The following is a 144,179-nucleotide window of genomic DNA, read 5'->3' as shown; positions in this document are numbered from 1 at the left end:
TCTGTACATGCCTTCACCCTCTCAATCAATACCCTCCCATATAATTTACCAGGAATACTCAACAAACTTATACCTCTGTAATTTGAGCACTCACTCTTATCCCCTTTGCCTTTGTACAATGGCACTATGCACGCATTCCGCCAATCCTCAGGCACCTCACCATGAGTCATACATACATTAAATAACCTTACTAACCAGTCAACAATACAGTCACCCCCTTTTTTAATAAATTCCACTGAAATACCATCAAACCTGCTGCCTTGCCGGCTTTCATCTTCTGCAAAGCTTTTACTACCTCTTCTCTGTTTACCAAATCATTTTCCCTAACCCTCTCACTTTGCACACCACCTCGACCAAAACACCCTATATCCGCCACTCTATCATCAAACACATTCAACAAACCTTCAAAATACTCACTCCATCTCCTTCTCACATCACCACTACTTGTTATCACCTCCCCATTTGCACCCTTCACTGAAGTTCCCATTTGCTCCCTTGTCTTACGCACTTTATTTACCTCCTTCCAGAACATCTTTTTATTCTCCCTAAAATTTAATGATACTCTCTCACCCCAACTCTCATTTGCCCTCTTTTTCACCTCTTGCACCTTTCTCTTGACCTCCTGTCTCTTTCTTTTATACATCTCCTACTCAATTGCATTTTTTCCCTGCAAAAATCGCCCAAATGCCTCTCTCTTCTCTTTCACTAATAATCTTACTTCTTCATCCCACCACTCACTACCCTTTCTAATCAACCCACCTCCCACTCTTCTCATGCCACAAGCATCTTTTGCGCAATCCATCACTGATTCCCTAAATGCATCCCATTCCTCCCCCACTCCCCTTACTTCCATTGTTCTCACCTTTTTCCATTCTGTACTCAGTCTCTCCTGGTACTTCCTCACACAAGTCTTCCCAAGCTCACTTACTCTCACCACCCTCTTCACCCCAACATTCACTCTTCTTTTCTGAAAACCCATACAAATCTTCACCTTAGCCTCCACAAGATAATGATCAGACATCCCTCCAGTTGCACCTCTCAGCACAATAACATCCAAAAGTCTCTCTTTCGCGCGCCTGTCAATTAACACGTAATCCAATAACGCTCTCTGGCCATCTCTCCTACTTACATACGTATACTTATGTATATGTATATGTTTTTTTTTTTTTGCTTTGTCGCTGTCTCCCGCGTTTGCGAGGTAGCACAAGGAAACAGACGAAAGAAATGGCCCAACCCACCCCCATACACATGTATATACATACGTCCACACACGCAAATATACATACCTACACAGCTTTCCATGGTTTACCCCAGACGCTTCACATGCCCTGATTCAATCCAGTGACAGCACGTGGCAGACAGTGTGAATTATGTGCATGGGTATATATGTATGTGTCTGTGTGTGTATATATATGTGTACATTGAGATGTATAGGTATGTATATTTGCGTGTGTGGACGTGTATGTATATACATTGTGTATGGGGGTGGGTTGGGCCATTTCTTTCGTCTGTTTCCTTGCGCTACCTCGCAAACGCGGGAGACAGCGACAAAGCAAAATAAATAAATATATTTATATATATATATATATATATGTATATATATATATATATATATATATATATATATATATATATATATATATATATATATATATATATATGCCTATATATATATATATATTTATATATATCTTTCTTTTCTTTCAAACTATTCGCCATTTCCCGCATTAGCGAGGTAGCGTTAAGAACAGAGGACTGGGCCTTGAGGGAATACCCTCACCTGGCCCAATTCTCTGTTCCTTCTTTTGGAAAAAAAAAAATGAGAGGGGAGGATTTCCAGCCCCCCGCTCCCTCCCCTTTTAGTCGCCTTCTACGACACGCAGGGAATACGTGGGAAGTATTCTTTCTCCCCTATCCCCAGGGATATATATATATATATATATATATATATATATATATATATATATATATATAGGCATGTGTACGTGTAGGAAGAGAGGAAAGTGATTGGTTCTCAGTGAATGTAGGTTTGCGGCAGGGGTGTGTGATGTCTCCATGGTTGTTTAATTTGTTTATGGATGGGGTTGTTAGGGAGGTGAATGCAAGAGTCTTGGAAAGAGGGGCAAGGATGAAGTCTGTTGGGGATGAGAGAGCTTGGGAAGTGAGTCAGTTGTTGTTCGCTGATGATACAGCGCTGGTGGCTGATTCATGTGAGAAACTGCAGAAGCTGGTGACTGATTTTGGTAAAGTGTGTGAAAGAAGAAAGTTAAGAGTAAATGTGAATAAGAGCAAGGTTATTAGGTACAGTAGGGTTGAGGGTCAAGTCAATTAGGAGGTGAGTTTGAATGGAGAAAAACTGGAGGAAGTGAAGTGTTTTAGATATCTGGGAGTGGATCTGGCAGCGGATGGAAACATGGAAGCGGAAGTGGATCATAGGGTGGGGGAGGGGGCGAAAATTCTGGGGGCCTTGAAGAATGTGTGGAAGTCGAGAACATTATCTCGGAAAGCAAAAATGGGTATGTTTGAAGGAATAGTGGTTCCAACAATGTTGTATGGCTGCGAGACGTGGACTATGGATAGAGTTGTGCGCAGGAGGATGGATGTGCTGGAAATGAGATGTTTGAGGACAATGTGTGGTGTGAGGTGGTTTGATCGAGTAAGTAACGTAAGGGTAAGAGAGATGTGTGGAAATAAAAAGAACGTGGTTGAGAGAGCAGAAGAGGGTGTTTTGAAATGGTTTGGTCACATGGAGAGAATGAGTGAGGAAAGATTGACCAAGAGGATATATGTGTCAGAGGTGGAGGGAACGAGGAGAAGAGGGAGACCAAATTGGAGGTGGAAAGATGGAGTGAAAAAGATTTTGTGTGGTCGGGGCCTGAACATGCAGGAGGGTGAAAAGAGGGCAAGGAATAGAGTGAATTGCAGCGATGTGGTATACCGGGGTTGACGTGCTGTCAATGGATTGAATCAAGGCATGTGAAGCGTCTGGGGTAAACCATGGAAAGCTGTGTTGGTATGTATATTTGCGTGTGTGGACGTATGTATATACGTGTATGGGGGTGGGTTGGGCCATTTCTTTCGTCTGTTTCCTTGCGCTACCTCGCAAACGCGGGAGACAGCGACAAAGCAAAAAAAAAAAATATATATATATATATATATATATATATATATATATATATATATATATATATATATATATATATTTTTTTTTTTATACTTTATGAAGAATATATGGTGTGGGAGGCAAGTTGTTAGAAGCAGTGAAAAGTTTTTATTGAGGATGTAAGGCATGTGTACGTGTAGGAAGAGAGGAAAGTGATTGGTTCTCAGTCAATGTAGGTTTGCAGCAGGGTTGTGTGATGTCTCCATGGTTGTTTAATTTGTTTATGGATGGGGTTGTTAGGGATGTGAATGCAAGAGTTTTGGAAAGAGGGGCAAGTATGAAGTCTGTTGTGGATGAGAGAGCTTTGGAAGTGAGTCAGTTGTTGTTCACTGATGATACAGTGCTGGTGGCTGATTCATGTGAGAAACTGCAGAAGCTGGTGACTGAGTTTGGTAGTGTGTGAAAGAAGAAAGTTAAGAGTAAATGTGAATAAGAGCAAGGTTATTAGGTACAGTAGGGTTGAGGGTCAAGTCAATTGGGAGGTAAGTTTGAATGGAGAATAACTGGAGGAAGTAAAGTGTTTTAGATATCTGGGAGTGGATCTGGCAGCAGATGGAACCATGGAAGCAGAAGTAAATCATAGGGTGGGGGAGGGGGCAAAAATCCTGGGAGCCTTGAAGAATGTGTGGAAGTCGAGAACATTATCTCCGAAAGCAAAAATGGGTATGTTTGAAGGAATAGTGGTTCCAACAATGTTGTATGGTTGAGAGGCGTGGGCTATGGATAGAGTTGTGCGCAGGAGGATGGATGTGCTGGAAATGAGATGTTTGAGGACAATGTGTGGTGTGAGGTGGTTTGATCGAGTAGGTAATGTAAGGGTAAGAGAGATGTGTGGAAATAAAAAGAGCGTGGTTGAGAGAGCAGAAGACGGTGTTTTGAAATGGTTTGGGCACATGGAGAGAATGAGTGAGGAAAGATTGACCAAGAGGATATATGTGTCAGAGGTGGAGGGAACGAGGAGAAGTGGGAGACCAAATTGGAGGTGGAAAGATGGAGTGAAAAAGATTTTGAGTGATCGGGGCCTTAACATGCAGGAGGGTGAAAGGCGTGCAAGGAATAGAGTGAATTGGATCGATGTGGTATACCGGGGTTGACGTGCTGTTAGTGGATTGAATCAGGGCATGTGAAGTGTCTGGTTTAAACCATGGAAAGTTGTGTGGGGACTGGATTAGGAAAGGGAGGTGTGGTTTCGGGCATTATTGCATGACAGCTAGAGACTGAGTGTGAACGAATGTGGCCTTTGTTGTCTTTTCCTAGTGCTACCTCGCACACATGAGGGGGAAGGGGGATGGTATTCCATGTGTGGCGAGGTGGCGATGGGTATGAATAAAGGCAGACAGTGTGAATTGTGTGCATGGGTATATATGTATGTGTATGTGTGTGTATATATATGTGTACATTGAGATGTATAGGTATGTATATTTGCATGTGTGGACGTGTATGTATACACATGTGTATGGGGGTGGGTTGCACCATTTCTTTCCTCTGTTTCCTTTCGCTACCTCGCAAACGCGGGAGACAGCGACAAAGCAAATATATATATAATATATATATGTATATATATATCCCTGGGGATAGGGGAGAAAGAATACTTCCCAAGCATTCCTCATGTGTCGTAGAAGGTGACTATATGGGACAGGAGCGGGGGGCTGGAAACCCTCCCCTCCTTGTATTTTAACTTTCTAAAAGGGGAAACAGAAGGAGTCACGCGGGGAGTCCTCATCCTCCTCGAAGGCTCAGATTAGGGTGTCTAAATGTGTGTGGATGTAACCAAGATGAGAAAAAAGGAGAGATAGGTAGTATGTTTGAGGAAAGGAACCTGGATGTTTTGGCTCTGAGTGAAACGAAGCTCAAGGGTAAAGGGGAAGAGTGATTTGGAAATGTCCTGGGAGCAAAGTCAGGTTTTAGTGAGAGGACAAGAGCAAGGAAGGAGTAGCACTACTCCTGAAACAGTAGTGGTGGGAGTATGTGATAGAGTGTAAGAAAGTAAACTCTAAATTGATATTGGTAAAACTGAAAATGGATGGAGAGAGATGGGTGATTATTGGTGCACATGCACCTGGGCATGAGAAGAAAGATCATGTGAGTCAAGTGTTTTGGGATCAGCTGAGTGAGTGTGTTAGTAGTTTTGATGCATGAGACCGGGTTATAGTGATGGGTGATTTGAATGCAAAGGTGAGTAATGTGGCAGTTGAGGGAACAATTGGTGTACATGAGGTGTTCAGTGCTGTAAATGGAAATGGTGAAGAGCTTGTACATTTATGTGCTGGAAAAGGACTGTTGATGGGGAATACTGAGTTTAAAAAGAGAGATATATATAAGCATACATATGTAAGGAGGAGAGATGGCCAGAGTGCGTTATTGGATTACGTGTGAATTCACAGGCGCACGAAAGAGAGACTTTTGGATGTTAATATGCTGAGAGGTGCAAATTTGAGGGATGTCTGATCCGTATCTTGTGGAGATGAAGGTGAAGATTTGTAGAGGTTTTCAGAAAAGAAGAATGTTGGGGTGAAAAGAGTGGTGAGAGTAAGTGAGCTTTGGAAGGAGACTTGTGTGAGGAAGTACCAGGAGAGACTGAGTATAGAATGGAAAAAAGTGAGAACTAAGGCCATAAAGGGAGTGCCTGAGGAATGGGATGTATTTAGGGAAGCAGTGATGGCTTGCGTAAAAGATTCTTGTGGCATGAGAAGCATGGGAGGTGGGCAGATTAGAATGGGTAGTGAGTGGTGGGATGAAGAAGTAAGACTCCTAGTGAAAGAGAAGAAAGAGGCATTTGGATGTTTTTTGCAGGGAAATAATGCAAATAACTGGAAGATGTTTAAAAGAATGAGGCAGGAGGTCAAGAGAAAGGTGCAAGAGGTGAAAAAGAGGGCAAATGAGAGTTGAGGTGAGAGAGTATCATTAAATTTCAGAGAGAATAAAAAGATGTTTTGGAAGGAGGTAAATAAAGTGCGTAAGACAAGGGAACAAATGGGAACTTCAATGAAGGGGGTTAATGGGGAGGTGATAACAAGTAGTGGTGATGGGAGAAGGAGATGGAATGAGTAGTTTGAAGGTTTGTTAAATGTGTTTGGTGATAGAGTGGCAGATATAGGGTGTTTTGGTCGAGGTGGTGTGCAAAGTGAGAGGGTTAGGGAAAATGATTTGGTAAACAGAGAAGAGGTGGTAAAAGCTTTGCAGAAGATGAAAGCCGGTAAGGCAGCGGGTTTGGATGGTATTGCAGAGGAATTTATTAAAAAAGGGGGTGACTGTATTGTTGCCTTGTTGGTAAGGTTGTTCAATGTATGTATGTCTCATGGTAAGGTACCTAAGGATTGACGGAATGCTTGCATAGTGCCATTATACAAAGGCAAAGGGGATAAAAGTGAGTGCTCAAATTACAGAGGTATAAGTTTGTTGAGTATTCCTGGTAAATTATATGGGAGGGTATTGATTGAGAGGGTGAAGGCATGTACAGAGCATCAGATTGGGGAAGAGCAGTGTGGTTTCAGAAGTGGTAGAGGATGTGTGGATCAGGTGTTTGCTTTGAAGAATGTATGTGAGAAATACTTAGAAAAGCAAATGGATTTGTATGTAGCATTTATGGATCTGGAGAGGGCATATGATAGAGTTGATAGAGATGCTCTGTGGAAGGTATTAAGAATATATGGTGTGGGAGGAAAGTTGTTAGAAGCAGTGAAAAGTTTTTATCGAGGATGTAAGGCATGTGTACGTGTAGGAAGAGAGGAAAGTGATTGGTTCTCAGTGAATGTAGGTTTGCGGCAGGGGTGTGTGATGTCTCCATGGTTGTTTAATTTGTTTATGGATGGGGTTGTTAGGGAGGTAAATGCAAGAGTTTTGGAAAGAGGGGCAAGTATGAAGTCTGTTGGGGATGAGAGAGCTTGGGAAGTGAGGCAGTTGTTGTTCGCTGATGATACAGCGCTGGTGGCTGATTCATGTGAGAAACTGCAGAAGCTGGTGACTGAGTTTGGAAAAGTGTGTGGAAGAAGAAAGTTAAGAGTAAATGTGAATAAGAGCAAGGTTATTAGGTACAGTAGGGTTGAGGGTCAAGTCAATTGGGAGGTGAGTTTGAATGGAGAAAAACTGGAGGAAGTGAAGTGTTTTAGATATCTGGGAGTGGATCTGGCAGCGGATGGAACCATGGAAGAGGAAGTGGATCATAGAGTGGGGGAGGGGGCGAAAATTCTGGGGGCCTTGAAGAATGTGTGGAAGTCGAGAACATTATCTCGGAAAGCAAAAATGTGGTATGTTTGAAAGAATAGTGGTTCCAACAATGTTGTATGGTTGCGAGGCGTGGGCTATGGATAGAGTTGTGCGCAGGAGGATGGATGTGCTGGAAATGAGATGTTTGAGGACAATGTGTGGTGTGAGGTGGTTTGATCGAGTAAGTAACGAATGGGTAAGAGAGATGTGTGGAAATAAAAAGAGCGTGGTTGAGAGAGCAGAAGAGGGTGTTTTGAAATGGTTTGGGCACATGGAGAGAATGAGTGAGGAAAGATTGACCAAGAGGATATATGTGTCGGAGGTGAAGGGAATGAGAAGAGGGAGACCAAATTGGAGGTGGAAAGATGGAGTGAAAAAGATTTTGTGTGATCGGGGCCTGAACATGCAGGAGGGTGAAAGGAGGGCAAGGAATAGAGTGAATTGGAGCGATGTGGTATACCAGGGTTGACATGCTGTCAGTGGATTGAATCAAGGCATGTGAAGCATCTGGGGTAAACCATGGAAAGCTGTGTAGGTATGTATATTTGCGTGTGTGGACGTATGTATATAAATGTGTATGGCGGTGGGTTGGGCCATTTCTTTCGTCTGTTTCCTTGCGCTACCTCGCAAACGCGGGAAACAGCGGCAAAAAAAAAAAAAATATATATATATATATATATATATATATATATATATATATATATATTATCCCTGGGGATAGGGGATTAAGAATACTTCCCACGTATTCCCTGCGTGCCGTAGAAGGTGACTAAAAGGGGAGGGAGCGGGGGGCTGGAAATCCTCCCCTCTCATTTTTTTCTTTAATTTTCCAAAAGAAGGAACAGAGGGGGCCAGGTGAGGATATTCCAAAAAAGGCCCAGTCCTCTGTTCTTAACGCTACCTCGCTAACGCGGGAAATGGCAAATAGTTTAAAAGAAGAAAAGAAGAAATATATATATATATATATATATATATATATATATATATATATATATATATATATATATATATATATATATATATATAAATGTGTGTGGATGTAACCAAGATGTGAAAAAAGGAGAGATAGGTAGTATGTTTGAGGAAAGGAACCTGGATGTTTTGGCTCTGAGTGAAACGAAGCTCAAGGGTAAAGGGGAAGAGTGGTTTGGGAATGTCTTGGGAGTAAAGTCAGGGGTTAGTGAGAGGACAAGAGCAAGGGAAGGAGTAGCAGTACTCCTGAAACAGGAGTTGTGGAAGTATGAGATAGAATGTAAGAAAGTAAATTCTCGATTAATATGGGTAAAACTGAAAGTTGATGGAGAGAGATGGGTGATAATTGGTGCATATGCACCTGGGCATGAGAAGAAAGAGCATGAGAGGCAAGTGTTTTGGGAGCAGCTGAATGAGTGTGTTAGTGGTTTTGATGCACGAGACCGGGTTATAGTGTTGGGTGATTTGAATGCAAAGGTGAGTAATGTGGCAGTTGAGGGAATAATTGGTATACATGGGGTGTTCAGTGTTGTAAATGGAAATGGTGAAGAGCTTGTAGATTTATGTGCTGAAAAAGGACTGATGATTGGGAATACCTGGTTTAAAAAGCGAGATATACATAAGTATACTTATGTAAGTAGGAGAGATGGTCAGAGAGCGTTATTGGATTACGTGTTAATTGACAGGCGCGCGAAAGAGAGACTTTTGGATGTTAATGTGCTGAGAGGTGCAACTGGAGGGATGTCTGATCATCATCTTGTGGAGGCTAAGGTGAAGATTTGTATGGGTTTTCAGAAAAGAAGAGTGAATGTTGGGGTGAAGAGGGTGGTGAGAGTAAGTGAGCTTGGGAAGGAGACTTGTGTGAGGAAGTACCAGGAGAGACTGAGTACAGAATGGAAAAAGGTGAGAACAATGGAAGTAAGGGGAGTGGGGGAGGAATGGGATGTATTTAGGGAATCAGTGATGGATTGCGCAAAAGATGCTTGTGGCATGAGAAGAGTGGGAGGTGGGTTGATTAGAAAGGGTAGTGAGTGGTGGGATGAAGAAGTAAGAGTATTAGTGAAAGAGAAGAGAGAGGCATTTGGACGATTTTTGCAGGGAAAAAATGAAATTGAGTGAGAGACGTATAAAAGAAAGAGACAGGAGGTCAAGAGAAAGGTGCAAGAGGTGAAAAAAAGGGCAAATGAGAGTTGGGGTGAGAGAGTATCATTAAATTTTAGGGAGAATAAAAAGATGTTCTGGAAGGAGGTAAATAAAGTGCGTAAGACAAGGGAGCAAATGGGAACTTCAGTGAAGGGCGCAAATGGGGAGGTGATAACAAGTAGTGGTGATGTGAGAAGGAGATGGAGTGAGTATTTTGAAGGTTTGTTGAATGTGTTTGATGATAGAGTGGCAGGTATAGGGTGTTTTGGTCGAGGTGGTGTGCAAAGTGCGAGGGTTAGGGAAAATGAGTTGGTAAACAGAGAAGAGGTAGTAAAAGCTTTGCGGAAGATGAAAGCCGGCAAGGCAGCAGGTTTGGATGGTATTGCAGTGGAATTTATTAAAAAAGGGGGTGACTGTATTGTTGACTGGTTGGTAAGGTCATTTAATATATGTATGACTCATGGTGAGGTGCCTTAGGATTGGCGGAATGCGTGCATAGTGCCATTGTACAAAGGCAAAGGGGATAAGAGTGAGTGCTCAAATTACAGAGGTATAAGTTTGTTGAGTATTCCTGGCAAATTATATGGGAGGGTATTGATTGAGAGGGTGAAGGCATGTACAGAGCATCAGATTGGGGAAGAGTAGTGTGGTTTCAGAAGTGGTAGAGGATGTGTGGATCAGGTGTTTGCTTTGAAGAATGTATGTGAGAAATACTTAGAAAAGCAAATGGATTTGTATGTAGCATTTATGGATCTGGAGAGGGCATATGATAGAGTTGATAGAGATGCTCTGTGGAAGGTATTAAGAATATATGGTGTGGGAGGCAAGTTGTTAGAAGCAGTGAAAAGTTTTTATCGAGGATGTAAGGCATGTGTACGTGTAGGAAGAGAGGAAAGTGATTGGTTCTCAGTGAATGTAGGTTTGCGGCAGGGGTGTGTGATGTCTCCATGGTTGTTTAATTTGTTTATGGATGGGGTTGTTAGGGAGGTGAATGCAAGAGTTTTGGAAAGAGGGGCAAGTATGAAGTCTGTTGGGGATGAGAGAGCTTGGGAAGTGAGTCAGTTGTTGTTCGCTGATGATACAGCGCTGGTGGCTGATTCATGTGAGAAACTGCAGAAGCTGGTGACTGAGTTTGGTAAAGTGTGTGAAAGAAGAAAGTTAAGAGTAAATGTGAATAAGAGCAAGGTTATTAGGTACAGTAGGGTTGAGGGTCAATTCAATTGGGAGGTGAGTTTGAATGGAGAAAAACTGGAGGAAGTGAAGTGTTTTAGATATCTGGGAGTGGATCTGGCAGCGGATGGAACCATGGAAGTGGAAGTGGATCATAGGGTGGGGGAGGGGGCGAAAATTCTGGGAGCCTTGAAGAATGTGTGGAAGTCGAGAACATTATCTCGGAAAGCAAAAATGGGTATGTTTGAAGGAATAGTGGTTCCAACAATGTTGTATGGTTGCGAGGCGTGGACTATGGATAGAGTTGTGCGCAGGAGGATGGATGTGCTGGAAATGAGATGTTTGAGGACAATGTGTGGTGTGAGGTGGTTTGATCGAGTAAGTAACGTAAGGGTAAGAGAGATGTGTGGAAATAAAAAGAGCGTGGTTGAGAGAGCAGAAGAGGGTGTTTTGCAATGGTTTGATCACATGGAGAGAATGAGTGAGGAAAGATTGACCAAGAGGATATATGTGTCGGAGGTGGAGGGAATGAGGAGAAGAGGGAGACCAAATTGGAGGTGGAAAGATGGAGTGAAAAAGATTTTGTGTGATCGGGGCCTGAACATGCAGGAGGGTGAAAGGAGGGCAAAGAATAGAGTGAATTGGAGCGATGTGGTATACCGGGGTTGACGCGCTGTCAGTGGATTGAATCAAGGCATGTGTATGGGGGTGGGTTGGGCCATTTCTTTCGTCTGTTTCCTTGCGCTACCTCGCAAACGCGGGAGACAGCGACAAAGCCAAAAAAGAAAAAAAAAAAATATATATATATATATATATATATATATGTGAAAAATACTTAGAAAAGCAAATGGATTTGTATGTAGCATTTATGGATCTGGAGAACGCATATGATAGAGTTGATAGAGATGCTTTGTGGAAGGTATTAAGAATATATGGTGTGGGAGGCAAGTTGTTAGAAGCAGTGAAAAGTTTTCATAGAGGATGTAAGGCATGTGTACGTGTAGAAAGAGAGGAAAGTGATTGGTTCTCAGTGAATGTAGGTTTGCGGTAGGGGTGCGTGATGTCTCCATGGTTGTTTAATTTGTTTATGGATGGGGTTGTTAGGGAGGTAAATGCAAGAGTTTTGGAAAGAGGGGCAAGTATGCAGTCTGTTGTGGATGAGAGAGCTTGGGAAGTGAGTCAGTTGTTGTTCGCTGATGATACAGCGCTGGTGGCTGATTCATGTGAGAAACTGCAGAAGTTGGTGACTGAGTTTGGTAAAGTGTGTGAAAGAAGAAAGTTAAGAGTAAATGTGAATAAGAGCAAGGTTATTAGGTACAGTAGGGTTGAGGGTCAAGTCAATTGGGAGGTAAGTTTGAATGGAGAAAAACTGGAGGAAGTAAAGTGTTTTAGATATCTAATCTGGGAGTGGTTCTGGCAGCGGATGGAACCATGGAAGCGGAAGTGGATTATAGGGTGGGGGAGGGGGCGTAGATCCTGGGAGCCTTGAAAAATGTGTGGAAGTCGAGAACATTATCTCGGAAAGCAAAAATGGGTATGTTTGAAGGAATAGTGGTTCCAACAATGTTGTATGGTTGCGAGGCGTGGGCTATGGATAGAGTTGTGCGCAGGAGGATGGATGTGCTGGAAATGAGATGTTTGAGGACAATGTGTGGTGTGCGGTGGTTTGATCGAGTTAGTAACGTAAGGGTAAGAGAGATGTGTGGAAATAAAAAGAGCGTAGTTCAGAGAGCAGAAGAGGGTGTTTTGAAATGGTTTGGGCACATGGAGAGAATGAGTGAGGAAAGATTGACCAAGAGGATATATGTGTCGGAGGTGGAGGGAACGAGGAGAAGTGGGAGACCAAATTGGAGGTGGAAAGATGGAGTGAAAATAATTTTGTGTGATCGGGACCTGAACATGCAGGAGGGTGAAAGGAGGGCAAGGAATAGAGTGAATTGGATCGATGTGGTATACTGGGGTTGATGTGCTGTCAGTGGATTGAATCAGGGCATGTGAAGCGTCTGGGGTAAACCATGGAAAGCTGTGTAGGTATGTATATTTGCGTGTGTGGACGTATATATATACATGTGTATGGGAGTGGGTTGGGCCATTTCTTTCGTCTGTTTCCTTGCGCTACCTCGCAAACGCGGGAGACCGGAAAAAAAATATATATATATATATATATATATATATATATATATATATATATATATATATATATATATATTTTTGCTTTGTCGCTGTATATATATATATATATATATATATATATATATTTATTTATTTATTTTGCTTTGTCACTGTCTCCCGCGCCTGCAAGGTAGCGCAAGGAAACACACGAAAGAAATGGCCAAACCCACCCCCAAACACATGCACACACACACACGTCCACACACGCAAACATACACACCCACACATCCCAACGTACACACATATATACACACACAGACACACACATATACACACATGCACACAATTCACACTGTCTGCCCCTACTCACAACCATCGCCACCCCGCCACACGGAATAATATCCCCCTCCCCCCCTCATGTGCGCGAGGCAGCACCAGAAAAGACAACAAAGGCCACATTCGCTCACACTCAGTCTCCAGCTGTCATGCAATAATGCCTGAAACCACAGCTCCCTTTCCACATCCACGCCCCACAGAACTTTCCACGGTTTACCCCACACGCTTCACATGCCCTGATTCAATCCATTGACAGCACATCTACCCTGGTATACCACATCGATCTAATTCACTCTATTCCTTGCACGCCTTTCACCCTCCTGCATGTTCAGGCCCCGATCACTCAAAATCTTTTTCACTCCATCTTTCCACCTCCAATTTGGTCTCCCACTTCTCCTCGTTCCCTTCACCTCCAACACTTATATCCTCTTGGTCAATCTTTCCTCACTCATTCTCTCCATGTGACCAAACCATTTCAAAACACCCTCTTCTGCTCTCTGAACTACGCTCTTTTTATTTCCACACATCTCTCTTACCCTTACATTACTTACTCGATCAAACCACCTCACACCACACATTGTCCTCAAACATCTCATTTCCAGCACATCCACCCTCCTGCGCACAACTCTATCCATAGCCTATGCCTCGCAACCATACGACATTGTTGGAACCACTATTCCTTCAAACATACCCATTTTTGCTTTCAGAGATAATGTTCTCGAGTTCCACACATTCTTCAAGGCTCCCAGGATTTTCGCCCCCTCCCCCACCCTATGATTTACTTCCGCTCCCATGGTTCCATCCGCTGCCAAATCCACTCCCAGATATCTAAAACACTTTACTTCCTCCAGTTTTTCTCCATTCAAACTACATATATATAATGGAGACTGGTGTCCAGTTGGAGGGTGAACCTAGGGTGAGTACCTAACATAACTGCCAACCAAGTAGTTAATGACGGGTTAGAAGCATGTATATCACCATTAATGAGAGAGTTATCAGGTTTGTAAACCCAAGAGGTATAAAGTATCTCTTGTGGCTTATGGAGTGAATCTAACTTGTAGTGACAAAAGATCAGTTGCTGTATAACTATTATAAACTATCATTTACTCTCTAGATGTCAAAAAATAATTTCATCATGTTACCTTTGGAGGATTGAATGGGTAAGTCTCTGGTACTTTTATTTCAAGCTGAAACGTTGCCCCCTCATATGGTGTGTCTGGGGGCCCAGCTATTTCTCCTCTCAGCTCTCGATAGTCATCTCCAATAAGTTCTACGTTGATGGCACATTTTTGAGCCTGAAAAATATTTTACACACAATAATACTTGGCTTATCCATAGTACACAAGTCACATTCTAAAACTACTGTCGGGTGGACTTTGCTACAGCTTTTACTGTATCTTAGCTATAACATGCTCATTATGAAGATCCAACCATAATATCTGAATCTAGTACCTATTATTAAAGTTTTATGTTCAGATTTACCTTAGATGCAAGAGGAACAGCTGATTTTGGTTTCCACTGAGGAAAGAAATGCAGTATTGCAAACCTTTCTGCCATAGCATGAAATTAGTTTGGATTTTGATTAAAAAACAGGCCACTAAGATGAATTTTCATTAAAAACTTAAAACATCATTGCCATTCCCTAAAGTGTTAATTTCAACAATTATACATTCTATATACTAAAAAATACACCATAGTACATTCTGTGAGGGATTACACTGAGATAGGAGGGTATCCTCCCAAGCACGTTATTTCCCGTAAGTGTTCTTTTTCATCTTATCTAAATGCTTTATGTGCAAATCTAGATTAGATTAAAAGTGAAATGAGGAGTGAATAAACATTTATTCACCTTTCCATAAATGTATGCCTTCTACAGTTAAAAAAAAATTAAGGATAAAAAACTTATTTTTAGACTCCTGTTGTCAAATCGAAACATGAGGATTACCTCTTGTTTTACCATTTACAGTGAGCAATAAAGTATACTACACAGTTAATTTTGTGCTTGAATAGACATTGCACACAATATTAAGTATAAAGTTTACTTTTCTATTTTTTTTATTTTGCTTTGTCGCTGTCTACCGCGTTAGCGAGGTAGCGCAAGGAAACAGATGAAAGAATGGCCCAACCCACCCACATACACATATATATACATACAGGTCCACACATGCACATATACATACCTATACATCTCAACGTATACATATATATACACACAGACATATACAAATATACACATGTACATAATTCATAGTCTGCCTTTATTCATTCCCATCGCCACCCCGCCACACATGAAATAACAACCCCCTCCCCCCTCATGTGCGCGAGGTAGCGCTAGGAAAAAGACAACAAAGGCCCCATTCGTTCACACTCAGTCTCTAGCTGTCATGTAATAATGCACCGAAACCACACCTCCCTTTCCACATCCAGGCCCCACAGAACTTTCCATGGTTTACCCTAGTATAAAATATAAAGTTCTAACAAAAATATATACATAAAAGGTTCACTACCTTATTTCAACAGCTTGTGACACTTGCCTATGACTGAACACCTTCAATATAGTACAACAAAAATCATGACACTCAGGAAAAGTGGTTTGGTGAAGAGAGAAGAGGTGGTGAAATATTTGCAGATGAAATCCAGCACGGCAGCAGAAGTGAATGGTATTGCAGTTGAATTTATCAAGAAAGAGAATGCCTGTGTTGCTGATTAGTTGGTAAGGACATTAAATGTATGTATGGATCATGGCGAAGAGCCTGAGGATTGGTGGAATGCATGTACAGAGGCAAAGTGGATAAAGGTGAGTGTTCAAACTACATAGGCATAAGTTTGTTGAATATTCCTGGAAAATTGTATGGGAGGGTATTGAATGAGAGATAGAAGGCATATACAGAACATCAGATTGGGGAGGAGCAGGAGTCTACTTTGAAGAATGTGTATGAAAAATTCTTAGAAAAACAGATGGATCTGTACGTGGAATTTATGGATCTGTAGAAGGCATATGGTAGGGTTGACAGAGATGCTTTGTGGAAGGTCTTAAGAATATTTAGAGGGAGGTAAGCTGCTAGAAGCAGTGAAAAGTTTAAAGGAGAGTGACTGGTTCTCAGTGAAGGCTGGTCTGCGGCAAGACATCAATAAAGAGTTGGCCAAATCATGCAACAACTGGGAGTGTTTATGCCATCAAATGCAAGGCATGAAAATATATTTATGTGGGCGGACCAGACTGACAAAACTGTAACGGAGAGTTGTTATTGGCACCGACATTCAGTATGCAAAGATGACCACAAAAATGTGATCGCTGAACACTGTCATGAAAATGACCACTCCATAAATCTTGAAAATCCTGTCATTCTATACTCCTCTGCTAATTATGCCACAAGTAATGCCATTGAATCTGTCTTAATTGCTAAAACTAAGAACTTTAATTTCTCCCCAAGCAATTTTAAAGCTCATGTTAGCATTAACCAATTCATTATGAGAGAACTGACAAACATGAAAACATACACAAAAAAAAGGTGTTCAAGACACACCCACCTACCCAGGTCAACCCCCATCACATGCCCCCCCCTTAATCACTCTCCCTTACAACAGTTATGACCAGACAAAGGAGACAGAGCTTGGCCTATAAAGACTGGTGTTGGAAGGCAGGAATCAGGTGTGATGCATGTGAAGCATCTGGGGTGAACCATGGAAAGTTTTGTGGGGCTTAGATGTGGAAAGAGAGCTGTGATTTCAGTGCATTACACCTGAGAGCTAGAGACTGAGTGGGAACGAACGTGGCCTTTGTTGTCTTTTCCTAGCGCTACCTCACGAGCACGGGGAGAGGGGGATGTAATTTCATGTGTGGTGGGGTGGCAACGGAAATGAAGGCAGCAAGTATGAATATGTACATGTGTATATATGTATATGTCTGTGTATGTATATGTATTCATATGTTGAAATGTATATATATATATATATATATATATATATATATATATATATATATATATATATATATATATATATATTGTCGCTGTCTCCCGCGTTTGCGAGGTAGCACAAGGAAACAGACGAAAGAAATGGCCCAACCCACCCCCATACACATGTATATACATACGTCCACACACGCAAATATACATACCTACACAGCTTTCCATGGTTTACCCCAGACGCTTCACATGCCCTGATTCAATCCACTGACAGCACGTCAACCCCGGTATACCACATCGATCCAATTCACTCTATTCCTTGCACGCCTTTCACCCTCCTGCATGTTCAGGCCCCGATCACACAAAATCTTTTTCACTCCATCTTTCCACCTCCAATTTGGTCTCCCACTTCTCCTCGTTCCCTCCACCTCCGACACATATATCCTCTTGGTCAATCTTTCCTCACTCATTCTCTCCATGTGCCCAAACCATTTCAAAACACCCTCTTCTGCTCTCTCAACCACGCTCTTTTTATTTCCACACATCTCTCTTACCCTTACGCTACTTACTCGATCAAACCACCTCACACCACACATTGTCCTCAAACATCTCATTTCCAGCACATCCATCCTCCTGCGCACAACTCTATCCACAGCCCACGCCTCGCAACCATACAACATTGTTGGAACCATTATTCCTTCAAACATACCCATTTTTGCTTTCCGAGATAATGTTCTCGACTTCCACACATTCTTCAAGGCTCCCAGAATTTTCGCCCCCTCCCCCACCCTATGATCCACTTCCGCTTCCATGGTTCCATCCGCTGCCAGATCCACTCCCAGATATCTAAAACACTTTACTTCCTCCAGTTTTTCTCCATTCAAACTTACCTCCCAATTGACTTGACCCTCAACCCTACTGTACCTAATTACCTTGCTCTTATTCACATTTACTCTTAACTTTCTTCTTTCACACACTTTACCAAACTCAGTCACCAGCTTCTGCAGTTTCTCACATGAATCAGCCACCAGCGCTGTATCATCAGTGAACAACAACTGACTCACTTCCCAAGCTCTCTCATCCCCAACAGACTTTATACTTGCCCCTCTTTCCAAAACTCTTGCATTCACCTCCCTAACAACCCCATCCATAAACAAATTAAACAACCATGGAGACATCACGCACCCCTGCCACAAACCTACATTCACTGAGAACCAATCACTTTCCTCTCTTCCTACATGTACACATGCCTTACATCCTCGATAAAAACTTTTCACTGCTTCTAACAACTTGCCTTGTGGGGTGGTTTGATCGAGTAAGTAATGTAAGGGTAAGAGAGATGTGTGGAAATAAAAAGAGCGTGGTTGAGAGAGCAGAGGAGGGTGTTTTGAAATGGTTTGGGCACATGGAGAGAATGAGTGAGGAAAGATTGACCAAGAGGATATATGTGTCGGAGGTGGAGGGAACGAGGAGAAGTGGGAGACCAAATTGGAGGTGGAAAGATGGAGTGAAAAAGATTTTGTGTGATCGGGGCCTGAACATGCAGGAGGGTGAAAGGCGGGCAAGGAATAGAGTGAATTGGATCGATGTGGTATACCGGGGTTGACGTGCTGTCAGTGGATTGAATCAGGGCATGTGAAGCGTCTGGGGTAAACCATGAAAAGTTGTGTGTAGCCTGGATGTGGAAAGGGAGCTATGGTTTCGGGCATTAGTGCGTTACAGCTGGAGACTGAGTGTGAACGAATGGGGCCTTTGTTGTCTTTTCCTGGTGCTACCTCGCACACATGAGGGGGGAGGGGAATGGTATTCCATGTGTGGCGAGGTGGCGATGGGAATGAATAGGGGCAGACAGTGTGAATTGTGTGCATGGGTATATATGTATGTGTCTGTGTGTGTATATATATGTGTGCATTGAGATGTATAGGTATGTATATTTGCGTATGTGGGCGTGTGTGTGTGTACATTGTGTATGGGGTTGGGTTGTTCCATTTCTTTCGTCTGTTTCCTTGCGCTACCTCGCAAACGCATGAGACAGCGACAAAGCAAAATAAAAAAAAAATAATATGTCTTCTTTCTTTCTTTCATAGTATTCGCCATTTCCCACGATAGCGAGGTAGCGTTAAGAACAGAGGACTGGGCCTTTGAGGGAATATCCTCACCTAGCCTCCTCCTCTGTTCCTTCTTTTGGAAAATAAAAAAAAGAGAGGGGAGGATTTCCAGCCCCCCACTCCCTTTCCTTTTAGTCGCCTTCTACGACACGCAGCGAATACGTGAGAAGTATTCTTTCTCCCCTATCCCCAGGGATAATATATATATATATATATATATATATATATATATATATATATATATATATATATATATATATATACAAATCCCTGGGGATAGGGGAGAAAGAATACTTCCCACGCATTCCTCACGTGTCGTAAAAGGCGACTAAAGGGGACGGGAGCAGGGGGCTAGAAACACTCCCCTCCTTGTACTTTAACTTTCTAAAAGGGGAAACAGAAGAAGGAGTCATGTGGGGAGTGCTCATCCTCCTCGAAGGCTCTGATTGGGGTGTCTAAATGTCTAAATGAAAACAAGATGAGAAAAAAGGAGAGATAGGTAGTATGTTTGAGGAAAGGAACCTGCATGTTTTTGCTCTGAGTGAAACGAAGCTCAAGGGTAAAGGGGAAGAGTGGTTTGGGAATGTCTTGGGAGTAAAGTCAGGGGTTAGTGAGAGGACAAGAGCAAGGGAAGGAGTAGCAGTACTCCTAAAACAGGAGTGGTGGGAGTATGTGATAGAGTGTAAGAAAGTAAACTCTAGATTGATATGGGTAAAACTGAAAGTTGATGGAGAGAGATGGGTAATTATTGGTGCATATGCACCTGGGCATGAGAAGAAAGATCATGAGAGGCAAGTGTTTTGGGAGCAGCTGAATGAATGTGTTAGTGGTTTTGATGCACAAGACCAGGTTATAGTGATGGGTGATTTGAATGCAAAGGTGAGTAATGTGGCAGTTAAGGGAATAATTGGTATACATGGGGTGTTAGGTGTTGTAAATGGAAATGGTGAAGAGCTTGTACATTTATGTGCTGAAAAAAAGACTAGTGATTGGGAATACCTGGTTTAAAAAGAGAGATATACATAAGTGTACATATGTAAGTAGGAGAGATGGCCAGAGAGCGTTATTGGATTACGTGTTAATTGATAGGCGTGCAAATGATAGACTTTTGGATGTTAATGTGCTGAGAGGTTCAACTGGAGGGATGTCTGATCATTATCTTGTGGAGGCAAAGGTGAAGATTTGTAGAGGTTTTCAGAAGAGAGAATGTTGGGGTGAAGAGAGTGGTGAGAGTAAGTGAGCTTGGGAAGGAGACTTGTCGGAGGAAGTAACAAGAGAGACAGAGTATAGAATGGAAAAAGGTGAGAACAAAGGAGGTAAGGGGAGTGGGGGAGGAATGGGATACATTTAGGGAAGCAGTGATGGCTTGCACAAAAGATGCTTGTGGCATGAGAAGAGTGGGAGGTGGGCAGATTAGAAAGGGTAGTGAGTGGTGGGATGTGGAAGTAAGATTATTAGTGAAAGAGAAGAGAGAGGCATTTGGACGATTTTTGTGAGGAAAAAATGCAAATGAGTGGGAGATGTATAAAAGAAAGAGACAGGAGGTCAAGAGAAAGGTGCAAGAGGTGAAAAAGAGGGCAAATGAGAGTTGGGGTGAAAGAGTATCATTAAATTTTAGGGAGAATAAAAAGAGGTTTTGGAAGGAGGTACATAAAGTGCGTAAGACAAGGGAACAAATGGCAACTTCAGTGAAGGGGGCTAATGGGGAGGTGATAACAAGTAGTGGTGATGTGAGGAGGTGGAGTGAGTATTTTGAAGTTTTGTTGAATGTGTTTGATGATAGAGTGGCAGATATAAGGTGTTTTGGTCCAGGTGGTGTGCAAAGTAAGAGGATTAGGGAAAATGATTTGGTAAACTGGGAAGAGGTAGTAAAAGCTTTGCGGAAGATGAAAGCCGGCAAGGCAGCGGGTTTGGATGGTATTCCACTGGAATTTATAAAAAAAAAGGGGTGACTGTGTTGGTGACTGGTTGGTAAGGTTATTTAATGTATGTATGACTCATGGTGAGGTGCCTGAGGATTGGCGGAATGCTTGCATAGTGCCATTGTACAAAGGCAAAGGGGACAAAGTTGAGTGCTCAAATTACAGAGGTGTAAGTTTGTTGAGTATTCCTGGTAAATTATATGGGAGGGTATTGATTGAGAGGGTGAAGGCATGTACAGAGCATCAGATTGGGGAAGAGCAGTGTGGTTTCAGAAGTGATAGAGGGCGTGTGGATCAGGTGTTTGCTTTGAGGAATGTATGTGAGAAATACTTAGAAAAGCAAATGGATTTGTATGTAGCATTTATGGATCTGGAGAAGGCATATGGTAAGAGTAGATAGAGGTGCTCTGTGGAAGGTATTAAGAATATATGGTGTGGGAGGCAAGTTGTTAAAAGCAGTGAAAAGTTTCTATCGAGGATGTAAGGCATGTGTACGTGTAGGAAGAGAGGAAAGTGATTGGTTCTCAGTGAATGTAGGTTTATGGCAGGGGTGTGTGATGTCTCCATGGTTCTTTAATTTGTTTATGGATGGGGTTGTTAGGGAGGTGAATGCAAGAGTTTTGGAAAGAGGGGCAAGTATGAAGTCTGTTGGGGATGAGAGAGCTTAGGAAGTGAGTCAGTTGTTCGCTGATGATACAGCGTTGGTGGCTGATTCATGTGAGAAACTGCAAAAGCTGGTGACTGAGTTTGGTAAAGTGTGTGAAAGAAGAAAGTTGAGAGTAAATGTGAATAAGAGCAAGGTTATTAGGTACAGTAGGGTTGAGGGTCAAGTCAATTGGGAGGTAAGTTTGAATGGAGAAAAACTGGAGGAAGTGAAGTGTTTTAGATATCTGGGAGTGGATTTGGCAGCGGATGGAACCATGGAAGCGGAAGTGAATCATAGGGTGGGGGAGGGGCCAAAAATTCTGGGAGCCTTGAAGAATGTTTGGAAGTCGAGAACATTATCTCGGAAAGCAAAAATGGGTATGTTTGAAGGAATAGTGGTTCCAACAATGTTGTATGGTTGCAAGGCGTGGGCTATGGATAGAGTTGTGTGCAGGAGGGTGGATGTGCTGGAAATGAGATGTTTGAGGACAATATGTGGTGTGAGGTGGTTTGATCGAGTAAGTAATAAAAGGGTAAGAGAGATGTATGGTAATAAAAAGAGTGGTTGAGAGAGCAGAAGAGGGTGTTTTGAAATGGTTTGGTCACATGGAGAGAATGAGTGAGGAAAGATTGACCAAGAGGATATATGTGTCGGAGATGGAGGGGACAAGGAGAAGTGGGAGACCAAATTGGAGGTGGAAAGATGGAGTGAAAAAGATTTTGAGTGATCGGAGCCTGAACATGCAGGAGGGTGAAAGGCGTGCAAGGAATAGAGTGAATTGGAACTATGTAGTATACCGGGGTTGACGTGCTGTCAATGGATTGAACTAGGGCATGTGAAGCGTCTGGGGTAAACCATGGAAAGTTTTGTTGGGCCTGGATGTGGAAAGGGAGCTGTGGTTTCGGTGCATTATTACATGAGAGCTAGAGACTGAGTGTGGACGAATAGGGCCTTTGTTGTCTTTTCCTAGCATTACCTCGCACACATGAAGGGGGTGGGGGTTGTTATTTCATGTGTGGCGAGGTGGCGATGGCAATGAATAAAGGCAGACAGTATGAATTATTTACATGTGTATATATGTATCTGTCTGTGTGTGTATATATATATATGTATACGTTGAGATGCATAGGTATGTATATTTGCGTGTGTAGACATGTATGTATATACATGTGTATGTGGGAGGGTTGGGCCATTCTTTCGTCTGTTTCCTTGTGCTACCTCGCTAACGCGGGAGACAGCGACAAAGAAAAAAAAATTAAAATAAAAAAATACATACATATTATCATTTATTATCATACTTTGTCGCTGTCTCCCACATTAACAAGGTAGCACAAGGAAACAGATGAAGGAATGGCCCAACCCACCCACATACACATGTATATACATACACGTCCACACACACATATATATACCTCTACATCTCAACGTATACATATATATACACACACAGACACATACATATATACATATGTACATAATTCCAACTTTCTGCCCTTATTCATTCCTATCGCCAACCCACCACACATGAAATAAAAACCCCCTACCCCCGCATGCGCATAAGGTAGCGCTAGGAAAAGGCAACAAAGGCCACATTCGTTCACTCTCAGTCTCTAGCTGTCATATATAATGCACCGAAACCACAGCTCCCTTTCCACATCCAGGACCCACAGAACTTTCCATGGTTTACCCCAGACACTTCACATGCCCTGGTTGAATCTACTGACAGCACGTCGACCCCGGTAAACTACATCATTCCAATTCACTCTATTCCTTGCACGCCCTTCATCCTCCTGCAAGTTCAGGCCCCGATCACTCAAAATCTTTTTCACTCCACCTTTCCTCCTCCAATTAGGTCTCCCACCTCTCCTCGTTCCCTCCACCTCTTTGTTAATCTTTCTTCACTCATTCTCTCCATGTGACCAAACCATTTCAAAACACCCTCTTCTGCTCTCTTAACCACACTCTTTTTATTACCACACATCTCTCTTACCCTTTTATTACTTACTCGGTCAAACCACCTCACACCACATACTGTCCTCAAACATCTCATTTCCAGCACATCCACCCTCCTCTACACAACTCCATCTACAGCCCATTCCTCACAACCATATAACATTGCTGGAACTACTATTCCTTCAAACATACCCATTTTTGCTTTCCAAGATAATGTTCTCGACTTCCACGCATTTTTCAACGCTCCCAGAACTTTCGCCCCCTCCCCCACCTTATGATTCACTTCTGCTTCCATGGTTCCATCCATCTACAGCCCATTCCTCACAACCATGTAACATTGCTGGAACTACTATTCCTTCAAACATACCCATTTTTGCTTTCCAAGATAATGTTCTCGACTTCCACGCATTTTTCAACGCTCCCAGAACTTTCGCCCCCTCCCCCATCCTATGATTCACTTCTGCTTCCATGGTTCCATCCGCTGCCAAATCCACTCCCAGATATCTAAAACACTTCACTTACTCCAGTTTTTCTCCATTCAAACTTACCTCCCAATTGACTTGTCTCTTAACCCTACTGTACCTAATAACCATACTCTTATTCACATTTACTCTAAGCTTTCTTCTTTCACCCACTTTACCAAACTTAGTCACCAGCTTCTACAGTTTCCCACTCGAATCAGCCACCAGCGCTGTATCATCAGCGAACAACAACTGACTCACTTCCCAAGCTCTCTCATCCACAACAGATGGCATACTTGCCCCTTTTTCCAAAACTCTTGCATCTACCTCCTTAACAACCCTATCCATAAAAAAAATCAAACAACCATGGAGACCTCACGCACTCCTGCTGCAAACCAACATTCACTGAGAACCAATCACTTTCCTCTCTTCCTACACGTACACATGCCTTACATCCTCGATAAAAACTTTTCACTGCTTCTAACAAATTGCCTCCCACCCCATATATTCTTAATACCTTCCATAGAGCAACTCTATCATACGCCTTCTCCAGATCCATAAATACTACATACAAATCCATTTGCTTTTATAAGTATTTCTCACATACATTCTTCAAAGCAAACACCTGATCCACACATCCTCTACCACTTCTGAAACCACACTGCTCTTCCCCAATCTGATGCTCTGTACATGCCTTCACCCTCTCAATCAATACCCTCCCATATAATTTACCAGGAATACTCAACAGACTTATACCTCTATAATTTGAGCACTCACTTTTATCCCCTTTGCCTTTGTACAACGGCACTATGGAAGCATTCTCCCAATCCTCAGGCACCTCACCATGGGTCATACATACATTAAATAACCTTACCAACCAGTCAACAATACAGTCACCCCCTTTTTAATAAATTCCACTGCAATACCATCCAAACCCACTGCCTTGCCGGTCTCATTTTCAGCAGAGCTTTTACTACCTCTTCTCTGTTTACCAAATCATTCTCCCGAACCCTCTCACTTTGCACACCACCTCGTCCAAAACACCACATATCTGCCACTCTATAGTCAAACACATTCAACAAACCTTCAAAATACTCACTCCATCTCCTTCTCACATCACCACTGCTTGTTATCACCTCCCCAATAGCCCCCTTCACTGATGTTCCCATTTGTTCCTTTGTCTTACCCACTTTATTTACCTCCTTCCAAAACATCTTTTTATTCTCCCTAAAATCTAATGATGCTCTCTCATCCCAACTCTCATTTGCCCTTTTTTCACCTCTTGCACCTTTCTCTTGACCTCCTGCTTCTTTCTTTTATACATGTCCCAGTCATTTGCATTATTTCCCTGAAAGAATCCTCCAAAAATAAGTATTTATTTATTTATTTTGCTTTGTCGCTGTCTCCCGCGTTAGCGAGGTAGCGCAAGGAAACAGACAAAAGAATGACCCAACCCACCCACATACACATGTATATATATACACGTCCACACACCCAAATATACACACCTATACATCTCAATGTATACATATATATACACAAACAGACATATACATATATACACATGTACATAATTCATACTGTCTGCCTTTATTTATTCCCATCGCCACCTCAGCACACATGGAATAACAACCCCCTCCCCCCTCATGTGTGCAAGGGAGCGCTAGGGTAAGACAACAAAGGCCCCATTCGTTCACACTCAGTCTCTAACTGTCATGTAATAATGCACCAAAACCACAGCTCCCTTTCCACATCCAGGCCCCACACAACTTTCCATGGTTTACCCCAGATGCTTCACATGCCCTGGTTCAATCCATTGACAGCATGTTGACCCTGGTATACCACATCATTCCGATTCACTCTATTCCTTGCCTTTCACCCTCCCGCATGTTCAGGCCCCGATCACACAAAATCTTTTTCACTCCATCTTTCCACCTCCAATTTGGTCTCTCACTTCTCCTCGTTCCCTCCACCTCTGACAAATATATCCTCTTGGTCAATCTTTCCTCACTCATTCTCTCCATGTGATCAAACCATTTCAAAACACCCTCTTCTGCTCTCTCAACCACACTCTTTTTATTTCCACACATCTCTCTTACATTACTTGATTGATCAAACCACCTCACACCACATATTATCCTCAAATATCTCATTTCCAGTACATCCACCCTCCTGCGCACAACTTTATCCATAGCCCACGCCTCGCAACCATACAACATTGTTGGAACCACTATTCCTTCAAACAACCCATTTTTGCTTTCCGAGATAATGTTCTCGACTTCCAAACATTCTTCAAGACTCCCAGAATTTTCGCCCCCTCCCCCACCCTATGATTCACTTCCGCTTCCATGGTTCCATCCACTGCCAGATCCACTCCCAGATATCTAAAACACTTTACTTCATCCAGTTTTTCTCCATTCAAACTTACCTCCCAATTGACTTGATCCTCAACCCTACTGTACCTAATAACCTTGCTCTTATTCACATTTACTCTTAACTTTCTTCTTTCACACACTTTACCAAACTCAGTCACCAGCTTCTGCAGTTTCTCACAATGAATCAGCCACCAGCGCTGTATTATCAGCGAACAACAACTGACTCACTTCCCAAGCTCTCTCATCCACAACAGGCTGCATACTTGCCCCTCTTTCCAAAACTCTTGCATTCACCTCCCTAACAACCCTATCCATAAACAAATTATCACGCACCCCAGCTGCAAACCTATATTCACTGAGAACCAATCACTTTCCTCTCTTCCTACACGTACACATGCCTTACATCCTCGATAAAAACTTTTCACTGCTTCTAACAACTTGCCTCCCACACCATATATTCTTAATACCTTCCACAGAGCATCTCTATCAACTCTATCATATGCCTTCTCCAGATCCATAAATGCTACATACAAATCCATTTGCTTTTCTAAGTATTTCTCACATACATTCTTCAAAGCAAACACCTAATCCACACATCCTCCACCACTTCTGAAACCACACTGCTCTTCCCCAATCTGATGGTCTGTACATGCCTTCACCCTCTCAATCAATGCCCTCCCATATAATTTATCAGGAATACTCAACAAACTTATACCTCTGAAATTTGAGCACTCACTCTTATCCCCTTTGCCTTTGTACGATGGCACTATGCACGCATTCCGCCAATTCTCAGGCACCTCACCATGAGTCATCCATACATTAAATAACCTTACCAACCAGTCAATAATACAGTCACCCCCTTTTTTAATAAATTCCACTGTATTACCATCCAAACCTGCTGCCTTGCCGGCTTTCATCTTTCGCAAAGCTTTTACTACCTCTTCTCTGTTTACCAAATCATTTTCCCTAACCCTCTCACTTTGCACACCACCTCGACCAAAACACCCTACATCTGCCACTCTATCATCAAACACATTCAACAAACCTTCAAAATACTCACTCCATCTCCTTCTCACATCACCAATACTTGTTATCACCTCCCCATTTGCGCCCTTCACTGAAGTTCCCATTTGCTCCCTTGTCTTATGCACTTTATTTACCTCCTTCCAGAACATCTTTTTATTCTCCCTAAAATTTAATGATACTCTCTCACCCCAACTCTCATTTGCCCTCTTTTTCACCTCTTGCACCTTTCTCTTGACCTCCTGTCTCTTTCTTTTATACATCTCCCACTCAATTGCATTTTTTCCATGCAAAAATCGTCCAAATGCCTCTCTCTTCTCTTTCACTAATAATCTTACTTCTTCATCCCACCACTCACTACCCTTTCTAATCAACCCACCTCCCACTCTTCTCATGCCACAAGCATCTTTTGCGCAATCCATCACTGATTCCCTGAATACATCCCATTCCTCCCCCACTCCCCTTACTTCCATTGTTCTCACCTTTTTCCATTCTGTACTCAGTCTCTCCTGGTACTTCCTCACACAAGTCTCCTTCCCAAGCTCACTGACTCTCATCACCCTCTTCACCCCAACATTCACTCTTCTTTTCTGAAAACCCATACAAATCTTCACCTTAGCCTCCACAAGATAATGATCAGACAACCCTCCCTTTGCACCTCTCAGTACATTAACATCCAAAAGTCTCTCTTTCGCGTGCCTGTCAATTAACACATAATCCAATAACGCTCTCTGCCCATCTCTCCTACTTACATACGTATACTTATGTATATCTCGCTTTTTAAACCAGGTATTCCCAATCACCAGTCCTTTTTCAGCACATAAATGTACAAGCTCTTCACCATTTCCATTTACAACACTGAACATACCATGTATACCAATTATTCCCTCAACTGCCACATTACTCACCTTTGCATTCAAATCACCCATCACTATAACCCGGTCTCATACATCAAAACCACTAACACACTCATTCAGCTGCTCCCAAAACACTTGCCTCTCATGATCTTTCTTCTCATGCCCAGGTGCATATGCACCAATAATCACCCATCTCTCTCCATCAACTTTCAGTTTTACCCATATTAATCAAGAATTTACTTTCTCACATTCTGTCACATACTCCCACAACTCCTCTTTCAGGAGTACTGCTACTCCTTCCCTTGCTCTTGTCCTCTCACTAACCCCTGACTTTACTCCCAAGACATTTCCAAACCACTCTTCCCCTTTACCCTTGAGCTTCGTTTCACTCAGAGCCAAAACATCCAAGTTCCTTTCCTCAAACATACTACCTATCTCTCCTTTTTTCACATCTTGGTTACATCCACACACATTTAGACACCCCAGTCTGAGCCTTCGAGGAGGATGAGCACTCCCCGCATGACTCCTTCTTCTGTTTCCCATTTTAGAAAGTTAAAAAATACAAGGAGGGGAGGATTTCTGGCCCCCCGCTCCCATCTCCTCTCGATGCCTTCTATTTATCTATTTGTTTTTATTTATTTTGCTTTGTTGCTGTCTCCCACATTTGCGAGGTAGCGCAAGGAAACATACGAAAGAAATGGCCCAACCCACCCCCATTCACATGTATATACATACACGTCCACACACGCAAATATACATACCCATACATCTCAATGTACACATATATATACACAAAGAGACACATACATATATACACATGCACACAATTCACACTGTCTGCCTTTATTCACTTCCATCGCCACCCCGCCACACATGGAATAACATCCCCCTCCCCCCTCATGTGTGCGAGGTAGCGCTAGGAAAAGACAACAAAGGCCACATTCATTCACACTCAGTCTCTAGCTGTCATGCAATAATGCCCGAAACCACAGCTCCCTTTCCACATCCACGCCCCACAGAACTTTCCATGGTTTACTCCAGACACTTCACATGCCCTGATTCAATCCATTGACAGCACGTTGACCCCAGTATACCACATCAATCCAATTCACTCTATTCCTTGCCCGCCTTTCACCCTCCTGCATGTTCTGGGCCCAATCACTCAAAATCTTTTTCACTCCATCTTTCCATCTCCAATTTCGTCTCCCACTTCTCCTCGTTCCCTCCACCTCCGACACATATATCCTCTTGGTCAATCTTTCCTCACTCATTCTCCCATGTGCCCAAACCATTTCAAAACACCCTCTTCTGCTCTCTCAACCACGCTCTTTTTATTTCCACATTACTTACTCGATCAAACCACCTCACACCACACATTGTCCTCAAACATCTCATTTCCAGCACATCCACCCTCCTGCGCACAACTCTATCCATAGCCCACGCCTCGCAACCATACAACATTGTTGGAACCACTATTCCTTTAAACATACCCATTTTTGCTTTCCGAGATAATGTTCTCGATTTTCACACATTCTTCAAGGCTCCCAGGATTTTCGCCCCCTCCCCAACCCTATGATTCACTTCTGCTTCCATGGTTCCATCCGCTGCCAGATCCACTCCCAGATATCTAATACAGTTCACTTCCTCCAGTTTTTCTCCATTCAAACTTACCTCCCAATGATTTGTCCCTCAACCGTACTGTACCTAATAACCTTGCTTTTATTCACATTTACTCTTAACTTTCTTCTTTCACACACTTTACCAAACTCAGTCACCAGCTTCTGCAGTTTCTCACATGAAACAGCCACCAGCGCTGTATCATCAGCGAACAACAACTGACTCACTTCCCAAGCTCTCTCATCCCCAACAGACTTCATAATTGCCCCTCTTTCCAAAACTCTTGCATTCACCTCCCTAACAACCCCATCCATAGACAAATTAAACAACCATGGAGACATCACGCACCCCTGCCGCAAACCAACATTCACGGAGAATCAATCACTTTCCTCTCTTCCTACACGTACACATGCCTTACATCCTCGATAAAAACTTTTCACTGCTTCTAGCAACTTTCCTCCCACACCATATATTAATACATTCCACAGAACATCTCTATCAACTCTATCATATACCTTCTCCAGATCCATAAATGCTACATACAAATCCATTTGCTTTTCTAAGTTTGTCTCACATGCATTCTTCAAAGCAAACACCTGATCCACACATCCTCTATTACTTCTGAAACCAAACTGCTCTTCCCCAATCTGATGCTCTGTACATGCCTTCACCCTCTCAGTCAATACCCTCCCATACAATTTCCCGGGAATACTCAACAAATTTATATCTCTGTAATTTGAGCAGTCACCTTTATCCCCTTTGCCTTTGTACAATGGCACTATGCATGCATTCTGCCAATCCTCAGGCACCTCACCATGAGTCATACACATACACTGAATATCCTTAGCAACCAGTCAACAACACAGTCACCCCCTTTGTCAATAAATTCCACAGCAATACCATCCAATCACGCTGCCTTGCCGGCTTTCATCTTCCGCAAAGCTTTTACTACCTCTTTTCTGTTTACCAAATCATTCTCTCTAACCCTCTCACTTCGCACACCACTTCAACCAAAACACCCAATATCTGCCACTCTAATCATCTAACACATTCAACAAACCTTCAAAATACTCAGTCCATCTCCTTTTCACCTCACCACTTTTTGTTTTTACCTCCCCATCAACCTGCTTCATCGATGTTCCCATTTGTTCTCTTGTCTTATGCACTTTATTTCCTTCCAAAACATCTTTTGATCCCCCTAAAATTTAATGATACTCTCTCACCCCAACACTCATTTGCCCTCTTTTTCACCTCTTGCACCTATCTCTTGACCTCCTGCCTCTTTCTTTTACACATCTCCCAGTCATTTGCACTATTTCCCCACTAAAATCGACGAAATGCCTCTCTTCTCTTTCATTAAAAATCTTACTTCTTCATCCCACCACTCACTACCCTTTCTAATCTTCCCACCTCCTATGCTTCTCATGCCACAAGCATCTTTTGCACAAGCCATCGCTGCTTCCCTAAATACATCCTATTCCTCTTCCAATCCCTTTACGTTATTTCCTGTCACCTTTTTCCATTCTGCACTCAGTCTCTGCAGGTACTTCTTCACACGTCTCCTTCCCAAGCTCACCTATTTTCACCACATTCTTCACCACAACATTCTCTCTTCTTCTCTGAAAACCCCTAAAAACCTTCAACTTCACTTCCACAAGATAATGATTAGACATCCCTTAAGTTGCAGCTCTCAGCACTTTAACATCCAAAAGTCTCTCTTTCACGCGCCTATCAATTAACATGTAATCCAATAACGCTCTCTCGCCATCTCTCCTACTTGCATACATATAATTATTTATATCTCTCTTTTTAAACCAGGTATTACCAATCACCAGTCATTTTTTCAGCACAAAAATCTACAAGCTCTTCACCATTTCCATTGACAACACTAAACACCCCATGTACACCAAATATTCCCTCAACTGCCACATTTCTCACCTTTGCATTCAAATCACCCATCACTATAACCCGGTTTCGTGCATCAAAACTACTAACACACTCACTCAGCTGCCTCTCATGATCTTTCTTCTCATGCCCAGGTGCATATGCACCAATAATCACCCAACTATCTCCATCCACTTTCAGTTTTGCCCATTTCAATCTAGAGTTTACTTTCTTACACTCTATCACATACTCCCACAACTCACGTTTCAGGAGTAGTGCTACTCTTTCCTTTGCTCTTGTCCTCTAACGAACCGCTGACTTTACTCCCAAAACATTCCCAAACCATTCTTCCCCTTTACCTTTGAGCTTCGTTTTGCTCAAAGCCAATACATCCAGTTTCCTTTCCTCAAACATACAACGTATCTCTCCTTTTTTCTCATCTTGGTTGCATCCACACACATTCAGACACACCAATCTGAGAATTAAGATCATGAGAGGCAACTGTTTTGGGAGCAGCTGAGTGAGGGTGTTAGTAGTTTTGATGCACGAGACCTGGTTATAGAGATGGGTGATTTGAATGCAAAGGTGAGTAATGTGGCAGTTTAGGGAAAATTCGTGTACATTGGGTGTTCAGTGTTGTAAATGGAAATGGTGAAGAGCTTGTAGATTTTTGTGCTGAAAAAGGATTGGTGATTGGGAATATCTGGTTTAAAAAGACAGATATACATAAGTATACGTATGTAAGCAGGAGATATGGCCAGAGTGCATTATTGGATTACGTGTTAATTGATAGGCACGCGAAAGAGAGACTTTTGGATGTTAATGTGCTGAGAGGTGCAACTGGAGGGATGTCTGATCATTATCTTGTGGAGATGAAGGTAAAGATTTGTAGAGCTTTTCAGAAAAGAAGAGAGAATGTTGGGGTGAAGAGAGTGGTGAGAGTAAGTAAGCAAGCTTGGGAAGGAGACTTGTGCGAGGAAGCACCAAGAGAGACTGAGTACAGAATGGAAAAAGGTGAGAACAAAGGACGTAAGTGGAGTGGGGGAGGAATGGGATGTATTTAGGGAAGCAGTGATGGCTTGCGCAAAACGTGCTTGTGGCATGAGAAACGTGGGAAGTGGGTAGATTAGAAAGGGTAGTGAGTGGTGGGATGAAGAAGTAAGATTAACAGTGGAAGAGAAGAGAGAGGCATTTGGACAATTTTTGCAGGGAAGTAATGCAAATGACTGGAAGATGTATAAAAGAAAGAGGCAGGAGGTCAAGAGAAAGGTGCAAGAGGTGAAAAAGAGGGCAAATGAGTGTTGGGGTGAGAGAGCATCATTAAATTTTAGGGAGAATAAAAAGATATTTTGGAAGGAGGCAAATAAAGTGCTATAAGACAAGGGAAGAAATGGGAACATCAGTGAAGGGGACTATTGGGGAGGTGATAATAAGTAGTGGTGATGTGAGAAGGAGATGGAGTGAGTATTTTGAAGGTTTGTTGAATGCGTTTGATGATATAGTGGGATATATAGGATGTTTTGGTCGAGGTGGTGTGCAAAGTGAGAGGGTTAGGGAGAATGATTTGGTAAACAGAGAAGATGTAGTAAAAGCTTTGCGGAAGATGAAAGCCGGCAAGGCAGTGGGTTTGGATGGTGCCGAAGTGGAATTTATAAAAAAAAAAAAGGTGGGGTGATTGTATTGTTGACTGGTTGGTAAGGTTATCTAATGCATGTATGGCATGTATGGTGAGGTGCCTGAGGATTGGCGGAATGATTGCATAGTGCCATTGTACAAAGTCAAAGGGGATAAGAGTGGGTGCTCAAATTACAGAGGTATAAGTTTGTTGAGTATTCCTGGGAAATTATATAGGAGGGTATTGATTGAGAGCTGTGGTTTCGGTGCAATATTACATGACAGCTAGAGACTGATTGTGAACGAATGTGGCCTTTGTTGTCTTTTCCTAGCGCTACCTCGCACACATGAGGGGGGAGGGGGTTGTTATATCATGTGTGGCGGGGTGGTGATGGGAATGAATAAAGGCAGACAGTATGAATTATGTACATGTGTATATATGTATGTCTGTGTGAGTATATATAAGTATATGTTGAGATGTATAGGTATGTACATGTGCATGTGTGGACGTGTATGTATATACATGTGTATGTTGGTGGGTTGGGCCATTCTTTCCTCTGTTTCCTTGCGCTACCTCACTAACGCGGGAGACAGCGACAAAGCAAGTGAAATATAAATAAATATTGATTGAGAGGGTGAAGGTATGTACAGAGCATCAGATTGGGGAAGAGAAGTGTGGTTTCAGAAGTGGTAGAGGATGTGTGGATCAGGTGTTTGCTTTGAAGAATGTATGTGAGAAATACTTAGAAAAGCAAATGGATTTGTACGTAGCAATTATGGATCTGGAGAAGGCATATGATAGAGTTGATAGAGAAGCTCTGTGGAAGGTAAGTTGTTAGAAGCAATGAAAAGATTTTATCGAGGATGTACGGCATGTGTACGTGTAGGAAGAGAGGAAAGTGATTGGTTCTCAGTAAAAGTTGGTTTGCGGCAGGGGTGTGTGATGTCTCCATGGTTGTTTAATTTGTTTATGGATGGGGTTGTTAGGGAGGTAGATGCAAGAGTTTTGGAAAGAGAGGCAAGTATGCAGTCTTTTGTGTATGAGAGACCTTGGGAAGTGAGTCAGTTGTTGTTCGCTGATGATACAGCACTGGTGACTGATTTGGGTGAGAAACTGTAGAAGATGGTGACTGAGTTTGGTAAAGTGTGTGAAAGAAGAAAGCTGAGAGTAAATGTGAATAAAAGTAAGGTTATTAGGTACAGTAGGGTTGAGGGACAAGTCAATTGGGAGGTAAGTTTGAATGGAGAAAAACTGGAGGAAGTGAAGTGTTTTTAGATATCTGGGAGTGGATCTGGCAGCGGATGGAACCATAGAAGCAGAAGTGAATCATAGGGTGGTGGAGGGGGCAAAAATTCTGGGAGCGTTGAAGAATGTGTGGAAGTTGAGAAAATTATCTCGGAAACCAAAGTGAGTATGTTTAAAGGAACAGTGGTTCCAACAAAGTTATATGGTTGCGAGGCCTGGGCTATTAATAGAGTTGTGTGGAGGTGAGTGGATGTGTTGGAAATGAGATGTTTGAGGACAATATGTGGTGTGAGGTGGTTTGATCGAGTAAGTAATGAAGGGGTAAGAGAGATGTGAGGTAATATAAAGAGTATGGTTGAGAGAGCAGAAGAGGGTGTTTTGAAATGGTTTGGTCACATGGAGAGAATGAGTGAGGAAAGATTTAAAGAGGATATATGCGTCAGAGGTTCAGGGAAAGAGGAGAAGTCGGAGACCAAATTGGAGGTGGAAGGATGGAGTGAAAAAGATTTTGAGTGATTGGGGCCTGAACATGCAGGAGGGTGAAAGGTGTGCAAGGAATAGAGTGAATTGGAACGATGTGGTATACCGGGGTCGGCATACTGTCAATGGATTGAACCAGGGCATGTGAAGCGTCTGGGGTAAACCATGGAAAGTTTTGTGGAGCCTCGATGAGGAAAGGGAGCTGTGGTTTCGGTGCATTATTACATGACAACTAGATTTTGAGAGTGAACGAATGTGGCCTTTGTTGTCTTTTCCTAGCGCTACCTTGCGCACATGAGTGGGGAGGGGGTTTTCATTTTCATGTGTGGTGGGGTGGTGACGGGAATGAATAAGGGCAGACAGTATGAATCATGTACATGTCTATACATGTATATGTCTGTGTGTGTATATATATATGTATATTTTGAGACGCATAGGTATGTATATGTGCTGTGTGTGGACGTGTATGTATATACATGTGTATGTTGGTGGGTTGGACCATTTCTTTCGTCTGTTTCCTTGCACTACCTCGCTAACGCAGAAGACAGCGAGAAAGTATAATAAATAAATAAATATAAATATATATATTTATATGTTTAAAGGAATAGTGGTTCCAACAAAGTTATATGGTTGCAAGGCCTGGGCTATTAATAGAGTTGTGTGGAGGTGAGTGGATGTGTTGGAAATGAGATGTTTGAGGACAATATGTGGTGTGAGGTGGTTTGATCGAGTGAGTAACGTAAGGGTAAGAGAGATGTGTGGAAATAAAAAGAGCGTGGTTGAGAGAGCAGAAGAGGGTGTTTTGAAGTGGTTTGGGCATATGGAGAGAATGAGCGAGGAAAGATTGACCAAGAGGATATATGTGTCGGAGGTGGAGGGAACGAGGAGAAGAGGGAGACCAAATTGGAGGTGGAAAGATGGAGTGAAAAAGATTTTGTGTGATCGGGGCCTGAACATGCAGGAGGGTGAAAGGAGGGCAAGGAATAGAGTGAATTGGAGCGATGTGGTATACCGGGGTTGACGTGCTGTCAGTGGATTGAATCAAGGCATGTGAAGCGTCTGGGGTAAACCATGGAAAGTTGTGTAGGTATGTATATTTGCGTGTGTGGACGTATGTATATACATGTGTATGGGGGGGGGGGGCCATTTCTTTCGTCTGTTTCCTTGCGCTACCTCGCAAACGCGGGAGACAGCGACAAAGTATAAAAAAAAAAAAAAAAATATATATTTATTCATTGTATTTCACACTGTCGCTTTCTTACACGTTAACGAGGTAGCACAAGGAAACACAGGAAAGAATGGCCCAACCCACCCACATACACATGTATATACATACACGTACACACACACACATATACATACCTATCCATCTCAACGTATACATATATATACACACACAGACATATACATATATACACATGTACATAATTCATACTCTCTCCCTTTATTCATTCCCATCACTAACCCACCACACATGAAATAACAACCCCCCTTCCCCCCGCATGTGTGCGAGGTAGCACTAGGGAAAGACAACAAAGGCCACATTTGTTCACACTCAATATCTAGCTGTCATGTAATAATGCACCGAAATCACAGCTCCTTTTCCACATCAAGGCCCCACAAAACTTTCCATGGTTTACCCCAGACACTTCACATGCCCTGGTTCAATCCATTGACAGCACGTCGACCCTGGTATACCACATCATTTCAATTCACTCTATTCCTTGCATGCCTTTCATCCTCCTGCATGTTCAGGCCCCGATTACTCAAAATCTTTTTCACTCCATCTTTCCACCTCCGATTTAGTCTCCCACTTCTCCTTGTTCCCTCTACCTCTGACACATATATCCTCTTTGTCAATCTTTCCTCACTTATTCTCTCCATGTGACCAAACCATTTCAAAACACCCTCTTCTGCTCTCTCAACCACACTCTTTTTATTACCACACACCTCTTTACCCTATTATTACTTATTCGATCAAACCACCCTCCTGTGCACTACTCTATCTATAGCCCATGCCTCGCAACCATATAACATTGTTGGAACCACTATTCCTTCAAACATACCCATTTTTGCTTTCCGAGATAATGTTCTCGACTTCCACATATTCTTCAACGCTCCTAGAACTTTTGCCCCTTCCCCCACCGTATTATTCACTTCCGCTTCCATGGTTCCATCTGCTGCCAGATCCACTCCCAGATATCTAACACACTTCACTTCCTCCAGTTTTTCTCCATTCAAACTTACCTCCCAATTGACTTGTCCCTCAACCCTACTGTACCTAACAACCTTGCTCTCATTCCCATATAGTCTCAGCTTTCTTCTTTCAAACACTTAACCAAACTCAGTCACCAGCTTCTGCAGTTTCTCACAGGAATCAGCCACCAGCGCTGTATCATCATTGAACAACTACTGACTCACTTCCCAAACTCTCTCATACACAACAGATTGCATACTTGCCCCTCTTTCCAAAACTCTTGCATTCATCTCCCTAACAACCCCATCCATAAACAAAGTGAACAACCATGGAGACATCACACACCCCTGCCGCAAACCAACATTCACTGAGAACCAATCACTTTTCTCTCTTCCTACTCGTACACATGCCTTACATCCTCGATAAAAACTTTTCACTACTTCTAACAACTTACCTCCCTAACAACCCCATCCATAAACAAATTAAACAACCATGGAGACATCACACACCCCTGCCGCAAACCAACATTCACTGAGAACCAATCACTTTCCTCTCTTCCTACTCGTACACATGCCTTACATCCTCGATAAAATCTTTTCACTGCTTCTAACAACTTACCTCCTACACCATATATTCTTAATACCTTCCACAGATCATCTCTATCAACTCTATCAAATGCCTTCTCCAGATCCATAAATGCTACATACAAATCCATTTGCTTTTCTAAGTATTTCTCACATACATTCTTCAAAGCAAACACCTGATCCACACATCCTCTACCACTTCTGAAACCACACTGCTCTTCCCCAATCTGATGCTCTGTATGTGCTTTCACCCCATCAATCAATATCCTCCCATATAATTTCCCAGGAATACTTATGTATATCTCTGTTTTTAAAGGCAGGTATTTCCAATCACCAGTCCTTTTTCAGCACATAAATCTACAAGCTCTTCACCATTTCCATTTCAGCACTCACCTTTATCCCCTTTGCCTTTGTACAATGGCACTATGCAAGCATGCCGCCAATCCTCAGGCACCTCACCATGAGTCATACATACATTAAATAGCCTCACCAACCAGTCAACAATACCGCCACCCCCTTTTTTTAATAGATTCCACTGCAATACAATCCAAACCCGCTGCCTTACTGGCTTTCATCTTCCACAAAGCTTTTACTACCTCTTCTTTGTTTATCAAATCATTCTCCCATACCCTCTTACTTTGCACACCACCTTGACCAAAATACCCTATATCTGCCACTCTATCATCAAACACAATCAACAAACCTTCAAAAAACTCACTCCATCTCCTTCTCACATCACCACTACTTGTTATCACCTCCCCATTAGCCCCCTTCACTGAAGTTCCCATTTGTTCTCTTGTCTTACACACTTTATTTACCTCCTTCCAAGACGTCTTTTTATTCTCCCTAAATTTTAATGATACTCTCTCACCCCAACTCTCATTTGTCCTCTTTTTCACCTCTTGCATCTTTCTCTTGACCTCCTGCCTTTTTCTTTTATACATCTCCCAGTCATTTGCATTATTTCCCTGCAAAAATCGTCCAAATGCCTCTCTCTTCTCTTTCACTAATAATCTTACTTCTTCATCCGACCACCCACTACCCTTTCTAATCTGCCCACCTCCCACACTTCACATGCCACAAGCATCTTTTGTGCAAGCCATCACTGCTTCCCTAAATACATCCCATTCCTCCCCCACTTCACTTATGTCCTTTGTTCTCACCTTTTTCCATTCTGTACTCAGTCTCTCTTGGTGATTCCTCACACTAGTTTCCTTCCCAAGCTCACTTACTCTCACCGCTCTCTTCACCCCAACATTCTCTCTTCTTTTCTGAAAACCTCTACAACTCTTCACCTTTACCTCCACAAGATAATGATCAGACATCCCTCCAGTTGCACCTCTCAGCACATCAACATCCAAAAGTTTCTCTTTCACGCACCTATCAATTAACACGTAATCCATAACGCTCTCTGGCCATCTCTCCTACTTACATACATATACTTATGTATATCTCTCTTTTTAAACCAGGTATTTCCAATCACCAGTCCTTTTTCAGCACATAAATCTACAAGCTCTTCACCATTTCCATTTACAACACTGAACACCCAATGTACACCAATTATTCCCTCAACTGCCACATTACTCACCTTTGCATTCAAATCACCCATCACTATAACCTGGTCTCGTGCATCAAAACTACTAACACACTCACTCAGCTGCTTCTTCTTATGCCCAGGTGCATATGAACCAATAATCACCCATCTCTCTTCATCAACTTTCAGATTTACCCATATCAATCTAGACTTTACTTTCTTACACTCTATCACATATTCCCACCATTCCTGTTTCAGGAGTAGTGCTACTCCTTCCCTTGACTTTACTCCCAAGACATTCCCAAACCACTCTTCCCCTATACCCTTGAGATTCGTTTCACTCAGAGCCAAAACATCCAGGTTCCTTTCCTCAAACATACTACCTATCTCTCCTTTTTTCTCATCTTGGTTACATCCACACACATTTAGACACCCCAATCTGAGCCTATGAGGAGGATGAGCACTCCCCGCGTGACTCCTTCTGTTTCCCCTTTTAGAAAATTAGAATACAAGGAGGGGATGGTTTCCAGCCCCTTGCTCCCGTACCCTATCGTCACCTACGACATGTGAGGAATGCGTGGGAAGTATTCTTTTCCCCTATCCACTATCCCCAGGAGTGGGGGGAGTATGTGATAGAGTGTAAGAAAGTAAACTCTAGATTGATATAGGTAAAACTGAAAGTGGATGGAGAGAGATGGGTGATTATTGGTGCATATGCACCTGGGCATGAGAAGAAAGATCATGAGAGGCAAGTGTTTTGGGGGCAGCTTAGTGAGTGTGTTAGTAGTTTTGATGCACAAGACCAGGTTATAGTGATGGGTGATTTGAATGCAAAGGTGAGTAATGTGGCAGTTGAGGGAATAATTGGTGTACATGGGGTATTCAGTGTTGTAAATGGAAATGGTGAAGAGCTTGTAGATCTATGTGCTGAAAAAGGACTGGTGATTGGGAATACCTGGTTTAAAAAGAGATATATACATAAGCATACATATGTAAGTAGGAGAGATGGCCAGAGAGCTTTATTGGCTTACGTGTTTTCAGCGAATGTAGGTTTGCGGCAGGGGTGTGTGATGTCTCCATGGTTGTTTCATTTTTTATGGATGGGGTTGTTAGGGAGGTGAATGCAAGAGTTCTGGAAAAAGGGGCAAGTATGCAGTATGTTGTGGATGAGAGAGCTTGGGAAGTGAGTCACTTGTTCTTTGCTGATGATACAGTGCTGGTGACTGATTCCTGTGAGAAACTGCAGAAGCTGGTGACTAAGTTTGGTAATGTGTGTGAAAGAAGAAAGCTGAGAGTAAATGTGTATAAGAGCAAGGTTATTAGGTACAGTAGGGTTGAGGGACAAGTCAATTGGGAGGTAAGTTTGAATGGAGAAAAACTGGAGGAAGTGAAGTGTTTTAGATATCTGGGAGTGGATTTGGCAGCAGATGGAACCATGGAAGCGGAAGTGAGTCACAGGGTGGGGGAAGGGGCGAAGGTTTTGGGAGTGCTGAAGAATGTCTGGAAGGCAAAAACGTTATCTCAGAGAGCAAAAATGGGTATGTTTGAAGGAATAATGGTTTTATCAATGTTATATGGTTGCAAGGCATGGGCTATAAACAGGGTTGTGCGAAGGAGGGTGGATGTGTTGGAAATGAAATGTTTGAGGACAATATGTAGTGTGAGGTAGTTTGATCGAGTAAGTAATGAGAGGGTATGAGAGATGTGTGGTAATAAAAAGAGTATGGTTGAGAGAGCGAAAGAGGGTGTTTTGAGATGGCTTGGTCACATGGAGAGAATGAGTGAGGAAAGATTGACAAAGAGGATATGTGTCAGAGGTTGAGGGAACAAGAAGTGGGAGACGAAATTGGAGGTAGAAGGATGGAGTGGAAAAGATTGTGAGCGATCAGGGACTGAACATACAGGAGGGTGAGAGGCATGCAAGGAATAGAGTGAATTGGAACAATGTGGTATACCATCGTCAATGTGCTGTCAATGGACTGAACCAGGGCACGTGGCATGTGAAGCGTCTGGGGTAAACCATGGAAAGTTTTATGGAGCCTGGATGTGGAAAGAGAGCTGTGGTTTCAGTGCATTACACATGACAGCTAGAGACTGAGTGTGAACGAATGTGGCCTTTGTTGTCTTTTCCTCGCGCTACCTCACGCGCATGCGGGGGAGGGGGGTGCCATTTCATGTGTGGAGGAATGGCGACAGGAATGGATGAAGGCAGCAAGTATGAATATGTACATGTGTTTATATGTATATGTCTGTGTATGTATATGTATCTATACGTTGAAATGTATAGGCATGTATATGTGCGTGTGTAGGCATTTATGTATATACATGTGTATGTGTGTGGGTAGGGCCATTCTTTTGTCTGTTTCATTGCGCTACCTCGTTAACGCGGGAGAAAGCGACTAAGTATACTAAATAATAATAATGTCATAATTATTATAATTTTTTTATCATTATACTTAATCACCATGTCCCATGTTTTGCGAGGTAGCACAAGAAAACAGATGAAAGAATGGCCCAACCCACTAACATACTTATGTATATACATAAACACCCACACATGCACATATACATTTCACCGTATATGTACATATACATAGACAGACATATACATATACATATACACATGTACATATTGCTTATTCCTGCCTTCATCCATTCCTGTTGCCACCCCGCCACATACAAACTAGCATTATTATTATTACTATTATCATTTTATCCCTGGGGATAGGGGAGAAAGAATACTTCCCACATTTTTCCTGCGTGTCGTAGAAGGCGACTAAGAGGGAAGGGAGCGGGGGGCTGGAAATCCTCCCCTCTCGTTTTTTTTTCTTTCTTTTTTAATTTTCCAAAAGAGGGAACAGAGAAGGGGGCCAGGTGAGGATATTCCCTCAAAGGCCCAGTCCTCTGTTCTTAACGCTACCTCGCTATCGCGGGAAATGGCGAATAGTATGAAAAAAAAAAAAATTTATCATTTTCATTATTATTATCATAATAATATCAATAACATATTACTGAAAATAATGATAATCATAATGATGTAAATAATAATAACAATAATGATAATAACAATGATAATAATAATACATGGTAGCTACAGCAGATAAGAATAAATGAGAAAATTCTTTATCTGTTACTGGTGCAATGTTGCTATGCAGAAAAGGTAACTGCTACTACTACTACTATTACTACTACTAATAATAATGATTTTCAGGTAAATTACAGGTTTTTCCTTTCAACGAAACTAGCTTTTGATATTGAGTGACTCTTCTCTGAAATGCTACTGCAGTGTTTGGTGAATACAATGACAATTAGGGAATGTGAATAGGTGCAGTTCATCTCATTAAATGATATCACATACCATGACAAGAATGAAAATGTGGAGTTAATCAACGTAAATCAATAAAACATAAAATCAACAGAATGGATGAAAGCTTTACCTAACCTTCCCATGTAGCTAAGATGTAAATATGAAATACACCAACATCAAATTGGTCTGTTACTATGGGTTATAAGGAACTGCTACTTGTAGAGAGGCTGGGCAATGACGCTACTTACTGTTCAGTCTATCATCAGTTATATTCATTCCTCAGCATGTATATTATGCTCAAACATGTGTGTGACTAGTATATTTCAACTAGAATTCAGTAACCCAGATGAATCTTGCTGGCTTGAAGGTTATACGACTTTTACAGACTATGAATTTCTAACAAGATTTTCTCATAAATATTTACTATAGCTTTCCTGACATTTAAAATTCTCACAACTATTGCCCAAGTGATAATGTACCACAGAATAAACTCTGTTCTGCAACTTATACTGTACTCTCTAAACATTATACTAACACTGCTAAGCATAATCACTCAATATCCCAAGTTTATTTTGATGCAAGGGTAAACTTATAAATCAATGATGACCATAAATACTTACGTTAGAATCACCATAACCCTAAACAACAATAAGAGCTCACATAAACATAGCCTCAAAAGAAAAAATTCAGTCCCATAACCTATTGCCATACTTCATCTAAAACTCTAATATAATTGGACACATAAAGTGGCGATCGGATTATCCTATTAGAGGAATACATTTGTAATAAGCAAAATATATATATATAGCATTGTAGGTTCCCATCACGTGAATCCAAAGACATTACATAAGAAACTTAACCATCGGAACTACAAATATACAGGAGTGAAGTTTATTGAGCACAAAGGTCTACAACTGTAAACTTCGCTCCCATTCAGTCAATGTTTATCAACATTCATCATACATTTGCCTTGACCTCTAATAGTATACCCACAACTATGTCTTAAGTTAGACCTGACTTCACCATGAAAGAAGCTAATAAAACGTACTTCATCGCTTTTGATAACTTCCTTAAACTCCCTCTTAATTCTCTGTATGGCGATATTTGCCATTATTAACGGCAAGTTGATGAGTGGCAATGTTTACTTGGTGGACTGTTTTCGTTGACTACCAGCTGAGATCTTTGGCTATACATCTTGACCAACAATAAATCAAGTGGCGAATATACATCTTTAATCTTTTTTATTTATGCAAACAAATAGATACTTTAAATATGATGTTACGAAACATTTGACAATATAGAAAATTTATATATATTGTTACTGATGAGTATTCGAGAAATCGCGAGACTTGGAAACCATTTCACATCCAACACGCCAAGATGTAACCCAGTTTTATTTACTTTAAGGAAATTGATAGATAAGCTGACAGATAGACAAGTACATTATATTTAGACTTTATAGTGCAAGTACAGTAAAGTGCAATATGACACTGCTAAAACACATGTATTACATTTAAGGAAAAGAGGGCGATTAAAATGTGCGAGTAAAATAGACATGGAAAAATATATATTTCTCACCTGAGTCAGTTTGCAGTAGAAATCTGATTCTCGCATTCTCACATAATTAATGAAATAGCAAACAAACAAAGTTTGCTTATCAAATCTGAAAGCCATATAAGACAGAGCCTAACTACAAACGTACACGAATCTTTCTCATACATTTTCTAACCTTATATTTCTCAATTTCATTGACAATTGGTGCTTACTACATATATGTGATATACACGGGTATATATACGCTTTCCACCGAGTCACAGGAGTATATGTTCAATGCTGTTGGCTAGACAAGTTATCAAGTAGAAAAATGAGACATTAATGTGCTAAAGGGGATATCTTCCTCATCACCTCCATGATTATGTGTGGAAAAATGTCTAGGAAACTGAATTGCCGTGTTGGTCTGTTGCTCTGTTCCAAATACTAAACACTTCCAGGTTAACGCCAACGTATTCCAATTTCAGGGTAGATCCCACAGCAGAAAATTGGGTATTTGTGTGTGTATGTGAGTGTGTGTCTATAGGGAGGCCAAGTGAGGATTTCCCTCAAAGGCTCAGTCCTCTGTTCTTAACGCTACCTCGCCAACGCGGGAGATGGCGAATAGTATGAAAAAAAAAAAAAAGGATAGGGGAGAAAGAATACTTCCCATTTATTCCCTGCGTGTCGTATGCGACTAAAGGAGAGAGTGGGGCGCTGGAAGTCCCCCCTTCCGTTTCGTTTTTAATTTTTCAAAAGGAACAGAGAAGGGACCAAGTGAGGATATTCCTTCTAAGGGTCAGTCCTCTGTTCTTAACGCTACCTCGCTAACTCGGGAAATGACATCTTACACACACACACACACACACACACACACACACACACACACACACACACACACACACACACATATATATATATATATATATATATATATATATATATATATATATATATATATATATATATATATATATGTATATATAAATTATCCCTGGGGATAGGGGAGAAAGAATACTAAAAGGGGAGGGAGCGGGTGGCTGGAAATCCTCCCCTCTCTTTTTTCTTCTTTTTTTTTTTTTCCAAAAGAAGAAACAGAGAAGGGGGCCAGCTGAGGATATTCCTTCAAAGGCTCAGTCCTCTATTCTTAACGCTACCTCGCTAACGCGGGAAATGGCGAATAGTATGAAAGATATATATATATATATATATATATATATATATATATATATATATATATATATATATATATATATATATATATATATATTTTCAAACTAATCGCCATTTCCCGCATTAGCGAGGTAGCGTTAAGAACAGAGGACTGGGCCTTTTTCGGAATATCCTCACCTGGCCCCCTCTGTTCCTTCTTTTGGAAAAAAAAAATATATATATATATATATATGTATATATATATATATATATATATATATATATATATATATATATATATATATATATATATATATATATATATATATATATATAAGTATCAGATTGGGGAAGAGCAGTTCTGGGAGCATTGAAAAATGTATGGAAATCGAGATCGTTATCTTGGAAAGCAAATATGTGTATGTTTGAAGGAATAGTGGTTCCAACATGTTAAATGGTTGCGAGGCGTGGGCTATAGATAGAGTTGTGCGGAGGAGAGTAGATGTGCTGGAAATGAGATGTATGAGGACAATATGTGGTGTGAGGTGGTTTGATCGAGTAAGTAATGAAAGGGTAAGAGAGATGTGTGGTGATAAAAAGAGTGTGGTTGAGAGAGCAGAAGAGGGTGTTTTGAAATGGTTTGGTCACATGGAGAGAATGAGTGAGGAAAGATTGACCAAGAGGATATATGTGTCAGAGGTGGAGGGAACGAGGAGAAGTGGGAGACCTAATTGGAGGTGGAAAGATGGAGTGAAAAAGATTTTGAGTGATTGGGTCCTGAACATACAGGAGGGTGAAAGGCTTGCAAGGAATAGAGTGAATTGGAACGATGTGGTATACCGGGGTCGACGTGCTGTCAATGGATTGAACTAGGGCATGTGAAGCGTCTGGGATAAACCATGGAAAGTTGTGTGGGGCCTGGATGGGGAAAGGGAGCTGTGGTTTCGGTGCATTATTACATGACAGCTAGAGACTGAGTGTGAACGAATGGGGCCTTTGCTGTCTTTTCCTAGCGCTACCTCGCACACATGAGGGGGGAGGGGGTTGTTATTTCATGTGTGGCGAGGTGGCGATGGAAACAAATAAAGGCAGATAGTATGAATTATGTACATGGGTATATATGTATATGTCTGTGTTTATATATATATGTGTACATTGAGATGTACAGGTATGTATATTTGCGTGTGTGGACGTGTATGTATATATATATTTGCATGTGGGTGGGTTGGGCCATTCTTTCGTCTTTTTCCTTGCGCTACCTCGCTAATGCGGGAGACAGCGACGAAGCAAATAAATAAATATAAATAAATAAATAAAGTGAAGGGCGCAAATGGGGAGGTGATAACAAGTAGTGGTGATGTGAGAAGGAGATGGAGTGAGTATTTTGAAGGTTTGTTGAATGTGTTTGATGATAGAGTGGCAGATATAGGGTGTTTTGGTCGAGGTGGTGTGCAAAGTGAGAGGGTTAGGGAAAATGATTTGGTAAACAGAGAAGAGGTAGTGAAAGCTTTGCAGAAGATGAAAGCCGGCAAGGCAGCAGGTTTGGATGGTATTGCAGTGGAATTTATTAAAAAAGGGGGTGACTGTATTGTTGACTGGTTGGTAAGGTTATTTAATGTATGTATGACTCATGGTGAGGTGCCTGAGGATTGGCGGAATGCGTGCATAGTGCCATTGTACAAAGGCAAAGGGGATAAGAGTGAGTGCTCAAATTACAGAGGTATAAGTTTGTTGAGTATTCCTGGTAAATTATATGGGAGGGTATTGATTGAGAGGGTGAAGGCATGTACAGAGCATCAGATTGGGGAAGAGCAGTGTGGTTTCAGAAGTGGTAGAGGATGTGTGGATCAGGTGTTTGCTTTGAAGAATGTATGTGAGAAATACTTAGAAAAGCAAATGGATTTGTATGTAGCATTTATGGATCTGGAGAAGGCATATGATAGAGTTGACAGAGATGCTCTGTGGAAGGTATTAAGAATATATGGTGTGGGAGGAAAGTTGTTAGAAGCAGTGAAAAGTTTTTATCGAGGATGTAAGGCATGTGTACGTGTAGGAAGAGAGGAAAGTGACTGGTTCTCAGTGAATGTAGGTTTGCGGGAGGGGTGTGTGATGTCTCCATGGTTGTTTAATTTGTTTATGGATGGGGTTGTTAGGGAGGTAAATGCAAGAGTTTTGGAAAGAGGGGCAAGTATGCCATCTGTTGTGGATGAGAGAGCTTGGGAAGTGAGTCAGTTGTTGTTCGCTGATGATACAGCGCTGGTGGCTGATTCATGTGAGAAACTGCAGAAGTTGGTGACTGAGTTTGGTAAAGTGTGTGGTAGAAGAAAGTTAAGAGTAAATGTGAATAAGAGCAAGGTTATTAGGTACAGTAGGGTTGAGGGTCAAGTCAATTGGGAGGTGAGTTTGAATGGAGAAAAACTGGAGGAAGTGAAGTGTTTTAGATATCTGGGAGTGGATCTGGCAGCGGATGGAACCATGGAAGCGGAAGTGGATCATACGGTGGGGGAGGGGGCGAAAATTCTGGGGGCCTTGAAGAATGTGTGGAGGTCGAGAACATTATCTCGGAAAGCAAAAATGGGTATGTTTGAAGGAATAGTGGTTCCAACAATGTTGTATGGTTGCGAGGCGTGGGCTATGGATAGAGTTGTGCGCAGGAGGATGGATGTGCTGGAAATGAGATGTTTGAGGACAATGTGTGGTGTGAGGTGGTTTGATCGAGTGAGTAACGTAAGGGTAAGAGAGATGTGTGGAAATAAAAAGAGCGTGGTTGAGAGAGCAGAAGAGGGTGTTTTGAAGTGGTTTGGGCACATGGAGAGAATGAGTGAGGAAAGATTGACCAAGAGGATATATGTGTCGGAGGTGGAGGGAACGAGGAGAAGAGGGAGACCAAATTGGAGGTGGAAAGATGGAGTGAAAAAGATTTTGTGTGATCGGGGCCTGAACATGCAGGAGGGTGAAAGGAGGGCAAGGAATAGAGTGAATTGGAGCGATGTGGTATACCGGGGTTGACGTGCTGTCAGTGGATTGCATCAAGGCATGTGAAGCGTCTGGGGTAAACCATGGAAAGCTGTGTAGGTATGTATATTTGCGTGTGTGGACGTATGTATATACATGTGTATGGGGGTGGGTTGGGCCATTTCTTTCGTCTGTTTCCTTGCGCTACCTCGCAAACGCGGGAGACAGCGACAAAGTATAATAAAAAAAAAAGAATATATATGTATATATATATATATATATATATATATATATATATATATATATATATATATATATATATGTATAGTGAATCAATTTGATTAAAAGAACGTAACTAAAGTTTTGAGTGAAGGAGCATTTTCAAAAAATGGATTCTTCAGTAAAGAAAGGCAACAAAGCCTCTTTCTCACTGATCATCTTCTGTAAGGTGGACGAGAGACTGAAGGCTAAGTATATATGGCCAACAGATGTCATTAAAATATCCAAAATAAAGACAAATTTGAACTAACAATATTAAAGTAAAAACTGTGCATGGCATATACTGTGTTGCAGAAGTGCATCTAAGCATATATTACTGTTTGGTGAGGTTTACACATACTTGACCATATATATGCATGACTGTGATAATAAGCATGTATATGTGTATAGATATATACATACATCTTTTATTTTTACAAAACACAATCAATGTGAAACACATATATGAAGCAGAAAAAATTTTCAGTCATATGTAGAAAAATATGCATAAATTTTGGTGCCGAGTAAGTAAACATTAAACAAAACACTATTAGGACTAGATGAATGTATGATCATGACAATTAACAAAAATAAAAGAAATTTATATTCTCAATGTTGTGCACCTGATGCAAAACACGGAGTATTCTTTTCAGTTAGCTTAGAAGTACTAAAAGTAATCGTTATTATCATAGGATACATATATTCCACAGAGATGAGGTTCCATCAATGAACAAAAATTGAAAATAAATCTACACATTACTTACTTTTCAAAAGGTGACAGCCTCCCAGGTAAAAGGGATAGGATTAGTCTAGGATTATAGATATTTCAGAATAACTGCAGTTAAGTATACACATTTAGGCCGACTCAACTGGTCTTCTCAGTAAAAAGTATCATTAATATGCTGGGACACCATTTACTTAACTAAAAAGCTGTGGGATTTTCTTGCTATGACTGAATTTCTATGCGCACGGTTTTGTCACTAAACCTCTGATCATGTTATGAGGCCACTACAAGCTAATATAGACACTGTCTCCCACGTTAGCAAGGTACCGCAAGGAAACAGACGAAAGAATGGCCCAACCCGCCCACATACACATGTATATACATACACGTCCACACACGCACAGATACATACCTATACATCTCAACGGATACATATATATACACACATAGACATAAACATATATACACATGTACATAATTCATACTGTCTGCCCTTATACATTCCCGTCGCCACCTCGCCACACATGAAATGAAAACCCCCTCCCCTGCATGTGCGCGAGGTAGCGCTAGGAAAAGACAACAAAGGCCACATTCGTTCACACTCAGTCACTAGCTGTCATGTATAATGCACCGAAACCACAGCTCCCTTTCCACATCCAGGCCCCACACAACAACCCCATCCATAAACAAATTAAACAACCTTGGAGACATCACACACCCCTGCCGCAAACCTACATTCACTGAGAACCAATCACTTTCCTCTCTTCCTACACGTGCACATGCCTTACACTCTCGATAAAAACTTTTCACTGCTTCTAACAACTTGTCTCCCACACTATATATTCTTAATACCTTGCACAGAGCATCTCCATCAACTCTATCATATGCCTTCTCCAGATCCATACATGCTACATACAAATCCATTTGTTTTTCTAAGTATTTCTCACATACATTCTTCAAAGCAAACACCTGATCCACACATCCTCTACCACTTCTGAAACCACACTGCTCTTCCCCAATCTGATATATAAATATATATATATATATATATATATATATATATATATATATATATATATATATATATATATATATATATATATAAATATATATATATATATATATATATATATATATATATATATATATATATATATATATATTATATATATATATATATATATATATATATATATATATATATATATATATATATATAAATATATATATATATATATATATATATATATATATATATATATATATATATATATATATATATATATATATATATATATATATATATATATATATATATATATAAATATATATATATATATATATATATATATATATATATATATATATATATATATATATATATATATATATATATATTCTTTTATCTTCTTTTAAACTATTCGCCATTTCCCGCATTAGCGAGGTAGCGTTAAGAACAGAGGACTGGGCCTTTGTGGAATATCCTCACCTGACCCCCTCTGTTCCTTCTTTTGGAAAATTAAAAAAAAAAAAAAACGAGAGGGGAGGATTTCCAGCCTCCCGCTCCCTCCCCGTTTAGTCGCCTTCTACGACACGCAGGGAATACGTGGGAAGTATTCTTAATCCCCTATCCCCAGGGATATATATATATATATATATATATATATATATATATATATATATATATATATATATATATATATATATATATATATCTATTTATCTATTTTGCTTTGTCGCTGTCTCCCGCATTTGCGAGGTAGCGCAAGGAAACAGAAGAAAGAAATGGCCCAACCCACCCCCATACACATGTATATACACACACGTCCACACTCGCAAACCTACACACCCATACATCTCAATGTACACATATATATACACACACAGACACATACATATATACCCATGCAGACAATTCACACTGCCTGCCTTTATTCATTCCCATCGCCACCTCGCCACACATGGAATACCATCCCCCTCCCCCTCATGTGTGCGAGGTAGCGCTAGGAAAAGATAACAAAGGCCCCATTCGTTCACACTCAGTCTCCAGCTGTCATGCAATAATGCCCGAAACCACAGCTCCCTTTCCAAATCCAGGCCCCACACAACTTTCCATGGTTTACCCCAGACGCTTCACATGCCCTGATTCAATCCACTGACAGCACGTCAACCCCGGTATACCACATCGATCCAATTCACTTTATTCCTTGCACGCCTTTCACCCTCCTGCATGTTCAGGCCCCGATCACACAAAATCTTTTCCACTCCATCTTTCCACCTCCAATTTCGTCTCCCACTTCTCGTTCCCTCCACCTCCGACACATATATCCTCTTGGTCAATCTTTCCTCACTCATTCTCTCCATGTGCCCAAACCATTTAAAACACCCTCTTCTGCTCTCTTAACCACGCTCTTTTTATTTCCACACATCTCTCTTACCCTTACGTTACTTACTCGATCAAACCACCTCACACCACACATTGTTCTCAAACATCTCATTTCCAGCACATCCACCCTCCTGCGCACAACTCTATCCATAGCCCACGCCTCGCAACCATACAACATTGTTGGAGCCACTATTCCTTCAAACATACCCATTTTTGCTTTCTGAGATAATGTTCTCGACTTCCACACATTCTTCAAGGCCCCCAGGATTTTCGCCCCCTCCCCCACCCTATGATCCACTTCCGCTTCCATGGTTCCATCCGCTGCCAGATCCACTCCCAGATATCTAAAACACTTCACTTCCTCCAGTTTTTCTCCATTCAACCTTACCTCCCAATTGACTTGACCCTCAACCCTACTGTACCTAATAACCTTGCTCTTATTCACATTTACTCTTAACTTTCTTCTTTCACACACTTTACCAAACTCAGTCACCAGCTTCTGCAGTTTCTCACATGAATCAGCCACCAGCGCTGTATCATCAGCGAACAACAGCTGACTCACTTCCCAAGCTCTCTCATCCACAACAGACTTCATACTTGCCCCTCTTTCCAAAACTCTTGCATTCACCTCCCTAACAACCCCATCCATAAACAAATTAAACAACCATGGAGGCATCACACACCCCTCCCGCAAACCTACATTCACTGAGAACCAATCACTTTCCTCTCTTCCTACACGTACACATGCCTTGCATCCTCGATAAAAACTTTTCACTGCTTCTAACAACTTGCCTCCCACACCATATATTCTTAATACCTTCCACAGAGCATCTATACATATATATATATATATATATATATATATATATATATATATATATATGCTCTGTGGAAGGTATTGAGAATATATGGTGTGGGAGGCAAGTTGTTAGAAGCAGTGAAAAGTTTTTATCGAGGATGTAAGGCATGTGTACGTGTAGGAAGAGAGGAAAGTGATTGGTTCTCAGTGAATGTAGGTTTGCGGCAGGGGTGTGTGATGTCTCCATGGTTGTTTAATTTGTTTATGGATGGGGTTGTTAGGGAGGTGAATGCAAGAGTTTTGGAAAGAGGGGCAAGTATGAAGTCTGTTGGGGATGAGAGAGCTTGGGAAGTGAGTCAGTTGTTGTTCGCTGATGATACAGCGCTGGTGGCTGATTCATGTGAGAAACTGCAGAAGCTGGTGACTGAGTTTGGTAAAGTGTGTGAAAGAAGAAAGTTAAGAGTAAATGTGAATAAGAGCAAGGTTATTAGGTACAGTAGGGTTGAGGGCAATTCAATTGGGAGGTGAGTTTGAATGGAGAAAAAACTGGAGGAAGTGAAGTGTTTTAGATATCTGGGAGTGGATCTGGCAGCGGATGGAACCATGGAAGCGGAAGTGGATCATAGGGTGGGGGAAGGGGCGAAAATTCTGGGAGCCTTGAAGAATGTGTGGAAGTCGAGATCATTATCTCGGAAAGCAAAAATGGGTATGTTTGAAGGAAGAGTGGTTCCAACAATGTTGTATGGTTGCGAGGCGTGGACTATGGATAGAGTTGTGCGCAGGAGGATGGATGTGCTGGAAATGAGATGTTTGAGGATAATGTGTGGTGTGAGGTGGTTTGATCGAGTAAGTAACGTAAGGGTAAGAAAGATGTGTGGAAATAAAAAGAGCGTGGTTGAGAGAGCAGAAGAGGGTGTTTTGAAATGGTTTGGTCACATGGAGAGAATGAGTGAGGAAAGATTGACCAAGAGGATATATGTGTCGGAGGTGGAGGGAACGAGGAGAAGAGGGAGACCAAATTGGAGGTGGAAAGATGGAGTGAAAAAGATTTTGTGTGATCGGGGCCTGAACATGCAGGAGGGTGAAAGGAGGGCAAAGAATAGAGTGAATTGGAGCGATGTGGTATAGCGGGGTTGACGTGCTGTCAGTGGATTGAATCAAGGCATGTGAAGCGTCTGGGTAAACCATGGAAAGCTGTGTAGGTATGTATATTTGCGTGTGGGGACGTATGTATATACATGTGTATGGGGGTGGGTTGGGCCATTTCTTTCGTCTGTTTCCTTGCGCTAACCTCGCAAACGCGGGAGACAGCGACAAAGTATAATAAAAAAAAAAGTATATATATAATATAAATATATATATATATATATATATATATATATATATATATATATATATATGTATAGTGAATCAATTTGATTAAAAGAACGTAACTAAAGTTTTGAGTGAAGGAGCATTTTCAAAAAATGGATTCTTCAGTAAAGAAAGGCAACAAAGCCTCTTTCTCACTGATCATCTTCTGTAAGGTGGACGAGAGACTGAAGGCTAAGTATATATGGCCAACAGATGTCATTAAAATATCCAAAATAAAGACAAATTTGAACTAACAATATTAAAGTAAAAACTGTGCATGGCATATACTGTGTTGCAGAAGTGCATCTAAGCATATATTACTGTTTGGTGAGGTTTACACATACTTGACCATATATATGCATGACTGTGATAATAAGCATGTATATGTGTATAGATATATACATACATCTTTTATTTTTACAAAACACAATCAATGTGAAACACATATATGAAGCAGAAAAAATTTTCAGTCATATGTAGAAAAATATGCATAAATTTTGGTGCCGAGTAAGTAAACATTAAACAAAACACTATTAGGACTAGATGAATGTATGATCATGACAATTAACAAAAATAAAAGAAATTTATATTCTCAATGTTGTGCACCTGATGCAAAACACGGAGTATTCTTTTCAGTTAGCTTAGAAGTACTAAAAGTAATCGTTATTATCATAGGATACATATATTCCACAGAGATGAGGTTCCATCAATGAACAAAAATTGAAAATAAATCTACACATTACTTACTTTTCAAAAGGTGACAGCCTCCCAGGTAAAAGGGATAGGATTAGTCTAGGATTATAGATATTTCAGAATAACTGCAGTTAAGTATACACATTTAGGCCGACTCAACTGGTCTTCTCAGTAAAAAGTATCATTAATATGCTGGGACACCATTTACTTAACTAAAAAGCTGTGGGATTTTCTTGCTATGACTGAATTTCTATGCGCACGGTTTTGTCACTAAACCTCTGATCATGTTATGAGGCCACTACAAGCTAATATAGACACTGTCTCCCACGTTAGCAAGGTACCGCAAGGAAACAGACGAAAGAATGGCCCAACCCGCCCACATACACATGTATATACATACACGTCCACACACGCACAGATACATACCTATACATCTCAACGGATACATATATATACACACATAGACATAAACATATATACACATGTACATAATTCATACTGTCTGCCCTTATACATTCCCGTCGCCACCTCGCCACACATGAAATGAAAACCCCCTCCCCTGCATGTGCGCGAGGTAGCGCTAGGAAAAGACAACAAAGGCCACATTCGTTCACACTCAGTCACTAGCTGTCATGTATAATGCACCGAAACCACAGCTCCCTTTCCACATCCAGGCCCCACACAACAACCCCATCCATAAACAAATTAAACAACCTTGGAGACATCACACACCCCTGCCGCAAACCTACATTCACTGAGAACCAATCACTTTCCTCTCTTCCTACACGTGCACATGCCTTACACTCTCGATAAAAACTTTTCACTGCTTCTAACAACTTGTCTCCCACACTATATATTCTTAATACCTTGCACAGAGCATCTCCATCAACTCTATCATATGCCTTCTCCAGATCCATACATGCTACATACAAATCCATTTGTTTTTCTAAGTATTTCTCACATACATTCTTCAAAGCAAACACCTGATCCACACATCCTCTACCACTTCTGAAACCACACTGCTCTTCCCCAATCTGATATATAAATATATATATATATATATATATATATATATATATATATATATATATATATATATATATATATATATATATAAATATATATATATATATATATATATATATATATATATATATATATATATATATATATATATATATATATATATATATATATATATATATATATATATATATATATATATATATATATATATATATATATATATATATATATATATATATATATATATATATATATATATATATATATATATATATATATATATATATATATATATATATATATATATATAAATATATATATATATATATATATATATATATATATATATATATATATATATATATATATATATATATATATATATTCTTTTATCTTCTTTTAAACTATTCGCCATTTCCCGCATTAGCGAGGTAGCGTTAAGAACAGAGGACTGGGCCTTTGTGGAATATCCTCACCTGACCCCCTCTGTTCCTTCTTTTGGAAAATTAAAAAAAAAAAAAAACGAGAGGGGAGGATTTCCAGCCTCCCGCTCCCTCCCCGTTTAGTCGCCTTCTACGACACGCAGGGAATACGTGGGAAGTATTCTTAATCCCCTATCCCCAGGGATATATATATATATATATATATATATATATATATATATATATATATATATATATATATATATATATATATATATCTATTTATCTATTTGCTTTGTCGCTGTCTCCCGCATTAGCGAGGTAGCGCAAGGAAACAGAAGAAAGAAATGGCCCAACCCACCCCCATACACATGTATATACACACACGTCCACACTCGCAAACCTACACACCCATACATCTCAATGTACACATATATATACACACACAGACACATACATATATACCCATGCAGACAATTCACACTGCCTGCCTTTATTCATTCCCATCGCCACCTCGCCACACATGGAATACCATCCCCCTCCCCCTCATGTGTGCGAGGTAGCGCTAGGAAAAGATAACAAAGGCCCCATTCGTTCACACTCAGTCTCCAGCTGTCATGCAATAATGCCCGAAACCACAGCTCCCTTTCCAAATCCAGGCCCCACACAACTTTCCATGGTTTACCCCAGACGCTTCACATGCCCTGATTCAATCCACTGACAGCACGTCAACCCCGGTATACCACATCGATCCAATTCACTTTATTCCTTGCACGCCTTTCACCCTCCTGCATGTTCAGGCCCCGATCACACAAAATCTTTTCCACTCCATCTTTCCACCTCCAATTTCGTCTCCCACTTCTCGTTCCCTCCACCTCCGACACATATATCCTCTTGGTCAATCTTTCCTCACTCATTCTCTCCATGTGCCCAAACCATTTAAAACACCCTCTTCTGCTCTCTTAACCACGCTCTTTTTATTTCCACACATCTCTCTTACCCTTACGTTACTTACTCGATCAAACCACCTCACACCACACATTGTTCTCAAACATCTCATTTCCAGCACATCCACCCTCCTGCGCACAACTCTATCCATAGCCCACGCCTCGCAACCATACAACATTGTTGGAGCCACTATTCCTTCAAACATACCCATTTTTGCTTTCTGAGATAATGTTCTCGACTTCCACACATTCTTCAAGGCCCCCAGGATTTTCGCCCCCTCCCCCACCCTATGATCCACTTCCGCTTCCATGGTTCCATCCGCTGCCAGATCCACTCCCAGATATCTAAAACACTTCACTTCCTCCAGTTTTTCTCCATTCAACCTTACCTCCCAATTGACTTGACCCTCAACCCTACTGTACCTAATAACCTTGCTCTTATTCACATTTACTCTTAACTTTCTTCTTTCACACACTTTACCAAACTCAGTCACCAGCTTCTGCAGTTTCTCACATGAATCAGCCACCAGCGCTGTATCATCAGCGAACAACAGCTGACTCACTTCCCAAGCTCTCTCATCCACAACAGACTTCATACTTGCCCCTCTTTCCAAAACTCTTGCATTCACCTCCCTAACAACCCCATCCATAAACAAATTAAACAACCATGGAGGCATCACACACCCCTCCCGCAAACCTACATTCACTGAGAACCAATCACTTTCCTCTCTTCCTACACGTACACATGCCTTGCATCCTCGATAAAAACTTTTCACTGCTTCTAACAACTTGCCTCCCACACCATATATTCTTAATACCTTCCACAGAGCATCTATACATATATATTATATATATATATATATATATATATATATATATATATATATATATATGCTCTGTGGAAGGTATTGAGAATATATGGTGTGGGAGGCAAGTTGTTAGAAGCAGTGAAAAGTTTTTATCGAGGATGTAAGGCATGTGTACGTGTAGGAAGAGAGGAAAGTGATTGGTTCTCAGTGAATGTAGGTTTGCGGCAGGGGTGTGTGATGTCTCCATGGTTGTTTAATTTGTTTATGGATGGGGTTGTTAGGGAGGTGAATGCAAGAGTTTTGGAAAGAGGGGCAAGTATGAAGTCTGTTGGGGATGAGAGAGCTTGGGAAGTGAGTCAGTTGTTGTTCGCTGATGATACAGCGCTGGTGGCTGATTCATGTGAGAAACTGCAGAAGCTGGTGACTGAGTTTGGTAAAGTGTGTGAAAGAAGAAAGTTAAGAGTAAATGTGAATAAGAGCAAGGTTATTAGGTACAGTAGGGTTGAGGGCAATTCAATTGGGAGGTGAGTTTGAATGGAGAAAAAACTGGAGGAAGTGAAGTGTTTTAGATATCTGGGAGTGGATCTGGCAGCGGATGGAACCATGGAAGCGGAAGTGGATCATAGGGTGGGGGAAGGGGCGAAAATTCTGGGAGCCTTGAAGAATGTGTGGAAGTCGAGATCATTATCTCGGAAAGCAAAAATGGGTATGTTTGAAGGAAGAGTGGTTCCAACAATGTTGTATGGTTGCGAGGCGTGGACTATGGATAGAGTTGTGCGCAGGAGGATGGATGTGCTGGAAATGAGATGTTTGAGGATAATGTGTGGTGTGAGGTGGTTTGATCGAGTAAGTAACGTAAGGGTAAGAAAGATGTGTGGAAATAAAAAGAGCGTGGTTGAGAGAGCAGAAGAGGGTGTTTTGAAATGGTTTGGTCACATGGAGAGAATGAGTGAGGAAAGATTGACCAAGAGGATATATGTGTCGGAGGTGGAGGGAACGAGGAGAAGAGGGAGACCAAATTGGAGGTGGAAAGATGGAGTGAAAAAGATTTTGTGTGATCGGGGCCTGAACATGCAGGAGGGTGAAAGGAGGGCAAAGAATAGAGTGAATTGGAGCGATGTGGTATAGCGGGGTTGACGTGCTGTCAGTGGATTGAATCAAGGCATGTGTATGGGGGTGGGTTGGGCCATTTCTTTCGTCTGTTTCCTTGCGCTACCTCGCAAACGCGGGAGACAGCGACAAAGGAAAAAAAAAAGAAAAAAAAAAAAAATATATATATATATATATATATATATATATATATATATATATATATATATTTTTTTTTTTTTTTTTTTTTTCCGCTGTCTCCCGCGTTTGCGAGGTAGCGCAAGGAAACAGACGAAAGAAATTGCCCAACCCACCCCCATACACATGTATATACATACGTCCACACACGCAAATATACATACCTACACAGCTTTCCATGGTTTACCCCAGACGCTTCACATATATATATATATATATATATATATATATATATATATATATATATATATATATATATATATATATATATATATTATCCTTGGGATAGGGGAGAAAGAATACTTCTCACGTATGCCCTGCGTGTCGTAGAAGGCGACTAAAAGGGAAGGGAGCGGGGGGCTGGAAATCCTCCCCTCTCGTTTCTAATTTTCCTTAAAGAAGGAACAGAGAAGGGGGCCAAGTGAGGATATTCCCTCAAAGGCTCAGTCCTTTGTTCTTAAAGCTACCTCGGTAGCGTGGGAAATGGAGAATAGTATGAAAAAAAAATATATGGGACTTCAAGGCTAGACGTTTAAATAGTAGGGTTAACAAATACAGCTGCAAAAAGGGCTCTAGGGCTACATAGTCCATGCTGCCGTTGTGAAATAAATTCTGTTCTAATTATTTAACCATAGCAATTCAGAGAGTCAGAATCTAAGAATCAACACCACGCCAACCCCAGGGCCCTTGTGGTTCTGCCGCTCGTGTAAGTAGGAACGATTTCTGCAGAAATTTTCGTTCGTTTCTTCTTAGTTTGAAATAAAGTTATCTTCAAACAAACAAGAATCTTAAATCTGTTAAGTCTATTTCAGTCTACTTCAGGACGGTCAATTGATGTGCCAGGTTCAAGCCATGGAGTAGGCAAGACTTTGTTGGGAAGATGGGATCCGTGAGCCACATCTTTAATATTTGCAAAGTTGAATGATAAACGATTCGAAGTCCTTTTAGTCACATTCTTTATATCAATCGCCTCTGTTGTGCATAATTAAAGGCAATACACCTCGCTCTTAAACCCCGTGTTAATCTATCGTACCAGTAATTGTCTGTTTTCTATCTTGTAGACAAAATGCAGTTTCAAGACGTATTGTAATATCAGATGGAGAGGATACAGAGACAGTTTCTTTATGAAACAGCTTATTTTCTTTTTTTCTTATCAGTAAGTTAGCACAAGCAGTGGTTATTTTGCCGATAAATTTGCATCTTTGGGTTAAACGGTATTAAGGCAACTTTCTAGTTTTTTTTTTCTTGCGCATCTTTGCAGCATATCGACTTTTTCTAATGAAGAAAAGTTTCTCCGAATATCCAGATTCGAACATACGTCAGTTTTAAAGTCCAACGGGAGCCGTAAAACGCATTCCTGTCGCTTATAGCAAAGCCCTAACCAACTTCAGCGTAACGCGGCTTTGAACAGTGGATTAAAGATATTGAACAAGAAGCATAATAAATTCAGTAAAGATTATATCGTCACAATACCATTTAACCCAACACTACCAACATATTGACATATCTATCGGTAAAATAATCAACATCGTAAAGATTATGCATGAAGCATGGAATGATGGTAAAGTTTATATACAGCCGGACTTTATTTTTCAGTTCAATGACAGCACGTCGACCCCGGTATACCACATCGTTCCAATTCACTCTATTCCGTGCACGCTTCTTCACCCTCCTGCATGTTCAGGTGCCGATCGCTCAAAATCTTTTTCACTCCATCCTTCCACCTCCAATTTGGTCTCTCGCTTCTCCTTGTTCCCTCCACCTCAGACACATATCCTCTTTGTCAACCTTTCCTCACTCATTCTCTCCAAGTGACCAAACCATTTCATCACACCCTCTTCTGCTGTCTCAACCACTCTTTTTATTTCCACACATCCCTCTTACCCTTTCATTACTCGATCAAACCACCTTACACCACATAATGTCCTCACACGTTTCATTTCCAACATATCCACCCTCCTCCGTACAACCTATCTATAGCCCATGCCTCGCAACCATATGATATTGTTGGAACTACTGTTCTTTCAAACATACCCATTTCTGGTCTCCGAGATAACGTTCTCTCTTTCCACACGTTCTTCATCCCTTCCAGAAACCTCACTCTCTACCCCACCCTATGACTCACTTCCGCTTCTGTGGTTCCATTCGCTGCTAAGTCCACTCCCAGATATCTAAAACATTTCACTTCCTCCAATTTTTCTCCATTCATACATCCCAGCTAACTTGTCCCTCAACCCCATTGAACCTAATAACCTTGAATTTATTCACATTTACTGTCTCCTTTCACGCACTTTTCCAAACTCAGTCACCAACTTCGGCAGTTTCTTACTCGAATCACCCACCAGTGCTGTATCATCGGCGAACAACTGACACTTCTCAGGCCCTCTCATCCCCAACAGAACTGCATTCTAGCCCCTGTCTCCAAAACTCATGCATTTACCTCCCTAACCAACCCATCCATAAACAAATTAAACAATCATGGGGACATCACACACCCCTGCCCCAGACCGACCTTTACTGGGAACTAAACACTCTCCTCTCTTCCTACTTGTACACATGCCTTACACCTTTGATAAAAGCCTCTCAATGCTTCTAACACTTTATCTCCCTCACCATATACTCGTAAGACCTTCCACAAAGCATCTTTATCAACCCTATCATATGCCTTCTCGAGATCCATAAATGCTACATACAAATCCATCTGTTTTTCTAAGTATTTCTCAAATACAAAGCAAACATCTGATCCACACATCCTTTACCACTTCGGAAACCAAATTGCTCCTCCCCAGTCTGATGCTCTGTACATGCCCTCACTCTCTCAATTAATAACTTCCCATACTATTTTCCAGAAATACTCTGCAAACTTATGCCTCTGCAGTTTGTATACTGTTTTTTATCTCCTTTACCTTTGTGCAATGGCACTATACATGCATTCCGCCAATCCTCAGACACTTCACCATGATCCATATATACACTGAATATCGTTAACAACCAATCAACAACACAATTGCCCCTTTTGCTAATATAGTCAACTGTAATACCATTCAAATCCGCCGCCTTGCCGAATTTCATCTTCCGCAAAGCTTTCACCTCCTACTCTCTCTTCACCAAACCACTCCCCCTAACACTCACTTCACACATCAACCCGACCAAAACACCCCACATCTGCCACTCTATCATCAAACACATTCAGTAACCCTCAAAATACTCACTCCATCTTCTCACTTCATTACTACCTGTTATCACTTTCCCCTTGTCTATTTCACTGATGTTCTCATTTGTTCTCTTGTCTTATGCATGTTACTTACCGCCTTCCATAACATGTTTTCATCCTCCCTAAAGTTTAATGATACTCTTTCACCCCAGCTCTCATTTGCCTTCTTTTTCATCCCAACTCTCATTTGCCTTCTTTTCACCCCAACTCTCATTTGCCTTTTTTTTTTTTTTTCTTTCAATCCTTGCACCATCCTCTTGACCTCCTGACACTTTCTCTTATACATCTCCCAGTCACGTGCACTCTTTCCTTGTAAGTATCGTCCAAACGTCTCTCTTTTCTCTTTCACTGACAACTTTACTTCTTCATCCCACCACTCACTTGCCCACCTCCCACCGAAATTTCTCATGCCACATGCATCTTTTGCACATGCCAACACTGCTTCCCTAAATACATTCCATTCCTCACCTACTTCCCTCACATCATTTGCTCTTACCTTTTGCCATTCTACACTCAATCTCTTCTGGTACTACCTCACACAAGTCTCCTTTCCAAGCTCACTTAGACCACTCTCTTCTCCCAACATTCTCTCTTCTTGTTTGAAAACCTCTACAACTACAAATCTTCACCTTCGTCTCCACAAGATAGTGATCAGACATCCCACCAGCTGTCCCTCTCTGCACATTACCATCCAGAAGTTTCTCTTTTACATGCCTATCAATTACAGGGCTCCAGCTTCTCGAATTTACACTGTGAACGAGAAGCCATTTTTCCGATGTTGTATGGCTGGGAGTACATGCTCATCAAAAAACTTATTCCAGAGGAGACTACATTTCCCATCTAGTGGCAGTAAGGCATCTTGGGCTGCAGAAGCCTTTTCAAAGGTCCTAGGTAACACCAGGCTTTTTGTCATAGAAACTATCCTGAAGTGATTATAAATGAAACACATATTCCATTTGGCTCACCTATGATACTAATATGAAAACTGCCTGATGACGATAAAATGAAAGAAATTCTTCAGTCAAGATGTTCATGCAAGAATATATTTCACGGAATACTTGAAGTAGCTTAACATGATCCAACAGCAAACCATGGGCTAGTGGGCCAAAAGCCCACCACTCTATATGGTTAAGCAATGTCAGATGTCATGAGCAGGAGAGATGAGACTTAAATGAATCTTGTTGAGGGGTACGCCGTTTGTGTACGATACAGCAAAAGCTTTCACTGATGTTGTCCGACTCCCTGCTCCCTGATTAGTCCGTATTTGTCAGCGCAACTGGCCCTTGATCCGTAAGCCAGAGTTTTATGAAGTTAATTCTTATTTTAGTTGTTGGCGTTGCTTTATCATTGACAAGAAATATTGAACTGTTGGCAAAACGAAGAAAGCCTATCCTGAAGGTGAAATTGTTATTAATAGAAAGTTTCATAGTGTTTTGTTCCAGTAATATCCGCTCTAGGAGCAAAAAGACTGGCCTTAATAAAAAGAAAAAATACAATCGGAAGAGGCCCTGTTAGAAAAGTTGGTTCTGCAGGCAGAAGAGTGGCTGGAACACCACGTAGAAAGGGAGCATCGGGCAGAGGAGGCTGGAGAGCTGACACCAGAGGAGAACGATTGGCGAAGTATATTTTGGTGGAACCTTGGGAAGAAAAGGCAGTAGCGGAAACGGATATTGTAGGACCACAGGCAGCAAGCTTGTAGCCGGAAGAACCAGCGATATGGATGGTATCGTCACCATCACATCCTCAATAGGAAAGGGGTTTGTAGAGCAAGCAGAAAGGGAGAAAACGATGCCTTACAGTTGGCTGTGACACACTGGGAGTATGTGTTTGCAGAGTTCGCTTGGTTGACAGAGTGGATCCTAGTCTTGCAACGGTGTTCGTTAATAAAGCGCTTGCTAGTCCGCGCAACCACTTGGAAGGATCCCTGATACTGCAGGAAGCGTCGAACTACAACAGAGGAAGATATGGCTTGCAGAGAGGCGATCCCGAGGAAGAATTGTCGGTATGTGCACAATATGCAGCTTTTCCACTTATGTAAAGGGGTCCCACAGGTGAACAGGTAGTGCTTGAGGTAGGTCACCATGGGGATGGAGTGCGGTGCCGCGGGTCATCTTTGCAAGTGGTGCACTCTGAATATGCGGAGACAACCGATGGAAGAGCAGCATTTAGAGGGTAACAGGAGAGCAAGGGGCGTCTGTCGTCTACAGCAAGCAATGCATGTGGTGGAGCTGGGATGGCGTGGGACTCCTAGGAGTGTGTTGAGAGCTGTATCATGATGTACCTTTCTAGAGGCTTTGGCACCTTTCAGCAGGGAGTTCCTAATGGCTTCGTATGCGTTAGGAGCAATTGTACTTTTGATGCTATTCATGTCTTCAGTCAGTGCCTTGAAGACATGGACAAACTTGGCATTTTGATTACGATGAAGACAAAAGCTTGAGGGATCCACAGGCCTGGAGTGAGTTACTTGTGAATGGGCAGCTGTAACTACGCTCCTAGTTTTCAGTCTGGTGGAGTATTTGAGTGAATGTATGAGTTACAGGATAATCAGTCTAACGAGGCTGTACGGCCCTAGAGGTAGCCTAAGAATCTCTCAACCTACCACCAGACTCAGAGGAATACAGAAACACAAGGAAAACATGACAATATATTCTTTAGAGTGGAACTGGGGATTGTGTCGCTTCTTTTTATCTAAGCGATGGGTGTGCAAAGGGGAAGACGGATGTGAAAGTGGTTAAAGGGGCTGCTGGCAGAAATCTCTGATCAGTTCGCAGTGGAGGTGAATGTAAAATGCGGTGTTAGGTAACATACATGGAAAAGTGGGCTGTGTGGAGAGCTACCAGGTAAAGATTGATTGAAGGATAATGTCAGGTGAGAATAAATGAAATTTACGGATTGGAAGGTATTGAGAACAGTGTTTTCAAGTGCGGAAGGTTTATGTTTGAGAGAAGGTAGCGAGTGGTGGAAGAAGAAAGTTGAATCGCCAGCGAAACTGTAAGAGAGGTGCGAGTGAAAAGTTAAAAGAGTGGTGTGTGGATGGATATAAAAGAAAGTTGCGGGGTTCAAGAGCTGAAAAGAAGGTAAAATAGAAATGGGGAGAGATTATCAGTGAACTTCAAAGAAATTATTTTGGAAGATTTGAACTGTGCTTGGAGACCAACACGGCAAATGAGGCCGACAGTGAGGAGAGTGCGTGGGGCAATTGCACTACGCAGAGTGGTGCATGTTGCTGCTGGCTCTCAGTAGGCACAGGTGTCTGTGAACTCCTTTCTTGGAGCTGCCATAGGTATATGTTCCACAGTATAACAGAGCCAGGGGTATAAAATCCCCGTATCTCCTCCCACTAACAGAGCAGAACATAGCCAAGGATATAAAAGATGACCATAAGTTTTCATTTTATATTTTCTGGTACACTTAACATTCTTTCTGGACATCAAGTCTACGCTAAATTACAGGCGATTTGGCGAAAGATACTAGATATCAAAGAATATAACACCAGTAACATCTGCCCTTTCATCCAAGCAAAAAGCATTAGGTAAGATTTAATTTCTAATCCACAAAGGAACAAAAGAATTTTGTTTGAACTCTGAATCTCGCGTAAGAGAGCGGAAAACTCAATGAGACATGCATGATAACTCATGAAGTATTACTTTAAGAATGCTATGAATTACGTTACTAATATATATCAACAACATATCGGTATCGAGGCTTCTTCACACGTCGACGTGAAAGATCAGCATCAGAGATATTTCAAACAAGCTCCAAGTGTATTGACTAGGCTGTACTGGTCGTACTGTTGTCAACATTGCCATATTTGGAAAGCGAATGGATTGAGATCTCTTTGCTGGTGTTACTCCAATACTTCTAAATGAAACCTACATCAAAAACGCCTTCAGAAACGGTCGACCAGAGAGTCCGAGGACTTGGCAACCTTTTTGTCCCTGCACAGCGGCACTAACACCATGCGGAAGGCGCGCACGGCCCTTTGGAGGAGCTCTCTCCAGCGTCTCCTGCTGGTGATCCTACGATGTTGCTCCTCTCCTGCTGCTGGACAGGGCTCTTGGTGGCTGTGGGTCCCAGAAAGAGAAGGTTTGCAAAAGTTTTGTGCGGTGGGGCAGCTGGTGGATGACAGACGTTGCCGACGCGTCGAGTCCGACCTACCAGGAACATACATGAGACATTCTCAAACACTGTGCATTATACAACTACGTAAATACCAAAAAGACCTAATAACAGCAGCCTTATATGCACCTTAGAAATAAAGCCCTCCTACAGCTGAAGATTAAAGCCTATAAATCTGTTATCAAAGTGACATTAGTCTTACAAAGGGTCCTATATAATATCTGGAAGACTGGGCTGCTTGGAGCAAAAGGGCACAGGTTTAAAAGATTTTTTTAATGAAAAGGAAATTACTCTCCAGGTGAATAATTAGTCCCATAGTCATAGCTTAATGATAAAATCCCCAATACATCCCTAAACCTTTCCTATATTTTTCTGTTGATGTTATGAACCACCACGACAAGTATACCTCGAGTTATTGATATGCAAATTTTTCTGGGAGATAGCGAGTCAGCGTTAACATAGACGTTGTTGTTAAGGGCAGGGATTGCTACATTACCAACGTTTCACTCTTCGTGTCCTCTTCTGCTGGAGGAACTCATGTTCTTAGTATATTCATATAATCCACTTACCTCAGAACCCCAGCAATCTAAGACCCATTTCATTACCAGACTTCCAGTCATCTCTGTGAGTTTTGTCTCCTACTTCGCAGACGTAGAAACTAAGCGATTTATCCAACTGTTAGGGTAACCATCCAAAACACTTAGGCCTCAAGTTTGTGGATATATGCTACTATTATTTCAGAGGCAAAAGGACTCACGCATTGCAACTGCTCAAGGCCAGTCGACTATGAAAACGCCATTAAAGTGTCGATTTTCGTGCAGTGTCTGTTCAATCCTCACCCGCGGGTGTGATCGTTTCCCTATTCTAATGACCCATCAAATTACAAAGACAAGTTTGGAAATTTGCCGGAGATTCATCAGTCACCCCACCATCAACGATGAACCTCCTACTTCATCGTAGAAAAAAAAAAAAAAAAAGCGAGGGCACTCCAGTTTAAGGTCTAACAACGTGATCCTTTATTTCTTACGCTTCAAGGGCGTGTCCCAAACTTGAACCTTCTTAAGAAATGCACAAATGCATAAAAGTGAGAGAACTACAAAGGCGAGATACCATGATGATAGCAAGAATGAGAAACAAGTCTTATTAGAGCCGTTTAAACGACCGTCATCAGGGATAAAGAAGACTGACGTTTGAAGCGGTATTCAAGATCATGGAAGGTTTCAATACTCAACAGCTACTTAATAATACAAGTCTGATTTCATCAAGATACAAACTTGTGCATAACCGTTTTATTTCGAACGAGACAAGGTACCTTTCCCTTAATAAATGAGTCTTGTGGAATAACACGAGTAAAAGTAAGGGTGAACAACATTATGAAAGTGTTAAGTGTCCGTGGTTGTTCCGTATTAAAAGAAAAAAAAAATTGTGGTTTGCAGCTCCTTTATATTTGGTTTTGAGTGGACGGAAGACCAGATAGGAAATAGGAACGGATGAATTGTTCGTAGAGAATGTTGAGAGACTCTCTCGTTCAAATCTGGTGACTGTCAACTCGCCGAGTTTAATCAGTTTGTGTTGCTTTTGTGCTGATGGCGTTGGGTGTAAATGTCATGTGCGAGTCGTAAAGGGATGCCTAGAATGGTCTGTGTTTTAATCAGTGGGAGTGATTGTCTATTCAAGGTGACTGGATAGTGTGAGCCGGATTCGTGTCTGTCTGGAGTTAAAAGAATGACTGAAGATTTCCATGGGGATACAGATATTCTGTTCTGGGTGCGCCATTGTTCCAGTAAATTAACGTTGTGCTGCATGTCTGATGTTGCTACCGTGGTGTCAGGGTGTTATGTGATTGTGAGATTGTCTGCATACGGAAAGGTTTTCATGTTGTGGTTTGCCAGAGGTAATGTGAAGTGCTGTAAGGAGACTGAATAGGGTTGGAGAAGAATTTGGGAACCATACCGTACAGTTGAAGTGTTTTAGAGATAAAGCCAATGAGTGACTGGCATGGCGGTCGGCTATGAAACCGGCCAACAACATTTTGTCACTGCTGTGTAGTGTAGTGATAAACATCTTTTTGTGTGTGGCTATGCTGAGATACAGTGGCGAATGCTTTGATGAGGTCTACTACCGCTTATACTGTGCGTAATGGGGGGGGGGGGGGGCTGTGGTTGGTTAAAGCCATTAGATTATGTGAAGTGTTTTATTCTGTAACCATGTCGTGCGGGAGTGCGTTGTTATGTCTGATTCTGCTGTGGATGAGTTTTCACAGAGTTTGAGACCTGAGAACAAAAGTTATATAAGGTGGTAGAGAGAGGGAGAGTTGGGTAATCTGTGGGGTTTAAAGAATATTATGTTGGCAGGTTTCTGGGAGTGCCGAGTAACCAGGAGTGGTCGAACATATCTGTAAGTTTGGACTGGTTATAGGCTACATTTTTTTTTGTGAAAGTCTAATATGTTGTCAGGGCAAGTAGCAAACGAACTCTTCAAGAGTGTGCTTGCAATGAACTGGGAGTATAGTTGGGCAGTTGTTTCTGAATGGATTTTGTGTAGGTTGTTTATGACCCTCCTATAAGAGGTGAGGTTGGTTCGTGGGTGTCCTTTAAGTACTAATAAGTATATTTGAGTAAATTTTGAAAGAAGGTTTGTCATTAGAAGGAGTCAAAAGTACTTCATGAGTTGGGGACTGAGTTGGTGGGATAAGTGTGGATGTTCTTTAACGTGTGCCAGAGTTGCTTGCTGTGGGTCTTGTGGTCCAGTGTTCAATTTGTCTTTCAGTGTTTAGGATAGCGATGGTATCATTTATATCATATATATTCATTCATTCACTTATCTGTAATGGTCCGAATCCGAGATGGCCAAACTGAGGCATATAATTACCTCTGGAATGTTCGTTACCAGTTAAGAAAATTAATGACATGAGCTAAAAACTCATCTCCCTAAGCTGCTGCACCGTGTGAGTGAATGTCGCATGGCCCTTCTGCTGCAGTGTTGGAGGCACAGTGGTGGACCAACCAGTAGCGCCCTCGGGCTTGGTCTTGTTCTTTTTCACTTAGTGGACACACGAGTTCCGCAAACTACTGCACCCGTTTCCTGACCACCAACACAGGAAAACTTTTGGCCATGTGTTTTGACTATTTTCATTGAGAGTACTGAACTGTGATCTGCTGTAACTACCACATTTGACTTGCAACCAAAATGTCCCCCTTCTCAAGGTATATCCAAACCATCTACCTACATTTGCCTTATAATGTATCACATTGCTATTATCACTACCATGGGAATCGCTATAGTTACAACACCTCAGCTAGAAAGATGCAAGTAATTTACCTGTCAATTAAAGAAATATATCCATGTAAAAACTGAAATCCTCAAGACATACTGTGCTAACGACAAAGTTAATAGTCATGATTTCTAAGGGTGACAGTTAACCACTCCGGAAAAAATGAAAATAAAAGAATGGTCTGCACCAGCTCACCTACTATCGTGTGTATAATCCCTCCCGAAAGAGTGCGGGCTGCAGCTGGCGGAGACAGGCTGCTTCCTGGGTCTGGCCTCCTGACTCTCCTCGTGACGCCACGTCAACTTGGGTGAGGAACCTTTCTTCTCCTTGTATAGCCAAGCAAACATGGGCGAGGAACCCTGCTTCTCCTGCCCCCAAGCTACCCTGAGCAAGGAACACTGCTGGTGCCGCATGGGTGAGCTGCCCTGCCTCTCATGTTGCAGTCGTGCCAGCTTGTGGGAGATACCCTGCCTCTCATGTTGCAACCGTGACAGCTTGTGGGAGCTACCCTGCGTCTCATGTTGCAGCCGTGCCAGCTTGGAGGAGCTACCCTGCCTCTCATGTTGCAGCCGTGCCAGCTTCGGGGAGCTACCCTGCCTTTCCTGGTGCAACCGCACCAACCTGGGCGAGGAAACCTGCTTCTGGTGTAGCTCCGATAGCTTTGGTGGGATACTCTTCCTTTTCTTGTGCAGCTGTGCCAGCCGGGTCCGCTCCGCCTCTAAATGAGAGAGGAAGGTAAAAGAAGTGTAAAGTTCCAAGGTATCAGTTAACATATAACAAAATCTGATCTGAACCTCCACCACCACAATTTAAACCTCCAAAATATATACTTGTACGCCAATGTTCATTCAACTCTCAAGCAGTCATATCCTTCCTCCTCTAGGTGGTTATCAACAGAATAAACTATTCCCGTTTCAGGGAATCACCTTCAGAAAAGAAAACTTTTCAAATAAAAAAGTAAATCAAAGAGCATTTGAAAACCAAACGTTTTGCGACAGTAATACAAGGATTTTTCCTACGTCGCGCTTGCTACCCTAACCTGTCTATCACAGCGGAAACTATCCCACTAATTTCGATCTCACGCCTTTGTTGAGTATAACCCACAAACCATCACCACATTGTACCACGTTAAGGTTAATCTGACGTTCTGGGAAGGACTGCCAATTGTTTCAAAAGTGAAAAATAAAAACTTCAGACGTTTGTACTTTCATAAAAGATTTAAGATCTTTACAGGCCAGCATCCCGGGGACCCGGAGTCCGTGAAAGGGCCTGGGCCCAAGGTCTTTTTTCCCCTATTCCACTTTATCCTTTTTGTAATAGGCGAAAACCCTCGTCCTCCCCCTACTCATCGTCGCGTATATCACAGAATATACCACTCGACTGCCCCTACCTGCTCCTCTGCTTTATTGTCATACCCGGTCGAAACACTGCTAGGTTAGTGAATAGGTCAGGCAAGCACAGCAATACATGCACCTTTTTATTCATAAAAAAACATGGTTTTTTCTCAAAGTCACTTGTTTTACAAATGTGATAATTTCTTTCCTTAACCATGATTTTAAAAAACAGCTGCTGCTATGATCTTGCTTTGTTTATGTCAGCTACTGGCTGTCCTAAGTGAGGAGATCCTTAGCTAACAACTCTCATTAATGCAACCGACTAGTTCTCAACGGCTGACCAGTCAGGTTAGCAACCTGCCGAACCAAAGGACAAAACACCTCTAGGTGGGTGAACCATGTAGTGTGACGGAACGATCATGTAGAGGCTGTTAAAATGAGCATGAATATATTGGGAAGTTTTACATATGGCAGCTTAGTTAAACTTTTACACTGTCTTCTCCATATGGAAACGTTCGAATCAAACTCTGCGGAGAGTTTCAGGTGTTTCGTCACCGTTGTTACCGCTTCTCCAGAGGCAAACACCTACAACCTCCTTCACCCGTCACTATCAAAATCAAGCGCGACCATCATCATCATCAACTACCATGATCAACCCTCATCATTGGTGAAAGACTAATGCAGCTCTGCTCAGTAAGGCTGTCTTATTGCGTGCTAGGCGGGACCTAAGGGAATGCCACTACCAGAACCACTAATTACCCAGAAAAAACAAATTTATCAATGCAGGCATATCGCATGTTTACCTCCCTAATGCAAAATGTGAACCCATGATAATCTACATTAATACTGTAAGAGGATAAACAGCTCCTATTAGAATACAGTCGCCTCATACAGAGCACATCGCCGAGGAAGCAGGTGTTCATACAATATACATAATCTTCCGTTGTAAACATAGTGACAATATCAAAAGCTTGGTCAAGCAAGTACTCCAGCTAGTTATGCATTCTATACTAGAGAGTTTTCCGCATCTATCGCCCAATTCCATCCTAACGAGCACCATCAGTTCTTTATAAGATGCAATTTTGCACCACGTAATTTCATGAAATCTGGAGAAGCTTGGCGAAGAGGCGGCGCCTTGCTTACCTTCCACAACGGCGGCTAGAGCAGGGTTGTCACGAAGGTGCTTCTTCAGGTGGACCTTCACGATCACAGGCGGGGGACAACGACCAAGTTGGCCACTGTGGTTCGTGGGGAAGCCCGTGCACCTCCGGTCCAGCTCAGAAGCAACCATAGTGGTGCCGGGTCTTACAATGCAGCGTCTGTCAGACTGCCTGCTAAGCCTCGATAGTAAATATCTTCAATTGATTTCAAAACAAATGACTGTTGCTATCACAGTGAAAGTATAACTACGGTAAATCGAGATCTATTGTGCATGATCCCGGTCCGGAGGGCACTCGAGGAGAAACACACACTCACATACTCAAACATCAACAGTCAACACAAACACCTTCAACAAGTCACATAACCAACTAAGTTTCGTTTGGTGTCACTCGCCAAAAATGAAGAAATGGAGACCCTTTATAGTTGCGAAAACAATCACTAGATGGCGATGTGCTGTGAGAGCGTCCAAGAATGTATCCAGACCATCGACAAATATTCTATGTCGGTTGGAAATGTCTTGATATATATATATATATATATATATATATATATATATATATATATATATATATATATATATATATATATATATATATTTAAACAAGTGGTAATAATATTACAAGATATGAAGTGCAATGTGAAGTTTATATCGAAAGATATAAGTCTGGAAGTACAGGAATTATAAAGAATTGAATTAAAAGGAAAAGAGAATGAAAAATATAATAGGTGTGATTTATTTGTATGTGATAAGAACACCACTCTGACTACGAGGCAAACTGAGCATCTATAGATACTATTTGAACGAGAATATGATACAAATATAATTAGCAGATAAGTAGATGGTGGTCAAATGAGGGATGCACACACGCTACAACATTATGCACTAGGTTGTTAAAACATATAACCATACAGGAACAGTGAAATTACTGATCTGAAAGAACAAGTTTGCTGGATGATCAATATTGACATGATTAATAGTTATCGCACGTTAAACTTTCTCTTTTATTTAGGCTCTGACATATGTTTATGAGTTCCGTGGAGGAATGACCAAAATGCAGGTGGGTGATACGTAATATCAATTTTTTTCATACATATTCGCCATTTCCTGCGTTAGCGAGGTAGCGTTAAGAACAGAGGTCTGATCCTTAGAGGAATTATCCTCACTTAGCCCCCTTTTCTGTTCCTTCTTTTGGAAAATTAAAAACGGGAGAGGAGGATTTCCAGGCCCCGCTCCCTCCCCTTTTAGTCACCTTCTACGACACACAGGGAATACGTGGGAAGCATTCTTTCCTCCCTATCCACAGGGATAACGTAATATTCATATTTAGGTAATTCTGGCAGTTTACATATCTTGCAAGAGATGACAAAGATGAGCGTAGAGGAGTATACTTCATCGCCCTTTTGATGTAAATTATGCCAATAAATCAGAATCAATACTGATTTTGATGGTTCTACGTCGAATTGGCGAAGGCCACCGAAATGTTCCTCCATATCCAATAATCGCCACAAGATTAAAAAAAGTCGTTCTGTTGTGTATCCTCTGGACCTTTATTCTGGTTCGGATCACCTTGAAAATCGTTGGTCGGGGATAATTTCCAATGTATCATAAATAGACAAAAAAAAAAAAAAAAAAAAAAAAAAATGCGGAGGGAACAAATGGAGGGATCCCGAGGTCGAGATAGAAAGATGGAGTGAAAGATGTTTAATCGAGGCGTAGACATGCAGGAGGGTGTGAGGCATGCATGGGATACAGTGAGGCAGAGCTATGTGGTATACAGATGGCGTCATGCTGAACCAGGACGTATGAAGCGGTCAGGGCAAACAATGGAAAGGCTGGTGGGGTTTGACTGTGGATAGGGGAGTCTGGTTTCGGTGCATTATACATGACAACTAAGGAGCGGATGTGAACACACGAGGCCCTTCTTCATCTGTTCCTGGCGCTCCCTCGCTTCTGCTGACATTGCAAAAACAACATGGGGCAACGAAAATGTATGCGAAAAAGATCATAACTCAAATCCATTTAGGCCAACCCTGTGCTTTGTCTCAGACAACCACGCTCTAACTTAGTTTAGAATTTCCCCACTAAAACCATGTGCCTCTATCATCTTAATCAGTCTCTCACGAGGCTCTGCTGTACGAACGCGATACTGAAGTTGAGGTATGGAGGACGTAGACACCTGGCTGGGGTACAAATCTTTATGCCCCAGTGATGCGGAACTGAAGCGAAAAGCTTCTTGTTTGTGTTCCATAAGTAAGGTCATAGTTTAAATCATTGTCTTCCGCTCCAAATACATTTGTAAGAAATAACAAAAATGAAATCACGGACTGGGAATTGTTTATCAAGTCGCTGCACTACCAAGCCTTGATATTTATTGTATATTCTGAGAGGTGCAACTGGAGGGGTCTGATCATTATCTTGTGGAGGCGAAAGAGAAGATTTGTAGCGGTTTTCAGAAAAGGAGAGAATATTGGGGTGAAGAGAGTGGTGAGAGTAAGTGAGCTTGTAAAGGAGACTGTGTGAGGAAGTACAAGGAGAGACTGAGGGAAGAATGGCAAAAGGTGAGAGCAAATGACGTAAGGGGAATGGGTGAGGAATGGGATGTATTTAGGGAAGCAGTGATGGATTGCGCAAGAGACGTTTGTGACATGAGAAAGGTGGGAGGTGGGCAGATTAGAAAGGGTAGTGAGTGGTGGGATGAAGAAGTAGGATTGTCAGTGAAAGAGAAGAGAGAGGCATTTGGAAGATTTTTGCAAAGAGATAGTGCAAATGACTGGGAGATGTAAAAAAGAAAGAGGCAGGAGGTCAAGAGAAAGGTGCATGAGGTGAAAAAGAGGGCAAATGAGGGTTGAGGTGAGAGAGTATCATTAGATTTTGGGGAGAATAGAAAGATGCTTTGGAAGGAGGTAAATAAAGTGCGTAAGAGAAGAGAACAAATGGGAACATCAGAGAAGGGGGCTAATGGGGAGGTAATAACAAGTAGTGGTGAAGTGAGACGGAGATGGAGTGAGTATTTTGAAGGTTTGTTGAATGTGTATGATGACAGAAGGTCAGATATAGGGTGCTTTGGTCGAGGTGATGTGCGAAGTGAGAGGGTTAGGGAGAATGGTTTGGTAAACAGAGAAGAGGTAGTGAAAACCTTGCGGAAGATGAAAGCCGACAAGGCGGAGGGTCTGGATGGTGTTGTTGACTGGTTGGTAAGAATATTCAATGTATGTATGGTTCATGGTGAGGTGCCTGAGGATTGACGAAATGCATGCATAGTGCCACTGTACAAAGGCAAAGGGGATAAAGATGAATGTTCAAATTACAGAGGTATAAGTTTGTTGAGTATTTCTGGTAAATTATATGGGAGGGTATTGATTGAGAGGCTAAAGGCATGTACAGAGCATCAGATAGGGGAAGAGCAGTGTGGTTTCTGAAGTGGTAGAGGATGTGTGGATCATGTGTTTGCTTTGAAGAATGTATGTGAGAAATACTTAGAAAAACAGATGGATTTGTATGTAGCATTTATGGATCTAAAGAAGGCATATGATAGAGTTGATAGAGATGCTCTGTGGAAGGTATTAAGAGTACATGGTATGGGAGGTAAGTTGCTAGAATCAGTGAAAAGTTTTTATCAAGGATGTAAGGCATGTGTACGAGTAGGAAAAGAGGAAAGTGATTGGTGCCAAGTGAATGTCGGTTTGCGGCAGGGGTGCGTGATGTTTCCATGGTTGTTTAATTTGTTTATGGATGGGGTGGTTAGGGAGGTGAATGCAAGAGTTTTGGAGAGAGGGGCAAGTATGCAGTCTGTTGTGGATGAGAGGGCTTGGGAAGTGAGTCAGCTGTTGTTCGCTGATGATACAGCGCTGTTGGCTGATTCGATTGAGAAACTGCAGAAGTTGATGACTGAGTTTGGTAAGGAGTGTGAAAGAAGAAAGCTGAAAGTAAATGTGAATAAGAGCAAGGTTATTAGGTTCAGTAAGGTTGAGGAACAAGTCAATTGGGAGGTAAGTTTGAATGGAGATAAAATGGAGGAAGTGAAGTGTTTTAGATATCACTGAGTGGATTTAACATAAGATGGAACCATGGAAGCGGAAGTAAGTCATAGGGTGGGGGAGGGAGCGTTGAAGGATGTGTGGAAGGCGAGAACGTTATCCCGGAGCGCAAAAATCGGTATGTTTGAAGGAATAGTGGTTCCAGCAATGTTAAATGGTTGCGAGGCGTGGGCTATAGATAGAGTTGTGCGGAGGGGGCTGATGTGTTGGAAATGAAATGTTTATGGACAATATGTGGTGTGAGATGGTTTGATCGAGTAAGTAATGAAAGAGTAAGAGAGATGTGTGGTAATAAAATGAGTGTTGTAAAGACAGCGGAAGAGGATGTATTGAAATGGTTTGGTCACGTGGAGAGAATGAGTGAGGAAAGATTGACAAAGAGGATATATGTGTCAGAGGTGGAGGGAAGAAAGAGAAGTGGGAGACCAAACTGGAGGTGGAAGGATGGAGTGAAAAAGATTTTAAACGATCGGGGCCTGGACATACAGGAGGGTGAAAGGTGTGCAAGGAAGAGAGTAAATTGGAACGATGTGGTGTACCGGGGTCGACGTGCTGTCAATGGATTGAACCAGGGCATGTGAAACGTCTGGGGTAAACCATGGAAAGTTTTGTGGGGCCTGGATGTGGAAAGGGAGCGGTGGTTTCAGTGCATTACACATGACAGCTAGAGACTGAGTGTGAACGAATGTGGCTTTTGTTGTCTTTTCCCCGCTCTACCTTGCGCGTGCGCGGGAGGAGGGGGTTGCCGTTTCATGTGTGGTGGGGTAGCGACGAGAATGGATGGGGGCAGCAAGTATGAGTGTGTACATGTGTATATATGTATATGTCTGTATACGTTGAAATGTATAGGTATGCATATGTGCGTGTGTGGACGTGTATGTACATACACGTTTATGTGTGTGAGTTTGGCCATTCTTTCGTCTGTTTCCTTGCGTTACCTTGCCCACGCGGGAGACAGCGACAAAGTATAACAATAATGATAATAATGATATATATATATATATATATATATATATATATATATATATATATATATATATATATATATATATATATATATATATATATATATATATATATATATATATATATATCACTCCAGTAACACAACTATAAACATCTACTTCCCCTTTAAAAAAGTTCTGGGGAAGTCTGTCTCGATACACTGCGGGTCACTCTACCACCTGGCGAGGTTTGTGTTGCAATGGTTCTTGATTCACAAACGTAGTAGCATCACTGGTGGGCGGAAGAACATTCTTGTAACCACAGCAAGGATCACAGTCTGTGCAACTCCATTATGATGGTTCTTCTCATGACGCGACGCTTAATCAAGTGGTCTTGCATTGCAAGTTGTGACTGTATAAGAATAACTTGGGACATGAGTGAGTGTGTAATACTCTACTATGACTGCAAATATGTCACCCTGCCTCACTGCAACTTCAATATTTGGATCAGCCAAGAGTTCTTGAAGTTCTTGGATGGCTGAATCTCCATCTGTAGCAAACATTCTCTCAAATGAAGACAGATTGAAGACGTCACGAAAAACCTTTGAAATTTTTCCTGATCTTAGATGGCGAATGAAGTGAGGCGTTTCTCTTCAAGTCGAAGACTTTGGCCAAATGCTTAATCCCTTATGGAGGCCAGACCTCACTCCTGGCTGTGTTGAGCCGGCTCCCGCAAGGTGGGAGCTGCTGCAGTGCACCCCTCACTGTCTCAAGAGCAACTGGAATTGTAGTGCCACTGGCTGCGAACCCGTGTTCTCATATCACGATGATGACTTCACGCATGGCCCTTCCCGGATTCGAATCATAGGCGCGGCAGTCGGTCCACCGTTCACCCAGCTATTCATCCTCCCTCCTCGTCTTCTTGGACGTGCGTCAAGCCTTTGCGGCTCGAAGTATCCCAACATTCTCCTGAATCAAATGAATGTCTGGATCTCGATCTGGAGTGATAGTTTTCATACATGGTGCTTTGACAAGAAAATAGTGAAATTGGAAAAAATGTAGCTTAGACATTGAAGCTTACTGATACAGTGGTTAAATTGATGAGAACTACTATTGACGTTTGTGTAAATAATTGTACATTTCCCTTTTCCATAGCCAGAGGTTGAACCATTATGTGACATTCATTTTTTCATTTCATTTCAAGCTAGAAGTTTCAGTTTTCTAAATTATTTCTTACATTTTTCATATGTATATATATGTATATGTGTATGTGTGTGTATATGTGCGTGTGTATGTGTATGTATATATATATATATGCATATATATATATATATATATATATATATATATATATATATATATATATATATATATATATATATATATACATATATATATATATATATATATATATATATATATATATATATATATATATATATATATATATATATATATATATATATATGTATATATATATATATATATATATATATATATATATATATATATATATATATATATATATATATATATATATATATATATATATATATATATATATATATATATATATATATATATTATCCCTGGGGATAAGGGTGAAAGAATACTTCCCACGCATTCCTCGCGGGTCGTAGAAGGCAACTAGAGGGGACGGGAGCGGGGGGCCAGAAATCCTCCCCTCCTTGTATTTTTTAACTTTCTAAAATGGGAAACAGAAGAAGGAGTCACGCGGGGAGTGCTCATCCTCCTCGAAGGCTCAGACTGGGGTGTCTAAATGTGTGTGGATGTAACCAAGATGTGAAAAAAGGAGAGATAGGTAGTATGTTTGAGGAAAGGAACCTGGATGTTTTGGCTCTGAGTGAAACGAAGCTCAAGGGTAAAGGGGAAGAGTGGTTTGGGAATGTCTGGGGAGTAAAGTCAGGGGTTAGTGAGAGGACAAGAGCAAGGGAAGGAGTAGCAGTACTCCTGAAACAGGAGTTGTGGGAGTATGTGATAGAATGTAAGAAAGTAAATTCTCGATTAATATGGGTAAAACTGAAAGTTGATGGAGAGTGATGGGTGATTATTGGAGCATATGCACCTGGGCATGAGAAGAAAGATCATGAGAGGCAAGTGTTTTGGGAGCAGCTGAATGAGTGTGTTAGTGGTTTTGATGCACGAGACCGGGTTATAGTGATGGGTGATTTGAATGCAAAGGTGAGTAATGTGGCAGTTGAGGGAATAATTGGTATACATGGGGTGTTCAGTGTTGTAAATGGAAATGGTGAAGAGCTTGTAGATTTATGTGCTGAAAAAGGACTGATGATTGGGAATACTTGGTTTAAAAAGCGAGATATACATAAGTATACGTATGTAAGTAGGAGAGATGGCCAGAGAGCGTTATTGGATTACGTGTTAATCGAGAGGCGCGTGAAAGAGAGACTTTTGGATGTTAATGTGCTGAGAGGTGCAACTGGAGGGATGTCTGATCATTATCTTGTGGAGGCTAAGGTGAAGATTTGTATGGGTTTTCAGAAAAGAAGAGTGAATGTTGGGGTGAAGAGGGTGGTGAGAGTAAGTGAGCTTGGGAAGGATACTTGTGTGAGGAAGTACCAGGAGAGACTGAGTACAGAATGGAAAAAGGTGAGAACAATGGAAGTAAGGTGAGTGGGGGAGGAATGGGATGTATTTAGGGAATCAGTGATGGATTGCGCAAAAGATGCTTGTGGCATGAGAAGAGTGGGAGGTGGGTTGATTAGAAAGGGTAGTGAGTGGTGGGATGAAGAAGTAAGAGTATTAGTGAAAGAGAAGAGAGAGGCATTTGGACGATTTTTGCAGGGAAAAAATGCAATTGAGTGGGAGATGTATAAAAGAAAGAGACAGGAGGTCAAGAGAAAGATGCAAGAGGTGAAAAAGAGGGCAAATGAGAGCTGGGGTGAGAGAGTATCATTAAATTTTAGGGAGAATAAAAAGATGTTCTGGAAGGAGGTAAATAAAGTGCGTAAGACAAGGGAGCAAATGGGAACTTCAGTGAAGGGCGCAAATGGGGAGGTGATAACAAGTAGTGGTGATGTGAGGAGATGGAGTGAGTATTTTGAAGGTTTGTTGAATGTGTTTGATGATAGAGTGGCAGATATAGGGTGTTTTGGTCGAGGTGGTGTGCAAAGTGAGAGGGTTAGGGAATATTATTTGGTAAACAGAGAAGAGGTAGTAGAAAGCTTTGCGGTGGATGAAAGCCGGCAAGGCAGCAGGTTTGGATGGTATTGCAGTGGAATTTATTGAAAAAGGGGGTGACTGTATTATTGACTGGTTGGTAAGGTTATTTAATGAATGTATGACTCATGGTGAGGTGCCTGAGGATTGGCGGAATGCGTGCATAGCGCCATTGTACAAAGGCAAAGGGGATAAGAGTGAGTGCTCAAATTACAGAGGTATAAGTTTGTTGAGTATTCCTTGTAAATTATATGGGAGGGTATTGATTGAGAGGGTGAAGGCATGTACAGAGCATCAGATTGGGGAAGAGCAGTGTGGTTTCAGAAGTGGTAGAGGATGTGTGGATCAGGTGTTTGCTTTGAAGAATGTATGTGAGAAATACTTAGAAAAGCAAATGGATTTGTATGTAGCATTTATGGATCTGGAGAAGGCATATGATAGAGTTGATAGAGATGCTCTGTGGAAGGTATTAAGAATATATGGTGTGGGAGGAAAGTTGTTAGAAGCAGTGAAAGGTTTTTATCGAGGATGTAAGGCATGTGTACGTGTAGGAAGAGAGGAAAGTGATTGGTTCTCAGTGAATGTAGGTTTGCGGCAGGGGTGTGTGATGTCTCCATGGTTGTTTAATTTGTTTATGGATGGGGTTGTTAGTGAGGTGAATGCAAGAGTTTTGGAAAGAGGGGCAAGTATGAAGTCTGTTGGGGATGAGAGAGCTTGGGAAGTGAGTCAGTTGTTGTTCGCTGATGATACAGCGCTGGTAGCTGATTCATGTGAGAAACTGCAGAAGCTGGTGACTGAGTTTGGTAAAGTGTGTGAAAGAAGAAAGTTAAGAGTAAATGTGAATAAGAGCAAGGTTATTAGGTACAGTAGGGTTGAGGGTCAAGTCAATTGGGAGGTAAGTTTGAATGGAGAAAAACTGGAGGAAGTAAAGTGTTTTAGATATCTGGGAGTGGATCTGGCAGCGGATGGAACCATGGAAGCGGAAGTGGATCATAGGGTGGGGGAGGGGGTGAAAATCCTGGGAGCCTTGAAGAATGTGTGGAAGTCGAGAACATTATCTCGGAAAGCAAAAATGGGTATGTTTGAAGGAATAGTGGTTCCAACAATGTTGTATGGTTGCGAGGCGTGGGCTATGGATAGAGTTGTGCGCAGGAGGGTGGATGTGCTGGAAATGAGATGTTTGAGGACAATGTGTGGTGTGAGGTGGTTTGATCGAGTAAGTAACGTAAGGGTAAGAGAGATGTGTGGAAATAAAAAGAGCGTGGTTGAGAGAGCAGGAGAGGGTGTTTTAAATGGTTTGGGCACATGGAGAGAATGAGTGAGGAAAGATTGACCAAGAGGATACATGTGTCGGAGGTGGAGGGAACGAGGAGAAGTGGGAGACCAAATTGGAGGTGGAAAGATGGAGTGAAAAAGATTTTGTGTGATCGGGGCCTGAACATGCAGGAGGGTGAAAGGCGGGCAAGGAATAGAGTGAATTGGATCGATGTGGTATACCGGTTTTGACGTGCTGTCAGTGGATTGAATCAGGGCATGTGAAGCGTCTGGGGTAAACCATGGAAAGCTGTGTAGGTATGTATAGTTGCATGTGTGGACGTATGTATATACATGTGTATGGGGGTGGGTTGGGCCATTTCTTTCGTCTGTTTCCTTGCGCTACCTCGCAAACGCGGGAGACAGCGACAATATATATATATATATATATATATATATATATATATATATATATATATATATATATATATATATATATATATATATATATATATATATATATACTGGAACAGTTATGTTGGATCATTTAAGGAACACTTAACCAAGAAAGGAGTCTGACTCACTCCTAAGTAAAAGTGATAAGTAAAAGTATTCGCATCTAGTTGTATGTACAACTATTGGTTATCCATTTATGAAAACAAACAGCTACAAGTCCCATCTAGGAATGAGTGTATACTTGACCGTTTGTAAATCAACGGATATTACTTTATGAGCACAAGTTAATAGTTACCTAGTTATAAACTAACAAATATCCCTTCATGAGTATAAATTAAGAGGTACCTAGTTATTAACTAACAAATATCCCTTTATGAGTACAAGTTAACAGTTAGCTAGTTATTAACTAACAAATACACCTTTATCAGTACAAGTTAACGTTTACCTGGTTTAAAACTAAGATATCCCTTCAGAAGTACAAGCCAGTTATAAGCTAACAAACATCTTTTCATGATACAAGTTAACAGTCATCAAGTTATCAGTAAATAATTATTTCTTCATGAGTACAAGTTAAGTCGGTTAGATATGTTAACAATTATCCCTAACAAATATTTAACTGTTACTTAGTTATAATCTAATAAGTATCCGTCCATGACTACATGTTAACAGTTGCTTAGTTATCATTTAACATACATTCCTCAATAAGTACAGGTAAACAGTTCGCCAGTCATGAGCAGTTAGCGTCGAGACTCCACACTCCGTTTTCTTCAGTCATTCCACCAGTCTTGGCACGTAGAACTTGGCTCTGTGGCCGCTGTCTCCTCTTCCCTGTAGTTGATCTTGACTTCAGCTTCCGCTTTTTCTTACCGTATCTACACGGCTGATGATTCCCGCTAAACAATCATTCTATCGTCATTGTTCCTTTCCTGGATATGGACACAGTCGGCCTAGATGGATGCATGGGACTGACCTCGCGGGGTTGATGCATGCAAGCACTGTATACAACTTGAATGATGGCGCAAGAGAGGCAGTAGTTACAGTGACAAGGCTGGTGGTGTGAGCTGCGCCCTGCACGGTTCCTTCACTAGCAGTGTCGTCCACTGCTCTCCCAGTGAAGCACCTTCCTACGTGTCCCGTTGCCTGCGTCTGGATGAAGTTCAGGAACTAAATAGTGTATCAGCAACGTCTTACCCTCGACCCATCCGGGAAGCTGGTGATAAAGGCTCGTGAATCATCATTTTTGAGTCGAGTTCATCCCTTGTTGCCCTCTTAGTGAACCTTCCTCACCTTATCAGACCCCGGGAGTGTTCAGCATACAAGCATTCATTCGAGGCGACACTGTCACTATCAAGCCAGTGGAGGCCCCTCACCCTCAGCCAGCAGTAGCTAAGGGCGCTACCGACCAGCGGGAAGAACGCCAAGAATCTGAGGCGGAGGTGAACGAGACAGTGACACAAGGTAAGCAACACTGGAGGCCCACGTTGGCTGTGCCTCTTGCTTAATACACCGACCTTTCGACACACAGGGCATGAGGGATACGCCTTATGTATATGTATATAATGTTTTTGACGACATTCGTTGTGGTTCATCGCAACCGAAGCGTCTCAGACGAAAGGTCTTGAACGTAATCCGCGTGGGGACAACTGGTGTCCTCTCTTGCCTTGGCAACACGGATCGACCTGGCGTTGAGTGTGGCCACGGGGAGAGTGTTGTCAAGCCGAGATTCCTCATAGTCTGGTAACACAACATGCCAGCGGTTTGTGCTCGCCTTTGTTCACGACTCACGAGCCTTTGTGAGGAATGACAAGCAAGACCCTTCCTTCACCGACGCAACATTTCTGTCTTCAAAATTACCTATGATCATAACTTAAGACTTATGATGCTAATGCATAACGAAAGCTCTCCAAATCATTTGAAAAAAAGTACAATGTGGTGAATATAAGGAATCATTACCAACCACTTTATCTTTCCTGGAATAATAATTCTTGCATTCGAAGTTTCGTACACCATGAATCAAGATGCAAGAACGACAGTGAGACATTACCAGTAGATAAGGGGTCCTCCCTGCCTCCTAGCAGGTCAGGCTGTCCTCCCTGCCTCCTAGCAGGTCAGGCTGTCCTCCCTGCCTCCTAGCAGGTCAGGCTGTCCTCCCTGCCTCCTAGCGGGTCAGGCTGTCCTCCCTGCCTCCTAGCAGGTCAGGCTGTCCTCCCTGCCTCCTAGCAGGTCAGGCTGTCCTCCCTGCCTCCTAGCGGGTCAGGCTGTCCTCCCTGCCTCCTAGCGGGTCAGGCTGTCCTCCCTGCCTCCTAGCAGGTCAGGCTGTCCTCCCTGCCTCCTAGCAGGTCAGGCTGTCCTCCCTGCCTCCTAGCAGGTCAGGCTGTCCTCCCTGCCTCCTAGCGGGTCAGGCTGTCCTCCCTGCCTCCTAGCGGGTCAGGCTGTCCTCCCTGCCTCCTAGCAGGTCAGGCTGTCCTCCCTGCCTCCTAGCAGGTCAGGCTGTCCTCCCTGCCTCCTAGCAGGTCAGGCTGTCCTCCCTGCCTCTTGGCGGGTAACAAGGGCTTTCTCTCAGAGCACAACTATCACAATAAACTTGGAGTCTGTAGTAGAAATATCGTCGTCTATATGAACCTGTTGATACGTGGGTGGAATTTGTATTGCTGATGTTTGTTATTCAGTAAGAAGCTCATCAAACATCTACGCGTTGTACGAGAATGTACCGCGAGACAGATCGAGTTGTTAATGACAGCGGATCTCATACTGTGTCCTGATCTTTGACCCTAGACAATGACTGCCAATTGTTTTCGTTGATCTTTTTCTTCAGTTAGAATCTCGCTCCAAAGTGTTTTCTAGAAAATTTCTCTGAAGTATTCACAAACAATTATCTTAAACTTTTACGCCTTGGATATTGAGATCTACATCCCATCCTTGTCCTTTGAGAGAGAATCTTATTACTTATAAATATCTTTCCACAAATAAACCTCACTTAACCTTCATGTAGACAATTTCAATTAATATTTTTGTAAGATATTACGTAATTGTCTTTCACCCTCTCAGCGTCTACTGCTCGAAGTACTTCTCGAAATTTGAACAAGTCTTATGAATGTTTCACCAGTGTATATCTACTTTCTCCCACAGAGGATAGGATATGATCACCCTTGAGTGACAGACCTGGTTCAGGGTCGTGCAGTGAAAGCCGCCTCATTCAAATTAAGTGGTAATGCAAGTGATCAATAGAGATTCATGTTAGCCATGAACTCAACAGTTGTGGAGATACTGAGATATTTTTTTTCCACTAGCAAATGTCGAGGTGCAGATCTGACGGATGACATGACCAGTCTATTGACTCCGATCTGAAACAGTCGCAGTTGATATCAGGAAGTTGAAGGAGAAGAGCCTGATGCTAAATGTTGTCAGAAGGCGTATAACATTCAGGTCTCAGGCAATGATTGATGGAAATTTGCCAACACTAGCGAGGGCAGAGTCAGGTGAGGGCGGAGACACGGTGAGGGCAGAGTCAGGTGAGGGCAGAGTCAGGTGAGGGCAGAGTCATGTGAGGGCAGAGTCAGGTGAGGGCGGAGACACGGTGAGGGCAGAGTCAGGTGAGGGCAGAGTCAGGTGAGGGCAGAGTCATGTGAGGGCAGAGTCAGGTGAGGGCAGAGTCATGTGAGGGCAGAGTCATGTGAAGGTAGAGTCAGGTGAGGGTAGAGTCAGGTGAGGGCAGAGTCAGGTGAGGGCAGAGTCATGTGAGGGCAGAGTCAGGTGAGGGCAGAGTCAGGTGAGGGCAGAGTCATGTGAGGGCAGAGTCAGGTGAGGGCAGAGTCATGTGAGGGCAGTCATGTGAGGGCAGAGTCATGTGAGGGCAGAGTCATGTGAGGGTAGAGTCAGGTGAGGGTAGAGTCAGGTGAGGGCAGAGTCATGTGAGGGCAGAGTCAGGTGAGGGCAGAGTCATGTGAGGGCAGAGTCATGTGAGGGCAGAGTCAGGTGAGGGCAGAGTCAGGTGAGGGCAGAGTCAGGTGAGGGCAGAGTCATGTGAGGGCAGAGTCATGTGAGAGTAGAGTCAGGTGAGGGTAGAGTCAGGTGAGGGCAGAGTCATGTGAGGGCAGAGTCAGGTGAGGGCAGAGTCAGGTGAGAGTAGAGTCAGGTGAGGACAGAGTCATGCGAGGGCAGAGTCATGTGAGGGCAGAGTCATGTGAGGGCAGAGTCAGGTGAGGGCAGAGTCAGGTGAGGGCAGAGTCATGTGAGGGCAGAGTCAGGTGAGGGCAGAGTCAGGTGAGGGCAGAGTCATGTGAGGGCAGAGTCAGGTGAGGGCAGAGTCATGTGAGGGCAGAGTCAGGTGAGGGTAGAGTCAGGTGAGGGCAGAGTCAGGTGAGGGCAGAGTCAGGTGAGGGCAGAGTCAGGTGAGGGTAGAGTCATGTTAGGGCAGAGTCAGGTGAGGGCAGAGTCAGGTGAGGGTAGAGTCAGGTGAGGGCAGAGTCATGCGAGGGCAGAGTCAGGTGAGGGCAGAGTCAGGTGAGGGCAGAGTCATGTGAGGGTAGAGTCAGGTGAGGGCAGAGTCAGGTGAGGGTAGAGTCAGTGCTGCAGGTGATAGATCAGGTGTGGGGAGACGGTGTGTTTATTGACATCCGTATTGCTCCTTGAGTGTGTGTGTGTGTGTGTGTGTGTGTGTGTGTGTGTGTGTGTGTGTGTGTGTGTGTGTGTGTGTGTGTGTATGTGAGTGGGTGCGTTCGTGCGTGCGCGTGTGTGTGTGTGTGTGTGTGTGTGTGTGTGTGTGTGTGTGTGTGTGTGTGTGTGTGTGTGTATGTGCGTGCGTGTGTGCATGCGTGTGTGTGTGTGTGTGTGTGTTTCTCTACTCATCATACATCATGACAATTGACGACAGGAAGGTGGTTATGGAAACAGTGACCTCAACTCTAACTAAAAGTTTTTATAGCCATACGTATATATATATATATATATATATATATATATATATATATATATATATATATATATATATATATATATATATATATATATATATATATATATATAAATATATATATATATATATATATATATATATATATATATATATATATATATATATATATATATATATATATATATATATATATATATATATATATATATATATATTTTTTTTTTTTTTTTTTTTTTTTGCTTTGTCGCTGTCTCCCGCATTTGGGAGGTAGCGCAAGGAAACAGACGAAAGAAAATGGCCCAACCCACCCCCATACACATGTACATACATACGTCCACACACGCAAATATACATACCTACACAGCTTTCCATGGTTTACCCCAGACGCTTCACATGCCCTGATTCAATCCACTGACAGCACGTCAACCCCGGTATACCACATCGCTCCAATTCACTCTATTCCTTGCCCTCCTTTCACCCTCCTGCATGTTCAGGCCCCGATCACACAAAATCTTTTTCACTCCATCTTTCCACCTCCAATTTGGTCTCCCTCTTCTCCTCGTTCCCTCCACCTCCGACACATATATCCTCTTGGTCAATCTTTCCTCACTCATTCTCTCCATGTGCCCAAACCATTACAAAACACCCTCTTCTGCTCTCTCAACCACGCTCTTTTTATTTCCACACATCTCTCTTACCCTTACGTTACTTACTCGATCAAACCACCTCACACCACACATTGTCCTCAAACATCTCATTTCCAGCACATCCATCCTCCTACGCAAAACTCTATCCATAGCCCACGCCTCGCAACCATACAACATTGTTGGAACCACTATTCCTTCAAACATACCCATTTTTGCTTTCCGAGATAATGTTCTCGACTTCCACACATTCTTCAAGGCTCCTAGAATTTTCGCCCCCTCCCCTATCCTATGATCCACTTCCGCTTCCATGGTTCCATCCGCTGCCAGATCCACTCCCAGATATCTAAAACACTTTACTTCCTCCAGTTTTTCTCCATTCAAACTCACCTCCCAATTGACTTGACCCTCAACCCTCCTGTACCTAATAACCTTGCTCTTATTCACACTTACTCTTAACTTTCTTCCTTCACACACTTTACCAAACTCAGTCACCAGCTTCTGCAGTTTCTCACATGAATCAGCCACCAGCGCTGTATCATCAGCGAACAACAACTGACTCACTTCCCAAGCTCTCTCATCCCCAACAGACTTCATACTTGCCCCTCTTTCCAAAACTCTTGCATTCACATCCCTAACAACCCCATCCATAAACAAATCAAACAACCATGGAGACATCACACACCCCTGCCGCAAACACATTCACTGAGAACCAATCACTTTCCTCTCTTCCTACACGTACACATGCCTTACATCCTCGATAAAAACTTTTCACTGCTCCTAACAACTTGCCTCCCACACCATATATTCTTAATACCTTCCACAGAGCATCTCTATCAACTCTATCATATGCCTTCTCCAGATCCATAAATGCTACATACAAATCCATTTGCTTTTCTAAGTATTTCTCACATACATTCTTCAAAGCAAACACCTGATCCACACATCCTCTACCACTTCTGAAACCACACTGCTCTTCCCCAATCTGATGCTCTGTACATGCCTTCACCCTCTCAATCAATACCCTCCCATATAATTTACCAGGAATACTCAACAAACTTATACCTCTGTAATTTGAGCACTCACTCTTATCCCCTTTGCCTTTGTACAATGGCACTATGCACGCATTCCGCCAATCCTCAGGCACCTCACCATGAGTCATACATACATTAAATAACCTTACCAACCAGTCAACAATACAGTCACCCCCTTTCTTAATAAATTCCACTGCAATACCATCCAAACCTGCTGCCTTGCCGGCTTTCATCTTCCGCAAAGCTTTTACTACCTCTTCTCTGTTTACCAAATCATTTTCCCTAACCCTCTCACTTTGCACACCACCTCGACCAAAACACCCTATATCTGCCACTCTATCATCAAACACATTCAACAAACCTTCAAAATACTCACTCCATCTCCTTCTCACATCACCACTACTTGTTATCACCTCCCCATTTGCGCCCTTCACTGAAGTTCCCATTTGCTCCCTTGTCTTACGCACTTTATTTACCTCCTTCCAGAACATCTTTTTATTCTCCCTAAAATTTAATGATACTCTCTCACCCCAACTCTCATTTGCCCTTTTTTTCACCTCTTGCACCTTTCTCTTGACCTCCTGTCTCTTTCTTTTATACATCTCCCACTCAATTGCATTTTTTCCCTGCAAAAATCGTCCAAATGCCTCTCTCTTCTCTTTCACTAATACTCTTACTTCTTCATCCCACCACTCACTACCTTTTCTAATCAACCCATCTCCCACTCTTCTCATGCCACAAGCATCTTTTGCGCAATCCATCACTGATTCCCTAAATACATCCCATTCCTCCCCCACTCCCCTTACTTCCATTGTTCTCACCTTTTTCCATTCTGTACTCAGTCTCTCCTGGTACTTCCTCACACAAGTCTCCTTCCCAAGCTCACTTACTCTCACCACCTTCTTCACCCCAACATTCACTCTTCTTTTCTGAAAACCCATACAAATCTTCACCTTAGCCTCCACAAGATAATGATCAGACATCCCTCCAGTTGCACCTCTCAGCACATTAACATCCAAAAGTGTCTCTTTCGCGCGCCTGTCATATATATATATATATATATATATATATATATATATATATATATATATATATATATATATATATATATATATATATATATATTTTTTTTTTTTTTTTTTCCAAAAGAAGGAACAGAGGGGGCCAGGTGAGGATATTCCAAAAGAGGCCCAGTCCTCTGTTCTTAACGCTACCTCGCTAATGCGGGAAATGGCGAATAGTTTAAAAGAAAGATATATATATATATATATATATATATATATATATATATATATATATATATATATATATATTTTTTTTTTTTTTTTGTTTCTTTTATACTATTCGCCATTTCCCGCATTAGCGAGGTAGCGTTAAGAACAGAGGACTGGGCCTTTGATGGAATATCCTCACCTGGCCTCCTTCTCTGTTCCTTCTTTTGGAAAAAAAAAATGAGAGGGGAGGATTTCCAGCCCCCCGCTCCCTTCCCTTTTAGTCGCCTTCTACGACACGCAGGGAATACGTGGGAAGCATTCTTTCTCCCCTATCCCCAGGGATGATATATATATATATATATATATATATATATATATATATATATATATATATATATTTTTTTTTTTATACTTTGTCGCTGTCTCCCGCGTTTGCGAGGTAGCGCAAGGAAACAGACGAAAGAAATGGCCCCCCCCCCCCAGACACATGTATATACACACGTCCACACACGCAAATATACATACCTACACAGCTTTCCATGGTTTACCCCAGACGCTTCACATGCCTTGATTCAATCCACTGACAGCACGTCAACCCCGGTATACCACATCGCTCCAATTCACTCTATTCCTTGCCCTCCTTTCACCCTCCTGCATGTTCAGGCCCCGATCACACAAAATCTTTTTCACTCCATCTTTCCACCTCCAATTTGGTCTCCCTCTTCTTCTTGCTCCCTCCACCTCCGACACATATATCCTCTTGGTCAATCTTTCCTCACTCATCCTCTCCATGTGCCCAAACCACTTCAAAACACCCTCTTCTGCTCTCTCAACCACGCTCTTTTTATTTCCACACATCTCTCTTACCCTTACGTTACTCACTCGATCAAACCACCTCACACCACACATTGTCCTCAAACATCTCATTTCCAGCACATCCATCCTCCTGCGCACAACTCTATCCATAGCCCACGCCTCGCAACCATACAACATTGTTGGAACCACTATTGCTTCAAACATACCCATTTTTGCTTTCCGAGATAATGTTCTCGACTTCCACACATTCTTCAAGGCCCCTAGAATTTTCACCCCCTCCCCCACCCTATGATCCACTTCCGCTTCCATGGTTCCATCCGCTGCCAGATCCACTCCCAGATATCTAAAACACTTCACTTCCTCCAGTATTTCTCCATTCAAACTCACCTCCCAATTGACTTGACCCTCAACCCTACTGTACCTAATAACCTTGCTCTTATTCATATATATATATATATATATATATATATATATATATATATATATATATATATATATATGTATATATTGGAAAGGATCACAATTTTGCGCGTGATCAAGATATTTCTATGTTTACCAAATGTCGTCCTAGCTTCGTCTCTTCGATGTATATCAACTGACTGTTATATTTCTCTCTTGTGTCTCCCCTGATGATGTGATTATTACACGAAAGTGCACTTGGGAACTTTTCGTTTTCATTTTCCCCGTGGAGTCATAGGAATATATATATATATATATATATATATATATATATATATATATATATATATATATATATATATATATATATATATATATATGTATATATATATATATATATATATATATATATATATATATATATATATATATATATATATATATATATATATCCTTGCGCTACCTCGCAAACGCGGGAGACAGCGACAAAGTATAAAAATATATATATATATATATATATATATATATATATATATATATATATATATATATATATATTCCTGGGGATAGGGGAGAAAGAATACTTCCCACGTATTCCCTGCGTGTCGTAGAAGGTGACTAAAAGGGGAGGGAGCGGGGGGCTGGAAATCCTCCCCTCTTGTTTTTTTAATTTTCCAAAAGAAGGAACAGAGAACGAGGCCAGGTGAGAATATTCCCTCAGAGGCCCAGTCCTCTGTTCTTAACGCTACCTTGCTAACGCGGGAAATGGCGAATAGTTTGATATATATATATATATATATATATATATATATATATATATATATATATATATATATATATATATATATTTATATATATATATATATATATATATATATATATATATATATATATATATATATATATATATATATATATATATATATATATATATATATATATATATATATATATATATATATATATATGTATATATATATATATATGGGAACTTCAGTGAAGGGCGCAAATGGGGAGGTGATAACAAGTAGTGGTGATGTGAGAAGGAGATGGAGTGAGTATTTTGAAGGTTTGTTGAATGTGTTTGATGATAGAGTGGCAGATATAGGGTGTTTTGGTCGAGGTGGTGTGCAAAGTGAGAGGGTTAGGGAAAATGATTTGGTAAACAGAGAAGAGGTAGTGAAAGCTTTGCGGAAGATGAAAGCCGGCAAGGCAGCAGATTTGGATGGTATTGCAGTGGAATTTATTAAAAAAGGGGGTGACTGTATTGTTGACTGGTTGGTAAGATTATTTAATGTATGTATGACTCATGGTGAGGTGCTTGAGGATTGGCGGAATGCGTGCATAGTGCCATTGTACAAAGGCAAAGGGGATAAGAGTGAGTGCTCAAATTGCAGAGGTATAAGTTTGTTGAGTATTCCTGGTAAATTATATGGGAGGGTATTGATTGAGAGGGTGAAGGCATGTACAGAGCATCAGATTGGGGGAAGAGCAGTGTGGTTTCAGAAGTGGTAGAGGATGTGTGGATCAGGTGTTTGCTTTGAAGAATGTATGTGAGAAATACTTAGAAAAGCAAATGGATTTGTATGTAGCATTCATGTATCTGGAGAAGGCATATGATAGAGTTGATAGAGATGCTCTGTGGAAGGTATTAAGAATATATGGTGTGGGAGGAAAGTTGTTAGAAGCAGTGAAAGGTTTTTATCGAGGATGTAAGGCATGTGTACGTGTAGGAAGAGAGGAAAGTGATTGGTTCTCAGTGAATGTAGGTTTGCGGCAGGGGTGTGTGATGTCTCCATGGTTGTTTAATTTGTTTATGGATGGGGTTGTTAGGGATGTGAATGCAAGAGTTTTGGAAAGAGGGGCAAGTATGAAGTCTGTTGGGGATGAGAGAGCTTGGGAAGTGAGTCAGTTGTTGTTCGCTGATGATACAGCGCTGGTGGCTGATTCATGTGAGAAACTGCAGAAGCTGGTGACTGAGTTTGGAAAAGTGTGTGGAAGAAGAAAGTTAAGAGTAAATGTGAATAAGAGCAAGGTTATTAGGTACAGTAGGGTTGAGGGTCAAGTCAATTGGGAGGTGAGTTTGAATGGAGAAAAACTGGAGGAAGTGAAGTGTTTTAGATATCTGGGAGTGGATCTGGCAGCGGATGGAACCATGGAAGCGGAAGTGGATCATAGGGTGGGGGAGGGGGCGAAAATCCTGGGGGCCTTGAAGAATGTGTGGAAGTCGAGAACATTATCTCGGAAAGCAAAAATGGGTATGTTTGAAGGAATAGTGGTTCCAACAATGTTGTATGGTTGCGAGGCGTGGGCTATGGATAGAGTTGTGCGCAGGAGGATGGATGTGCTGGAAATGAGATGTTTGAGGACAATGTGTGGTGTGAGGTGGTTTGATCGAGTGAGTAACGTAAGGGTAAGAGAGATGTGTGGAAATAAAAAGAGCGTGGTTGAGAGAGCAGAAGAGGGTGTTTTGAAGTGGTTTGGGCAAATGGAGAGGATGAGTGAGGAGAGATTGACCAAGAGGATATATGTGTCGGAGGTGGAGGGAACAAGGAGAAGAGGGAGACCAAATTGGAGGTGGAAAGATGGAGTGAAAAAGATTTTGTGTGATCGGGGCCTGAACATGCAGGAGGGTGAAAGGAGGGCAAGGAATAGAGTGAATTGGAGCGATGTGGTATACCGGGGTTGACGTGCTGTCAGTGGATTGAAGCAAGGCATGTGAAGCGTCTGGGGTAAACCATGGAAAGCTGTGTAGGTATGTATATTTGCGTGTGTGGACGTATGTATATACATGTGTATGGGGGGGGGGGCCATTTCTTTCGTCTGTTTCCTTGCGCTACCTCGCAAACGCGGGAGACAGCGACAAAGTATAATAAATAAAATAGTATATATATATATATATATATATATATATATATATATATATATATATATATATATATATATATATATATATATATAATTAAACTTTGTCGCTGTCTCCCGCGTTTGCGAGGTAGCGCAAGGAAACAGACGAAAGAAATGGCCCAACCCCCCCCCCCCCATACACATGTATATACATACGTCCACACACGCAAATATACATACCTACACAGCTTTCCATGGTTTACCCCAGACGCTTCACATGCCTTTATTCAATCCACTGACAGCACGTCAACCCCGGTATACCACATCGCTCCAATTCACTCTATTCCTTGCCCTCCTTTCACCCTCCTGCATGTTCAGGCCCCGATCACACAAAATCTTTTTCACTCCATCTTTCCACCTCCAATTTGGTCTCCCTCTTCTCCTCGTTCCCTCCACCTCCGACACATATATCCTCTTGGTCAATCTTTCCTCACTCATTCTCTCCATGTGCCCAAACCACTTCAAAACACCCTCTTCTGCTCTCTCAACCACGCTCTTTTTATTTCCACACATCTCTCTTACCCTTACGTTACTAACTCGATCTAACCACCTCGCAACACACATTGTCCTCAAACATCTCATTTCCAGCACATCCATCCTCCTGCGCACAACTCTATCCATAGCCCACGCCTCGCAACCATACAACATTGTTGGAACCACTATTCCTTCAAACATACCCATTTTTGCTTATCGAGATAATGTTCTCGACTTCCACACATTCTTCAAGGCCCCCAGAATTTTCGCCCCCTCCCCCACCCTATGATCCACTTCCGCTTCCATGGTTCCATCCGCTGCCAGATCCACTCCCAGATATCTAAACCACTTCACTTCCTCCAGTCTTTCTCCATTCAAACTTACCTCCCAATTGACTTGACCCTCAACCCTACTGTACCTAATAACCTTGCTCTTATTCACATTTACTCTTAACTTTCTTCTTCCACACACTTTACCAAACTCAGTCACCAGCTTCTGCAGTTTCTCACATGAATCAGCCACCAGCGCTGTATCATCAGCGAACAACAACTGACTCACTTCCCAAGCTCTCTCATCCCCAACAGACTTCATACTTGCCCCTCTTTCCAAAACTCTTGCATTTACCTCCCTAACAACCCCATCCATAAACAAATTAAACAACCATGGAGACATCACACACCCCTGCCGCAAACCTACATTCACTGAGAACCAATCACTTTCCTCTCTTCCTACACGTACACATGCCTTACATCCTCGATAAAAACTTTTCACTGCTTCTAACAACTTTCCTCCCACACCATATATTCTTAATACCTTCCACAGAGCCTCTCTATCAACTCTATCATATACCTTCTCCAGATCCATAAATGCTACATACAAATCCATTTGCTTTTCTAAGTATTTCTCACATACATTCTTCAAAGCAAACACCTGATCCACACATCCTCTACCACTTCTGAAACCACACTGCTCTTCCCCAATCTGATGCTCTGTACATGCCTTCACCCTCTCAATCAATACCCTCCCATATAATTTACCAGGAATACTCAACAAACTTTTCTTTCTTTCTTTTAAACTATTCGCCATTTCCCGCGTTAGCGAGGTAGCGTTAAGAACAGAGGACTGGGCCTTTTTTGGAATATCCTCACCTGGCCCCCTCTGTTCCTAATTTTGGAGAAAAACAAAAAGAAAAAAAAACGAGAGGGGAGGATTTCCAGCCCCCCGCTCCCTCCCCTTTTAGTCGCCTTCTACGACACGCAGGGAATACGTGGGAAGTATTCTTAATCCCCTATCCCCAGGGATAAGTCAACAAACTTATACCTCTGTAATTTGAGCACTCACTCTTATCCCCTTTGCCTTTGTACAATGGGCAATCCTCAGGCACTTCTCCATGGGTCATACATACATTAAATAACCTTACCAACCAGTCAACAATACAGTCACCCCCTTTTTTAATAAATTCCACTGCAATACCATCCAAACCTGCTGCCTTGCCGGCTTTCATCTTCCGCAAAGCTTTCACTACCTCTTCTCTGTTTACCAAATCATTTTCCCTAACCCTCTCACTTTGCACACCACCTCGACCAAAACACCCTATATCTGCCACTCTATCATCAAACACATTCAACAAACCTTCAAAATACTCACTCCATCTCCTTCTCACATCACCACCACTTGTTATCACCTCCCCATTTGCGCCCTTCACTGAAGTTCCCATTTGCTCCCTTGTCTTACGCACTTTATTTACCTCCTTCCAGAACATCTTTTTATTCTCCCTAAAATTTAATGATACTCTCTCACCCCAACTCTCATTTGCCCTTTTTTTTCACCTCTTGCACCTTTCTCTTGACCTCCTGTCTCTTTCTTTTATACATCTCCCACTCAATTGCATTTTTTCCCTACCAAAATCGTCCAAATGCCTCTCTCTTCTCTTTCACTAATACTCTTACTTCTTCATCCCACCACTCACTACCCTTTCTAATCAACCCACCTCCCACTCTTCTCATGCCACAAGCATCTTTTGCGCAATCCATCACTGATTCCCTAAGTACACCCCATTCCTCCCCCACTCCCCTTACTTCCATTGTTCTCACCTTTTTCCATTCTGTACTCAGTCTCTCCTGATACTTCCTCACACAGGTCTCCTTCCCAAGCTCACTTACTCTCACCACCTTCTTCACCCCAACATTCACTCTTCTTTTCTGAAAACCCATACAAATCTTCACCTTAGCCTCCACAAGATAATGATCAGACATCCCTCCAGTTGCACCTCTCAGCACATTAACATCCAAAAGTCTCTCTTTCGCACGCCTGTCAATTAACACGTAATCCAATAACGCTCTCTGGCCATCTCTCCTACTTACATAAGTATACTTATGTATATCTCGCTTTTTAAACCAGGTATTCCCAATCATCAGTCCTTTTTCAGCACATAAATCTACAAGCTCTTCACCATTTCCATTTACAACACTGAACACCCCATGTATACCAATTATTCCCTCAACTGCCATATTACTCACCTTTGCATTCAAATCACCCATCACTATGACCCGGTCTCGTGCATCAAAACCACTAACACTCATTCAGCTCTCTCTCTGTCTGTCTGTCTGTCTCTCTCTCTCTGTCTCTCTCTCTCTCTCTCTCTCTCTCTCTCTCTCTCTCCCTATATATATATATATATATATATATATATATATATATATATATATATATATATATATATATATATATATATATATATATATATATATATATATATATATATATATAAGGGGAGTGGGGGAGGAATGGGATGTATTTAGGGAATCAGTGATGGATTGCGCAAAAGATGCTTGTGGCATGAGAAGAGTGGGAGGTGGGCTGTTTAGAAAGGGTAGTGAGTGGTGGGATGAAGAAGTAAGAGTATTAGTGAAAGAGAAGAGAGAGGCATTTGGACGATTTTTGCAGGGAAAAAATGTAATTGAGGGGGAGAAGTATAAAAGAAAGAGACAGGAGGTCAAGAGAAAGGTGCAAGAGGTGAAAAAAAGGGCAAATGAGAGTTGGGGTGAGAGACTATCGGTAAATTTTAGGGAGAATAAAAAGATGTTCTGGAAGGAGGTAAATAGGGTGCGTAAGACAAGGGAGCAAATGGGAACTTCAGTGAAGGGCGTAAATGGGGAGGTGATAACAAGTAGCGGTGATGTGAGAAGGAGATGGAATGAGTATTTTGAAGGTTTGTTGAATGTGTCTGATGACAGAGTGGCAGATATAGGGTGTTTTGGTCGAGGTGGTGTGCAAAGTGAGAGGGTTAGGGAAAATGATTTGGTAAACAGAGAAGAGGTAGTAAAAGCTTTGCGGAAGATGAAAGCCGGCAAGGCAGCAGGTTTGGATGGTATTGCAGTGGAATTTATTAAGAAAGGGGGTGACTGTATTGTTGACTGGTTGGTAAGGTTATTTAATGTATGTATGACTCATGGTGAGGTGCCTGAGGATTGGCGGAATGCGTGCATAGTGCCATTGTACAAAGGCAAAGGGGATAAGAGTGAGTGCTCAAATTACAGAGGTATAAGTTTGTTGAGTATTCCTGGTAAATTATATGGGAGGGTATTGATTGAGAGGGTGAAGGCATGTACAGAGCATCAGATTGGGGAAGAGCAGTGCGGTTTCAGAAGTGGTAGAGGATGTGTGGATCAGGTGTTTGCTTTGAAGAATGTATGTGAGAAATACTTAGAAAAGCAAATGGATTTGTATGTAGCATTTATGGATCTGGAGAAGGCATATGATAGAGTTGATAGAGATGCTCTGTGGAAGGTATTAAGAATATATGGTGTGGGAGGCAAGTTGTTAGAAGCAGTGAAAAGTTTTTATCGAGGATGTAAGGCATGTGTACGTGTAGGAAGAGAGGAAAGTGATTGGTTCTCAGTGAATGTAGGTTTGCGGCAGGGGTGTGTGATGTCTCCATGGTTGTTTAATTTGTTTATGGATGGGGTTGTAAGGGAGGTAAATGCAAGAGTCCTGGAAAGAGGGGCAAGTATGAAGTCTGTTGGGGATGAGAGAGCTTGGGAAGTGAGTCAGTTGTTGTTCGCTGATGATACAGCGCTGGTGGCTGATTCATGTGAGAAACTGCAGGAGCTGGTGACTGAGTTTGGTAAAGTGTGTGGAAGAAGAAAGTTGAGAGTAAATGTGAATAAGAGCAAGGTTATTAGGTACAGTAGGGGTGAGGGTCAAGTCAATTGGGAGGTGAGTTTGAATGGAGAAAAACTGGAGGAAGTGAAGTGTTTTAGATATCTGGGAGTGGATCTGTCAGCGGATGGAACCATGGAAGCGGAAGTGGATCATAGGGTGGGGGAGGGGGCGAAAATTTTGGGAGCCTTGAAAAATGTGTGGAAGTCGAGAACATTATCTCGGAAAGCAAAAATGGGTATGTTTGAGGGAATAGTGGTTCCAACAATGTTGTATGGTTGCGAGGCGTGGGCTATGGATAGAGATGTGCGCAGGAGGATGGATGTGCTGGAAATGAGATGTTTGAGGACAATGTGTGGTGTGAGGTGGTTTGATCGAGTAAGTAACGTAAGGGTAAGAGAGATGTGTGGAAATAAAAAGAGCGTGGTTGAGAGAGCAGAAGAGGGTGTTTTGAAATGGTTTGGGCACATGGAGAGAATGAGTGAGGAGAGATTGACCAAGAGGATATATGTGTCGGAGGTGGAGGGAACGAGGAGAAGAGGGAGACCAAATTGGAGGTGGAAAGATGGAGTGAAAAAGATTTTGTGTGATCGGGGCCTGAACATGCAGGAGGGTGAAAGGAGGGCAAGAAATAGAGTGAATTGGAGTCATGTGGTATACAGGGGTTGACGTGCTGTCAGTGGATTGAAGCAAGGCATGTGAAGCGTCTGGGGTAAACCATGGAAAGCTGTGTAGGTATGTATATTTGCGTGTGTGGACGTGTGTATGTACATGTGTATGGGGGGGGGGGGTTTGGGCCATTTCTTTCGTCTGTTTCCTTGCGCTACCTCGCAAACGCGGGAGACAGCGACAAAGTATAAAAAAAAAAAAAAAAAAAATATATATATATATATTATAGGATTACGTGTTAAATGATAGCCGCGTGAGAGGGATTTTTGGATGTTAATGTGCTGAGATGTGCAACTGGAGGGATGTCTGATCATTATCTTGTGCAGACGAAGGTGAAGAGTTTAGAGGTTTTCAGAAAAGAAGAGAGAATGTTGGGGTGAAAAGAGTGGCGAGTAAGTGAGCTTGGGAAGGAGACTTGTGTGAGGAGGTACCAAGAGAGACTGAGTGCAGAATAGAAAAAGGTGAGAGCAAAGGACTTATGAGGAGAGGGGGGGGGGGGAGGAATGGGATGTATTTAGGGAAGCAGTGATGGCCTGAGCAAAGGATGCTTGTGGTATGATAAGCGTGGAAGGTGGGCAGATTAGAAAGGTTAGTGAGTTGTAGAATGAATAAGTAACATTATTAGTGAAAGAGAAGAGAAAGGCATTTGGACGATTTTTGCAGGGAAATAGTGCAAATGAATTGGAAATGTATAAAAGAAAGAGGCAGAAGGTCAAGAAAAAGGTGCAAGAGGTGAAAAAGAGGGCAATTGAGAGCTGGGGTGAGAGAATATCATTATATTTTCGGGAGGAACAAAATGATGTTTTGGAAGGAGGTAAATAAAGTGCGTAAGAGAAGAGAACAAATAGGAACATCGGTGAAGGGGGCTAATGTGGAGGAAAAAACAAGTAGTGGTGATGTGAGAAGGAGATGGAGTGAGTATTTTTTAGGTTTGTTGAATGTGTTGGATGATAGAGTGGCAGATATAGGGTGTTTTGGTCGAGGTGGTGTGCGAAGTGAGAGAGTTAGGGAGAATGATTTGGTAAACAGAGAAGAGGTAGTGAAAGCTTTGCGGAAGGTGAAAGCTGGCATGGCGGCGGGTTGGGATGGTATTGCAGTGGAATTTATTAAAAAAGGGGGTGACTGTGTTGTTGACTGGTTGGTAAGGATTTTCAATGTATGTATGGCTCATGGAGAAGTGCCTGAGGATTGGCCATTGTACAAAGGCAAAGGGGATAAGAGTGAGTGCTCAAATTACAGAGGTATAAGTTTGTTGAGTATTTCTGGGAAATTATATGGGAAGGTATTGATTGAGAGGGTGAAGGCATGTTCAGAGCATCAGACCGGGGAAGAGCAGTGTGGTTTCAGAAGTGGCAGAGGATGAGTGGACTAGGTGTTTGCTTTAAAGAATGTATGTGAGAAATACTTAGAAAAACAAATGGATTTGTATGTAGCATTTATGGATCTGGAGAAAGCATATCATAGAGTTGTTAGAGATGCTCTGTGGAAGGTATTAAGAATATATGGTATGGGAGGCAAGTCGCTAGAAGCAGTGAATTTTTTTTTTTTTATCGAGGATGTAAGGTATGTGTACGAGTAGGAGGAGAGGAAAGAGATTGGTTCTCAGTGAATGTCGGTTCGCGGCAGGGGTGTGTGATGTCTCCATGGTTGTTTAATTTATTTATGGATGGGGTTGTTAGGGAGGTGAATGCAAGAGTTTTGGATAGAGGTGCAAGTATGAAGTCTGTTGTGGATGGGAGGGCTTGGGAAGTGAGTCAGTTGTTGTTCGCTGATGATACTGCACTGATGGCTGATTCGGGTGAGAAACTGTACAAGCTGGTGACTGAGTTTGGTAAAGTGTGTGAAAGAAGAAAGCTGAGAGTAAATGTGAATAAGAGCAAGGTTATTAGGTACAGTAGGGTTGAGGGACAAGTCAACTTGGAGATAAGTTTGAATGGAGAAAAGCTGGAGGAAGTGAAGCGTTTTAGATATCTGGGAGTGGATTTGGCAGCGGATGGAACCATGGAAGCGGAAGTGAGTCACAGGGTGAGGAAGGGGGCGAAAGTTCTGGGAGCGTTGAAAAATGTGTGGAAGGCGAGAACATTATCTCGGAAAGCAAAAATGGGTATGTTTGAAGGAATAGTGGTTCAAACAATGTTATATGGTTGCGAGGATGGGGTTGTTAGGGAGGTGAATGCAAGAGTTTTGGATAGAGGTGCAAGTATGAAGTCTGTTGTGGATGGAAGGGCTTGGGAAGTGAGTCAGTTGTTGTTCGCTGATGATACTGCACTGATGGCTGATTCGGGTGAGAAACTGTACAAGCTGGTGACTGAGTTTGGTAAAGTGTGTGAAAGAAGAAAGCTGAGAGTAAATGTGAATAAGAGCAAGGTTATTAGGTACAGTAGGGTTGAGGGACAAGTCAACTGGGAGATAAGTTTGAATGGAGAAAAGCTGGAGGAAGTGAAGCGTTTTAGATATCTGGGAGTGGATTTGGCACCGGATGGAACCATGGAAGCGGAAGTGAGTCACAGGGTGAGGGAGGGGGCGAAAGTTCTGGGAGCGTTGAAAAGTGTGTGGAAGGCGAGAACAGGAATAGTGGTTCTAACAATGTTATATGGTTGCGAGGCGTGGGCTACAGATAGAGTTGTGCGGCGGAGGGTGGATGCGTTGGAAATGAGATGTTTGAGGACAACATGTGGTGTGAGGTGGTTTGATCGAGTAAGTAATGAAAGGGTAAGAGGGATGTGTGGTAATAACAAAGAGTGTGGTTGAGAAAGCAGAAGAGGGTGTTTTGAAATGGTTTGGTCACATGGAGAGAATGAGTGAGGAAAGATTGACAAAGAGGATATATGTGTCAGAGCTGGAGGGAACGAGGAGAAATGGGGGACCAAATTGGAGAGGGAAGGATGGAATGAAAAAGATTTTTAGCAATCGGGGCTTGAATATGCAGGAGGGTGAAAGGTGTGCAAGGAATAGAGTGAACTGGAACGATGTGGTATACCGGGGTCGACGTGCTGTCAGTGGATTGAACCAGGGCATGTGAAGCGTCTGGGGTAAACCATGGAAAGTTTTGCGGGGCGTGGATGTGGAAAGGGAGCTGTGGTTTCGGTGCATTATACATAACAGGTAGAGACTGAGTGTGAACGAATGTGGCCTTTGTTGTCTTTTTCTAGCGCTACCTCGTGCGCGTGCGGGGGGAGGGGGTTGTCATTTCATATGTGGCGGGGTGGCGACGAGAATGAATAAAGGCAACAAGTATGAATTATGGACATGTGTATATATGTATATGTCTGCGTGTGTATATATATATGTATACGTTGAAATGTATAGGTAAGTATATGTGCGTGTGTGAACGTGCATGTATATACATGTGTATGTGAGTGGGTTGGGCCATTCTTTCGTCTGTTTCCTTGCGCTATATATATATATATATATATATATATATATATATATATATATATATATATATATATATATATATATATATATATATATATTATTTATTTATTTATTTATTTTACTTTGTCGCTGTCTCCCGCGTTTGCGAGGTAGCGCAAGGAAACAGACGAAAAAAATGGCCCAACCCACCCCCATACACATGTATATACATACACGTCCACACACGCAATTATACCTACCTATACATCTCAATGTACACATATATATACACACACAGACACATACATATATACCCATGCACACAATTCACACTGTCTGCCTTTATTCATTCCCATCGCCACCTCGCCACACATGGAATACCATCTCCTTCCCCCCTCATGTGTGTGAGGTAGCGATAGGAAAAGACAACAAAGGCCCCATCCATTCACACTCAGTCTCTAGCTGTCATGCAAAAATGCCCGAAACCACAGCTCCCTTTCCACATCCAGGCCGCACAGAACTTTCCATGGTTTACCCCAGACGCTTCACATGCCCTGATTCAATCCACTGACAGCACGTCAACCCCGGTATACCACATCGATCCAATTCACTCTATTCCTTGCCCGCCTTTCACCCTCCTGCATGTTCAGGCCCCGATCATTCAAAATCTTTTTCACTCCATCTTTCCACCTCCAATTTGGTCTCCCACTTCTCCTCGTTCCCTCCACCTCCGACACATATATCCTCTTGGTCAATCTTTCCTCACTCATTCTCTCCATGTGACCAAACCATTTCAAAACACCCTCTTCTGCTCTCTCAACCACGCTCTTTTTATTTCCACACATCTCTCTTACCCTTACGTTACTTACTCGATCAAACCACCTCACACCACACATTGTCCTAAAACATCTCATTTCCAGCACATCCACCCTCCTGCGCACAACTCTGTCCATAGCCCATGCCTCGCAACCATACAACATTGTTGGAACCACTATTCCTTCAAACATACCCATTTTTGCATTCCGAGATAATGTTCTCGACTTCCACACATTCTTCAAGGCTCCCAGGATTTTCGCCCCCTCCCCCACCCTATGATCCACTTCCGCTTCCATGGTTCCATCCGCTGCCAGATCCACTCCCAGATATCTAAAACACTTTACTTCCTCCAGTTTTTCTCCATTCAAACTTACCTCCCAATTGACTTGACCCTCAACCCTACTGTACCTAATAACCTTGCTCTTATTCACATTTACTTTTAACTTTCTTCTTTCACACATTTTACCAAACTCAGTCACCAGCTTCTGCAGTTTCTCACATGAATCAGCCACTAGCGCTGTATCATCAGTGAACAGCAACTGACTCACTTCCCAAGCTCTCTCATCCACAACAGACTTCATACTTGCCCCTCTTTCCAAAACTCTTGCATTCACCTCCCTAACAACCCCATCCATAAACAAATTAAACGACCATGGAGACATCACACACCCCTGCCGCAAACCTACATTCACTGAGAACCAATCACTTTCCTCTCTTCCTACACGTACACATGCCTTTCATCCTCGATAAAAATTTTTCACTGCTCGTAACAACTTGCCTCCCACACCATATATTCTTAATACTTTAATATATATATATATATATATATATATATATATATATATATATATATATATATATATATATATATATATATATATATTTTTTTTTTTTTGTGTGTGTATGTGCGTGTGTGTGTGTGTGTGTGTGTGTGTGTGTGTGTGTGTGTGTGTGTGTGTGTGTGTGTGTACGTGTAGGAAGAGAGGAAAGTGATTGGTTCTCAGTGAATGTAGGTTTGCGGCAGGGGTGTGTGATGTCTCCATGGTTGTTTAATTTGTTTATGGATTGGGTTGTTAGGGAGGTGAATGCAAGAGTTTTGGAAAGAGGGGCAAGTATGCAGTCTGTTGTGGATGAGAGAGCTTGGGAAGTGAGTCAGGCGTTGTTCGCTGATGATACAGCGCTGGTTTTGGTTCATGTGAGAAACTGCAGAAGCCAGTGACTGAGTTTGGTAAAGTGTGTGAAAGAAGAAAGTTGAGAGTAAATGTGAATAAGAGTAAGGTTATTAGGTACAGTAGGTTGAGGGACAAATCAATTGGGAGGTAAGTTTGAATGGAGAAAAACTGGAGGACGTGAAGTGTTTCAGATATATGGGAGTGGATCTGGCAGCGGATGGAACCATGGAAGCGGAAGTGAATCATATGGTGGGGGAGGGGGCGAAAATTCTGGGAGCCTTGAAGAATGTGTGGAAGTCGAGAACATTATCTCGGAAAGCAAACATGGGTATGTTTGAAGGAATAGTGGTTCCAACAATGTTGTATGGTTGCGAGGCGTGGGCTATGGATAGAGTTGTGCGCAGGAGGGTGGATGTACTGGAAATGAGATGTTTGAGGACAATATGTGGTGTGAGGTGGTTTGATCGAGTGAGTAATAATAGGGTAAGAGAGATGTGTGGAAATAAAAAGAGCGTGGTTGAGAGAGCAGAAGAAGGTGTTTTGAAATGTTTTGGTCACATGGAGAGAATGAGTTAGGAAAGATTGACCAAGAGGATATATGTGTCAAAGGTGGAGGGAACGAGGAGAAGTGGGAGACCAAATTGGAGGTGGAAAGATGGAGGGAAAATGATTTTGAGTGATCGGAGCCTGAACATGCAGGAGGGTGAAAGGCGTGCAAGGAATGGAGTGACTTGGAACTATGTGGTATACCGGGGTCGACGTGCTATTAATGGATTGAACCAGGTCATGTGAAGCGTCTGGGGTAAACCATGGAAAGTTGTGTGGGGCCTGGATGTGGAAAGGGAGCTGTGGTTTCGGTGCATTATTACATGACAGCTAGAGACTGAGTGTGAACGAATGTGGCCTTTGTTGTCTTTTCTTAGCGCTACCTCACACACATGAGGGGGGAAGGTGTTGTCATTCCATGTGTGGCGGGGTGGCGATGGGAATGAATAAAGGCAGCAAGTATGAATTATATACATGGGTATACATGTATATGTCTGTGTGTATATATATGTATACATTGAGATGTATAGGTATGTATATGTGCTGTGTGTGGACGTGTATGTATATACATGTGTATGTGGGCGGGTTGGGCCATTCTTTCGTCTGTTTCCTTGCGGTACCTCGCTAACGCGGGAGACAGCGACGCGACAAAGCAAAATAAAATAAATGAATATATATATATATATATATATATATATATATATATATATATATATATATATATATATATATATATATATATATATATATACTTTATTAATTCATTATTCTTGATCTCCGTTTCCTGCGTCGGCAAGGTAGCGGTAGGAAACAGACGAAGAACGGCCCATCCACACATATACAGAAATGTATAATGTGAACGCCCATACACGCAGAAATAAATAAATATACATATCAACATATATACATATACATATCACAATATACATATACATGCGCATACAAAGACATATGCATATATACACATGCTTTCCTTCATCCATTCCGGCGACGCCTTGCTCCACAGGAAACAGCATCGTTGCTCCCCGCTTCAGCAAGGTAGCGCCAAGAGAACAGATAAAAGAGGCCTCATTCGTTCATACTCAGTCTCTAGCTGTCATATGTAATGCACCGAAACAACAGCTCCCTTTCCACATTCTCGCCCCACAGACCTTTCCATGGTTTACCTCAGACGTTTCACATGCTCTGGTTTGGTCTATCGACAGCACGTTGACCCCGGTATACCACATCGTTCCAATTCACTCCATTCCTCACCCTCCTGCATGTTCAGGCCCCGATCGCTCAAAATCTTGTTCACTCCATCTTCCCACCTCCAATTTAGTCTCCCACTTCTCCTCGTTCCCTCCACCTCTGACACATACATCCTCTTTGTCAGCCTTTTCTCACTCATTCTCTCCATAATATTTCCCACGTATTCCCCTCGTGTCGTAGAAGGGGACTAAAGGGAGCGGGAGCAGAGGACCAGAAACCCTCTCCTTGTATTTCAACTTCTAAAAGGGGAAAAAGAAGTCAAGCGGAAAGTGCTCACCCTCCTCGAAGGCTCACATTGGGGTGTCTGAATGTGCATGGATGAGAAGAAAGGAGAGATAGGTATTATGTTTGAGGAAAGAAACCTGGATGTGTTGGCTCTGAGTGAAACGATGCTCAAGGTCAAAGAGGAAGAAGAGTGGTTTGGAAAAGTCTTGAGAGTAAAGTCAGGGGTTGGTGAGAGGACAAAAGCTAAGGGAGGAGTAGCACTACTCCTGAAGCATGAGTTGTGTGAGTGTGTGATAGAGTGTAAGAAAGTAAATTCTAGATTGATGTGGATAAAACTGAAAGTGGACGGAGGTGGATGGTTATTGATGCTTATGCACCTGGTCAAGAGAAGAAAGATCATGAGAAGCAAGTGTTTTGGGAGCAGCTGCGTGAGTGTGTCAGTAGGTTTGGTGCACGAGACCGGGTATTAGTGATGGGTGATTTAAATGCGAAGGTGAGTAATTTGGCACTTGAGGGTATGATTGGTGTACATGGGGTATTCAGTGTTGTGAGTGAAATGGTGAAGAGCTTGTGGATTTGTGTGCTGAAAAAAGACTGGTGATTGGGAATACTTGGTTTAAAAAGAGAGGTATGCATAAGTATAAGTTTGAGAGTAGGAGAGATGGTCAAAAGGTATCATTAGATTATGTCTTCATTGATAGGCGTGTAAAAGAGAGACTTGAAATGTTAATGTGCTGAGAGGGGCAGCTGGTGGGATGTCTTATCACTATCTTGTGGAGGTGAAGGTGAGGATCTTTAGAGGTTTTCAGAAAAGAAGAGAGAATGTTGGGGTGAAGAGAGTGGTGAGAGTAAGTGAGCTATCTTGTTTAGGTGAAGGTGAAGGTTTGTAAAGGTTTTCAAAAAAGAGGAGTAAATGTTGGGGAGAAGAGAGTGGTGAGAGTAAGTGAGCTTGGAAAGGAGACGTGTGAGGAAGTACCAGGAGAGAATAAGTGTAGAATGGCAAAAGGTGAGAGCAAATGACGTGAGGGGAGTGGGTGAGGAATGGGATGTATCTAGGGAAGCAGTGGTGGCATGTGCAAAAGATGCATGTGGCATGCGAAAGGTGGGAGGGGCAGATTGGAAAGGGGAGAGTGATAGGATGAAGAAGTAAAGTTGTTGGTGAAAGAGAAAAGAAAGGAAGGAGTGCAACTGGGAGGCGTATAAAAGAAAGCGGCAAGAGGTCAAGAGGAAGATGCAAGGGTTGAAAAAGAGGGCAAATGAGAATTAGGGTGAGAGAGTATCATTAAACTTTATTGAGAATATAAAGATGTTTTGGAAGGAAGTAAATAACGTGCGTAAGACACGAGAACATAATGGGAACATTGGTGAGGGAGACACGGTGGGATGTGATGACAGGTAGTGATGAAGTGAGAAGATGGAGCGAGTAATTTGAAGGTTTGTTGAATGTGTTTGATGACAGAGTGGCAGATGTAGGGTGTTTCGGTTGGGGTGGTGTGCGAAGTGAGGGGGTCAGGGATAATGGTTTGGTTAAGAGGGAAGAGGTAGTGAAAGCTTTGCGGGAGATGAAATCCGGCAAGGCGGCGGGTTTGGATGTAATTACAGTTGAATCTATTAAGAAAGGGGGGTGACTGTGTTGTTGCTTGGTTAGTAAGGATATTCAGTATATGTACAGGTCATGGTGAGGTGCAGTGAAAAGTTTTACCAAGGAAGTAAGGCATGCGTACGAGTAGGAAGAGAGGAGAGTCATTGGTTCCCAGTGAAGGTAGTTCTGCGGCAGGGGTGTTTGATGTCCTCATGGTTGTTTAATTTGTTTATGAATGAGGTGGTTAGGGAGGAAAATGCAAGAATTTTGGAGAGAGGGGCAAGTATGCGGTTTGTTAAGGATTAGAGAGCCTGGGAAGTGAGTCAGTCGTTGTTTGCCGATGATACAGCACAAGTGGCTGATTCGAGTGAGAAACTGCAGAAGTTGGTGACTGAGTTTGGAAAATTGTGTGAAAGAAGAACATTGAGAGTGAACATATATGTAAGAACATATATATATATATATATATATATATATATATATATATATATATATATATATATATATATATATATATATATATATATATATATATGTATATATATATATATATATATATATATATATATATATATATATATATATATATATATATATATATATATATATATATATATATATATAAACCATGGAAAGCTGTGTAGGTATGTATATTTGCGTGTGTGGACGTGTGTATGTACATGTGTATGGGGGGGTTGGGCCATTTCTTTCGTCTGTTTCCTTGCGCTACCTCGCAACCGCGGGAGACAGCGACGAGGTAAAAAAAAAAAAAAAAAAAAAAAAAAAATATATATATATATATTATATATTATATATATATATATATATATATATATATATATATATATATATATATATATATATATATATATATATATATATATATTTTTTTTTTTTTTTTTTAAACTATTCGCCATTTCCCGCGTTAGCGAGGTAGCGTTAAGAACAGAGGACTGGGCCTTTTTTGGAATATCCTCACCTGGCCCCCTCTGTTCCTTCTTTTGGAAAATCAAAAAAAAAAAAAAAAACGAGAGGGGAGGATTTCCAGCCCCCCGCTCCCTCCCCTTTTAGTCGCCTTCTACGACACGCAGGGAATACGTGGGAAGTATTCTTAATCCCCTATCCCCAGGGATATATATATATATATATATATATATATATATATATATATATATATATATATATATATATATATATATATATATATATATATATATATATATCCCTGGGGATAGGGGAGAAAGAATACTTCCCACGTATTCCCTGCATGTCGTAGAAGGCGACTAAAAGGGGAGGGAGCGGGGGGCTGGAAATCCTCCCCTCTTGTTTTTTTTTTTTTTAATTTTCCAAAAGAAGGAACAGAGAAGGGGGCCAGGTGAGGATATTCCCTCAGAGGCCCAGTCCTCTGTTCTTAACGCTACCTTGCTAACGCGGGAAATGGCGAATAGTTTGAAAAAGAATATATATATATATATATATATATATATATATATATATATACATATATATATATATATATATATATATATATATATTAGTGATGGTCTATACAAATTAGATAACTTTATTGTTGATAAAATTTGTAAAATGATAAGTTTATGAACGCTCGTTGTATGTCTTGGACAATCGCATATTTACCAAATGGCGTCCTAGCTTCATCTCTTCCATGTATATCAACTGACTTATATTTCTCTCTTGTCTCTCCCCTCATGATGTGATTATTACACGAAAGTGCACTTGGGAACTTATCAGTGTTTCATTTTCCCCGTGGACTCATAGGAATATCTTGATAACACGCAAAATTGTGACCCTTTCCAAAGCAAATAAAAAATAAAATAAATAGAATATATATATATATATATATATATATATATATATATACCTCGCTAATGCGGGAAATGGCGAATAGTATGAAATATATATATATATATATATATATATATATATATATATATATATATATTCATTTATTTTGCTTTGTCGCTGTCCTTTGTCCTGCAAAGAGCCACCATCTAAGTTGAACTCTAGTAAGCCATCAGGTGACACTCATATTTTTTGGATTGTACATTAAGGCCAAAATGACATGAATCTTCAGTACATCTGTATCTTCTTTTTTTCTTAAGTAGAAGGCAATGTGATTTCACAACAGGGGCAAGTCTGATCGTAGAGTTAACAAAAAGCTTCATTATCATATATAACACGCCTCTGTATCTCTATTGGTAGCCAAGATGTTCAATTTTGAAGCAGTTTCAGTGTCAAGGAAATTCACGCATCACTGGTTATATGCTACCTGCCAACTCGTGTATGCAATGTGGCAGGGAAAACCTAAAATGCATAAGATGGTGTATATAATGTTCTGCTATATTTATGTCCATCTGTCACAGATGCATATGCAAAGGTTAGTGGGATCTCCAGTGAGTCGTCTTGCAGACACACGTTACATATGGCAGCCCTTAGTGCTCTTACAGCCGCAGTTAACTGAATCCTGAAGGGTTTTGGGGACAACTAGTAGTGTGGATCATACAGTACAGCAAGACTGACTACTGACAGTCCTTAACCATTGTTCAACCTCGTCCTTCTGGAGACTACGTTTGTTGTTGGTAGCCAGGTCACAGGTGGGTCCAGGTGATCTCTCTTCCCGCCTCACTGGCAGCGTTCAGCGGCTGTCAGTGTCGTGAAGTGCCAGGCATCAACATCCAATAAAGTTGATAGTTTCTCTGTCATGGAGGTAAGCGCCTCTGTGACTTCCAAGCCTCCCTTTCTGACTTCTCCTTTCCATAGAAAGCTGACAGTATTACGGACTGTGAGAGTGTGGATGGCTTTACCACTCCCCTGTGTCGCGGGACATCCATATATCTGCTGTTGGCCATTTGGGGCGGAGATGGTGAAGCTTCCGTGTCAGGATGACAATCGCGTCAGCATCAGCGGCGTCAATCTGTCATACGACAGAGACTTTCTATGAAGCCTCCTGCAAATGAAGTAACATTCTCATGTGCACTTCCTCATGGTCACATGCTGGCATGCAGTGGGTGGTTTCCCTCATGACGACTCTTTGACTAGATGTAGTGGCAACCTTGCTGTCAGGGGTGACATTCACATCTTGCAATCTTGTCAGGAGGGAATACAAAAAGCTCTGGTTTGTCACCTACATCATGTAGAGTCTTGTCAATTCCCAGTGGGTCTTCCTCCAACCTTCCCTCTAATGCCTTGGCCTCTACAGGGTTCATACGCTCAGACGGTCCGTATGTGGCAGTGTTGGATCACAAAAGGTATCAAATACTTGAGGAGGTCGGCTGCTGGAGGTGTTGGGTAGGGAGTCTGCTTGGCTGGCTGCGTCGCTGATTGTGTTGGAGAAGATACATTTGGTTTATGATGAATTCACTGAGCTTAGGGATCTTAGGAGGGAGTACACAGCCACGAAGGATGATACAGTCTCATCAGAGGTGACTTCTCGCTCGCGCTGTCATCATTTGCATGAGAAGTCCGGGAAAACACACACACACACACACACACACACACACACACACACACACACACACACACACACACACACACACACACACACACACACACACACAGAAGAAATTTCTTGAGACAGAATGGTTTTCGGGCAAACGATGTCATGCCTACCTAACCTCTTAGAATTGAACGAGAGAGTGAGCTGTCCTGGACAAAAGGGAAGGCTGGGCGGACTCTTTATCTGGACTACCACAGAGCATTTGACAATGTGTGCCATGGGAGGCTATATAAGGGGTGGTGGAAGACTCCTACGATGAAGAGATCATCTCGTTGGGAGGGAACAAAGGACGCATGTGAGAGGAGCCTTTCCCAAGTGATTTGAGGTGACGAGCGGTGTACCACAGGGTTCGGTTCTGTGACCTTAACACTTTTTGATCTATATTAACGAGTTACCTCGAGGGTGTGGAATCCTACCTGAATATGTCTGCAGATGATGTGAAGGTCATTGGTGAAAAGCGAAGGGGGATTGTAACAGCTTACAAGGGCCCTATCTAGACTACAGAGTTGGTCTGAAACATGGTTGTTAAAATTCAACCTGAGTAAATATAAAGGAATGAAGCTGGGGCAGAGTTAAAGACTGCCTCATTATAGTGAGGACAGGAAATGAATGGCAGGATTCTGTGTGTGAGAAGGACTTGGTAGTCTACATCGTCCCTAACCTGTTGCCGGCGTCCCATTTTAGGGGAACAGTTAAGGAGACAAAACGTCTTCAGGCAAATATCATGACAGCTTTCAAGTATATAGATAAAGTATTTAGCAATTGCTTATATCCTAATTATGATCAAAACAAAAATATGCTTCTCAGGTTTAGTCACCGCACCTAACGAAGCACGAAGAGCTCACAGAGAAGGTCCAGAGGAGGGCAACAAAGATGATATCAGAATTAAGAGAGGTAAGGAACAAGAAAAAGCTGGAGACTTTAAATTTACCCACCGGAGAAGAAAAGAAAAGACCGAAGGGTGAACTGATTACAACCTTATAGTTTTTAAAAGACTGACGATGTGGACAATGAACAGCGCTTCGACAGATGTACGGATAGAACAACCAGAAGTCATAACATGAAATTCAGTAATGGAATTAGATACAATAAAGATGTAAACAAGTACTTGTACAATATAGGAGTGGTGGTGGATGATTGGAACAGGTTGACTGAAGACATGGTTGACGCAGACAACATACAGAAAATCAAGCGTGTGCATGGGAGAAGAGAGTAGTAAAGTGACGTGTAGTGTAGTGTTACATTGACGAGTGTAGTGTTACACTGATGAGTGTAGCGTAGTGTTACACTGACGAGTGTAGTATTACACTGACGAGTGTAGCGTTATACTGAAGAGTGTAGTGTAATGTTCCATAGATGAGTGTAGTGTTATACTGTTTAGTGTAGTGTAGTGTTACACTGATGACTGTAGTGTAGTGTTACTCTGATGAGTGTAGTGTTATACTGATGAGTGTAGTGTGGTGTTACACTGATGAGTGTAGTGTTACACTGATGAATGTAGTGTTATACTGATGAGTGTAGGTGTGGTGTTACACTGATAAGTGTAGTGCTATGCTGATGAATGTAGTGTTATACTGATGAGTGTAGCTTGGTTTTAAAGTGATGAGTGCAGTTTTACACTGATGAGTGTAGTGTTATGCTGATGAGTGTAGTGTAGTGTTACACTGATGAATGTAGTGTGATACTGATGAGAGTAGTGTTATACTGATGAGTGTAGTGTGGTGTTACATTGATGAGTGTAGTGTTATACTGATGAATGTAGTGTTATACTGATGAGTGTAGTGTAGTGTTACACTGATGAATGCAGTTTTGCACTGATGAGAGTAGTGTTATACTGATGAGTGTAGTGTGGTGTTACATTGATGAGTGTAGTGTTATACTGATGAATGTAGTGTTATACTGATGAGTGCAGCGTGGTGTTAAACTGATGAATGCAGTTTTACATTGATGAGTGTAGTGTTATACTGATGAGTGTAGTGCACTGATACACTGATGAGTGTAGTGTCATACTGATGAGTGTAGTGTATTCCTGATGAGTGTAGTGTAGTGTTACACTGATGAATGTAGTGTAGTGTTATACTGAAGAGTGTAGTGTTATACTGGTGAGTGTAGTTTAGCGTTACACTGATGGGTGTAGTGTTATACTGATGAGTGTAGTGTAGTGTTACACTGATGAGTGTAGTGTTATACTGATAAGGGTATTGTAATGTTACACTGATGAGTGTAGTGTAGTGTTATACTGATGAATGTAGTGTTATACTGATGAGCGTACTGTGGTGTTACACTGATGAGTGTATGATATATTGATGAGAGTACTGTAGTGCTACACTGATGAGTGTAGTCATACTGATGAGTGTAATGTGGTGTTACACTGATGAGTGTATGCTATATTGATGAGTGTACTGTAGTGCTACACTGATGAGTGTAGCGTAGTGTTACACTGATGAGTATAGTGTAGTGTTATACTGATGAGTGTAGTATTACACTGATGAGTGTAGTGTTACACTGATGGATGTAGTGTAATGTTACATTGATGGATGTAGTGTTACACTGATGGTTGTAGTGAGACACTGATGGTTGTAGTGTGACACTGATGGTTGTAGTGTGACACTGATGAGTGTAGTGTGACACTGATGAGTGTAGTGTTATACTGATGAGCGTACTGTGGTGTTACACTGATGAGTGTATGATATATTAATGAGTGTACTGTAGTGCTACACTGATGAGTGTAGTCATACAGATGAGTGTAATGTGGTGTTGCACTGATGAGTGTATGTTATATTGATGAGTGTACTGTAGTGCTACACTGATGAGTGTAGCGTAGTGTTACACTGATGACTATAGTGTTATACTGATGAGCGTACTGTGGTGTTACACTGATGAGTAGAGTGTAGTGTTATACTGATAAGTGTAGTGTAGTGTTACACTGATGAGTGTAGTGTTACACTGACGGGTGTAGTGTAGTGTTACATTGATGGATGTAGTGTTACACTGATGGTTGTAGTGTGACACTGATGGTTGTAGTGTGACACTGATGGGTGTAGTGTGACACTGATGAGTGTAGTGTGACACTGATGAGTGTAGTGTGATACTGATGAGTGTAGGTGACACTGATGAGTGTAGTGTGATACTGATGGTTGTAGTGTGACACTGATGGTTGTAGTGTGACACTGATGGGTGTAGTGTGACACTGATGGTTGTAGTGTGACACTGATGGGTGTAGTGTGACACTGATGAGTGTAGGTGACACTGATGAGTGTAGTGTGATACTGATGGGTGTAGTGTGACACTAAGAGTGTAGTGTGACACTGATGGGTGTAGTGTGATACTGATGGGTGTTGTGTGACACTGATGGGTGTCGCGTGACACTGATGGGTGTAGTGTGACACTGATGGGTGTAGTGTGACACTGATGGGTGTAGTGTGACACTGATGGGTGTAGTGTGACACTGATGGGTGTAGTGTGACTACTGATGGGTGTAGTGTGATACTGATGGGTGTAGTGTGACACTGATGAGTGTAGTGTGACACTGCATCTAGAGCTAAACTTTATCATTACCTTCACGTGTTTCCTGTGAGCAGTGAAACTTACCCCCTGGACACACAGTGTACAACAGACATTTTTCAGTGTAGCAATAACATTACCTGGAAATCTCATCACTGTCATGCACGAAATAACATATCAAGTCATGTCCAAGTATCACATGACCTTACCTGAAGTGTAGGGTTCCCCCAGGATGAGGCTGACCCACCTGTGTATTTCTTACAGGCAGAGCCAGTGTCGGGTGTGTGATGGTGGTGTAGGAGGGAGGGTAGTGTGGCTGCCGGCTGGGGATGGGCCTGTCCCACCGCGTGGCCCTTCGTCTCTACACCGCCTGTCTGCGGCAGCGGCGGGCGGCTGCCGTCCCGCCCTTGGCCCTCCACCCTCCGCTCTGTTCGAGTGGGTGGCACCAGCGCCGCCCACAGCCACCCACCTATCGCTCCAGCCTCATCGGTAGGTTTGGATCCAGCCGTGTTAACGTTGGGTCAAGTGTTCAGTCGTGTCGTGGCTTGAGGCTGTGGTGTGTCGCCTGTGTTGGTCTCCCTCAGTGTGGGACCAGCCTTCACCAGGGGCACCATGGCGGGAACCTAGGATTATAAGGGGAACGACACACATTAAACATATGAACATTAGGATCGAAGTGTAATAATGGGAACACAGTATAAAAGCTGGAACCTATAATGTTAAAATAGGGGAACATAGTTTAAAAGTTGGATCCTATTATAATATTGGGAACACAATATAAAAGTTGGATCCTATTATAATAGGGGAACACAATATAAAAGTTGGAACATATTATGATAGGGGAACACAATATAAAAGTTGGATCCTATTATAATATTGGGAACACAATATAAAAGTTGGATCCTATTATAATATTGGGAACACAATATGAAAGTTGGATCCTATTATAATATTGGGAACACAATATAAAAGTTGGATCCTATTATAATAGGGGAACACAATATAAAAGTTGGAACCTATTAAATTATTGGGAACACAATATAAAAGTTGGATCCTATTATAATAGGGGAACACAATATAAAAGTTGGAACCTATTATAACTGGAGAACACAATATAAGCTAGGATAACGGCTAGTGTAACAGAGGAACACAGAGGGAGAGTGGGAAGCTAGTATAACAGAACACAGAGGGAGAGTGGGAAGCTAGTATAACAGGAGAACACAGAGGGAGAGTGGGAAGCTAGTATAACAGGAGAACACAGAGGGAGAGTGGGAAGCTAGTATAACAGGAGAACACAGAGGGAGAGTGGGAAGCTAGTATAACAGGAGAACACAGAGGGAGAGTGGGAAGCTAGTATAACAGGAGAACACAGAGGGAGAGTGGGAAGCTAGTATAACAGGAGAACACAGAGGGAGAGTGGGAAGCTAGTATAACAGGAGAACACAGAGGGAGAGTGGGAAGCTAGTATAACAGGAGAACACAGAGGGAGAGTGGGAAGCTAGTATAACAGGAGAACACAGAGGGAGAGTGGGAAGCTAGTATAACAGGAGAACACAGAGGGAGAGTGGGAAGCTAGTATAACAGGAGAACACAGAGGGAGAGTGGGAAGCTAGTATAACAGGAGAACACAGAGGGAGAGTGGAAAGCTAGTATAACAGGAGAACACAGAGGGAGAGTGGGAAGCTAGTATAACAGAACACAGAGGGAGAGTGGGAAGCTAGTATAACAGAACACAGAGGGAGAGTGGGAAGCTAGTATAACAGGAGAACACAGAGGGAGAGTGGGAAGCTAGTATAACAGGAGAACACAGAGGGAGAGTGGGAAGCTAGTATAACAGGAGAACACAGAGGGAGAGTGGGAAGCTAGTATAACAAGAGAACACAGGTGGAGAGTGGGAAGCTAGTATAACAGGAGAACACAGAGGGAGAGTGGGAAGCTAGTATAACAGGAGAACACAGATGGAGAGTGGGAAGCTAGTATAACAGGATAACACAGAGGGAGAGTGGGAAGTTAGTATAACAGGAGAACACAGAGGGAGAGTGGGAAGGTAGTATAACAGGAGAATACAGATGGAGAGTGGGAAGCTAGTATAACAGGAGAACACAGAGGGAGAGTGGAAAGGTAGTATAACAGGAGAACACAGAGGGAGAGTGTGAAGGTAGTATAACAGGAGAACACAGGTGGAGAGTGGGAAGGTAGTATAACAGGAGAACACAGGTGGAGAGTGGGAAGCTAGTATAACAGGAGAACACAGAGGGAGAGAGGGAAGCTAGTATAAAAGGAGAACACAGAGGGAGAGTGGGATGCTAGTATAACAGGAGAACACAGAGGGAGAGTGGGAAGGTAGTATAACAGGAGAACACAGGTGGAGAGTGGGAAGCTAGTATAACAGGAGAACACAGAGGGAGAGTGGGAAGCTAGTATAACAGGAGAACAGAGAGGGAGAGTGGGAAGCTAGTATAACAGGGGAACACAGAGGGAGAGTGGGAAGCTAGTATAACAGGGAAACACAGAGGGAGAGTGGGAAGCTAGTATAACAGGAGAACACAGGTGGAGAGTGGGAAGCTAGTATAACAGGAGAACACAGAGGGAGAGTGGGAAGCTAGTATAACAGGAGAACACAGCTGGAGGGTGGGAAGGTAGTATAACAGGAGAACACAGAGGGAGAGTGGGAAGCTAGTATAACAGGAGAACACAGAGGGAGAGTGGGAAGCTAGTATAACAGGAGAACACAGAGGGAGAGTGGGAAGCTAGTATAACAGGAGAACACAGAGGGAGAGTGGGAAGCTAGTATAACAGGAGAACACAGAGGGAGAGTGGGAAGCTAGTATAACAGGAGAACACAGAGGGAGAGTGGGAAGCTAGTATAACAGGAGAACACAGAGGGAGAGTGGGAAGCTAGTATAACAGGAGAACACAGAGGGAGAGTGGGAAGCTAGTATAACAGGAGAACACAGAGGGAGAGTGGGAAGCTAGTATAACAGGAGAACACAGAGGGAGAGTGGGAAGCTAGTATAACAGGAGAACACAGAGGGAGAGTGGGAAGCTAGTATAACAGGAGAACACAGAGGGAGAGTGGGAAGCTAGTATAACAGGAGAACACAGAGGGAGAGTGGGAAGCTAGTATAACAGGAGAACACAGGTGGAGAGTGGGAAGCTAGTATAACAGGAGAACACAGAGGGAGAGTGGGAAGCTAGTATAACAGGAGAACACAGAGGGAGAGTGGGAAGTTAGAATAACAGGAGAACACAGAGGTAGAGTGGGAAGCTAGTATAACAGGAGAACACGAGGGAGAGTGGTAAGGTAGTATAACAGGAGAACACAGAGGGAGAGTGGGAAGCTAGTATAACAGGAGAACACAGAGGGAGAGTGGGAAGCTAGTATAACAGGAGAACACAGAGGGAGAGTGGGAAGCTAGTATAACAGGAGAACACAGAGGGAGAGTGGGAAGCTAGTATAACAGGAGAACACAGAGGGAGAGTGGGAAGCTAGTATAACAGGAGAACACAGAGGGAGAGTGGGAAGCTAGTATAACAGGAGAACACAGGTGGAGAGTGGGAAGCTAGTATAACAGGAGAACACAGAGGGAGAGTGGGAAGCTAGTATAACAGGAGAACACAGAGGGAGAGTGGGAAGCTAGTATAACAGGAGAACACAAGGGAGAGTAGTGGGAAGCTAGTTAGTAACAGGAGAACACAGGTGGAGAGTGGGAAGCTAGTATAACAGGAGAACACAGAGTGGAGAGTGGGAAGCTAGTATAACAGGAGAACACAGAGGGAGAGTGGGAAGCTAGTATAACAGGAGAACACAGAGGGAGAGTGGGAAGCTAGTATACAGGAGAACACAGAGGGAGAGTGGGAAGCTAGTATAACAGGAGAACACAGAGGGAGAGTGGGAAGCTAGTATAACAGGAGAACACAGGTGGAGAGTGGGAAGCTAGTATAACAGGAGAACACAGAGGGAGAGTGGGAAGCTAGTATAACCAGGAGAACACAGAGTGGAGAGTGGGAAGCTAGTATAACAGGAGGAACACAGAGTGGAGAGTGGGAAGCTGGTATAACAGGAGAACACAGAGGAGAGTGGGAAGCTAGTATAACAGGAGAACACAGAGGGAGAGTGGAAGCTAGTATAACAGGAGAACACAGAGGGAGAGTGGGAAGCTAGTATAACAGGAGAACACAGGTGGAGAGTGGGAAGCTAGTATAACAGGAGAACACAGAGGGAGAGTGGGAAGCTAGTATAACAGGAGAACACAGAGGGAGAGTGGGAAGCTAGTATAACAGGAGAACACAGGTGGAGAGTGGGAAGCTAGTATAACAGGAGAACACAGAGGGAGAGTGGGAAGCTAGTATAACAGGAGAACACAGGTGGAGAGTGGGAAGCTAGTATAACAGGAGAACACAGAGGGAGAGTGGGAAGCTAGTATAACAGGAGAACACAGTGGAGGAGCTGCCTATCTGTCAGACAGCAGCGACCCCGTCAAGCGCCTCACTCCCCCACCAGGTAAAGAGGAGGTTCTCATCCCCGTCTCTCCCCTCCCACAGGTGTGACCCTGCTGCTGATCCTACTCCTGCCGTGGGCAGTCCAGGGTCTCGCTCCATCAGGCCGCCCACCCCCTGGCCGGCGTGGGCGTGGTGGCCGCCCTCACAGCATCCATCCTGGGGCTGTATGGGTGCCAGGCGAAAATGGCAGACCATCATGCGCTCGGTAACTGCTTGATATTGATCAGGTTATTCATACAGTGGGCCAGGGAACCACTCCAGTGGTGTGGTAGGTGTAGTAGGGAGTAGACTGGGTGGTAGATGTAGTAGGGAATAGACTGGATGGTAGGTGTAGTCGGGAAGAGACTGGATGGTAGGTGTAGTAGGGAGTAAACTGGGTGGTAGGTGTAGTAGGGAGTAAACTGGGTGGTAGGCGTAGTATTGAGTAGACTGGGTGGTGGATATAGTAGGGAGTAAACTGGATGGTGGGTGTAGTAGGGAGTAAACTGGGTGGTGGGTGTAGTAGGGAGTAAACTGGATGGTAGGTGTAGTAGGGAGTAAATTGGGTGGTAGGTGTAGTCGGGAATAGACTGGGTGGTAGGTGTAGTCAGGAATAGACTGGGTGGCAGGTGTAGTAGGGAGTAAACTGGGTGGTAGGTGTAGTCGGGAATAGACTGGGTGGTAGGTGTAGTAGGGAGTAAACTGGGTGGTAGGTGTAGTAGAGAGTAAACTGGGTGGTAGGTGTAGTAGGGAGTAGACTGGATGGTAGGTGTAGTCAGGAATAGACTGGGTGGTAGGTGTAGTCAGGAATAGACTGGATGGTAGGTGTAGAAGGGAGTAAACTGGGTGGTAGGTGTAGTAGAGAGTAAACTGGGTGGTAGGTGTAGTAGGGAGTAGACTGGGTGGTGGGTGTAGTAGGGAGTAGTCTGGGAGGCGCGTGTAGTAGGGAGCAGACTGTGTGGTGGGTGTAGGAAGGATTAGACTGAGTGATATGTGTAGTTGGAAGTAGATTGGGTGGTGGTTGTAGTAGGGTGTGTAATGGGTGGTAGGTGTACCAGGGAGTACACTGAGTGGTAGGTGTAGTTGGGGATAGACTGGGTGGTAGGTGTGGTGGGTGTGGTAGAGAGTAGACAGGGAGAGATGGGTAGTAGGAAGTAGAATAGGTGGTACTGGTATGTGTGGTACGGGAGTAAACTGAGTGGTAGGTGTAGTAGGGTATAGACTGGTGGTATGTGTAGCAGCGAGTAGACTAGATGGTTGGTGTAGTAGGACGTAGATTGGGAAGTAAGTGTATTAGGGAGTAGAATGGCTGGTGGGTGTATTAGGGAGTATACTGTGTAGTAAGTGTTGTAGGAAATATAATGGATGGAAGGTGTAGTAGGGATTAGACTGGGTGGTAGGTGTAGCAGAGAGTAAACTAGGTGGTGGATGTAGTTAGGAGTAGGCTGGGAAGTAGGTGTATTTATGAGTAGAATGGGTGGTCGGGTGTATTAGGAAGTAGACTGTGTGGTAGGTGTAGCAGGCAATAGACTGGATTGCAGGTGTAGTAAGGAGTAGACTGGGTGGTGGGTGTAGCAGGTAGTTGACTGGGAATTGGTTGTAGTAGGGATTAGAAAGGGTGGTGGATGTAGTAGGGAGTAGATTGGGTGGTGGGTGTAGTAGAGAGTAGAGTGGGTAGTAAGTGTAGTAGGGAGTAGAGTGGGTGGTTGATGTAGTAAAGAGTATAGTGGGTGGTAGGTGTAGTAGGAAGTAGACTGGATGGTTGGACTAGTAGGATGTAGACTAGGTGGTAGGTGTACTAGTGAGTAGACTAGGTGGTGGGAGTAGTAGGGGGTAGACTGGGAGGTGGGTATAGTAGGGAGTAGAATGGGTGATAGGCGTATTAGGGAGTAGACTGGCTGGTGGGAGTAGTAGGGAACAGACTGAATGTTATGTGTAGTTGGGAGTAGACTGGGTAGTGGGCGCAGCAGGGAGTAGAATGGGTAGTGTGTGTATTAAGGAGAAGACTGGATGGTATGTGTAGTAGGGAGTAGAATGGATGGTAGGTGTAGGAAAATGTAGACTAAGTGGCGGATGTAGTTGGGAGTAGACTGGGAAGTAGGTTTATCAGGGTATAATAGGAAGAAGACTGTGTGGTAGGTGTAGCAGGGAACAGACTAGATGGTAGGTGTAGTGGGGAGTAGACTAGCTAGTGGGTGTAGTAGGGAGTAGACTAGATGGTAGGTGTAGTGGGGAGTAGACTGGATGGTAGGTGCAGTAAAGAGTAGATTATATAGTAGGTGTAGTAGGTAGTAGAATGGGTAATAGGTGTAGTAGTGAGCAGACTGGGTGCAGGGTGCATATGGGAGTAATCTGAGTAGTATGTGTAGTAGGGAGTAATCTGGGTGGTGGATGTAGTAGGGAGTAGACTGGGTGGTGGGTGTGGTAGGCAGTAGACTGGGAAGTTAAGTATAGTAGGGTCTAGACTGGATTGATTGTGTAGTAGGGTGTAAACTTAGAGGTAGGTGTATTAGGGTTTTAGACAAGGTGTTAGGTGTTGTAGGGTGTAGACTGGAAGATATGTTTAGTAGGGAGTACACTGGGTGATCGGTGTAGTCGTGTGTAGACTAGGTGGTGAGTGTACTAAGGTGCAGACTGGGTGGTATGTGCAGTAGGGTGTGTTCTGGGTGGTAGGTGTAGCAGGATGTAGACTAGTTGGTGGGTTTATTAGGGTGTAGACAGGGTGGTAGGTGCAGTAGGGAGTAGACTAAGTTGCATTTGTAGTAGGGTGTAGACTGGGTGGTAGGTATAGGAGGATCCAGACTGGGTTGTTTGAGTAGTAGGGTGTAAACTGGGTGGTAGATTTATTAGGCTGTAGACAGGGTGGTAGGTGTAGTAAGGTGTAGACTGGCTGGTAGGTGTAATAGAGAGTTGACTGAGTGGTAAGTCTAGTAGGGTGTAGACTGGGTGTTGGGTGTAGTGGGATGTAGACTGGGTGGTAGGTGTAATAGGGTGTAAACTGGGTGGCTAGTGTATTAGGTTTTAGACTGTATGGTGGGTGTAGTTGCGTGTAAACTGGGTGGTGAATGTAGTAGGGTGTAGACTAGGTGATAGCCGTGGTAGGGGTTAGACTGGGTGGTAGGTGTAGTAGGGAGTAGAGTGGGTGGTAAATGTAGTTTGATGCAGACTGGGTGGTGAGTGCAGTAGGGTGTAGACTAGGTGGTAGGTGCAGTAGGGCGTAGACCGGGTGATGGGTGTAGTAGGGAGTAGACTGGGTAGTGGGTGTGGTAGAGAGTTGACTGGGTGGTAGGTAGAGTAGGATGTAGACTGGGTGGTAGGTGTAGTTGGGTGTAGACTGGGTGGTGAGTGTAGTAGGGTGTATATTGGGTGGTAGGTGTATTAGGTTGCAGACTGGGTGTTAAGTGTAGTGGGGAGTAGACTGGGTGGCAGGTATAGTAGGGTGTAGACTGGGTGGCAGGTGTAATTGGGTGTAAACTGGGTGGTGAGTATGGTAAGGAGTAGACTGGGTGGGAGGTGGATTAGGATGTAGACTGCGTGGTAGGTGTAGTGGGGAGTAGAGTGGGTGGTATAGGTGTAGTGGAGAGTAGATGGGTGATAGGTATAGTAGGGAGTAGACCGGGTGGTAGGTGACTGGGATGTAGACTGGGTGGTAGGTATAGCTGGGTGTAGACTGGGTGGTAGGTGTAGTAGGGAGTAAACTTGGTGGTTGGTGATTAGGGTGTGGACTAGTTGGTGGGTGAAGTAGGATGTGAACTGGGTGGTTGGTGTAGTGGGGTGTAGACTGGGTGGTGGGTGTAGTAGGGTGTAAGCTGTATGGTAGGTGTAGTAGGGAGTAGGATAGGTGGTAGGTGATTAGGGTTTAAACTGGATGGTAGGTGTAGTAGGATGCAGACTGGGTGGTATGTGATTTGAGTGTAGATTGGGTGGTAGGTGTAGTAGGGCGTAGACTGGGTGGAGGGCATAGTAGGGAATACCTGAGTAGTGGGTGTAGTAGGGTGTAGGATGAGTGGTAGGTGTAGCAGCGTGTAAAATGGTTGGTAGGTGTAGTAGGGTGAAGACTATGTGTAAGGTGTGGTAGGGAGTAGGCCTGATGGTAGTAGAGTGTAGACTGGGTGACAGGTGTCGTAGGGTGTAGACTGGGTGGTAGGTGTAATAGGGTGCTGACTGGGTGGCAGATGTAGTAGAGTGTAGACCGGGTGGTAGGTGTAGCAGGGTGTACACTGGGTGGTGGTGTAGTAAGGTGTTGACTGGGTGACAGGTGTATTAGGGTGTAGACTGTGTGGTAGGTGTAGCAGGGTGTAGACTGGATGACAGGTGTAGCAGGGGATAGACAGGATGACAGGTGTAGTAAGGTGTAGATTGAGTGACATGTGTAGTAAGGTGTAGACTGGGTGACAGGTGTAATAGGGTGTAGACTGGGTGACAGGTGTAGTAGGGTGTAGACTGGGTGTAGGGTGAATGGTCAAGAAGGACTTGGAGGTCGAGGGGTCTACTCAGGACGAAATGAGTTAAGGGGAAGATGAGGGACGGGAGCAGATGGCATGCGTGAGAGCTGGCGTGAGGTGGCGAATGACATACGTGAGAGCTGGCGTGAGGTGGCGCATGACATGCGTGAGGGCTGGCGTGAGGCAGTGCATGACATACATGAGGGCTGGCATGCACGACATATGTATGGGGAGGTGAGGCACAAGACTCCATGGAAGCAGTCTACAGTTATGTGTGAAAGCCAATGTCTTGAAGAACAGACACGAGAACCTTAGTAGCACTGAGGAGGAGTGAGGTGTGATGACCAGACTGGCTGATGCATGGATCACTTGACTGTCATGAGAGGCCAGGCGTGCATCATGAGGGTCATTGTTGCTGAAAATGCGAGTCAAAAAGGAGTCACTTTGGACGAGGTGTTCCTACCGGCACAGTCTCGTCGTCGAACTTTCTTACCCCAAAAGGAGTCCATCCCTTTTACTGCTACTGATTGTAGCGCAGACTGGAAGATGCAAGAACACCTAGAGTTGGGATCCTAGGGTTGTTCTACTACTACTACTACTACTACTACTACTACTACTACTAATGATAATAGAGTGTGAAATCCTCCTCATGACATAGCTTATAGGAAGAAGACGTGGACTGTGTATTAAGACGTATGTGGTCGTGATGGGCGAGGTGCTGGTGCAGGTAGCAAGGCTCCGCAGGTGAACAGGTCTTGTGTCAGAATGAGGGAGTACATGAGGCGCGCGTGTGTGTGTGTGTGTGTGTGTGTGTGTGTGTGTGTGTGTGTGTGTGTTCCTGTGGTGTGTGTCCCATGGATGTAGCTGAGCTAGGGGAGAGAGAGAGAGAGAGAGAGAGAGAGAGAGAGAGAGAGAGAGAGAGAGAGAGAGAGAGAGAGAGAGAGAGAGAGAGAGAGAGAGAGAGAGGTCTTGGACAAGAGATGCAAATAGGAAAGTACGACCACAATATGACGGGAGAGGCAAGTGCATTGCTGTAGACAAATGAGACGTAACCCCCCATAAAACTTGTTATTTAAAACGTGTTTGTTGTTCAGATATTTACAGGTGTCATATATAGTCTATGTACATATTGTCTTAATATGTGGCAGGGCTGGTATTATAAAGAAAAAGTCTTAATAACGCACGATTTTTCCGACACCAAAACACCTATGGCGATATATATATATGGTTTCGTGGCATGGGCTATAGATAGGGTTGTGCGGAGGAGGGTGGATGTGTTGGAAATGAAATGTCTGAGAACAATATGTGGTGTGAGGTGGTTTGATCGAGTAAGTAATGAAAGGGTAAGAGAGATGTGTGGTAATAAAAAGAGTGTGGAGAGGGTGTTTTGAAATGGTTTGGTCACATGGAGAGAATGAGTGAGGAAAGATTGACAAAGGGGATATAAGTGTCAGAGGTGGAGGGAACGAGTAGAAGTGGGAGACTAAATTGGAGGTGGAAAGATGGAGTGAAAAAGATTTTGAGTGATCGGGGCCTGAACATGCAGGAGGGTGAAAGGCGTGCAAGGAATAGAGTGAATTGGAACGATGTGGTATACCGGGGTCGACGTGCTGTCAATGGATTGAACCAGGGCATGTGAAGCGTCTGGGGTAAACCATGGGAAGTTCTGTGGGGCCTGGATGTGGAAAGGGAGCTGTGGTTTCGGTGCATTACACATGACAGTTAGATAGTGAGTGTGAACGAATGTGGCCTTTGTTGTCTTTTGCTAGCGTTACCTCGCGCGCACGTGGGGGGTGGGGGGGGGGTGCTGTTTAATGTGTGGCGGGGTGGCGACGATAATGGATGACGGCAGCAAGTATGAGTATGTACATGTGTATACATGTATATGGTTGTGTATGTATATGTATGTATACGTTGAAATGTATAGGTATGTATATGTGTGTGTGGGTGGGTTGGACCATTCTTTCGTCTGTTTCCTTGCGCAACCTCGTTAACGCGGGGGACAGCAACTAGGTATGATATAGATAAATTGTGTGTGTATATATATATATATATATATATATATATATATATATATATATATATATATATATATATATATATTTATCTTACTTTGTCGCTGTTTCCCGCGTTAGCGATGTAGCGCAAGGAAACAGACGAAACAATGGCCCAATCCACCCACATATACATGTATATATATACACGTCCACACATGCAAATATACATACCTATACATCTCAACGTATACATATATATACACACACAGACATATACATATATATACTCATGTACATTATTCATAGTCTGCCTTTATTCATTCTCATCGCCACCCCGCCACACATGAAATAACAACCCCCTCCTCCCCTCATGTGCGCGAGGTAGCGCTAGGAAAAGACAACAAAGGCCCCATTCGTTCACACTCAGTCTCTAGCTGTCATGTAATAATGTACCGAAACCACAGCTCCCTTTCCACATCAAGGCCCCACAGTTTCCATGGTTTACCCCAGACGCTTCACATGCCCTGGTTCAATCCACTGACAGCACGTCGACCCCGGTATACCACATCGTTCCAATTCACTCTATTTCTTGCACGCCTTTCACACTCCTGCATGTACAGGCCCCGATCACTCAAAATCTTTTTCACTCCATCTTTCCACCTCCAGTTTGGTCTCCCACTTCTCCTCGTTCCCTCCACCTCTGACACATATATCCTCTTTGTCAATCTTTTCTCACTCATTCTCTTCATGTGACCAAACCATTTCAAAACACCCTCTTCTGCTCTTTCAACCACACTCTTTTTATTACCATACATCTCTCTTACCCCATTATTACTTACTCGATCAAACCACCTCACACCACATATTGTCCTCAAACATCTCATTACCAGCACATCCACCCTCCTCCGCACAACTCTATCCATAGCCCACGCCTCGCAACATTGTTGGAACCACTATTCCTACAAACATACCCATTTTTGCTTTCCGAAATAATGTTCTCGTCTTCCACACATTCTTCAACGCTCCCAGAACTTTTGCCACCTCTCCCACCCTATGATTCATTTCAACTTCCACGGTTCCATCCACTGCCTAATCCACTCCCAGATATCTAAAACACTTCAATTCCTCCAGTTTTTCTCCATTCAAACTCACCTCCCAGTTGACTTGTCCCTCAACCCTACAGTACCTAATAACCTTGCTCTTATTGACATTTACTCTCAGCTTTCTTCTTTCACACACTTTACCAAACTCAGTCACCAGCTTCTGCAGTTTCTCACACGAATCAGCCACCAGCGCTGTATCATCAGCGAACAACAACTGACTCACTTCCCAAGCTCTCTCATCCACAACAGACTGCATACTTGCCCCTCTTTCCAAAAGTCTTGCATTCACTTCCCTAACAACCCCATCCATAAACAAACTAAACAACAATGGAGCCATCGCACACCCTGCCGCAAACCTACATTCACTGAGAACCAATCACTCTCCTCTCTTCCTACAATCATACATCTTCGATAAAAACTTTTCACTGCTTCTAACAACTTGCCTCCCACACCATACATTCTTAATTCCTTCCACAGAGCATCTCTATCAAATCTATCATATACCTTCTCCAGATCCATAAATGCTACATATAAATCCATTTGCTTTTCTAAATATTTCTTACATACATTCTTCAAAGCAAACACCTGATTCACACATCCTCTACCACTTCTGATACGACACTGCTCTTCCCCGGTCTGATGCTCTGTACATGCCTTCACCCTCTCAATCAATACCCTCCCATATAATTTCCAAGAAATACTCAACAAACTTATACCTCTATAATTTGAGCACTCACTTTTATCCCCTTTGCCTTTGTACAATGGCACTATGCAAGCATTCCGCCAATCCTCAGGCACCTCACCATGAGTCATACATGCATTAAATAACCTTACCAACAAGTCAACAGTACACTCACCCCCTTTTTTAATAAATTCCACTGCAATACCATCCAAACCCGCTGCCTTGCCGGCTTTCATCTTCCTCAAAGCTTTTACTACCTCTTCTCTGTTTACCAAATCATATTCCCTAACCCCTTCACTTTGCACACCACCTCGACCAAAACACCCTATATCTGCCACTCAATCATCAAACACATTCAACAAACCTTCAAAATACTCACTCCATCTCCTTCTCACATCACCACCACTTGTTATCACCTCCTCCTTAGCTCCGTTCACTGAAGTTCCCATTTGTTCCCTTGTATTACGCACTTTATATATATATATTTATGGATGGGGTTGTTAGGGAGGTAAATGCAAGAGTTTTGGAAAGAGGGGCAAGTATGAAGTCTGTTGGGGATGAGAGAGCTTGGGAAGTGAGTCAGTTGTTGTTCGCTGATGATACAGCGCTGGTGGCTGACTCATGTGAGAAACTGCAGATGCTGGTGACTGAGTTTGGTAAAGTGTGTGGAAGAAGAAAGTTAAGAGTAAATGTGAATAAGAGCAAGGTTATTAGGTACAGTAGGGTTGAGGGTCAAGTCAATTGGGAGGTGAGTTTGAATGGAGAAAAACTGGAGGAAGTGAAGTGTTTTAGATATCTGGGAGTGGATCTGGCAGCGGATGGAACCATGGAAGCGGAAGTGGATCATAGGGTGGGGGAGGGGGCGAAAATTCTGGGGGCCTTGAAGAATGTGTGGAAGTCGAGAACATTATCTCGGAAAGCAAAAATGGGTATGTTTGAAGGAATAGTGGTTCCAACAATGTTGTATGGTTGCGAGGCGTGGGCTATGGATAGAGTTGTGCGCAGGAGGATGGATGTGCTGGAAATGAGATGTTTGAGGACAATGTGTGGTGTGAGGTGGTTTGATCGAGTGAGTAACGTAAGGGTAAGAGAGATGTGTGGAAATAAAAAGAGCGTGGTTGAGAGAGCAGAAGAGGGTGTTTTGAAGTGGTTCGGGCACATGGAGAGGATGAGTGAGGAAAGATTGACCAAGAGGATATATGTGTCGGAGGTGGAGGGAGCAAGAAGAAGAGGGAGACCAGATTGGAGGTGAAAAGATGGAGTGAAAAACATTTTGTGTGATCGGGGCCTGAACATGCAGGAGGGTGAAATGAGGGCAAGGAATAGAGTGAATTGGAGCGATGTGGTATACCGGGGTTGACGTGCTGTCAGTGGATTGAATCAAGGCATGTGAAGCGTCTGGGGTAAACCATGGAAAGCTGTGTAGGTATGTATATTTGCGTGTGTGGACGTATGTATATACATGTGTATGGGGGGGGGGGGGGGTTGGGCCATTTCTTTCGTCTGTTTCCTTGCGCTACCTCGCAAACGCGGGAGACAGCGACAAAGTATAAAAAAAAAGAAATATATATATATATATATATATATATATATATATATATATATATATATATATATATATATATATATATATATATATATACATGAAAAGACCATAATTGAGCGTGCTATCAACTAAATTCCTTTCTTATCGACAGTGAAATGATAACATTATCAGGGGAGATACAAGAGATGAATATAACACACGTTTGATATACAAGGAAAAGACGCAGCTAGGACGCCATTTGGTATCCAAGTAAATACCCTAATGGAAGTCGGGTGCGTTCATGTCTGGCAACATGCATATCATAGGATTTATTACGTGGATAAGAAAGGGAACTGTTTTTAAATTCTATCAATAATAAAGCAATTCAATTTGTATAGACCTTCTTTAATAGTAATATCACAATTCTTAGTGCATTTGATAATAGATGATTCAGTGATATTTCTCGTGGTGCAAGAGTTAATGCTGATAACTGAGATGGCATTACTCCACTTCATACAACGATCATAATTTTTTACATGATTAAAACAAGGCATTTGATTCTTGTCTTATTCTTATACTATATCTATGTTGCTTAACTCTAACAGAAAGATCCTTACCAGTCTGCCCAACATAAAACATCACAAATTTTACATGGTACTCTATAAACACAGCCTGGTGAGTTCCTGATTAAGATATTCTTAAAGCATTGTTGTTGCTGAAGGCAACATTTACAGCAAAGGATTTAAGCAACATGGGAATTGAAGTAAAATTATTATTGAAAAGGAGAATCAATAGGTCATTGGTGTCAATGGGAAGTTTATGTTTAACTCTATAACATGATTTCTTTGCAAACTTAAGAGATTTATCAATGAAAGATCTAGGATACTTTAACTTGGATCCAATAAGAATATATCTTCTCAAACTCATCATCAATAAACTCTGAACTGCATATACGTAAAGCCCTAAGGAAGATAGACTGGAATGGTAATAATTTAGCTCTGTCATACTGAGCTAAGTAATAATGGATATACCAGCATACATTAGTATTTTTTTTGTATGTGCTAAACTTAATCTTGTTTCCTTGCCTATGAATCATGTAATCTAAAAATGGTAACATACCATTATTTTCATTTTTACAGTAAAGTTGATGGAAGGTAGTAAACAGTTCCCTTTCTTGTTCACAATGAATTTATGATATGGATGTTGCCAGACTTGAACGCACCCGACCTCCATTCGGGTAGTCACTTGTTTACCAAATGGCGTCCTAGCTACGTCTCTTCGTTGTATATCAACTGTCCGTTATATTTCTTTCTTCTATCTCCCCTGATGTGATCATTACACGTAAGTGCACTTGGGAACTTATAGTGTTTCATTTCCCGGTGGATAAGAATGGAATATATATATATATATATATATATATATATATATATATATATATATATATATATATATATATATATATATATATATATGCATTATTCTTTATCTTTTTTTTATCATACTCTGTCGCTGTCTCCCGCATTAGCGAGGGAGCGCAAGGAAATAGACGAAAGAATGGCCCAACCCACCCACATACACATGTATGTACATACACGTCCACACACGCACATATACATACTTATACATCTCAACGTATACATATATATACACACACAGACATATACATATATACGCATGTACATAATTCATACTGTCTGTCCTTATTCATTCTCGTCGCCACCCCGCCACACATGAATGACAACCCCCTCCCCCCGCATGTGCGCGAGGTAGCATTAAGAAAAGACAACAAAGGCCACATTCGTTCACACTCAGTCTCTAGCTGTCATGTATAATGCACCGAAACCACAGCTACATTTCCACATCCAGGCCCCACAGAACTTTCCATGGTTTACCCCAGACGCTTCACATGCCCTGGTTTAATCCATTGACAGCACGTCGACCCCGGTATACCACATCGTTCCAATTCACTTTATTCCTTGAAAGCCTTTCACCCTCCTGCATGTTCAGGTCTCGATCACTCAAAATATTTTTCGCTCCATCTTTCCACCTCCAATTAGGTCTCCCACTTCTCGTTCCCTACACCTCTGACACATATGTTCTCTTTGTCAATCTTTCTTCATTCATTCTCTCCATGTGACCAAACCATTTCAAAACACCCTCTTCTGCTCTCTCAACCACACTCTTTTTATTTCCACACATCTCTCTTACCCTTTCATTACTTACCCGATCAAACCACCTCACACCACATATTGTCCTCAAACATCTCATTTCCAACACAGCCACCCTCCTCCGCACAACTCCATCTATAGCCCACCCCTCGCAACCATATAACATTCTCGGAGCCACTATTCCTTCAAACATACCCATTTCTGCTTTCCGAGATAACGTTCTCGACTTCCGCACATTTTTCAATGCTTCCAGAACTTTGCCCCCTCCCCCACCCTATGACTCACTTCCGCTTCCATGGGTCCATCCGCTGCCAAATCCACTCCCAGATATCTAAAACACTTCACTTCCTCCAGTTTTTCTCCATTCAAACGTACCTCCCAGTTGACTTGTTCCTCAACCCAACTGTACCTAATAACCTTGCTCTTATTCACATTTACTCTCAGCTTTCTTCTTTCACACACTTTACCAAACTCAGTCACCAGTTTCTGCAGTTTCTTACCCGAATCAGCCACCAGTGCTGTATCATCAGCGAACAACAACTGACTCACTTCCCAAGCTCTTTCATCCATAACAGACTGCATACTTGCCCCTCTCTCCAAAACTCTTGCATTCACCTCCCGAACTACCACATCCATAAACAAATTAAACAACCATGGAGACATCACACACCCCTGCCGCAAACCTACATTCACTGAGAACCAATGAGCAGGTACCTTACTAGATCATACAATGTCCTCTTTACAGTACGATTCGAATCGTTACTATTGGTGTTGAAGCTGGGGACGCAAACCAAAACCTAGTAGTTTTGTGTCCCCAGCACATACACAAATGATAGAGGTTCGAATTCTGGTGTTAAATGTTCATGGTTGATTGTTAATGATCGTTTTCCATTAGTTAAGTAATCACGTTCCTAATTCTCCCTCATGTTGCCACTGCGTCGGGGTAGGAATGTGGGGAGCGGAGCGCGCGGACAGCAGGTGGCTGCTGTTCACTCGTAGGGTCCTGCTCAGAGCCAGGCGACGCTTCCTGGGATTCGAGACCCTGTATATGAAGATGAAGAACCTCTCCATACTGGTGAACCAGGTGAGGTCCCAGGACAACGTGTAGCTGAAGGGGACGACATCATTGTGTGTCACGATAACTCAGAGACAAGGTGGAGTCAGAAGGCCCTTCTGGTGACGATTGTACACATCATTTGGCCTATTGCATAAACGTATCATATATGACCAGAAAAAAAAAAGTTTCATTTTTTTGTGGACGACTTCCAAGGCAAAGCTATGTACCTAGTCCTCAAGTCATTAATCAACAGACTCTAGTTATTCTACCTTGCCTCTTGCATCATGAGTTAGTCTTCTCTTGGCAAATGACTGAATACAAACCCAATATATGGAATCTTCAAGAAATAAAGGTGTAAAAGAACTCATTCAAACTGATATCTTCTCTTGAGCAGCAAAATTATTTTTGCCTCTCTATTTCTGTTTTAAGTCACTGAAAAATGTCTTCTGTTTGGTTGGGAAATGTAAAGAGCCTAAGGATATTGTGAATATATTGGATCATTGATATTAGTTTTCAATACTTGGAGAGGAGCAACAGAAGTAATGGGCAACAGAAGTACATAGAGAAGGGCAATTACTTGGAAAGGGTTAAACAGATTTGGAAAGGGGCAACAGCAGTACTTGGAGATGGGGTACAGAATTAGATTCTACTTTACAACTTAGAACATCATCGGTGGTATTTTTGGTGAAGAGGAAACATTAATACCTCGAAATTTACAAGTTTGAGCTAACATGGTCCACTTCTTCGTCCGCAGCTGGTCTTCTTCAGCATGTGTGAGCGTCTGTTGCTGACGAACCAGCGGCTGTCCAGCTTGTACACTCTCATGTTCTTCAACGTGGTGGCATACTGTGTGGCTTACGTAAAGGTGAGTGATTACCGTCAGGTTCTCCTACGTGGGAGCATATATCGTGCGGGGTGTGTGTGAAGATGAATGTCTGTCTCATACTGATTAGCGAGGCATTTCGTTCGTAGTATGTTGTATGTGACGGTGCCTTAAGGTCTTCAGTATGATGGCTTGACAGTAGTGTGGGAAAGGTGAAGGTAAGTAGTTGCCACAGTGTTCTAAAAACAGGTCAAACATGTGCCATTACCTTACGAGAGAGCCAGTCAGGCCATCATAGTTCTGTATATGTACACAGAAAGCCTGTGCTTCGTATTGCTTTAGCGATAGGTCGGCAGGAGAGAACATAAGTAAGGGTGGCTCCAACCTATCATTTCTTGAGGAGGCGTATCAATATTTTTTCGAAGGTCCTTAATTTCTTGTCACTGCAGTGTGTATGAGGAGCCTGAATAGCAGGGTCCCCTTAGGAGATGTCGAACTCAACTCATCATTAGATGTAGGAAGCTTTTTCACTAATGTCCTTCAGCTGAACTATCAAAATTATCAGTGTCTGCCTCTGGTCACCCAGGACTCCAAGCAACTTAATCTCCTGCACCATTAGGGAGAAGTTCCTTTGTTCCTGCACTTCTCAAGGTCCGTATTGGCCCACAGATGGATCTCTGTTCCTTCAGCAGGAGAGTGTAGTGACGGTTAGCCTCCGGGACCAACCTTGCTAATTCCTTCATGTGTCATATTTAAAGTAACATCCATCCAGATCCTTCCTTCTGACCATTCAGGACCAGGAAGGAAGGACTCGGGCCCAGGTGCTGCTTTTGATGATTCTGGGATCCTTAATCATTCCCACCCTTTCACTCCCTCCTCCAAGTCTCACTCATTTTCCAATATTTTCTTGTCAAAGTAATTCTATCACTATGACAACCTTTCGACTTTCGCCTACTCTTTGCTCTACTGTTGAGACCTATCAAATCAAAGAAAACTTGATCTTTATAGATGTTTCCCTCGAGTTGCCGAATTCGTGAGTGAAGACATACAGTCCAGTGATTACAACGGCGAAGGTATTATAGACATCATAACAAATCATTATTTATCGCACTAGCTTGATATTTATGCCTTCAGTTCTTACTTCTAACCTAGACCTGTAAAGACGTGAAAAGATTTTTCTCGTCTTTACGAATCTATTCCATCTTATCCGGTGACTAGCTGACGTAATGAGTGGCTGGCGTTTTGTCCAGCACTACATTATCACAAAGACAACACGGACTTTGACGAAATCCGTCACATCCATGTGACATTTGTGAAGGACTTATCAACCCTCAGTATGTAGGCGTTACTCTGCTTGTCAACACTGAAGAAAAGTAATGGTTGTGGCTGACTTCTGAACCTGCACAAGTCGCCAACTCCAGCGGGGAACACTGCCGCCTGAACACACACTGTTTATGATAACTTCGCTGTAGCAACTTGCGTAGCAAAATTCGCTTCAGTAAAAAGTTCCAATTTGATTACTTCTGCGTGTCTGTCAGAATTTCATTTTCGTTATACCGATAAGGATACTTCGTTAGTTTCGTAATATGGGAAACATTTGCTGGAACCTGGACTCTCTGTAGGCTCGAGACCAGGTGTTTAGTTAGACTCCTTATGCATCATCAGTCCCACGGGAGGTGTTCGTGACATATCAGTGCGTCTCTAACAAGGCGCATTACAAGGCCAATTACACCTTGCAGAACAACGCGGGGGCAGCCTAACTCACACCAGTAGGTGAAACCAACAAAAAAACCTCAAGTATGTTTAGAGACATCCAGCATCTTCACGTCATAGAATCTCTCACTGTTCATGACATACGACCTATTATCAAAGCTACAAATGCCAGACGAAATAGTACATTACATACCTTCAGTAACCAGTCAGAGATCAGAACTTCAACGGAGTTAAGAGTTTTCAGCAAATCCCAACGAGCCTCGTTCTACACTTAGTCACTGGCCAGGCATGAAAGTGGCCACCTCTTTTCCAAGTCTCTCTTATCTCCTGGGAAAGATGGATGGAAACTATCAACTCCTTCTGCCTCTAATTCTATCCTCATTCCTTTTCTCGTACTTTCCTGTCGAGACAATCGCTCATTCATTCAGTCATACTCATTCCTCAGGACGCTTTCATGATGGAAGAGCCAAGTGTTGACACCTTCATGGAGGCTTACTGTACAGGTTCCTTACTGATACTCACAGGGAATTGAAGGCTTTAGAAAAACTCAGACAACATAAACAAACGTCAGGATTCTCTACTGGTGAAAAAGACTTGCAAATCGTTATCGATTTTAATCTCCCGCCAGAGTCCAAAAGAACAGAGAAGGGGGACAAGTGAGGAGTTTTTCCTGTAAGGCTCGGTTTTCTGTTCTTGACGCTGTCTCGCTAACGCGGTTGTTCGCTGATGATACAGCGTTGGTGGCTGATTCGGGTGAGAAACTGCAGAAGCTGATGACTGAGTTTGGTAAAGTGTGTGAAAGAAGAAAGCTGAGAGTAAATGTGAATAAGAGCAAGGTTATTAGGTACAGTAGGGTTGAGGGACAAGTCAACTGGGAGGTAAGTTTGAATGGGGAAAAACTGGGGGAAGTGAAGTGTGTTAGATATCTGGTAGTGGATTTGGCAGCAGATGGAACCATGGAAGCGGAAATGAATCATAGGGTGGGGGAGGGGACGAAAGTTCTGGGAGCGTTGGAAAATGTGTGGAAGTCGAGAACGTTATCTTGGAAAGCAAAAATGGGCATGTTTGAAGGAATAGTGGTCCCAACAATGTTATATGGTTGCGAGGCGTGGGCTATAGATAGAGCTGTGCGGAGGAGGGTGGATGTGCTGGAAATGAGATGTTTGAGGACAATGTGTGGTGTGAGGTGGTTTGATCGGGTAAGTAATGAAAGGGTAAGAGAGATGTGTGGTAATAAAAAGAGTGTGGTTGAGAGAGCAGAAGAGGGTGTTTTGAAATAGTTTGGTCACATGGAGAGAATGAGTGAGGAAAGATTGACAAAGAGGATATATGTGGCAGAGGTGGAGGGAACGAGGACAAGTGGGAGACCAAATTGGAGGTGGAAAGATGGCGTGAAAAAGATTTTGAGTGATCGGGGCCTGAACATGCAGGAGGGTGAAAGGCGTGCAAGGAATAGTGAATTGGAACGATGTGGTATACCGAGGTCAACGTGCTGTCAATGGATTGACCTAGGGCATGTGAAGCGTCTGAAGTAAACCATGAAAAGTTTTGTGGGGCCTGGATGTGGAAAGGGAGCTGTAGTTTCGGTGCATTATACATGACAGCTAGAGACTGAGTGTGAACGAATGGGGCCTTTGTTGTCTTTTCCTAGCGCTACCTCGCGCACATGCAGGGGGAGGGGGCTGTTATTTCATGTGTGGCGGGGTGGCGACGAAAATGAATAAGGGCAGACAGTATGAATTATGTACATGTGTATATATGTATATGTCTGTGTGTGTATATATATGTGTACGTTGAGATGTATAGGTATGTATATGTGCTGTGTGTGGAGGGTATGTATATACATGTGTATGTGGGTGGGTTGGGCCATTCTTTCATCTGTTTCCTTGCGCTGCCTCGCTAATGCGGGAGAAAGCGACAAAGTATAATGAATAAATGAATATATATATATATATATATATATATATATATATATATATATATATATATATATATATATATATATATATATATATATATATATATATATATATATATATATATATATATATATATATATATATATATATATATATATATATATATATATATATATATATATATATATATATATATATATATATATATATATATATATATATATATATATATTTTCCCTGGGGATAGGGGAGAAAGAATACTTCCCACGTATTCCCTGCGTGTCGGAGAAGGCGACTAAAAGGGGAGGGAGCGGGGGTGCTGGAAATCCTCCCCTCTCGTTTTTTTTTAATTTTCCAAAAGAAGGAAAATTATAATAATGATAATAATAATTATAATAAGTGATAATAATGATAAATAATTATGATAATTATACTAATGATAGCCCTTGATTTATACATGAAGCAATTTTCCGCAGATGCACGTATGAATAATGACAAATATATTGTATGTTAAGGGAATAGCAACATGTGAATTCTTTACAGTAGTGATGTAAGGGGGTTCATTATTCCTGTGTTGTGCAGGAACTGGTGGAGCGAGAGGACTGGTCCATGTACGTCAACATCGCCAGGACGTCCAACGTGCGCCACCTGGCCCTCTCCACCACCAAGATCGTGCTGGAGTGGACTAAGGCCATCACCTTCATCATCACCGTCGTCTTCATCCTGCTGGTGTTTGGCCTCGAGAAGGGACTGAAGAACTACTCCCCAACAACTAGCTACCTGGTCATCACTGCTCTCTACTTCATCTCCACTGAGAAGGTGTTTATGGACATGTTTGCCGCCTGGTTAGATAACAGGAAGTTCGACTACTTCGAGAGTATGGAGACATTTTACTGTCCGGCGCTTCTCTTAGCCTCGCACATTTTGCTCTCGTCCATCATTACATTTCTGTGTATCTTTACCGGCAACATGAGACTAGTTATGCTCTCTACGTTCACCAATATTCGCATTAAATATCGAGAACTCAGAGATGGGTATTTACAACCGCTAAAGAACGAGTTAGAACTTTTGTCGGATTACAGGGTTGCTACGCGCTCCGAAGTGGATGACCACGACGACGTGTGCGCCATCTGCCTGACGCCCATGTCTTGCGCGCGCATCACGCCATGCCAGCACTTCTTCCACGCCGACTGTTTACGGCGTTGTCTTAAGGAGTCAAATAAATGCCCTATTTGTCAATACAATTTCATACATACACCTACTTTACGCATCATTTAGATATATGGAACGTATCTTCAGTCTTAATCTGAAGCCATTTTATGTATTTCTGAACTAAATATTGGATGATTGTGGTGACAGTTTTAGTAGCGATATTATCCTATATTCATATAGAATGATTATAAGGATATTTATCTACAGCCCGTTGATTGATTACCCTTAAACTTTGCGAATACGAACAACAGAAACCTGTCCATCTGTCAGATGTGGATTGATTTGTGTCTGTTTATCCCAATCAAAATTCACGGTAAAGGGCACGCCTTATTTATAACTACTGAGTAGCATCCTGTTCAGAGGTAAAAGTATTTAGTGGTTACTTGAGTTCTGAGTACATGACGAGGGAGGAGGACTAGATTCTCGATTCAGTTTCGATGATTGAGGTCAGAAGTGTCGTGCTCAAAGCGTCCAGGGGTCTGCTGTCTTGTTGATATTTTCATATCATTATTCATTGTTACCAGAAACCCATGACCCCCTTTATGGAGCTCCTTCAGCTTCTAGGCTGCATTCCACGCAGGTACAAGGGGAATAGTGGGCTCCTTTAGGACGAGAAAATCCAGGACGAAATCGTTATCTTTTCGTCCACTGACGATGATGGAACCTCAAAGAAGGTGACTTTTCACTCTCGGGCACAGCATTATCATCAATGATGTTATTAATTAAGTCAAATGAGTATAATTTCTTATTTGTTGTCCAAGTTAAGGTAGCATAATTACTAAAGTTACACCATGACCTACGAGGCTTGCAAGTCTGCAGGATGAGTCACCAGTGTTTTTCATCTCTTACAACTGAATGAAACTCTCATATTGTGATGAAATATGTTTAGCTATGTAGCCTGTATATGAACGCATGTGATACATCTCCATACCTTTAACGTTTACGAGAAGGTCCAACACACTGGTTCAGATGTTAGGTAAGTAAGGTACTGTAGCAACACAATATCTCAAATGTTTTGGACGATAGGTGAACCGATACTGGTTCGGATGTTAGGCATGAAAGGTGTGACAGTACCTGGTTCAGATGTTAGGCTGAATACAACACACTGGTCAGATGTTAGGCTGTAACAACACACTGGTTCAGATGTTACGCTGTAACAACTCAATGGCTCAGATGTTAGGCTGTAACAAAACATTGAATAAGACTTTTGTACGATAGGTTGTAATAAGATATTGCAAATGTGAAATATGTCAACATAAAATCTCAAGAGTTACATGTACATAAAACGTACATTAAAAATTTACTTGTTTCATTTGCATACTAAAGCTTCTGAAAATTGGAAAATGAAGCACTGAGCTAGAGGAGGCACTAGTGCTCATAATGGAGAAGCAGCTGTTCAGATATCCTTTGTTTCATTTGACAGGAATGATCGGTAAAACGCTACTTCTGGTGACTGTGTCCAACGGGAAACGGCTGAAAGGATCCCTTTGTTTATGGGTAAAAGATAGGAGGACATTGTTTATGGGTAAAAGATAGGAGGACATTGTTTATGGGTAAAAGATAAGAGGACATACGGTTTATTTGTTATTGGTACGGGTAGCTGAGTGGCTAACGCTCTTCTTTGCCACACAAGTACTGGAGGTTGGAATCCTTCTTGTGGAGGGTACTTTATGTCTTTTGTAACCGCGCATCGCTCATACACTGCACATATCTACGCCTTTGACACGGATGATTGGTAAATTATAATTACTGGTTATTGTAAGCCTAACTGGAAACAGCCGGAAAGATCCCGTTGCCTGTGTATTAAGGGTGAAGGCTATTCGATCACTTGTCAACGAATATCCGTTTCTCAATTATGGGCACTAGTGGCTGAGTAGCTAGTGAACCATTCACCAGCCAAGGGGAGAGTAGAATCCTTGTCGAAGACATTGTATGGACTATATGAGCGAGCATTTTTCAAGCACTATTTCATTATATATATATATATATATATATATATATATATATATATATATATATATATATATATATATATATATATATATATATATATATATATATATTTTCCCTGGGGATAGGGGAGAAAGAATACTTCCCACGTATTCCCTGCGTGTCGTAGAAGGCGACTAAAAGGGGAGGGAGCGGGGGGCTGGAAATCCTCCCCTCTCGTTTTTTTTTTGATTTTCCAAAAGAGGGAACAGAGAATTGCGCCAGGTGAGGGTATTCCCTCAAAGGCCCAGTCCTCTGTTCTTAACGCTACCTCGCTAATGCGGGAAATGGCGAACAGTTTGAAAGAAAAGATATATATATATATATATATATATATATATATATATATATATATATATATATATAATCTATTTTTTATTATACTTTGTCGCCGTCTCACGCGTTAGCGAGGTAGCGCAAGGAGACAGACGAAAGATTGGCCCAACCCACCCACATACACATGTATATACATACACGTCCACACACGCATATATACATGCCTATACATTTCAACGTATACACATATATATATATATATACACACACAGACATATACATATAAACACATGTACATAAGTCATACTGTCTACCCTTATTCATTCCGTCGCCACCCCGCCACACATGAAATGACAGCCCCCTCCCCCCGCATGTGCGCGAGGAAGCGCTAGGAAAAGACAACAAAAGCCACATTCGTTCACACTCAGTCTCTACCTGTCATATATAATGCACTCAAATCACAGCTCCCTTTCCACATCCAGACCCCACAAAACTTTCCATAGTTTACCCCAGACGCTTCACATGCCCTGGTTCAATCCATTGACAGCACGTCGACCCCGGTATACCACATCGTTCCAATTCACTCTATTCCTTGTACGCCTTTCACCCTCCTGCATGTTCAGGCCCCGATCACACAAAATCTTTTTCACTCCATCTTTCCACCTCCAATTTGGTCTCTCACTTATCGTTCCCTCCACCTCTGACACATATATCCTCTTGGTCAATCTTCCCTCACTCATTCTCTCCATGTGACCAAACCATTTCAAAACACCCTCTTCTGCTCACTCAACCACACTCTTTTTATTACCACACATCTCTCTTACCCTTTCATTACTCACTCGATCAAACCACCTCACACCACATACTGTCCTCAAACATCTCATTTCCAGCACATCCACCCTCCTGCGCACAACTCTATCCATAGCCCACGCCTCGCAACCATATAACATTGTTGGAACCACACTATTCCTTCAAACATAACCATTTTTGCTTTTCAAGATAACGTTCTCGATTTCCACACATTTTTCAATGCTCCCAGAACTTTCGCCCCCTCCTCCACCCTATGATTCACTTCCTCTTCCATGGTTCCATCCGCTGCCAAATCCACTCCCGTATATCTAAAACACTTCACTTCCTCCAGTTTTTCTCCATTCAAACTTACCTCCCAACTGACTTGGCCCTGAACCCTACTGTATCTAATAGCCTTGCTCTCAATCACATTTACTCTCAGCTTTCTTCTTTACACACCTTACCAAAGTCAGTCACTAGCTTCTGCAGTTTCTCACCCGAATCAGCCACCAGCGATGCATCATCAGCGAACAACAACTGACTCACTTCCCAAGCTCTTTCATCCACAACAGACTGCATACTTCCCCCTCTTTCCAAAACTCTTGCATTCACCTCCCTAACAACCCCATCCATAAACAAATTAAACAACCATGGAGACATCATACACCCCTGCCGCAAACCAACATTCAATGAGAACTAATCACTTTCCTCTTTTCCTACACGTACACATGCCTTACATCCTCGAAAAAAAACTTTTCACTGCTTCTAACAACTTGCCTCCCACACCATATATTCTTGATACCTTCCACAGAGCATCTCTATCAACTCTATCATATGCCTTCTCCAGATCCATAGATGCTACATACAAATCCATTTGCTTTTCTAAGTATTTCTCTCATACATTCTTCAAAGCAAACACCTGATCCACACAACCCCTACCACTTCTGAAACCACACTGCTCTTCCCCAGTCTGATGCTCAGTACATGCCTTCACCCTCTCAATCAAGATCCTCCCATATTATTTTCCACGATACTCAACAAACTTAAACCTTTGTAATTTGAGCACTCACTTTTATCCCCTTTGCCTTTGTACAATGGCACTATGCAAGCATTCCGCCAATCCTCTGGCACCTCACCATGAGTCAAACATACATTAAATAACCTTACCAACCAGTCAACAATACAGTCACCCCCCCACCTATTTTTTTTAATAAACTCCACTGCAATACCATCCAAACCCGCTGCCTTGCCGGCTTTCATCTTCTGCAAAGCTTTTACTACTTCTTCTCTGTTTACCAAATCATTCTCCCTAACCCTCTCACTTTGTACACCACCTCGACCTGCCACTCTATCATCAAACACATTCAACAAAACTTCAAAATACTCATTCAATCTTCTCACATCACCACTACTTATTATCACCTCCCCATTAGCCCCCTTCACTGATGTTGCCATTTGTTCCCTTGTCTTACGCACTTTATTTACCTCCTTCCAAAACATCTTTTTATTCTCCCTAAGATTCACTGATACTCTCTCACCCAGACTCTCATTTGCCCTCTTTTTCACCTCTTGACCTCCTGCCTCTTTCTTCTATACATCTCCCAGACTTTTGCATTATTTCCCTGCAAAAATCGTCCAAATGCCTCTTTCTTCTCTTTCACTAATAATCTTACTTCTTTATCCCACCACTCACTACCCGTTCTAATCTGCCCACCTCCCACGCTCCTCGTGCCACAAGCATCTTTTGTGCAAGCCATCACTGCTTCCCCAAATACATCCCATTCCTCCCCCACTCCCCTTACGTCCTTTGTTCTCACCTTTTTCCATTCTGTACTCAGTCTCTCCTGGTACTTCCTCACACAAGTCTCCTTCCCTAGCTCACTTACTCTCACCACTCTCTTCACCCCAACATTCTCTCTTCTTTTCTGAAAACCTCTACAAATCTTCACCTTCGCGTCTACAAGATAATGACCAGACATCCCTCCAGTTGCACCTCTCAGCACATTAACATCCAAAAGTCTCTCTTTCGCGCGCCTACCAATTAACACGTAATCCATTAACGCTCTCTGGCCATCTCTCCTACTTACATACGTATACTTATGTATATCTCTCTTTTTAAACCAGGTATTCCTAATCACCAGTCCTTTTTCAGCACATAAATCTACAAGCTCTTCACCATTTCCATTTACAACACTGAACACCCCATGTACACCAATTATTCCCTCAACTGCCACATTACGCACCTTTGCATTCAAATCACCCATCACTATAGCCCGGTCTCTAGCATCAAAACTACTAACACACTCACTCATCTGCTCCCAAAACACTTGTCTCTCATGATCTTTCTTCTCATAACCAGGTGCATATCCATCCACTTTCAGTTTTACCCATATCAATCTAGAGTTTACTTTCTTACACTCTATCACATACTCCCACCATTCCTGTTTCAGGAGTAGTGCTACTCCTTCCCGTGCTCTTGTCCTCTCACTAACCTCTGACTTTACTCCTAAGACATTCCGAAACCACTCTTCCCCTTTATCCTTGAGCTTGGTTTCACTCAGAGCCAAAACATCCAGGTTCCTTTCCTCAAACATACTACGTATATATATATACACATATATATATATATATATATATATATATAT

General features: G+C 42.3%; 3 protein-coding genes across 3 annotated transcripts in view; 1 reads left to right on the top strand and 2 right to left on the bottom strand.

The window, feature by feature from the left end:
• Ubc4 (ubiquitin conjugating enzyme 4) overlaps positions 1 to 44,027 on the bottom strand; it is a 156,345-nt gene extending 112,318 nt beyond the window's left edge. The window contains 3 exon segments of the mRNA XM_071669711.1: positions 14,245 to 14,397; positions 43,867 to 43,946; positions 43,949 to 44,027. Of these exon segments, the coding sequence (XP_071525812.1) occupies positions 14,245 to 14,397; positions 43,867 to 43,946; positions 43,949 to 44,012 (297 nt within the window). The 5' untranslated portion in view covers positions 44,013 to 44,027.
• Positions 44,028 to 65,754: 21,727 nt separating this feature from the next.
• LOC139753353 (uncharacterized) lies at positions 65,755 to 72,611 on the bottom strand. Its single transcript, XM_071669710.1, has 3 exons — positions 72,244 to 72,611; positions 69,962 to 70,484; positions 65,755 to 66,527 (listed from the first exon to the last, which is right to left on the bottom strand). The coding sequence occupies exons 1-3, from the start codon at positions 72,389 to 72,391 to the stop codon at positions 66,263 to 66,265; spliced, it is 936 nt and encodes a 311-aa protein (XP_071525811.1). The 5' UTR covers positions 72,392 to 72,611; the 3' UTR covers positions 65,755 to 66,262.
• A 10,451-nt stretch (positions 72,612 to 83,062) lies between these two features.
• Positions 83,063 to 139,780, top strand: LOC139753352 (uncharacterized). Its single transcript, XM_071669709.1, has 6 exons — positions 83,063 to 83,609; positions 115,619 to 115,843; positions 119,900 to 120,062; positions 132,704 to 132,840; positions 133,568 to 133,678; positions 137,851 to 139,780. Exons 3-6 carry the CDS (start codon positions 120,041 to 120,043, stop codon positions 138,544 to 138,546), a joined length of 966 nt encoding a protein of 321 aa, XP_071525810.1. The 5' UTR covers positions 83,063 to 83,609; positions 115,619 to 115,843; positions 119,900 to 120,040; the 3' UTR covers positions 138,547 to 139,780.
• The last annotated feature ends 4,399 nt before the right edge of the window (positions 139,781 to 144,179 follow it).

This window comes from Panulirus ornatus, chromosome 14, assembly GCF_036320965.1.
Source record: "Panulirus ornatus isolate Po-2019 chromosome 14, ASM3632096v1, whole genome shotgun sequence".
In the NCBI taxonomy this organism is placed as follows: domain Eukaryota; kingdom Metazoa; phylum Arthropoda; class Malacostraca; order Decapoda; family Palinuridae; genus Panulirus; species Panulirus ornatus.
The sequence above is the reverse complement of the archived record's forward strand: the minus strand, read 5'-3'. Positions and strand labels throughout refer to the sequence as shown.

Excerpts from the sequence above, each read along its gene's own strand:
- LOC139753353 (XM_071669710.1), bottom strand. The coding sequence starts at position 72,391 with ATGGTTGCTTCTGAGCTGGACCGGAGGTGCACGGGCTTCCCCACGAAC. Across the intron at positions 70,485-72,243 it reads TCTAGCCGCCGTTGTGGAAG|AGGCGGAGCGGACCCGGCTG; the intron begins GTAAGCAAGGCG and ends TCTCTCATTTAG. Across the intron at positions 66,528-69,961 it reads GATTATACACACGATAGTAG|GTCGGACTCGACGCGTCGGC; the intron begins GTGAGCTGGTGC and ends TGTTCCTGGTAG.
- LOC139753352 (XM_071669709.1), top strand. The coding sequence starts at position 120,041 with ATGGCAGACCATCATGCGCTCG. Across the intron at positions 132,841-133,567 it reads TCTCCATACTGGTGAACCAG|CTGGTCTTCTTCAGCATGTG; the intron begins GTGAGGTCCCAG and ends CTTCGTCCGCAG. Across the intron at positions 133,679-137,850 it reads ACTGTGTGGCTTACGTAAAG|GAACTGGTGGAGCGAGAGGA; the intron begins GTGAGTGATTAC and ends TGTGTTGTGCAG.